The following is a 144179-nucleotide window of genomic DNA, read 5'->3' as shown; positions in this document are numbered from 1 at the left end:
GGTCAAAATACATGTACAAACATACTTCAAAAACAAACACCTAAATGTCAGTAAAGCAACACAAACCCAGATCGAAGATTGCAAAAATCTCTCAGGGACACAGAAACCATAGGTCTATATTAAAGTTAACAAAGAGCAGAAGGCATAATCATCGTTTATGTAAGATATTCAGTATTTATGAAGGTTGTTGCTGGCCCCTTTTTGACTGTAGAGCAACACATCTGTGGCGTCATACATGCAGCCACAATATGTTCCCATTTCTTCTGTCAAAAAACCCACACTGGGTAAGACTGTTCAGCCCTGAGGTGCTTACCTGCCAACTCTTTTTATTCCTATTCTATGCCTAAGCATCAATGCTATAAGTCTAGTAATCTGTCCTGCCTCAATGGTTCGGTTTGCAAGGACCTGTCAATTTAGTTTTTTGGTGATCTGACTGTAACTTGTTAATTGGACATCCTAAAGTAATTACTCTTTAGAGTTTGCAGGTCCAGTTTCTAAACTTGCAGACTGAGCATAAGTCTAGTTGATCTAGGTCACACGTGTTCAGACATGAGCGACACATTCAGACACATAAAGTTAAAGCAGGTTTGGGTCATTTCTCACTGTTTTTGCTCCTCACTTTATTTGATGATAAACACTGGAAAAAATCTGAAATAATTAATTTTTCTTAATATCAGTGAATTTGTTCTTGATTTGAGGAGGAAATACTTTGCCAATGGGATAAGACAATTTACATTTAAAATAAGAAAAAGCAACTACATTGTCTTATTCCATATGCATTTATGGGAGCTTTACTGAAGAAAAGCTAGCTTGCAGGGGCCTTCTTGTCATCCAACCCTAATCTGGAGTCTTAAAGCCAAATGTAGGTGCTACGAAAAAAAAAAAAGATGGCGGTCTCATTGGAGTGCCTGTCCTGAGGGGTTTTTAAATGAGGTACAGTGCCGTCTGCCTCTGCTTGTGGTAACGTCTGTATTCAAAGCACAGATGCACCTTAGAGAGGAAAGTCCCCTTCACCAATATAAACATTTGCAGGCTAACCTGCTGATGTATAATGCCACAAAGGTGTTCCCTTTTATGTACACTCAAACAATCACACACAGTTTCTCTGTGCATGTGTGTGTTGAAGCTATCATGTGGAGATCTGGGACTATTTATCTGAGCTGGAGCTCAGGGAGAGAGTCATCAAAACAGGAAGTGTTTTATGTAGCTGAAAATAAATCTATTTTTAACTCTCATACTAGCAGAAAATAAATAGCACAACAACCCCTCTGCTCCTGATTTCCAGACGCCTAATGAAGTCATTTCACTGTCAGTCAGACATATCGAGGGTCATAATGAACTTTAATAAAGAAAACCAGCTGAAACAGGCATGCAACTTGGATATTGGGTCAGAACATGAGCACAGGATCTAAAAGATCTGTTTTAAACAAAGAATCTTTACATTTGAGACTTGGGGCCTACAGAAGCCTTAATCTACCTGGTATGAAACACAAACTTACATTCTGGGTTCCTGAGAAAGACCCTTAAACCCAGACTGCTTCTGGGGTTCTGCTAAAAGCTGCTCACTGCTTCCTAAGGAATAGCTTTCCAAAGTAGGTCTGGACCTCCTGGGGGGGTTAACAAATACCAAAAGAGGGTTCACAAGATGGTTTTCACAATCATTATGCTAAAAATATCATAAAATAAATAACAGTTTCCTCCTGAAATAAGTTGATTTTTGACGATTTGGTCATCTATTTATTCAATACATGATTAAAATTTTTTATCTGCTTTTACTTTGTAAAAATCTAAATTTCATTATATAAATCTCTCATTAGAAAATTAAAAATATATGCTAAATAATGAATGTAATAATTAAATGTTTTTTGAAAATAATACATTTTAAAATTAAATACTTTACTTTGTATTTCTACATAAATATAAACTAGTTATTTAATGTATTTCTAGGGGGGTCACTGATCTTTTGTATTGTTATTTTTGGGTTGAAATGTTTGGTAACCTCTGCTCTGAGGGATGGATTAAATGCAGAGGACACATATATCTAAAATGTATTATTGCAATGATAAATAAATGTGATTATTAGAATTATTATAAATGGCTGAGGAGGAGTTAAGCTCAAAGATGAGACAATGAGGGGGTAAGTGATTGTCACAATCACTAACCTGTGTTTCTCTGCGATAGACATTCCTGCCTCAGACGCCCTTACCACTGCAGCCGCTGCCATTGCAGAATTGATCCATCATTGTCTGAATAAACGCTATTTAAATAATTCTGGGTCCTAATTTCTGAGCCATTGCATTTTTAATGGTTATCAGTCTCATAGAATGGCTTCAGATTGTGCCTACCTTCTTTTACCTTCTAGGTTTCTCATGGCTTATAATATGCAGCATATTGTTAATAACAGCCAGTTCGGCCAAGTCTAAAAAACTTAAGTTTTATCTAAAACTTACCTACTTTATACTTTTTTCTACCTTATTTACAATTTACTTACTTTCTTTAAAAAAAAACAACAGTATGTTTTTCAGGCGAATAGGCATCACAGCCATGTCATGTTGGGTCAATAAACATTGCATCATCCTTCTACATGTTTTAATACCAGTGTCCAGATGGCAGGCACAGATTTTATTGGAGTTCTGTAATGTCTGGTGCTTATGATGACAGTCAGTAGAATATTTAAAACGTTGCATAGCAGCTCAACCCACTGGAGCCACTTATTTATATAATGAAAAAATGTATCAGTATCTTCATTAGACAATAGGCTATTATGAAATCATCCTATCCCTGTCAGTTTCCATGTAATATGAAATTTAAATTAAGTATCTGTTACTCAAAGATTGTGTTATTTTTTTTAATTCTTCATAAATTAACGTTAATATAATTAAAACTTTTCACAAATAAATGCTCTGATGGCAGCAGGAGGAGTAAACTAAGGCAGAGGACCTCATTATTATTAGGGCCACTTTTGCATAAACAAGTCTTTAAAAGTGCCATGATAAGTAAAACTTATCATGGGTCTATGAAATGATATTCCTTTTTGCTGATGTTGTCCTGTTTTAAAGACTGTTGTCAGCTGAGAGAAATACATATTAGAGTAAAAGATATTTGAGAAGCTACCAACTTCAATAAGTGCACACATTGCTTGAACACATTTTTATCTCCATTTAGTTTCTTCAGGAGCCAAGCAACATGCCACATCCTGGCAGTATTGCCGTGAAACACATCCATTACTGTAAAAATGTACACAGCTGTATATTGATTATTTATTCATTCCAGAAGCACAGTGTTTATATTGTAAAAACACTGTACAGTACGGTACTTTCCCCATTGTGGAACAATGAAGCTATTTCTTTCTATTCTATTCTTTTCTAAGCCAGAGGACAAAAATTACCTGGTATTTCAAACTGTTCTTTAATGCAACCTTTACAAAAATCCACCAGAAAAGTTCCATCTGAAGAACAGAAACCTTGGATCATGATACTACTACCAACATGCCTCACTTTTTGTTTGGAAATATGGTCCAAAGATGTAAGTTTTGATTCATTGTACACAAGGTTTTAGAATATTAGTTAGAAAACACAGCTTCTGTCTTTAACCTATATACATCCAGAACATTAGCAGTTCCAGCTTCTCAACCTTTGTTCTCCACCTTTTGACTAGTTTCTATCTTATTTTATTATCACTTCAGCAGTTTTGAATCGATCATGGATTAATCAGTGATGGGCACCTAAACGATATATGAATAGAATAGAATAAATGAGAAGTGTCCCTCATTTAATTTTTGAAAAGTAAATAAAGGGGACTTTTAGGGCAGGCATTGTCTTCTGCCTTACCGACATCATGAATTTCCTTTTGCTTTTTTGTGTGTGAATTTATCCAGTAAACATTTAATAAAACCTGAATTAAATTAGACACCAAATTTTATTATTTTTTCTATTTTAAGGGACTGTTTTCAACTCTGGGTGTGAACCTAGAAGAACAAATGCTGAAATGGTATCAAAATGTACCAAATAGAAAATATTTGTCAAAGGGGTGGACCCAATTATGCAGCAATGATAATTTGGACTTTTTTTTTTATTATTTTCTTTGCCATTTTGTTTTTACTACTAAGTAGAAGATAAAAAGATTCACAGGCTTTGTTTTCCTTATTAATTCTGCTTGATCAAAAAAAAGGTAAAAAAGAAGAACAAGGATTTGATTTTTAGGACAAGTTGCCCCTTCTCAAAGTAAAATGGAAAACTAAAGTTGAACAAAAAACATTGATGTCAACTGTCAAAAAATGTTGGGTAAACATAGAAAAGATTGTTAACTACTACTACAAGCTCAGAAGAAAATCTTCCTGAAATTGAACCTTTTTTATTTTTCCGAGGGCGACAAGAAAAGATAAGATTGTAATAATCAATAACCAACACCACTGGTCAACCCAACCCTTATTTCTTTCTTTTTTTGTTTGTTTAGGTTTGGGGGGGGGTGTAATGTAACCATTGCCTTTCAAAGACGAACAAGCAAACAGTCGTTAACTTCCCTACTCACTGAGGAATCCTCATCATGTTCATGACAACTGCTGGTTGAAGGACTATATCAGCAATGTGTGATGTCAAAAAGCTCTTTGCACCAACTTAGTTTTGAACTCTTTAAAGAAAACAGTTTGCTTTTCCATCATCCCTGTTAATTTAATTTAAGCAGCGCCCGCACCCCATGACTGCAGCAGTAGCAGCAGTGGATGGCCATAGCAGACAGCATTTTAAATACAGGTCAAACCAAGAAGTCAGAGCGGAGGAGGTTTTATTTCCTATCCCATAGTTGTTCCCTACCCACACAGGCAGCCATTGAGGTTACTAGCAACAAAAAAAAGGGATGAAGAATTGGGCAGAAGCATTTTTTACAAAAGTCATTACAGACTGATTCCCTGTGGAGGAGACGCACACAGAGAAAAGGGCGGACAAAAGTATAAGAATGGAAGAAGAGACAGAATGATTTGTTTAATCTTTAGGGATTTGTATAATAATGTGATTTTTTTTTTTGGTGCTAATTACACTAGAAAATTATAGCGATAAAAAAAGAGGAACAACAGATGGAAGAGAACATCACTATTGTGTCTAAAAAAAGACCCAAATTATTGGTTTTGCATACTTGGCAGTACAGAAAGAGGAAAAACAGAAAAGATAAACAAAGAGATGAGTGAGTGATGGTCCGCCTCGTCTTTTACAGAAGGGGACCCGCGGGAGAAACTCTCTAGTCCTTAATTCCCCCCCTAAAAAGTCTTTCCTATTTAAAGTCTTTCCTATTTTTACTCCCGCCTCGATGATCCCCAGAGGGAAAGCATCCGCTTCGGGCCATTTGCTTTTCCCGCAGATATGTTGTCCCCAAAGAAAAGCACCAAAATAAACACGCAGAAAACCACAAGGATAAATTTGGCTGCCTGTGCAGAAAAGCCTGGAGTCTCCGTGATTGTGCTTCTCACATGCTTTAAAAAGAAAGAAAAGACAGAGGGAGGGGAAAAATACAGGAGAGGGAGACAAGGAGCGAAAAAGAGCAGAGAGATCAGTGAACAGATGGAATGGGGTGATGCGAAAAAAAGAAAAACAGGCGGATGATGGCCTGTCAAAAGTATGTGACAGGGGTTCAGGCTTTTGGGTTGAGCACCTAAAAGTTTGCATCATAACATCTTAGGAGACATGCTGTAAAATACCTTGATGGTGACGAGTTAGGGGAAACTTTGCCAGGTGGACGAAATAAGAAAGCCGCCTGTCATACTTTTCTGTTGAACACATGAGAATTTCAAGTAAGGCTACAACGCCCTGCAAAAACAATCCTTAAAAGCTCTTTAATTTCATAATATTATAACCCCACTGTTTGATGTTTGTTTTAGGGACTTTAAGTAAAACAGCCTAAATCAGTCATGTGTAGATAAGACTGTAGACGGGTGAGTATTTGAAGATAGTTATATCAAGATAACAGAAAGAATGGTAGTACACCACTACAGATCCAGTAAGGAACGAAACAACTAATTAAAAACTGCAGGGAGGCGACTGGTGACATGGTAACCACACTAGAATAATAAACAAACCGTAGGGCAGCTCCTGAGTTGAACACACAAAGATCCAGGCCCTTTGGCGATGCTACAACACTTTCTAAACCAAAGTCAAACACCATGCATGTATAACATGGGAGTTAAACCAACAACATGGCAGCAAAGATAGACCGACCATGTCATTGTTTCAGAAAACACTTGCTCGCCTTCATACATGAAAATAAGGAACTTTTAATGATCTTGGCGCTGATGATGGTTCATTCCATTCACCTGTCTAGCCTGACCCAGTTTCTCACCTGCTCTGGTCTCTATTTAAACTGTTTGCTCCCAGTCATCAGTGCCAGATTATTCAAGCCTTTGGTTGAAAGTTATCTAGCATACCTATTTGTGTTCTGATTGCCTTATCCTGAACCGTTCTGCCTTTGGACCTCTGACCCTGCCTTTTCCCGTCCTGATCTGTTCGCCTGAATTGTCTTCGGACTCCTGCTGATTTCTGTCTGTGGGCTGAACCTGGATATACCTGCTGACTTCAACCTGGATACCTCTTTGGATCTTAGATCTTCTGGCTTGGGCGAGAACCATTTCAAAGTGTATTTTTGGCTGCGTCTTCTGGAAAGAGTCCTGCCTTCCTTCGTCTGCTTGGATCTGATGTTCATCTAGTTCAGCAGTCTTCAAGGCTTCAGGTCCTGGAACTCTCTGGGCGGCGTTCATCAAGTGCTGTTGGTAGTCACTCGGCTGGAATCCACTCCTTCCTCTGGGCACGGACTGAACTCTAAGACCAGGTTAGTGACTCACGCGTCCGTAATCACCCTCCATCAGATTTACGTGTTCACTGACCTTTTTTCCCTCTGCAGAGATTCCGGGGTTAGACACCCTAGCTGCTGAACTGTAGAATTGACATTTCTTTATAAATGCTTTTGAGAAGTCCATCCGTCTGTTTGCTTCAAACCTCTGTTCTGAGCCTTGACAGAATTAGTATTTTGAAAATGTTCGGTTTTCAAAAATGATAATTTAATACCAAATCCATGTGAACAAAAACAACTAAACATCTTTGCAGACACACCTAACCTTGCCTCTGTGTAGACTGGGCCGAAATTAAACCCTAAGGACTAACCCTAAAAATAAGAAGCTACATTAATATGTATAGAAAAAAAAGGAAAATAAAAGAGACTGAAAAGAGCAAAAAAATATTGAAACCAAAACACAGCAACCATAAAAAGTATAAAAATGAAAAACCAAAGAGACATAGAAAATCCCTACGGATCAGGAAAAAGGTTTAATAAAAGTTTAGTTTTCTGTTTCAGAAAAAAATCCCTCCTGAGTCAGTCCTTGGCTGAGTTCACTTCACTACTGCAGTTAAAAACACTGATCACCACAGATGATAAAAACTGTCAGTAAAAATAACGGTCAGTAACTTGAAAAAAAAAATTTAAATCATATATAATTGCTTCCTCCTCGTGGTGATTGCATAATTACTTATAATCCCTATAAAATGTAACTGTAAAAGTGAAGGGGTTTTACTTTGCAAGGCACTGAATATCTAAAAATAGTCGTCCTTGTAGTGTTTTTCTATGTTAACAGGACCTCTGAACTGCTGCATTTCTGCTTTGACAGGAAATAAACCCTGAACTTTAAGACAAACAAACAAAACTTCTCTTTCCAGCACGGCGACTGATTTAGACAGGGTTGAATTACTAGATATGCAGAGAAAACTCTTTAAAAACAGTGTGTAGATGGTGGACGATAGAAGAGCTCCGCTGAAGAAAAAAAGAAAAAAGATAGATCCACAGTTAGAGGGAAGAAAAAAAGAAAGCTGTTTACTCCATGGTATGAATCCCTCCATCTGTCAGCTCCACCCAAAACCCAAACTTTTCTTTCCTGACAAGAGCGCATGCTACAGTTTAGGACATTTTACATTAAAATAGAGCAAAACAACAAACTTTCTCACTCCAAGAACCATTTAAACTTTACAGCTCCTCATGATGAAATCGCCAAACTTAAAGAATAGTTTGTTTTTATTATTTTGGGCTTGGAAATCAGCTGTAGATTTTGACTATGGTGTAAAAATCTTGAAGAAACAGAAAAGTAATTTTCATTGGAACTACTAGAGTATTATTTCCAATAAAGCAAAGAGGATGGTGACCTTATGAGCCTGAATGACTCAGTTCCATTTTTGCTCTGTGGTTGGATAGTAGACATGTTGAATGTGTGAAGAAGGGAGGATCTGACACTGCAAATACTCCAGCCGTTTATTTAGCTTATCATGATAAAAAAACGCTCTGACTCTTCTCAGTCCTCCCCTGCCTGTTTTTATGGCTACAACATATCATCACTAACTGTCAGCTTTCTTGGATTACTTTCACTCCTACTCTGATTCACAGGAATTGTCTTTACACGTGTGATGAAATTTAGGAAAGAAAGAGATAAAAAAAAATAACTTTTATTCCTTTTGTTCTGCTGATGGTGCTGTGTGCCTCTCTGATCCTGCCTCTACAAATGTTGCCACCTATTGTACACTTGTGTAAAAAAAAAAAAGCTTTAAAAAACTGCATATTTCAGAGATACATTAAATAAAACTTATTTTTTAACACTGAACTTTGGAGACTTTTTTGTGTCTTCTGTTGAGATTAAATAGCAATGATATCTTAAGATAGATGTTTAGAGTCATGTGTCTTTTTAATCTTTTTTTATTATTTCCCAAGTTACAGTTCCACCATTCTTTACAAATTAAAACAATATTTATAACACAGAAACAAAAAGAAGGAAAACCTCACATACTTAGAGCCTCCACATAATCATCCAGTGTGAGTATGTTGAAAGACCTTCTGACTCTTATGAGCAAGAATCTGATAACACAGCAAAGACTTATGAGAGTTGAATAAAAAGTAAAAAACCTACCATGTATAAATAAATGATTAAATCATTGTTGTAGATTGATTGGTTGGAGGAGGCGTCTCTGAGGAGAGACAGAAAAAACACAAATGAAAAGGAAATAAAAATATAACGCATACTTAGATATTAATGACCATCATAAAGGAGGAAGAGACATAAAATTGGGGATCTGTTAATGAGATACATACAGAATAATTACAGCGGTCAGACTGAGAGCATGGATGTATGTTTCAGCTTTACTTTGGCAACAGTGTGAACACGTGTTGGAAGTGAAGCCCGTTGTAAATAACCCCATCAGTTGAGCTGTGATTTCTATAAATGACTTTACCAAATAGAGTGAAGACTGGATAGAAATGTGGACATTAAAAATGTTGTTACAGATATGTATATCTAGACCAGAGGTGACGGATTAGCGGACCGCGATCCGGATCCGGACCCATCTGCTGGCTAATCCAGACCCAACCTGATTTAAAACATTAGCTACGTTTACATGCGCAAAATTTCCCCGATCCGATCCAAACCTTGGTTGATCGGAAATTCAAAATCTCCGTTTACATGGACACTAAATGAAATGATCCGATCATGAAGTGTGTATACATGTACCAAGCGTTGGATCAGATTAAATCTTTTAAGCATGCGCAGAACTTCCTGCCAAACTTGGCAGTTCTGTCTGCGTCTGGTTTTTGGGAGGCCTGACAAACGATGCGCTCGGAGCGAGCGGAAAGAAAAAAGGAGAGAGGAGGAAAAAAGCGCTTGGCAGCGAAATGTCCGAGAGAAAATGTAGAGAATGAGTGATTGAACCGGCGTGGGAGAGCGAGTGGGCTGTGGAGAGAGAAAAGAGGAAGAGGAGGAGGATAGCTTTAAATGAACTTGAGGGTATAAGTCGGCGTTCCTAGACTCCTCCCGCCATGTTGTTCACAACAAGAGCGAGAGCGACCGGTGGTTTCCTGTTGTTGACAAGGTGGAAAAACGTCACGCTGACGTCGCACACATGCGCAGTGAAGATTATTTTACTCTTAAGATCCGAATGGGTGTTTACATGGACGCCAATCGGAATGGCGATCGGAAAAAACCACCTCTCTCTTTCGGAATTAAATTTAGATCCGATCGGACCGAATCGGATTAGAATCTTCAGTCTGACATGTTTACATGAAACATTTTTGATCTGATCAGGCCTTCAATCCAATTAGATGTGTCCATGTAAACGTAGCTATTGATAAATTACTGCATGTTGTCCGACGACAGTGTCTAATTTCTCCTGTTTATATGGTAAAATCTTCCAAAGCGTCCGGCACCAGGCTGCATGTGATCCAAATTAGCCAATGAGCTGCTGTCAGTCTGGGTTGCTGCTGCTGCTACTTTTAGACACAGCAGGCAAACCTGTGGCAAGAAAGGCGATTGGAAAGAAGGAGAAGACGATGAGAAAAAGAGAGCAGAGAAAGTGTGGACTGCTGGAAGAACTGTGGTGAACTGGTGAAAGAAAGCTGAAATGGTGCTCAAAGATGACCCTGCACATTTAGAGGATGTTTGGCTCAACCTGCTGCTGTGAAGCAGGATTCTCCACCATGAACAGAATCAAAAATAAATATCAATCAAGGCTTAAAATGAGCACCTTGATGTGTGCTTTAGAATGGCTTTGTCTCCACTGAAACCCAGGTTTAAAGCCTTGCAGGGCAGAATAAAGCCCACTGTGTCATGGTTTTGGTTCTGTTGTGCTTTACTTTGCTCCATATTTCCTAGTTTTATTGGTTTAATTCCTGTTTTGTTGTAGTTTCTAGATTTATGTTCTCAGGTTTTTCTGTTGTCCTCTGTTGCCCTCTTGTGTGTGTGTGTTCCTTTCCCCTTGGCTTCCTCGTTGTCTTATCTCACACCTGCTCCTCATCTGCGCGTTAGCCCTGCCTTTGTCTCAGCTACATATTCTCTCCCTCTGCTTTCACTCCTTGTTGGTTCCTTGTTGTTGCTGTTCCTGTCGTTGCTGTTGTCTTCTCACGTCGTCTTTTCCCCTGATGTCTCCATGGTTCTGGTCTGTGTTACATTTTTAGTTGGATTTTTGGATTCTGCCTCTATTATTTGTGTTTGTATTAAAACTACAAGAAATCACCTCAGCCTCTCTGCCTCTGCATTTGTGTCCTCTCAACCACAACCAAAACGTGACACACATTTTTTTTTTTTTTTAAGTCAACATAACATGGATACATAAACACCTAATTTCGTTTCAGTGTTAAATTCTGTTTAAAGTAACAGATTATAATTGAAAATGTCTCTGGATCTTTACTGTTGTTTATCAGGGTTCCTGCGGGTCCTTAAAAAGTCTTAAAAGGCATTGAATTCTTCAAAATAAAACTAAGGCCTTAATTGGTATTAAAATGTCTTAAATCAGTCTATCGTAGGTCTTAATTTTTAAAACATCATGAATAGGATTATTTTTTTTCCGATTTATTTTTGTAATCTAAATAAAACATTTTTATAAGAAAAAAATAATGGCTCGCCATTATTGGTTCCGTCCCGATAGCGGAACCAATAAAAGCGTTGTTGCGGCCGGGACATTTGGGAGATGCGCCATTAACTTTTTGTCTGGAAAATATGAGCAAGTGTAAATGTAACGAAAATTGGCTCCAGCCAAGAGTTTTCTCCATGGCTAAAACCAGGGAACATACATACAGTGTATTTTGTGCAAGAAGTCATTCAAGCTCGGAACGATGGGAATTAAGGCAGAGGGGTCGCATGCGAAGCAACAAACACAAAGCGTCAAAATCAAGTTACCGAGAAACAGCCGGTATTTCTCAGTTTCGTTCCACCCTTGTCTCTGCAACGCCTCCAGTTATCACCAAATCAAACATACTAAGAAAACGATACAAAGAAAATAGCTGCAAAAAAGACTTAGCACTGGTTATGTTGTGGCTTTAAAACTGATTTGTTTTGTTCCCTTCTAAAACAAATTTTGTGAATTCAGTTAAATATTTGTTAAAATATATCTCTCATTTGTGTGTTTTTAGCTTTCTTCCTGTATGGGAAGTTTTTCAAAATTTGAAACATTTAGTGCATTGGTTTATGTTATAATAAACCTTTGGGTTAAGTTGTCACAAGCTGGATTTCCTTGTGTTTCTTGTGAATTTGGTCTTAATTTTTTATTTCAAGTGGCATTAAAAAGTCTTAAAAAGTCTTGAATTTAACTTGCCTAATGCTGTAGGAACCCTGGTTTATTGACCCGACTGATTTTTAATTGGTGACCCCTGATCTAGAGTAAATGAAACTGATCAATGTTGTTGCCATCTTCTACTCTTAGACTCCTCTGTCTCCTGCTGTGCTGCTTACTCACCTGATTTCCTCATTTTATCAGGTTACAGTTTAAAAAACAAGCTTGACTCCCCACCAGGGCTGGATTGCCCATTTTGTCATGATGAACATCCATACTGTGGAAGGTTGGTAGCCCAAACTACTGTTTACCTTGTGTCTTCTTGTGTCTTCTATAGATCCACCTGGAATTTACCTCATACACCAACTCCTGCTCCTATCTGGGAAACTGGTGGTTTTCTACTGGACTCTTTCTCTGTAGGTCAATCAGCCATGCCCCTTTCTGCCAATAAAGCAGCTCAGGAGACAATTTAGGGACCTACCTGCACAATTTCAGCCTCAGCCAGATCAGGATCATCTGAACCTAATTTCCAGGTACATTTTAAAACTCAAATAATAGAATGGATTTTTAAAGTATGCAAACCTCACTGTGAGTCACGCTAATCCTGCTTTTTCTGTCTTTAGATCACTTCCTAGACTGTTTTACAATCTTTATCTTCCTCTGAATGTTTATGCTATGTTATGTTTTTGGGACACATTAAATACCTAATCAATTGTGACAAAACTTGGTTTGATATGAAACCCTGTTTTCAGGGAGCAGAGAGCATACTTGCAAGCAGGAGGTTATCCTAGATAATCCACTGTAAAATTGCAAAGCGCTAATACAAGTATTTTCTAGACATTATTTATATTACCCAGAGATTAAAGTAAAAAAAAAAGATTCTTAGTGTTGGCCTTTGTTTCCCTGTGAACAAAATTAAACGTTGTAGTGTATGTTATGGTTTAAATCAATTAGGAATTGTCACAAGTCACATCAGTTTTTGTTTTAAGTTAGTTATTCTTCACCTGTTTTCAGGTATTCCTCGACTTAATTTAGCCCGTGCTTAAGTCCTGTTATTCTTATAAACTCTTGTAAATGCCTGGTATCTGTATTCCAAATAAACATATTTGGCCATATGAAAGCATCTTAAAACATTTAAAACATGTGTAAGCTGCCTAATGATGGTAAGAAGGTTTGGCTTTATTCAGGACGAAGTATGAAGAGAGAAGAAAAATCAACTAAGAAACAGGCAGAGGAAAAAACCAGGAATACAGAACATGAAAAAAGAGCAATAAACTTAAAACCATAACGACCTCAACAAATATCCTGGGAAAATCCAGAAACCAAGTTACCACCCACATCATATAAACTTCCAGATTGTTTCTAACCCTGGCAGAGGAGGGAAGGCAGCAGCCAAAGCTACAGCGGCTCATGTTACATAAATCGTTCATTACGTTTCTGCCTAATTCCAATGTCTCTCTTCCTCAGTCAGTTGTGTCATCCATCTGACCGCTTAGTCATAATAATCCTGCTTCTACAACTTAGTGAGCACAGAAAAACTTTACTGTCTGATTTTTCGATGTTTTGCACTCCAAAAACGTCTGGGTTAGTTGTTTGAACAGAATGCTGGGTTTACTGCATGCCACCAAGGCTGAAGTTGGGAAGTTTTAACCAAACACAGGTACAAACACTGTGACCTGCTTTGTATGGTTGAGGAAAAGACAAGAAACTTGGTTTTTACATGTCACCATTTTGCTCTACACCAATTCATCACACTTCAGTAAAACTCTACCACAGGATGGAAAAATAAATGTTAATTTTATTTGAAAGCATTAGACAACATTTGGTTTATTACCATTTAGTTTGCCCTCAGTATAACTTGGATTACAGATCTTAGTCTCCCATTAAGAACCTATTTACAAATAATTGTTCAGAAACAATTCATGGCCATAGCTCCATTATAGATAACTTATAGATATCTTGTTAGGACTCCAGTCTGTGTGGTCCTGATTCTCCTCCTCACACACCTGCAAGGGGTCACCTCGTTAACGGAGTGTTCTTAAGTTGCTGACTGCTGCTACCTTGCCGCCAGAGTTTTTTTTCCAGTGTGGGTACTCTAGCCAAGCTGAGTTTTGCTGAGTCAAACTGAGTTTTTGTCAACCAGAGTCTTAGCATTGTTTTTTTGTCTTTGCCTCTCAGCAGGAAGTCATCCTGCAAACTGGATTTTTCTGACTTTCTCTCCCTAGAAGGATCAACTGAGCTTCAAACTGAGCTGAGGATACAAACCGGAGGTTTAGATCCACTTTTCCCCGAGGAAACGTTTGAGCTTCACACTTAGCAGGGGATTCATCTGCACAACAGTCCGTTCAAGTACCGCAGGAAATCTGAGTGGCAGTCAGTCTTTCTCCATTCATCTACAAGCAACCGCATTCTGGGCAACCCTGTCCGCCCTCCGCCGTTTGAGACAAACACCGGAACACATTTCTCACCTACTGGAGTCTAAGAGTCAACCTAATCTCTGGAAACGTGAGTCTGCCAACCTTTTGTCCTCTTCAAGTTCGAGAATCAATTCTCCCACTGAACCTGAACTAACCGCAGTGTCTTCCCCTCACCTTTCAGTTCCGGTTGAGCAGTGTTCAGAGCAACACTGGAATCTCCACAAAACTTCTCAATAAACCTGTTCAACTTTTTTCCTTGTCTCTGTGGAGTGGTTTATCTGCATGTGGGTTTGAGCTCTTGATAAAATCATGACACATCTATCTTGACTCCTTGTCAGACTAATGCTTTATACCCAACAAACCTCTAAAAGCCTTTAACAAAAAGTTGGATTCATTAAAGAGAATGAATCAGTTATAATTGGGTTAGAGTTATAGAGTTAGACCTGAAGGAAGGTCAGTTGGACAGGACAAAGAGCAGTAGTGAATGTTTTTAAGCCTTTGTCTTTTCGTAAAGTTCCTCTTTGATTTTAGATTTTGAGTTATCTTCTAAATGTCCAAGACTCTGTGTTTAGCGTATTCTTCCAGTTGTATGGTTTTTATTAATCATCAATCAGCTGTCCCTGGTGTAGAATAAGAGTCCCACAGCATGATGCGTCACCGCTACACTACCCTGCCATTTTTATTGTTTTGTTTTTATTTCACTGCAAAAAATGTTAATCTACAGTAAGTAAGAAAATGTTTCTAAAATTAAGTGCATTTTGTCTTGAATTGAGCAGGTAAGTGAGACACTTTGCTAATGGAATAAGATAGTTGACATTTAGAATAAGAAAAAAACAACTGCAATCTCTTATTTCAAGCACATTATATCTAATTATCTTATTTTAAGGCTAAACATACTCATTCCACACTGGAAAAGGATCTAAAAATAAGTAGAAATGTCTTAAATTAAGTGTATTTACGCTTAATTTGAGTAGGTAAATGAGATAGTTTGCCAATGGAATGAGTATTTTTGCTCTTAAAATAAGAAAATTTGATAAAATGCACCTGAAATAAGACAATGCAATTGTGTTTTCTTATTGTAAGTGTAAATTGTCTTGTTCCATTGGCAAAATCTCTCTTTTACCTACTAAATCCAAGAACAAATACATTTATTTTAAGAAAAAACAACTTATGTAGATTTAGATTTTTTTCCAGTGCATTCACAGCATCTTATCTATCTACTCAAATTAAGGGTAAATACACCTATTTTGAAAATGTTTGACTTATTTTAAGGTTCTTTTTGCAGTTTTGTCACACATAGCTTTTTTGTAAGTTGGCTAGTAAAATTAAAATAAGGCTTCTGCTCTCCTTACCCAGCAACACACTTTAGGTGGATGGTGAAAGGTTTTAAAGACGTGCCCCAAGTTTTCCATTTTGTGAATGATATATTGAAGAGTATGGAAGCCCATTTCTGCCGTACAAACGCTGAAAAAAATCGGGCGATTTATTTTTTTAAACCAAACCTCAGTATAAAACTCTCCACAACCGAATCCCTGGTGTGTCTGCTGTGTCTTTTGTCTTCATGATACAATTAGTTCCCTAATGTCCTCCAACGAACATCTCAGATCCTCCCTGAACAGCTGGACATTAGTTCAAATACAACAGAACTGTACTGGTTTTACCGGTTTGGGACTTCTAAAGTAATTTGGTGCTTTTAGTTTCTTAATTTGGGGGTAAAAAAGTGCTGAATAAGTAAATTAAACAATCAACTGATTTTTTTCTGAGAACAATTAAAAAGAAAATGCTTCAGGTTATGAATCCTAATATGTAGCAGTAAGGGGAAACTGACTCTATTAATGTTCTGGGTTACTTGGAAGCACTCAGAGGTGGCCATGACACCCTGGTTATTTAGACTTTAACCTCTCTAAGTCTCTTTAGGTGTAAGATTCATTTAAACTGACCGATGACATGATTTGGTTTCATTATTACTTGAGGGTGTGGATGAGGAGAAAAGGGACGAGTAAGAGGCTGAGGAGGAGGAGTGTCTGGGGTTTGGTCTCGGTCCCCTGTGGTAATACTTAATAACAAACATTAAAAATACCACAGAATTCCCTAACCGCATTCCCACGCTCCGGCCAGCCAGAACACACACTCACACACACAGCCGTCCATATACTGTATGCACCAGTGACGTGCGGTGAGGTTCATAGCTGGTGAGGCACTGACGTCATCAGAATCAGATTTGCAAATAGATGCATAGATTGACAGCAGTTTACAGGTTATGTTTCACTTCTGCATCCTTACACATACAAACTGTAGCTCACAAAACACACATTTCCTTAAAAAACAAAACAAAATAAATGTTATTACTGTCTTACCTTTACTTATAAATGAATAGAAGTCCTCCTTATCTTCCTTCAGTTTTAAAAGTCTCTCTGTCTCAATGGAGATCACTGCCAGGGAAGAAAGCCTTCCTTGATCCGTCCTGTTCCTGCCTTATGTTTTCAGTCTCTTGAGCACCCCCTGCCATGAGGCAAGAGAACTGCCTGCCTCACCTCGAACTTGTTCTCTGCCGTTTATAATCGCTCATTACACGAAACACGTTACACAAACACAGTTGGTGACAAAAAGCTCTGTACATTATATACATAAGCCAAATTATTAGAAATAAGTTCACATATTACATTTGTTTAAACCATTTTATTGACGCCGTACAGCAACATGCTCTCTCCGCTTTGCAGCCAGCGCAGAGCCAGGGGTTGCGCAATCCAAGGTGAGGCAGAGCTCGCTGCTGCCTCACCGGCATCGCTTCCAAGCATTTGAATGGGAAAATAAGAAAATTCAGCGATTTTGAACAAATAAAAATCGAAATTGGTGAAGCTACATGAAAAATGAATATTTTTTAGTACAAACCACCGGATGAATATAACAATTTAAATTACTTTATGATTATATATTTTCTTTCTTTCCATGATGGCTGGTGAGGCACTGCCTCACCTGCCTCCCCTGACCGCACGTCACTGGTATGCACACAAGTAAGGCTTTCTTTTACACAAACAGAAGCTTTTCTTCACATACCTGCACTATAACACAAACACATTTACACCTTGTACCTGTGTTTGGTTTATGTTCGCAGATGCAGTTTAGATGAAACTGCACACTTCCTGCCTCTTTACAGAGAAGCAGAACAATCAATATGTTGAGTGAAAGCGTCAACCACGGCCAGATAAAACACAGGGAGAGGGAGCTGCTCCTCTAAGAGAGGAGAAAGCTGTTCTTCATGGTTCCTCCCCATCGTCCATTATCACCACTTAAACTGTGATTATTCCAGCCATTAGTGCTGTTAGTGCCAGCATTTTCCCTGGGATGGGTTTTCCTCTTGTCGCCAGTGGCTTTCTGACCTTGTCTCGAGGTTTGGTGACAGTCCAGCCAGAGATTCCTCTGCATCCCTCCCTCTCCTTCATGCTTCACATGTGCGTCAGCGATGTTACCGCAACCTCTCAGAGTCCCCGCCTTCGCTGTAACCCCGTGTTCCTTCTGACTGGGGCACCCCACCCGCCTGTTTCCAGCCAACACTTCCCTGCTCCTTTTCCTGCCATCTTCCTCAACGTTTACATCCTCATGTTTGGCGCCGTGCTGATGCTGAGTTCTGACCTTTACAGGAATCCACCTCTTGGTTTTGGAAGAACAAAGTGATCATTTTTATCACGCTTGAGTTTCTGTGTAAAGAGTTGCAAACACAAAGACAAAAATGATTGAAAAACAATTTAGTTTTAGATGCTTATCCTTAATGAATTATTGCTAATGAGGAACCTGAGGGGTCCCAAATTCATTCAGCAGGATGATAATGATCAGCAGCATAAAGCAACAGCCATGACGAGCTGTTTTCATCACACTCAGCCGAACTGATGAAAACATAAAACATCAGTAAAGGATGACAGATATTTAATATATAATTTTTGTTAGAAGAAAAATACTTTGGTTGAGACGGTGCAGCTGCTGATTTTGCTGTGCATGATTTTTAATGTTAAAGCTGCATGTTTCTTTTATAAGTGTGTCTTTTTTTGTTTAGAATTTTCCCTTCTATGTTTTCTAACGGAATAAATAAAGACCCTATGAGGACCAATATGGTGTGGAGACAGATTATGTTTGGGAGAGCTGGACGCAATGAGAAGATGGACAGAAGAACATGTATTTGAACATATTAGTCAACAAGTATTGACAAACACATCCTCGTTTGAGCTGTTTCGTTGGCTGATATGGTTTGCAGAGTCATTCTGCGTCCCATGTTTGGACTAAAATAGAAAATGCTTCTGTCACCTTTGCTTCCACATCAAGTCAAACTGCAACCCAAAAAATGTGCTGTATATTTTGCTTATTCTGTCATAGGGCTAAAAAAGTTTAACCCTTTTTACTCTGAAGCTTTGCAATAAATATTGCTAAATTTGTCTTAAGATATTGTCAAAACAGGTAGAGTTCTCCTGTGTATTATTTAAAATAAGACATAGTTCTATTCAGTAGTCTAGTTGTAAAAAAAGAAGGGGGAAGGTGGATTTTTTTTTTTTGGAAGCAGACATCGCCTAATTAATATAGTCTATTAACCTAAAGCATGGTATGGTTGTTACATGCCAGGTCGGCGGTCATTGACCTTGACCAAGGCACCTTTCAGTAGAACAGCAGTCAGTCACTTCTAATTTCCCACTGGGATCAGTTTCATAGTGGTGGTAAACCACTTCTTTGATTTTATGTATTTAGCTAAGACTACTCGTAAGCCCACAGCCTGCCGAATGTTGAAAGGGCAAAATTATTGCTATTACTGTTAATATATAGTAGACATTTTGACACATTCAGTAATAAAATGTCACAGGGGATAGTATGGGGGGGAAGGTAATTTAAGAAGGGGGATGGTTTTTAAGATTTTTTTTTAAGAAGGGGGATGCCATTCCTCCTAAACCCAAGTACTGGTTCTATCAGGTGATGGTGTTTTTAGATATAGCATTAGCATGCTGGATGTGCCTGTTAAACATGGTGGCAGCACCATCAGGCAGGATGAATGGAGCTACAAGAACAGCTGCAGGATGCTGCAGTGGTTTAGATAAAAGCATATTCCTGTGTTAGAGGTCCTAATTAAAAATCACAAATTAAAGCTAACGGAGAACCTGTAGAAAGAACCTAGTGACCATGTGGGCATAGAGCTTGGAATCCTGAGGTTCATAGTACGAGCACCACTCCCACAGACTGACACTTAGGGTCCCTGAGCAAGACCCTTAACCTGACACTTCTCCTCGGGTGCCCCACGATGCACACCCACTGCTCCCCAAGGGGATGGGTTAAATCCAGAGGGTTTTTTTTCTCCAATGTGAGATTATTCATCCATCCATCCATTTTCTGTCATGCTTATCCCAAACGGTTTTTTGTCACGAGGGGTGGTGGTTTCAATCTCCAGCTGTCTATGTGAGAGAGGCGAGGTACACCCTGGACAGGTCGCCACTCTATCGCAGGGCAACACAGAGACACACAGGACAAACAACTGTCAACCCACTCAGATCTAAGTAGAATTTAGAGAAGCTAATCAACAGTCATGTTTTTGGACTGTGGGAAGAAGCTGGAGTACCTGGAGAGAACCCACGCTTTCTCTAGAAGAACATGCAAACTCCATGAAGAAAAATCGAACCCAGAACCTTCTTGCTGCAAGGCAACAGTGCTACCCACTGTTCCACTATGATTCGTTCTAAAAACTAAATTCACAAACAGAACAAAGTAAAGTGTTTTTCAATTTCAATTATTATTATTATTATTATTATTATTATTATTATTATTATTATTCATTATTAATGAGGTGAAAAGTTAGATTAATGTATGCTTTTCATGCAGTCTGACTGAGCTTAACTAAAAAAGAAAAGTAGAAAGCATCAGTCTCTAGATGCACAAAGCTGATAATGATTCACGTGAGCTTTAAAAGATGCTTTTAAATGTTAACTATCTACAAATGTATTTATATGTACTGTATATATTTTTGATTAAACGTGCAAACCTGAAACAATCCCTTGAGAGCAGAAGTCCTTTGGAAGATTTATGTTGGGCGGTGTTAAATTCAACTAAAGACCCAAACCTTTGTGCTGCAGAATGTGAATGTCCCCTGAGTTTATAGCTTTTCTTACAGATTGAAGGCTTGCGGTTGGCTCTGTGTGCGTTAATGAATGACATGTTTCATCAATTGTGTAAGGATTAGGCTAAGGGGGAAAACTCATGTTGGATACTCAGCTTATTCTACATTTGTCTGCTCGCAACAGCTGTGGCTGTCAAACACTTGGCCTGGAGACACAAGAATCTTATTCACAGAAACACTCCTCCTCCACTGGGAAAGGCTGCAGAGAACTGGGAAACAGGGATGTGAAAACGAGACAAGAAAAAATACTGAAGGTTCCTCCCTTCTGGGGTCAGAACCAGAGATGGGGCCAAATACGGGTTGACGTATTTTGTTTTTTTTGGTGAAGCATGCTTTCAAGGTGACATTATCAGTCAGTGGCTACAGATACTTTAGTACTGATAGGATTCCAGCATTAATTTCTGAAAGCATGCAAACTTATCAAGCATTACAGAAGTGATCAGGTGATCTGAGTAAATGGAAGCTTTAAAATGAACCTCCTGTATGAAAACAGCTGACAGTTTGAGGGAACATGCAATCGGCATGCTGCTTTAGGAACATTTACCAAAGTTGTTGTTATTTTCATGTTAGTTTGCTCCACCATAAGCCGTCTCACAAGGCGTTTCAGAGAATTCTGCAGTATATACAACAAGCATCACAGCTGCAGACCAGGTTTAATCACACCAGCCCACGAGCTCCACGTCCAGCATCCTGACAGAGCATCTCAGGGAAGTTCATCTATAATTTTTTTCCCTCATTTGTGGCTTTATGGAGTGAAATTTGTCACATTTTTGAGTTTATATTTTCAAGAAGTTATATATATACATTTTCAAGAAGTTATATATATATATATATATATATATATATATATATATATATATATATATATATATATATATATATATATATATATATATATATAAATTTCTCTTTTTCAGATTTAGTTAAGCAAATTTCTTTTTTTTTTTTTTTTTTCAAATTGCATTTTACAGATCATCTCCTCTCCTTTTTGGCCAGATGCAAACGTCTTCACTCCTCACTCTGGAGGAAAACCTGTAGCCAGAAGCGAACAGAATGTAATCTGTAAAATGCAATTTGGAAAGAGTGTGAATCTTAAAACTTAATAAAATCAATTTAAAAGGAAAATGAAATTTAAAAAAACCTAAAAAATTTATATAAAAATTTAAAAAACTAAATCTCAAAAAAGTCACTTTAAAAACCTTTTTTAATAATACATTTTTTAAAAGTTTAATCGCAGGATTAAGATTTCCTTTTATAAAACATATTCTCTGATTGCAACATAATAGAGCAAAGCTCACTCCATAGTTTCTTCCTGACTGCAGGTTTTCTTTATAACCAGCATGATTAGGTTCTGATTCAGCTGCATCCTGCAACAGAGAGCTGCTCTTTTCACAGAAGAACCCGTTTTCCATTAACCATCAAACTGAGCACATTGTAATTACAAAAATAAATGGAAACACTTTTTTTGCATGAAATGAGTCACATGACTTGCAGCTGGACCTTCCTGCTTTGTAAATACATGTAGAAGAAGACTGGAGGTAGATGGAGGATAATGGCGCCACTAGAGCCGGGGCTGAAATATCGATATTTATCTCATATGTTTGCATCAGTTATCCTGTGAGCAAACATATTCACATGCGATTTTAATTTTGTTTGTTTTTTAACGGGAATACAGCAATTGGCAAACTTTCGATTTTTGAATTTAGCAGAATATTGACATAGTTTTGCGCACATTTGTAGTGAAAATATAGCTAGGGTTAAGATCAGATGGCAAACAGAAATCTTTCTGTGATATTGATGAGCAATTTGCTGATGTCTGTGTTGATCGAAGGTGGCGGTGGGTTGATGGTATGGGCAGACGTTTCTTAATGAACAAAGCTGATTTTGATTATGGCATCTTAAAAGCAAATATATATACTGAGGTGAGATCCAGAAGCCCATTGTTGTGTCATTAACCTATGGATATGTCATAAGAACCTGTGAAGAACTTCTGGAAGCATCCCAGTTCTTTCAGGCCAGCATTCTTAGCCAACATGTCCGTCATCAAGCATGTTTCCATTATCCAGCAACTTTGAGCAGCATTTGAAGAGAAAAACAGTCCACAATCAATAACCTCTGCCAGTTGTGTTGTGCTGATTCAGGCAAATAGTCACAGCAGATGCTGAGTGGTGGTTAGACTTTCAAAAAGTTCCAGCCTCACTCCTCCAATTGAAATATTTACATATTTTATTTATGTAAATGTATTTATTTAGGCTTTTTGGACTCACAAACCTCTAGCAATGTTAGGCCTGCTCAGTTTCTAGAAGGGCGGCCAATAACAGAGCTAAAAAGTTCCTCATAAGCCATGAGCCTCCTTCTGATTGGATGTTAGGTTGTTTCATGTCTTTAACAAAAAGCATAGAATTGCAGAATTCAGACAGAACTGCAACACATTTGATTTAGGCTGTGTAACGTTGGTTTGTCTAAGGGAAATTAGAAATAAAGAAGGTAATTTTATTATGAATAGAAAGTGTTAGCAAGATAGCTTTTTTTTCTGTCTTCTCTTGTTTTATCAGTAACTGCTTGCGTGATATTTTAGAACAGATAAGTGGAATTTTCACTCTGGTGTTCAAACTGCAAACACATATTTACATTTTATTTAAGGAATAAACAGCAACAAACTTTCTTGTTCTTTACAAACAAGAAACATTTCCAGTTTAATTGCTTTGGTTAACAGTATATTCAATTAAGCTACCAAGAAAAAGGAAAACAAAAATATGAAGCAAACTCAGAAAAAATAAAGACTAAAAATGGTAAAAAGGGCAAAAAAGAGAATAAAACAAAATCAATTTAGCTTCCAGTCTGAAAAAAGACCTGCTGCCTTGTGAAAAACAAAACTAACTAAAACCAACATCTATAAACAAAGGTGTTGATGGCAGCATCACAGCTGATATTTCTCTCCAGGATGGAGTCACAGCCAAACAGGAACAGACCAGATGAAGCTACTAGGAGAAAAAGCAAAGAGAGAGCATAACGTTAGAGATTGAACTAAGCGATTATGTAGAATAGAGATAGAATGAAGCAGAATGATGAAATGGGGGTCCCTATGTCCTCCAGAAGTCTAAGCCTATAGCAGCATAACTATAGAGATAGCTCAGGATAACCTGAGCCACTCTAACTATAAGCTTTATCAAAAAGGAAAGTTTTAAGCCAAGCCTTAAAAGTAGACAGGGTGTCTGCCTCACGGACTAAAACTGGTAGTTGGTTCCACAGGAGAGGAGCCTGATAACTTAAAGATCTGCCTCCGATTTTACTTTTAGAAATTCTAGGAACCACTAGTAAACCTGCAGATTGAGAGTGAAGGAAAAATACAGAAGGAAAAGAATAACTTACTATAAATGAAAAAGAGCATTACTTTATATTAAATATTATTACAAATATCATGTGTTCAATAAGAAATCAGTAAATCTTTGGCGAGTTGACTTTTAATGTTGTGTTAGTCCATCATCACAGAGACAGATTGAAATGAGTTGATGAACAAATATGGATTCACAATTTGACAAATGGACAGTGTGATGATGTTGGGCTTTAGCAGCTGTTTAGCGGTCTCAATGTCATCCATGCTGGCTCTAAGAGCCGCCTTTATAGGGTGTGTATTGGTGCCTGTGCTACGGCCAATCACAGATTGAGCCGTACTGTAAACACAGCAGATCTAATGACAACTACTGGCTACTGTCTAAGTGTTGGCAGGGCTTTAGATCTGGCATCTAACATGAGGAAGACCAGAGATGGAAAGAACATAAACCTAACCTACTTCAGTAAAAGTCAAATAACGTTAATAAAAATGTACTTTGATTTAAGTGAACTGTGTAGCTCATTCAAATTTACTTAAAAGCCACTCAGCTGCTTTATCAGGAGAAGAAGAAAGCTCATACTGTTTTTGCATTGAGGAAAAAAGAAAAACTTTTCATTCAAAATCACTATTCTTTAAAGAAAATTCAGAAAAGAAATAGAAGATCTGAACTTATCCAAAATAAATTAACTCATTTATACAGAAACAGTTCACATTGCATGTCATCTTAAGGCCCTTTATATTTGGCATAAGTCTTTGTGGACTAATATGCGAGTTTTTAATGTGACAATCTGTAAAATCATCTCCTCCATCTCAGCATCTCTTTCTGTCACACCAGTCTCTCTGCATCCTCCCCTACATCTATGAAACGCCTCTGTGGATTTCCTGCTCCTCACAACCAAATAGTTCTGATCCTTATCCCAGCATCTGTCATCTATGTTTACTTTTGTAGAGACTTAACATTTGTAAACAATTTTTAAAAAGTATATAGTGAATAAACTGCACTTTATTACAGGAAGGTGGTAAATAAGATGATTTCCTTTTAATGACTGACAGAAGCAAAAAGTACAACGATACAGTCTGTGCTGATGTACTGGTTCTGCTGGAGGTTTCTTCCTATTAAAAGGGAGTTTTTCCTCTCCACTGTCGCTACAAGCATGCCTAGTGTGAGGGTTTGCCTTCAAGTCAATGATTTAATAGAATCAACTGGTTTTCCTTACTGTAGATAGAAACTTAGAATCAATTTGACTGTATGATCTGGTAAACTGTAAAGTGCCTTGAGATGACATGTGTTGTGAATTGGCGCTATATAAATAAACTGAATTGAGCAGAATGTAGAGATATTGACGTTAAAATGCAGAGAGCAAAAGTAAAAAAAAACTCCTCAGAAAAATAAACACACAAATAAAGTACAGATACTATTAAAAACTATTTAAGTACAGAAACTACTTATATTAGTTACTTTACATCTCTGGGAACCGTTCCAACGAACATTCAAGATAAAGGATAACTGCTATGCATTGTGTGATTTAGAGTTTTCTCTGCTCTATTTTGTTCAGTTCAGATCAGTCCTTATTCTCTATTTGTCTGTGGCGGATCGCCAACACAAACATTCAGCATGGCGCTTCCTATATTTCTGCCTCTGGAGAATAGCTGATCTATTTTTGCTGGGGCTCAGGCAGTTCTTAAAGTACTGATTCATTACAGTGTTACAACACACGCATGCATTCCAGTAAAGAGCATGTCAACAGTCACCATGAGCAGGATATGACTAAGTAAGCTTGACAGTTGCCAACAACATTAATCTATGATGGTGTGTGTTTGTATGCATGCTCCTACCATTGCATGTCTGAGTGTATTGTTTCCTAACATTGCTGCATGTGGTAATTAGGCAGGAATGTAGCGGCAGAATCTCTCTGGCTTTTCACTTCTGCCTCATTCATAACTCTCCGACTTCATTTATGTGAGCCTTGAAAGCCAGGGAGATAATGGTCAATCAGCAATGCTGCTGGGCAAGCCATTAGCTTCTGGTTAGCGGTCAGAGGAAAACCTAATATGGGAGAAACTGTTATTATGAAAACCGCTGAGAGAGCAACGCTGTGGAAGTACTCGGGGTGGCTTAGCTGGAGTTTATTTCAAGCTTGAGAGCGGAGTCATCCAACCATGAGAAGCTGTGTAAACAAAGATGCATAAGAGCTGCTGCTTTGGAAACCGGAAAATTATCTCTTTTCTTATCATTATTATGAGCGATCAGTTTAACTATATACAATCACCAATCAACCTTCTACAGCCACATTTTTCAACCCTCTTCTTTCTCACATTCTCTGCCTTTTCGTCTCTATCCAAGATGATGTGCATGTGAAGCATTTTCTGCTGGGTCACATGCAGGAGGCTGTTCTAATGATGTTTGGATGATTCTCATCAGACAGACTGAGCGCTCTGTCTTCTTCTGACCCCCTCCTCAGGCTGACCCAGACTGCAGGCTATGAAGGGAGCTTTCCAAACTAACTGAGGATCGGTTTGGTCTTGCCTGGAACAGTACAGCAAACCTGAACTTTTATAAACCGGCACAAAGTAGTGCATCATCATGATGTGGATGGAGAATTATATATATTTACTGCCCTGTATTCACTTACTGTAGATCCAATTTCAGCAGCCTGTGAGAGATGAAGAAAAGTTGATGGAACCCCAACAATGCTTGGTTTAAACAGGACTTCTTAAAATGTTATCAGGATGGAGGGAAAGATGACAAAACAATAATATGGCTTAAACATAATTGACATGGTTTAGGATCACTTTTAATATCTAAATAACCAAGTATAGATGATATCTAATGACTAAACTTTGCTGTGGAGAGATGATCCACTTGTCTGATAGTTCCACGGACGTAAATTTGTTCACTACCTTAAGCTGTGGCCTCATTTCCTTAGTGATAAAATCCTTTAACTGGAGCTGTTCTGTAATTTCTTAGATTCAAAATTCATGCTCCATTTTTGGCTCTGATTGATTAATAATAATTTAATTTATTATTGAACTTAATTGATCTCACAATGGAGAAATTCACCTCTGCATTTAACCATCCTCTTTGGCAGCAGTGGACTGCCACTGTGTGGGGTTAAGGGTCTTGCTCACTGACCCAAAGTGGCAGTCTGTGAAAATTTAACTCAAAACCTCTGAGACCCAAGCGCAATGCTCTAACCACTAGACCACCATTCCTGTCTGCTTAAAGATGTAATAATTTAGCTTAAGTATCCCTGAAAGCTTGTTAAAGAGTGTTATGATTCCGGCCCGATTGATCGCTGTTGTTTACATTCTGTTCTGCTTCTCATTCTTCCCCCTGTGCCAATCACATCCACGCCCAATCAGCGCCAGTCAGCTCACCTGGTCTCCTGGCTTTAAAAGCTTCTACGGATGATCCCCTTTGTGGCAGATATTTGAAAGCCACATTGTGAGTAGATTATCCAGCGTTCTTTCCTTCTCCTACCCGATCACGTCTTATTTGCTTTCCTGATATCCCCATCTCACTTTGCCCTTACTGGATTCTCTCATCTGATTTCTGATATTCTTGACCACAACCCTGTTTCTGACTACTGACTATCAGCTTCAAACCTCAGCCCTTAACTTGTTTTTTTTTTTTTACCTTAATCTGCCTCCACAGTACTGACCGTACTTCTGTTCTCTCACCACTGATTCAACCTGAATCTTCCTCGCCTTAAGGTTTGTATAGTTACCAACAAAGATCTGTCAGGGGCTGTTGCTGTGAAGAGAGCCACTCTGTCTTGCCTCCTCTTCTCCTGTGGTCTCATCACCCTGCTGTCACCTCCAACTGAAAGAAAGGGATTCACGCTGCCAGAATCCTGAGATTTGTTGTTCCTTGTGAGTTTTCCTGAAATTATTAAAGTAATCCCTACCACAAACCTGTTTCTCCCTCTCCAGTAGTTCCTGTTCTGATCTCCCGTTCTCCTGTCCTAATGGCATACTGTTATCCAGAAGATCTATTTTTAATAAATCCTTTAAACATTCATGTTTGTGTCTCGGTGAATTCACTGATTCTTAAGGCTGATTTGTACTCAGAAAACAGGTCGTCTGCGTAGGTGTCACAGTTAACGCAGAGACGCCCCCACCCCCTCTGCAGACACTCTGCTGCACCTCTCCAAAATTGTAGGTGACCCCAGACAGGGCTGCAGACAGGAGGCCTCTGATTGGTCAAATCGACATCCACTCTACTCTATGCGTATTTCCTGTTTGGTACCTTACCAGCTTGTTTTGTTTGTATGACCGCCGTTGCGGATAACGACTCGTGAAGTTGGACAAGCTAAAAGAGCGAGGTGCGCGAGAACGCTGGAACCCTTATTCCACCTGGATCCCCTCTTTTTTCCCTCATACCCTCATGTCCTTCGTTTGTCGCACAAACTTGCCCCCACGTCCTCACCGCCTCTGCCATATCTAGACCCACAGCTAGTTCGTGATTGTCCCTCTTACATTGTGGTGTGAAATAACATAACGCAGACCACGCTTCAATATTGGGCATAAATCAAAAATATCTGCGACAAGCTCACTGGCACACACTGCTGCGGGGAGGATAAGCAGCCCTTTAGTCTGTTTTGTCATTACAGATAATAAGTCTTCCATTATCTTAAGCTCTGACCCTCAGGAATACAGTTCCTTTCATTTGTGACCTTTGAGACTTTGAGTTCTGGTTGCTCTGAGATGGCTGGTAAGACACGTATTAAAGGGATAGTACGGTATTTTTGACATGAATCTGTATGGCATCCCCATCACCAGCGGCATGCAATCACACTGACTTACCCCTGGCAGCGTCCTGTGAGCAGAGTTATCGTCCAGTTTTGGTCAAGCCGAAAGTAGTCCTGCAGGTTTTTAGGAACAGCGAAATAAAACTTTTCTCTTCCCAAAACATTATGTGTTCAAAAGAGTGATATTTTCGCATCCCAAAAACATTGTAGTGGAAAAAGTCACACGTCCCTCCGCGGCGGAGGGAGACATGGCTGTTGTTGGGCTCGCTGTCTGAATGACGGCGCGCACTGATACGAACAGAGAGAAAATAGGACCAATTGATAACGACGTGTGACTTTTTCCACTACAATGTTTTTGGGATGCGAAAATATCACTCTTTTGAACACATTATGTTTTGGGAAGAGAAAAGTTTTATTTCGCTGTTCCTAAAAACCTGCAGGACTACTTTCGGCTTGACCAAAACTGGACGATAACTCTGCTCACAGGACGCTGCCAGGGGTAAGTCAGTGTGATTGCATGCCGCTGGTGATGGGGATGCCATACAGATTCATGTCAAAAATACCGAACTATCCCTTTAAAGAACTTCCTAAAAGTTTGGGTCCTTCTTCAGTGGGTTTTGAATGGGACAAAAACAATGGCACTTTTGCACATATCTCTAAGGGCATCAAACACAATGTGGCTGTCTTTGTTCTACATCACCATCAGCCAGTTCTACCAGTTTGACTTCTTTACCAGAACCTCTCTCCACCTTAAAGGTAACAGTCTCTTTACCATCAGTGCAGAGTCCTTTGATCTTCACCACATCTTCCTTCATGTGTGTCGCGGTGGTCTGACCACCAGCTGAGCTTCAGGAACCTTCTTGAACCTCAACAGCAGAGGTCACGGATCATCGGACCGTGGTTCCGGATCTGGACCCACCTGCTGGCTAATCCGGACCCAACCAAATTTAAAACATTTATAAATAACCTCATGTTGTTCAACACTAGTTTCTAAACGTCACTTGCGCCGCTTCTCCTATTAATATGATAAAGACCTCCAAAGGCTACACGTGATACACATTAGCCAATGAGCTGCTGTCAGTCTGGGTTGCTTCTGCTGCTACTTTTAGACACAGCAGACAAACCTGTAGCAAGCTGGGCGATGGGAAAGAAGGAGAAGATGATGAGAAAAAGAAAGCAGAGAAAGTGAGGACTGCTGGAAGAACTGCAGTGAACTGGTGAAAGAAAAGTGAAATTGTGCTCAGAGATGACCCTGCACATTTTGAGTATGTTTGGCTCAACCTGCTGCTGTGAAGCAGGATTCTCCACCATGAACAGAATAAAAGATAAATATGGAGCCAGGCTCAAACTGAGCACCTTGGTATGTGCTTTAGAATGGCTTTGTCTCCATTCAAACCCAGATTTAAAGCCTTGCAGGGCAGCATAAAGCCCACTGCTCCCATTAAGCCATAAAAAAACAACAACAAAGGTGTTTTATTAAATATATGACTCAGGAAATTCAATTCAATTCAATGTATAACATGATTGCATAAAAACCTCATTTCATTTCAGTGTTAAATTCTGTTTAGAGTAACAGGTTATAATTAAAAATGTCTCCTGACCTTCACTGGTTGATGATTTTCTTTATTTGGACCCTGCTGATTTTTAATTGGTTACCCCTGATCTACAGGTTCAGGTTGTGCTGAAACCAATCAGTCTCCAGTAGGCAGTGGTGTCAAAAGTACACACATTTCTTATTTAAGTAGAAGTACAGATACTGCAGTTTAAAAACACTAAAAACACTAAAAGTAAAAGTTGAAGTATCAACTTGACCTCTTTACTCGAGTAAAAGTGAAAAAAGTATGTGCTCCAAAAACAACTTCAAGTATAAAAGTATAAAGTAACCTTTAAAAAACATCCAAATGCCACTATATGAATTGAAAGCTAAATTTGACAACTATTTTCGAAAAATTCTTCAAGATAGGGCAAAGGATGAGGGAGGTCTTGTTGGTCTCCATCTCCTGATATGCTCTCGCCTCTATCCGACCTTTCAGACATTTCAACATCTTTTTCTGAATCCTTCATTGTAGCATGGCATAGACAATTCACTTTTGCAGTTTGAAGAACACCTGCTTGCTTCTGATGATTTCCTTTAGCTAACCAATGAGTGTTTGCGTTATATGACTCATCCATTGACACTAGTTTTCACTAGATGTGGATGGAGCCAATGATCTGCATTGGATGGAGCACATGACATGAAATAAATATTTATAAACATTAAACCGAAGCCAAGAGTAACGAGTAACCTTTGTTTTAACCCTGTAATGCCAAATGTATCATATTTGATACATACGGTTTCTGAAATGTTTTGCGTCTGACACCTTTTGCATAATTTAATGATAAAAACTTTTCTCAAAATTCTATTGTACACAATCAGATATACCTGATAACAGCCAGTAGAAGACTACACAAAAAATAATCTTGACTTTTCGCATAGTAATAAATTATTAATATCAAAAATGTATTTCTGTTTTTTCTTTTTACATATTTTGTTAAATGGCCAAATAAGGACTTCAAACCAAAAAAAAGTAATTTTCTGTTTTGTTTTATTCTTGGATCGGGCTTTAAAGGGTTAAAAATGGAAGGAATAGAAAGTACAGATATTTGTGTGAAAATGTAATGAGTAGAAGTCAGAAGTAGGAAGAAAAATAAGTAATGGAGTAAAGTATAGATACCTAAAAAGTGTATTTAAATAAGTATTTGTACTGTGTTATTTGACACCTCTGTAAACCTGGTGTTGTTCCAGGTGAGTAAATCACATAAACACTGAGTAAGCTACATATGTTATGGTTCTGTGCACCTTTCTTTCTCCTTTGCAGCTTCCTTATAAGTTCCCAGTTAGTCTTCTCTCTGTCATTTCTGTGCCACATTGTATAGGATGTTACCATCCAGGCTGTGTTCAATTATCAAACAAAGGCCGTATCTCTTTGGGTTCTTTTGTGCACCGAAGTGATGATTTTATGTTGATTCACATAAGATTTAAATTAATACATGGTTGTAATGTCAGAAAATGTTGGTAAAGCTCTTTCTTCAATCTCAATCTAATTTCAGACTTCCCTTCCTTGCATTTAGGGGATGGAAGTCTGAACTTACTGGTTCACATCCAGATGCTCTAGTTTTTTTTTCAGCTCTTATCTTGTCTGCTCTGTGCGTCACATCAGACAGGCTCGCCTCTCTCCTTTCATCATGCCCCGGCTGCAATCTTATCTGGAGATAAAGCTTCTGAAGAAAAGGGAACGTAAAGTTGGTCGCGTACAAAGAATGTTAATGTGTCAGTGTGTTAGTAGATCAACAGACAGAACTATGAGACAGATCCTCCAGGAACTTCTTTAACAAAAAGAATCATGAAGCAGAACAATTTAAAACAATACAATAGTTCTTAAAATGAAATCTTTGACAGTAGATTTTCAAACAAAGGTTTCAAGAGAAGAAAATAGGTGGATTATTTTCAAATGTCATTTGTTCTCAGTCAGCTTTTTGAACTAATGGAATAGAAACTTGATGCAACACAGTGGGTTTTCTGCAGAATAGCCTTTCAGGTGACATTTTAGCTGGTGGTGTGTTGTAGTGCCACCTAGTGGCACAAACTACCAGACACACATTCATCTAAGGCAGCGGTGTCCAAACTTAGAGTAAAAGTACAAAAAAGCAACAAAACTGACAATGTTTGATTATATATGTCTAAAAGGCTCAACATCTGTCTGTCTGTCTAACCGGACATGACTTCACAGCGTTGATTTTCAACCCACCTTTAATTTAATTAAAATTATTTAAGACAAAAGTGAATTTTGTTTATATTTACACACTTTCTCTGTGCAATCTTAAACCTTACATAGGTTATTGTTTCTTCTAGTTCGTATACAAATTTGGTGTTAAATGATCTGTTACGGCTGCAGTGGGTCTCTGCTTTTTCTTCTTTTAGGGTCCTGGAGGCAGGCCTTCTGCAGGTGTTATGTTTTTTCCCTGATTGGTGCTCTGCTGCTTTAAAAGCTGTCATGCTGCAGCAGTCAGGAGGCTTTTTTCCTCCTCTCCCTCTTCAGAACCCCAGTTGGTTTGGTTTGGACCTTATGATTGAGTTTTGTTGGGTTTGTTTTGCGTTTGTTTATTTCTAATTGGTTATGGGTTTTGTATTAATCTGTTTTGGCTTCTTATTTCAGGTAATCCTGTTTCAGGTTTTACTTAATATAATTTAATAAATTTCATTTTTCATTAACTCAGAAAATCCTTGTGTGGTCTCCATTAATGTTACCCCACCTAACAAGCCAGGTGGTCGTAACAGATTAGAATTTCTCTAAATTAACCCATAAACATACCCATTCATCTTCTTCCGCTTATCTGTCAGTGTTATGGTGGGGCTGCTGCCTGTCTCCAGCAGTGTATGAGCAAAATGCATTAGGAATTGATCTAACAGTTTTATTGTGGGAGGAAGCTGGAGAAACCACTCATGCACAGGGAGAGAATAGAAACTCCATCTGACAAGAATTAAACCCAAGACCTTCTAGAGTAAAGGCAACAGTGCTACAAACTGAGCTACTGTGCAGCTCAACATGAATACATTGAAAATAATATACAATACTTTGAAAATTAAGAAACATGGTATTTAATGTGGTTTCTGCACCAGAATGCTGCTCTGACATAAAGTATGAACATTTAAGGTGGATTTATTTTCATTTTACCTCCAGAAAAATGAGCTTTATTTATGTAGAGGGTCACTCCAACTGCAGATATTGAGGGAAATTGATATGGACATACATTAACAAGCAATGCATCTCAAAATGTTCCCTTTGTTTTCGATAAATCAATTGATGTATTATATGCATGGCTTCATATAATCTCTGTTCTACTCTACTGCATTATTCAGATTGAATTGAACTGTGTGTAACTGGACTTAAATCTGACTGAAAGGTTACTTTACAGAGCATTGTCTTACTGTTCCCATTTCTTGATCTTTGTTCACATACTGCACTGAAAGAAAACCAAGAAATAAGTTAAAAAATTCTTAAATTAAGTGTATTTACCCTTAATTTGAGAAGGTAAATGAGGTAGTTTGCCAAAGGAATGAGTATTTTCACTCTTAAAATAAGATAATTAGATAAAATGCACTTGAAATAATACAATGTAAGTGCATTTTCTCATTTTAAATGTAAATTGTTTTGTTTCTTTGGCAAAATGTCTCTTTTACCTCCGCAATCAAAGAACAAATGCACTTATTTAAGAACAAAATGACCTATCTAGATTTCGATTTGTGTTAAGCTACTGCCACTAACCTTAAAGGAATTAATTCTGATTCTGATAACCCAAGGTAGAATAAAGGAATGAATGGGAAGTAGGAGGATAGTTTTTTTTAAAGCTTTTTTTTAATAATAACTTTCAGAAAGGTACATTCATATTTGTGGAGAATAGAGGTGCTGAAAGGAGCCAAGAGCCTTTGATTCTTTTTTCTCTGCTTTCACACATCAGCCTGGAATGACAGGAGAACTGCTGTAGAAATTAATTCAGTTAAAGGACCTATTTTACAAGGTTTTATTGAGACTAGATACGAATTATGAATTCATTTAAAACAGCAAAATAATTATGCAAGTTACTTTTTCAAAGATGGTAGTTCTGTTTTTCAAAGGACTCTTCAAAGTTGACCTCCTTTTGTTCCACTGTAAAACTTTATTCATTGACAGGAGTGAAAGTTGTGTGAAAACTTTAGAATAATCATCATTTATGCCTATTATGTCTCGGAAATATTTTAAGCTTTCCCAGTTTATTCAAAATGTTTAGTTTTGAAGATCTAAAATATTATGTACCTTATTGTTCTTACTTTTTTATTAGTGGTGCATCTTTTGCGCCTGTTGCATTTTTCCCCCGCGCTTTTTTTTTTTATCTCGCCAAGGGGAAATTAAAACATTTATTTAAATGAGGCCACTAGGAGCTACATCCAGTTTCTAAACCTTGCTGCTGAAACTTGGCAGGTTTCAGAGCTCAAAGCTTTACTGGAATTCCTCATTAAGGTAATAGGAAAGCATCCCCATAGCATGACCGTTCCACTACCATGTTTTAAAGTTGAAAAATGTGCCTGGAAGTCAGAAAGCACCTTCTCCCATATTGATCCGTTCATGATCCAGAGCTGGGGGATGTTCCTCTAGCTTCTTTAGAACATGATTCAGGAAAAAAAAAAAAACATTCAAACAGATTCAGACTCTTTTCATCATTTGTACAGCTGTTTTATTTGTGATTCCCAGAAAAAAAAAACATCATTAATATTTTACTACTACATACAATAATGGTAATCAAAAAAAGAAAAGAAAAAAACGCTTATACATGAAGGGAGCAAAAGGAGCAACACCAAAAAAATACATAAAAAAACAAACAAACAGGAAGTGATTTCTATAAAATAGAGACACTTGTTTAAGGTACTTTATGTGTAACACTATTTCTTTTTTAAAACGCTGTTGATGGGGGTCATCAACAGCAACGCCATGGCAGCAGTGGGTTCCGATTTGGGCTAGAAGCGCTACGGTCTGGTGACTTTTACTGCATGGTGGTGTGCAAGTGAGGCGAATAAAGATACTTATCTTGGGACTCTTCATTAAATAAACTCTGACGTTTGCTTCACGCAAAAAATAATTATTAGAATAGGTCTGTTTACAGGACATTCATACAAACAAGCTTAAATCAAGTCAAATTACATACAAATTTTTGATCTCTATCACGCTTCGCTACATCAGAACAACAAATCTTATTTTCTTTTAGGTAATCTGACAAATATTCAGACGTTTCATCAGAGGGCGAATAAATAAAAGGGGAATGAATCTCAGGCCAACAGAAACTGCAGGCCTGTGAGGGCATGCATCTACATGAGAGCTACTTTTGGCTTTTTACACAGACGGTTACAACTAACAAATGAGTGGATATGAACAGAGACAGAAAGATAATAAAGAAAGCCTTGTATTTTAGTTGAAAAACCCTGATATAGTTCCAAAATAAGGCTGTGGGTTTTAGGCACACCAAGGTAAAACTGAGCTCAGCACAATGTGCAATAATGTTTCTCCTTTGAAAAAGACATGACGCTTTTTGAAATATACATGATTTACAATTCAGATTGCTTTAAATCACCTGTCCAAACCGAGTCACGTCGCAGATATTAGAGATTTGCTTTAAAAAAAAAAAAGATACATACGACGCTTAATCCTTTTCAGACTTCATATATTTGCAGAGCATTCGAGAGACAAAAACACAAGTGCATCCTTGGCAAAAAACTGCTGGTGAGGGAACGAGAAGTGCACACGTGTGTGTTTGTCTGTGATCGCTGTCTGTTTCTATCGGAAAGGAGGAGTTCAACTGCAGCTCTTTAAGTGCATGAGTGTGAGCAAGCAAGCGCATATTTAAAGAGGTAGCAGAGAAAATCAGTCTTAAAAAACAACAACTATCCATCAGTTTACTGGAGTAGAAAAGGTGACTGTATGCAGCTGCTCTTCTCAAGGTCAACAAGTTTACATTTAAAACAACTTGAAACTTTGAAAGGTTGATAAAAAGCGAAACGGACTCAAAATACAGTGCAGTGAAAAAGTTTTTTCTTACATAGATCTTATTTTTTTGAGGATTTTTACACCAATATTTAATGTAATCAAACCAAAATTAAATCGAAGCTCAGGAAATATTAAATCGATCTATTAGAGACATAAATCTGTTAATGGCCCACCTTACTGTGGTTAAAAAAAAGAACAGCTTCAGGCCGGATTCCTCCCAGAACTGTAGAATTAAATCTGTACCTGTCAGACGACACGAAGCAGGCTGAGATATCTTTAAAAGCAACAAATGGGGCCCAAACTTTTAGGAACCCAAGAGCACATGGATAACTGATGTTGATCAGTCATGGAACTGAGATAAATTATAATCAACTCTGCAAAGACAACTGAGACCAAATCCTTTTGCAAAGGGAGGTACTAGTTATTAGTTTTAGGAGTCACTAATTTATTGACAAGGGTCAGATTATCTGAATAAATTTTATAAAACTCTGACTGTGACTGGCTGGATGTGCTCTCTTCATTCTCTGACATGGGAGCTGGCTCGGAGCTCGTCTGCCTGGCTGGGTGTTTCCTGTACCAGGCTGCCTTTTACGGTTTCCTTTTGTATCTCTGCTTCTGTCTCCTTGAACCCCAGTCGGCCTCAGCAGATGGCCGCTCACACTGAGTCTGGTTCTGCTGGAGGTTTCTTTCTGTTAAAAGGGAGTTTTTCCTCTCCACTGTCGCTACAAGCATGCTTAGTGTGAGGGATTGCCTTCGAGTCAATGCAATCTACTGGTTTTCCTTAGAAAACTTTGAATCAATTTGACTGGATGATCTGGTGAACTGTAAAGTGCCTTGAGATGACATGTGTTGTGAATTGGCGCCATAGAAATAAACTGAATTGAATTATAACTTCAAAATGATTAAAAAGAACTGAATCTTCAATGCATACTCTACTTATCTCTGATATTCATATCAATTTAAAGTCCATTTAGGTGAGACAAAAAGAAATTAATCTGTAAATACTTTTTCAGAACATGATATAAAATGAAACACAAAAAGCATCCAGAAGTTTTTCCAGATTAAAACTACATTTCAGATTTTTTTTTCTGTTACCTTTGACTGATGTGAAACTGACATAATTTTCTTTCTGGAAAAAAAGGAACTCCTCAAGCATCACGGCCTGAATAAACGTTAAATCTGCTATGTTTTTCCTTCACAGCAAACACGTCCGGCGCTCTGAAAACCGACTAAAAGCACCAAATAAAGCAACCGTTCAAAATCAGAGGGAGAGAAAGCAGAATGCTGAGTGTGATGGGCTGCAGGATGAGGGTGAAAGTAAGCGAGTGTGTCTCTCTGGGTAGAAAACAAAACATTATTTCCGTCTTGAACAACTAATTCAGGATCCCAATGTTGCAAACCCTTTATTCGTGGTATTAAGAGAAGGTTCTCAGGAAAGCAGCCAGAAGACGCTGGAGCTCGCTGGACATCAGGCGGCAGGTTTTTCATGCTTCACAAAACAGAACAAAAACAACTACAGCTCTCCTCATCTGTACATTTAATGTCAAACTTAAGGTGTTTAAGCTAAACGTTTCAATAGAAGCAACACGCTGTTTATTTGAGCATTAACAGATCAGTTGTTGGTTTAGGAGCTGTAAGTTATTTTAATTCAGGTAAATAATCTAAACTTTAGTTTTAAATAAACTGTACACTGCAATAATGATCTATAAATAAGTAAAAACTTCTTAAATTAAGTGTTTTTACTCTTAATTTTTAGTAAATAAGATGATTTGCCATAGGAATAAGTGTTTTTTTTTACACTTAAAATAAGATTAGATAATATGCAGTTGAAATAAGAAAATGACATTTTTAAAATATTTTTAAATGTAAATTTTCATGTTCCATTAGCTGTGTCTCACAAACCTACTAAATTAAAGAAAAAATGCATTTATTTTAAGAATAAATGACTTATTTAGATGTCAACTTTTTGTACTGTAACCTAGTTTATATAGCATGCTAACCTTATCTAGCGCACTGGAAAAAAATCTAAATCTAGACAAGTCATTTTTCCTTAAAACAAGTGCATTTGTTCTTGGGTTGAGGAGGTAAAAGAGACATTTTGCAAATGGAATGAGACAATTTACACTTAAAATAAGAAAACACATTTGCATTGTCTTATTTCAAGTGCATATTATCGAATTATCTTATTTTAAGAGTAAAAATACTCATTTACCTACTCAAATTAAGGGTAAATACACTTAATTTAAGACACTTTTACTTATTTTGAGATCATTTTTCCTGTGTGACCCACCTGGTAAATAGGTCATAATGGCCCTGATTGTAGAAGAATAACTCTGCACTTTAAAAATGTATTCAGTAATCTACATTTATTCAATCAGGAAATAAAAATGGCAGATTTAGAATTAAGTGTATTAAACTAAATCACTTGTGGCATTATTGGCATCTGTTTAACTATATTCATGCTTTACTTTAAATTAATTAGACTTTCTAGAAACATTAATACATTTTTAAAATCATTATCTCTGATCTAATAAGTACCAAAATTAAACGTCGACGTGTAAATTATTGACGTTTCGAGGGGTTTAATAAAATATGGCTTGCAGAAACAGACTTAATAGAACTGTAGACATGCTGCTAAATACTTTTCTCTGTGAAAAAGCTAAAGCGTTCTGTTCTGTGTTCGCAGGCTGAGCCGCTGCATAAAGGTACAGGTACGTTCTGTTTTATAGGACTTTAAAAAAAAGCATTTTTACCTTTCAAACTGAACATGTTGGACTAATCAGCAATTGAGTCACTATGTCAATGAAGCTACAGTTTCCATGTAGGGGGTTTAAAATGCATTCACACACTTTAGTCAGAAAGTGGTGCAAGAGAGGCCTCAATATTTAGAGAAGTTAAAGCTGGAGTGTGATACTGATGAACATGCATCATTTTAATGCAACCTGCAAGTAGGGAATATTTAACAAGACTGTTCTATATGTTAAATAAAAAGGTAGATAGTCTTGATCATGTCTTAGACTTGTTATGGAATGACGCAACACTTCCTTACATAGATTTCAATTTAGGGATTTTTAGATACGGAATAAATAAATCTATGGGGTCATTTGTTGAATATTTACACCAATCATGGGTTATTCAGAGCTTAAAGCTGTAGCGACAAAAAGGAGATAAAAAAACACTCCCAGCGAGTTACCGTTTGGTTGAAAAAAGAAAAAAAAGATGAAACCAAGCATTAGCCTTACTATACATTATTTAAGTATTTGTAATTGCTCTACCAGCCAGAAGGGGGAGCTAAAACTGCAGATTTAAGATTTGTAGACTGTGGTTATCAGATTGAAAAAAATCCAGCATAAAAAAAAAATGCTTCCACTATACATAAACACACATAAAAACTTCTAAAATATTGTTAAAATAAAATTTTATGATTTATATTACACAATCATGCTGCAACCAAAAAAATAGATATATTTATATGTGCAGACAGGAGAGGTAGTACTTTTGGTTAAACGCGGTGCTGAAGCTCAGCAGAACATGAACAGAGAGAAACTATGGAGGTAAACGCAAAACGAGGCAGAGATGACCGAGTCAAGCTGACAGACGGTAACATTTAGAGACATTGGGATCCACTCGGATGCTAACAAGATGCTATCCCTCATTACACAAGAGCTGGTTACGAGTCCACATGAGGGTTAAAAACAGAGTTTGTAAAACCAGAGCTGTAGCGTGTGAGTGTGTGTGTAGTAGAGTTTATGTTTGGTTCCCTTAAAAGGCTATTGTGAAAATATATCTATACTGTAAATCACTGAGGTATCTGGTAAATGTTTTCCAGCTTAGTGAGGTCGTTTTAAATAAGGCTACTGAGGTGGAGCTGCTGACCTGGTTTGAAGGGACAAGGGGGGAACGGAGGAGAAACTTCCATGGTTTTAGGGCTTGATGATAAATCAGATCTAATTCAATTTAAGGTTCTTCAATGCTGTGAAAAAGAAGTAGAGGTGTAGAAATCTAAATTTAAATCCAGATATAAAGAGGTAATTAACTGATGCGTTAACCTCTGAACCCATAAAACCATGTGGAGACTCCAACCCCTCCCCCACCCTGTCCTGCATTCCTTTTATGGATGTAGACGATGAAAGTTAAAAATTTACACACCAAAAAAATAACATGACTGACATGAATCTTGAGAGCTGCAAAGTGAGACACGGAGTACAAAGAACGATAAAGTCCCACTTTGGATTTTGAGAGGCGACGTCCGAGTCCATCATTCAGTCAGTCTCTGCCTGTGCAGCAGGTCGCTACGACAACGTGTGGCGATTCTCAGTTTAAAAACACTCCATCTCCTATGATCTTTGTACAAATTCTACACGGTCCTCTGGAAGTCCCATCCGACGGTGCGCCTTCAAATCCCAGACTCCGATCAGGTGTTGAATGCGTCGCAGATTTCCAGAGCAGAGCTCGGCTGGCGGCTAACATTAAAGCTATACAGAGAAGAGTTGTTTAAATGGCTGTTGAAGAAGAAGAGATGGTTACACGGCTGGCCGATGAGTATAGAGGCACGCCAACAGCTGCTGCAGAGCTCAGCAGCCAGATACGCCGGGAATCCAATCAGTTCAGGCAGTGTTATTGGGGATAACTTGATGTTGTTGTTTTTTTAAATTATCCCCAATGCCGTATATGTGGACTGCAGCTCTACAGACAACAAAATGATTTAACTCAATGGGTAAACGTCTTTGCAGTGCCTCTGACAGAGCAGGGGATTTTCAAACTCGTCGACAAACACTTGGAAAAGGCTCCATAGGTCCACACTGCTTATCCCTCCTTCATTCAACAAAGCTCCCCAGCAGGGAGCCAAGCGCTAGCAGCACAGCCAAACACCTGACCCACCATTTAAAAGAAAATCAACAATCAAGAGAAACAGAAGAAATCAGATATTTACCAAAATGAAAATATTATGTATATATCATCAAAAGCTTATTGATTGAGAGAGAGGGGAGATACATACATCCAGAGTCCAGGAATGGACAGAAATACGCTTAATAAAGAGACCTTATGAGCTGACGGGTGATTTCTGAATGAATCTATCATTCTGGGAATGTTTAAAGTTTAAAATTTAGATAAAACCCACATTTTTATTTTCATGTATTTTTGAAGGGACTCTATCAGAGTCAATCGGTTGCTGATCCTAACCCTCCAGAACAGAAATTAAAATAGTCCCACCTGCAGCATCTACAGCTCATGAAGTTGCCCATATTAAGCGTCTCTGTCCATTTAAGTTGAATACACTGAAAGAGCTTCTATAATTGCATATAGCCTAGCATCTCCCAAACTTCTTCCCATCAGTAAATTAATCCTCTTAGTAATATACCTACATCAGCTTCTATGTACAGACTAAAAAAGTGGTATTTACAACATTTTTCCACAAGGGGGTGATCCAGGCCTGCCTGAGCTGTGAGCACAAAGGATATGATATGTAGTGATAAAAACCTTGCTTATGCAGCTGGCATTGAATTGAAATTAATGTGATGATAAAAAGGTAGGAGGCTGAACTTTCTCATCTGTGAAATAATAATAATTAAAAAAAATCAGTCTTATTCCCTTTATATGGACAAACTGCAACACGTTTAAAGCCCAGGTGACTGTAGCAGCAGTACTGATGGTGGCATATGGGTTAGCTCCACTACAGCTAATAAGGCTATGCATAATTAATTTGCAGGACAGGTTTAAAGTCATGAAATCAAAAAAACACACACTAATAAGACTAGATGTTCAGGCACAACAAGTGAATACTGAAACTCTGCAGAAACAGCAGATAACGTTGAAATAGGATTAAGAGCTCAAGAAAAGTTATCTTTGTAACCAAATTTGTTTATTTTTTTGCAGCAAATATGTTCTCAAACCAGCATAAAGCCATATATATATCTATATATATATCTATATATAGATATATATATACAACTAATGCCTGTTAATGTAAATAAACATGGTGAGGATCATATGGAAATCTGTTTGGCGCCAACTAGTGGCCAAAGGTTTTACCATATGTTGCAATAATTAGCATAAAATTCCTACATTTAAATCTATTGCTTTAAGATAATCCATCGAAATATTTTACAATCAGTGTAAAAATAAAAAAACAATAATTTTTAAGTAGAAATTAGAAATAAATTCAGGGAGTAAAAAGCCAGCTGGATTAATAAACTATCTTACAATAAATAATAATAGAACTTCACTGATCTTACAATGGAGAAATTAACTCTGTATTTAACCCATCCCTTGGGGGATGAGTGGGCTGCCACTGTGGGGCGCCCGGGGAGCATTGTGGGGTGAAGGGTCTTGCTCAGAGACCCAGAGTGTTATGAGTAGGGATGGGGATCGAAACCCGGTTCCATCAAGGACCCGGTTCCACTTTTTTCCAAACCCGAAAATCAATAACGTCTGGGCTTATCGATACCACTATCGAGTCTGGTCGTTTTTTGGTTTTTTTTCCCGGAGGTCCTGTAACATAATTGTGTGTCCCTCGAGTCGCGTCACAGCATTTAAATCTAATCAATCCAATCACTGCAGCATGTCCACCAATGTTTTGGAATGAAATTGTAAGCAAACAGATATTAAAAGTAAAACAAGTGAAGTCTGGCACTTAACTTTGCTCGCGACTCGAGAATGGCTGAACGGAAAAGACTCCTCCTCCCCCCCGCACCACAGTCGGGCCGTCTTCATCATCCACTCAGAGTACCACTGGTAAGCGCGCACACAGACTTTGTAGCTTGTCCGGTCAGTTAAAAATAGTAATTGTGAAATCCGTCTTGTAATCGGAAGCATACAAGCTAGTTAGCTTGAAAAGTAAATAAAGTTTCAGACGTGCTGCGTGATGATGTGTTCAGATTGGCTCAGTAAAACGACAATTAGGTTATCATGATGCGTTCAAGTGTAACGTAAAGAAAACGGGAAATTTTGTTTATGGCGAGAAACATGAGTAATACAGTTGTATATTGCTCTATATATAATTAAACTACTGATGCCAACATTTATTAAAAGTTACATTTAATTTAAAATACAATTATTTATTTGTTAAATATTTTCCTAATCACTAAAAACATGATGAAAAGTGACAGTAGACAATACATTAACCAACAATTGTGAAAATATATTCTAGTTAGTTTTATGTCATTTCGAGGTTGCCTATTACATTAGCCATGTTTATTGAAGGCTAGAAACGTTTTTGTTAAGCTCACTTGTTAAGCAATAAAAGCAATACCAGTTCTGTTAAAAAATTTTGTTGCATCGTCTTTCCACCAAATAACAGAAAAGTATCGATAGTGGTATCGATAAAGACTCGGATCGATAAGGAGTATCGATAAAGGTATTGATATCAATAAATATTAACTATCCCCATCCCTAGTTATGAGAGCTGGGCTCAAACTCAGAACCTCAGGATTCAAAGCTCAATGCCCTAACCACTAGACCACCACTCCCCTAATATACACTTACCGTATTTTCGCGACTATAAGGCGCACTTAAACGTCTTTTTTTTTTCCCTCAAAATGTGCGGTGCGCCCTATGGTGCGGTGCGCCTTATGTGTGTTGTAACTGCGACTTTTGAGACCACCTCATTGAGGAGATGATGAAAGAGTGGCTGAATGTAAGGAGACCAGGTGTTTGTTTTTTCACTCATCACCATCGCTGTTAATATGTAACTCCATGCGTGCCCATCTCACAGCTGATGTGAAAAACATGGGGAAACAAATTAACGCTGTGCTCGCTGTTCAACCGCTCAACATCGGTGTGAACCGGACCCAGCAGGTGCAGCAGAAGCAGCGAGTTTACATGCAAAGTCAATGGTTGACGCGCGTATAGGCGCAGCAAAAGGTCCCGCAGCGCGTTTTGAGCTGCAGGTGCAGCGCGTCGGGAGCGTTTAAGCATCTGACGCACCGCCAACGCGCTGCTGCTGCTCGAGATGGGAAAATTGAAGTTTTGCTGCTGGACGCGCCGCATCAACCAATCAGAGAAGCTGATCTGGGAGCTGACAGCGAGACAGACACAGCGCTCTGATGACATGATATTAACGCAAATGAAAAAGGCTAGATGGATGAGAAGATGATGAAAGGCAGGTGTATGTGAGGAGACCAGGTGCTTTTTTCCACGCATCACCATCGCTGCGTGCCCATCTCACAGCCGATGTGAAAAAAAGGTGAATCAAATGAAGGCTGTGCTCGCCGTTATCCCGGGGGTCTGACAAAGGAGCTTCAACCGCTCGACATCGGTGTGAAGCGCCCGTTCAAAGTAAGGCTGCGAGCTGCGTGGGAGCGATGGATGACAGACGGAGACCACAGTTTCAGGATAAGTGGAAGGCAGCACCGGGCAGATTACGCCACCGTTTGCGGATGGATTGTAGATGGACTAACGTGTCTGCTGGCTCTGTTGTTCAAGCTTTCGCAAAAGCCGGCATTATTTCTGAGGAGCCGCGCTGCACGGAAAGTGACTCTGACAGCGAAGAATGGGAAATTGGCATGTCTGATTTAGCGCAGCTGTTTAATTCAGAAACAGAGGATGATGACTTTGATGGGTTTGATTAATACTTTGTAATAAATACATGAATAAAGCACAAACATACTCAGTTTTGCTCCCGCTCTATTTTTCTACCTTAAAACTTAATTCAACAGCAGCCTCTGGGCGGGTCTCCTCCTCTTCACCGCGGTGGCTGGCAGGTGTTTTTTCATCTAAATAATCTAAATCTTGCAGCTATATTTGCTGTGATCAGGGGGAATAAAGTAGTTTTAATATGTTTTTAAGTGAGAAAGGCCACCTGAAAACTTAATAATCGCAGTCAGTTCATCCAGATTATCTATTTCTGTCGGAGGCGCTCAGACCCCCACATACCAGCGGTGCACCGACAGTAAATCCCTTCAACAGCAGCCTCACCGCGGCTGCTGGCAGGTGTTTTTCATCTAAATAATTTAAACTGCAGGCACCAGGATACCGGCAATAAAAGCGAACATATTCCGTCGGCAGGTTTCAGGATTTTAAGTTAATTTAGGAGTAATCACAGCGCTGTGTCATCTGCGATGTGTCTGTCTCATGGCCAGCTCGCAGGTTTGATTAATACTTTGTAATAAATACATGAATAAAGCACAGTCATACTCAGTTTTGGGCCCGCTGTATTTTTAAAATACGCAGTAGAGCTATTTAAAGGTAGTAGAGGACATGTACCTGTATATAAAAAATGCGCCCTATAGTCCGGTGCGCCTTATGTGTGTGTTAAATACAGAAATGGGACACATAACTGAGACTGCGCCTTTTAGTACGGTGCGCCTTATGGTCGTGAAAATACGGTAATATGGTTTTTGGACTTTAAAACACCTTTTCAACAGATTAATGCAAGGACTTTGTCCAATACTGTGTCATTTTTTGTGTTTTAAAAGGTTAAACATAAAGTTTTAGGGGGACTAACCCTTACTTTTGTTTGTAAGGAGGCCATATTGGATTTTGAGGCGAAGATTGGATGAGAAAACTCAGACTCTCCTGCTTTAATATCTAATTTCACTAAAATCTTTATGCTGTTTCTTTGGGGTTTTTTTTTTACCAACTGTGCACTGTCACTGAATTATAACTGTATCTGTGGTGGTGACATTATGATGAGAACCACTGCTCTAGAAAACTTGCTTTATCTTTAAAAACATTACATTTAAGGCTTCTACTAATTTCATAAAAGTGACTGTGTAGCTAAAATGTATTTATACTCTCGTACAGACAATAGGATCCTCTAAAAAGGTTTCTTATATAGAGATTTTTTTTTTCTTCCAGAAATGTTTACCTCTTAGCTTCCTTTTGCTGTCGTTCAGTATAATTAGAAATCACAGTGATGCATTGAGCTTCAAAAACTCTCTAAACCTCCCTCTCCTGATTGTAAGCTAACGCCAAACACACACACATGCCATAAAAACCAGAGAATCGCCAGACAAACTTTCCCTGAGGCAACAGCTGGCAGCTGGTTTCTGTCCAACTATCTGAGTTCTGTCTTAGCAGCAATCCAACCAGTCCGACAATTTTATTTTGTTTTCTTTTTTTTTCTGAAAAAATAGCCGTCCACAAAACAGGAAGTTATCTTTGTGTAGGTCAGCCGACAAACTTCACAGGTCCAGAAATTAAGAGAGCACAACCGAGAGCCTAGTTGCAATGAATGTTCAGTCAGAGCCTGTGCACACACCCCCTTGTGGCCCATCCATAATCTTGCACACTGTACAGGTATAGCAAAAATAGCGACTCCTCATAACGCATCTCAGTGCATGTGTGCATATGTTTTTATACGTTGGCATATACACACACATCAGAGGAGGGGTCCTAACATCCTTTTCATTATTAGAATCATTTTTTCAACACTCTCAGAAGTATTTCTTTCTAAATACAGTACGAGCCAAGCTTTAGGTATGTCTAAATCTTGGACTTGTACTACAGCTTATATTTATCATATGTAAAATAAAACATACATTCTTCTTTTGATCATTTTACAAACGTAGCACCCCCCCAGCATCCTCATTTTTTCCAAAGTGCACCTTTCTACCCATCAATCCCAAATTAAAAGACTTTTGCAAAAACATCTGTCCTCATATGATTTGACTTTTCTTTTTTTTTCCTTTTACATATGCAGAATTTACAAGGAGGTGTTAACTCCCACCAGAAACCAGACTGTTCCTATTTCATGTTCGCTGATGCTTGATATATTTGGATGATTTTTGCTGCTAGAAACTGTAAACCAAAAAAAAAAAATTCATGACTATTTACAAAGAGTTTTTCACCCAGAATGAGCAGAAGATGCAACTCCGAGCGCCGTTTCCGGCAATCTGACGATGAAGATGTGGCAGGGAAATAACTTCCTGACGGTGGGAGGGATGGTGATGAAAGACGGTTGGATTCTGTATTCGTGGAAAAGAAGAAAATGAGCGAGGCAGCTTGTTTGTAAAAGCAAATGAGGTTTGAGATTCTGGTGATCCAGCAGCGCGTTTATATTAGTGAACCCAGAGATCCAGTTATGGTTTTGCTCCTCCAGGAAGGTGAGCAGTTGACAGAAGGAGAAGCAGATGAAGGTAGAAGCGATGGTGCGTCTCCTTCCAAAGCGTCCAAGGTGCTTCGGTTTAGTTGAGGAAAAGGCAGCAGAGTTTGGTAATAATCCCACGTTTGATGAGTCTGTGAATAGATTCCTCTTCCTCAGCTATGACACCTCACTGCCGAACACTTCCAGCACCAGCGGGGTAAGCTGCATGCTGTGCTCAGGCTGAAACGAGAGCGAGCGGTACTGCTTGGAGTGCTCCTCGTTCAGACTGCGCAGGTCGGCCAGCTTCTGGATCATCTTGGCGTAGAGGAGGCGTCCGCCTGGGTGGTTGACCCGGATGTAGGCCTGTAAGGCCTCTGACAGACGGTCCTGCAGCTGCTCGATGCGGGCATGGTCCTGAACACCAGGGCGGTCTGTAATGGAGAACCAGAAAGGGGAGGGGGTGGGGAGAGCAGGTGTCAGGGCATGTGGACCACAAATATTAGTAGACAGACCACCTGAATACTGTAGAAAAATATTCAAACTTCTCAGTTTTCTGGAATGAAAACCTCAGACTTTTAGATTTACATGAACCTGATACAAAATGAAGCAGAACATGAATGTAACAAAAAGGAAAATGAGTTTTCTTTATGCTTTACATATAAAAAATTGAATCGCGTGGCATCTTTGTTATTCACCCCTTTACTCTGATACACCTAAATGAAACTGAGTGTCAAAAGCATCAAAAGTTAGTAATGCTGGAATCACATAACCATGGAAGTAAAATCTCTGGTCACACACCAAGAACAAACCATGCTTAGAGTGAAACACGGTAGTGGCAGCATCATGGTGTGGGAAATGGGAATACTTCACTGATCTCTATTTATTCACTGGATTGCTGATAGGCCGTTGGTAGTACACAGTGCCCTGAAGTCACAGCTGCCATATTGGTACTCCCTATCTAGAGCAGTCAGAATGTAAACAATTTGTGCGCTACATAATCGAACAATGATTTTCTCTTTTTCAGGGGGGCTTAAAGGTATAGAGGACAATCTTTTATTTATGGGTGAATCATCTGAATAAATGGTCCTCCTAACTGTCAATCATTCTGGTGATATGTTTACGTAAGGCCGTCATATGTGCTCGCCCCCAGTTAGCTATATTTTTTCTGCGCATGTGCACTTTCAGGCGTGTATCTGGGGTGAGCTACGGTTTCAGACACTTTTTGAAGCTCACCTTTCTCATTTTCTTTGAAAATGGCCGAGGGTCGTAAGAGAAAAAGTGCCTATGAAGTGTATGAGAAGAAAAGAAAGGCCTCAGAAGAGACAGATATATCCCGGAATGCCTTGCGCCGAGAGCTCTCCTCGAAAAGCATTATGGGATTTGCTGTCACAGCGGCGATCGACTAATAACAAAGATGGCGCAGGCACCGCACAGCGAAGGAGGAGTTACGTGACCAACGCGAGCAAAAAGCAGTGATCATCTGTCCGAACGGTAAGTTAACTGAGTTTGCTATAAAGTCCACTATATAGTCCCTGCTGTATGTGGACACAGTACGCTTGTATGAGCTATGAGGACAGCACATTTTAAACAAGAACTCTTGCACGCATATCTTTTTTTTTCAAGTGGAGAGGGTGGGTCTTTTAAAAAATAGGAACGAGTAACTCTAATTTAATGCTTTTTGATACTCTTAGAAATACTTTTAATGCCATCAACAAGTACACATGACTCTCATATATACATACGGTAAAATCCTTCATCATCTTTACCGTTGACAGGCTGCTACCGTGTCCAGATTTCCTGGCCACTTTTAAACACATTAGCTTTTTCTCCGCCTCGAGCTTCTTTTCCGAACATAAGGATTTACGATCAACTGGAAGCAGTTTTGCGCAAATACATTGCGATATATCTGACAAAATTGTTTTAATAAACTTTTTTTTTTTAATAAAGAGTTTTAAACGCCACAATAATCACATTTAATGAAATCTAATGCCAATTAAGGCCTTAACTTAAAATTAATAATTTACTGGCTTTTGATAATTTTAATTGACCCGCGGAAACCCTGTAAATTGGTGATGTACCTGTAATATACATGTATTGATTACATTTTTATGGTAATCAAATTACATTACAGGCATCGTTATGGCGCAACTCCGTGAAAGTGGGGAGTACCAAGATGGCCACAGGTGACTTCAGCTTTTTTCGGTCTATCAGCGATCCAGTGAATAAATAGAGATCAGTGGTGTACTTCTCTTCTGCCCAAAGTCCAGACCTGAGTTAAACTAGAAATGTGTTGAGACTGAAGCACCGATTGTCACTGAATTATCCTGATTTGTTTTTGCAAAGAAAAATGGTGTCAACATTGGACAAAGCGTGTCTAGATTTTAGAAGAGAGGAAACCCATCCCAAACTAAACTCACAGCTGCACTTGTAGCGAAAAGTGCGTCAACAGAGTTTATTCAGGAGCTCCAAATAAAAATGGATGCCAGTTTTTCTAGATTTGGAGTTAATTGCTTTCACTAGCAAGACGTTATAGTTACACTTTAATCTATCACAGTGTAAGCATGGAGTACAGCTGCTTCTTGTTCCTTTAAATACTCCTCCAGGCTCAATGAAAGGTTTTATAGGTTTAATATCTGTTCCTGAAGCTTCCTCAGGGATGAAACAACCAATGTCTTCATTTACTGGCATATCAATTATAATATCAACAGATGCAGTAGTTAGGAAATTATTTTTCACTGTTACTGGCAGCTTCAGCTACTCGTCACGTTCAGGCTGAATCTAGGTTAAACAGAAAAGCTGACACCAACACAAACCCCGAAGCACACTCTGAGGACATGCTGGCTTTCAGTAACCCATTAACAACCACAGTTTACACTGGTTCCAAAAGAGATGAAAGAAAGATCACATCTTAAAGAGCAGCGGTACCTGGGGACAGCAGGCAGATGGCCATGAGCAGCACGTGCTCCTCCTCGTGCAGGTTGAGTTTCTTCAGGCCCACTTGGAACTTCACCAGCGGCTCCAACAGCTCCAGGGTGTGACCAGCTGTGGGGGATCCGCAAATCAACCCGTTATCCCAGCACATTCAGTTACCTTTCCTTACATTTGAGCATAAAATCACAGCATGGCCGTCGTTCTACATCAGAGGCCTTCAATCAAGAATCATGCATAACATCATCCTCTGCATGTAATCGGGGGAAATTTACTGTTTAAAATATAATATTATCAGGACCTCAGTTAAGTCCGACAGAAAGGCAGTATTTGAGTGGGCTGTGGATTAAGGCTGATCGATTTTCAAAAAACCTAAATTTTACTTATTTTCAACCAATATTACACTCACCGGCCACTTTATTAGGTACACCTGTCCAACTGCTCGTTAGCACTTAATTTCTAAGCAGCAAATCACATGGCGGCAACTCAGTGCATTTAGGCATGTAGACATGGTCAAGACAATCTCCTGCAGTTCAAACCGAGCATCAGTATGGGGAAGAAAGGTGATTTGAGTGACTTTTAACGTGGCATGATTGTTGATGCCAGAAGGGCTGGTCTGAGTATTTCAGAAACTGCTGATCTACTGGGATTTTCACGCACAACCATCTCTAGGGTTTACAGAGAATGGTCCGAAAAAGAAAAAACATCCAGTGAGCGGCAGTTCTGTGGGCGGAAATGCCTTGTTGATGCCAGAGGTCAGAGGAGAATGGCCAGACTGGTTGGAGCTGATAGAAGGGCAACAATGACTCAAATAACCACCCGTTACAACCAAGGTGGGCAGAAGAGCATCTCTGAACGCACAGTACGTCGAACTTTGAGGCAGATGGGCTACAGCAGCAGAAGACCACACCGGGTGCAACTCCTTTCAGCTAGAACAGGAAACTGAGGCTACAATTTGCACAAGCTCATCGAAATTGGACAATAGAAGATTGGAAAAACGTTGCCTGGTCTGATGAGTCTCGATTTCTGCTGTGACATTCGGATGGTAGGGTCAGAATTTGGCGTCTGCAACATAAAAGCATGGATCCATCCTGCCTTGTATCAACGGTTCAGGCTGGTGGTGGTGGTGTCATGGTGTGGGGAATATTTTCTTGGCACTCTTTGGGCCCCTTGGTACCAATTGAGCATCATTACAACGCCACAGCCTACCTGAGTATTGTTGCTGACCATGTCCATCCCTTTATGACCACAATGTACCCAACTTCTGATGGCTACTTTCAGCAGGATAATGCGCCATGTCATAAAGCTGGAATCATCTCAGACTGGTTTCTTGAACATGACAATGAGTTCACTGGACTCAAATGGCCTCCACAGTCACCAGATCTCAATCCAATAGAGCATCTTTGGGATGTGGTGGAACGGGAGATTTGCATCATGGATGTGCAGCCGACAAATCTGCAGCAACTGTGTGATGCCATCATGTCAATATGGACCAAACTCCCTGAGGAATGCTTCCAGCACCTTGTTGAATCTATGCCACCAAGAATTGATCCAACCCGTTACTAGCATGGGGTACCTAATAAAGTGGCCGGTGAGTGTATGTTTGAGATTTATTGCCATTTTCCTTTGCACTAAGCACAAGAATTTTTTACTACAAGGATTCTGGTTTTTCATTACATTAAAAGCTTCTCCAGAATCCAGAGCTGCAGGACTTTGCTGTAACCTTTGCATGAAAAACTTCTTAAGCCAGCGTGCGATTTTCCAGTCATGCGAGAATCTTTCGATCGGGCCGACTTTCAACCTGATTGTTAGTTGTGAGTCGTGTAGTGTACAGGGGGTTACAAGGGGCAATAAGCCTCTCACGACCACCTCCCGATCAGGAACCGTGAGGTAAGGAGAAAATCAAACGTTTGGGCAAATCGCTCAGTGCTCAGAAGAAACAAGGATTCTTCTGTAAACACAGCAGCATGGCAGGAATGCAATGAGTGAAACACAGTTCTGTCTGTAAAATTGACAGACCGTAGTAGCCACGTTTGCTCAGCCATGTCTTTTTTTTCCAAATACGTCGTCGCCTTTTCTTTTTACGGCTTCCAGCACAAATTTGCAAATTGCAAATTGCCATGGCAGCGCATCTCACTATAGTGAGATTCATCTTCCCCTTCTATTTGTTTGGCTTCAGGATAGACGAGTCAGAGCAGCTCCATCTCACTGCGGGGCTGAGTCACACATGGTTTTTATTCGTGCAGTGTGAGCAGGTAGATTGCATGAGAGCGTTGTGCTGCACATACATCATGAGCTGTGAGCTCACACTGTATGATGAAATGACGGTTTCGTTGTACAGTGTGAGCTGCAGCTGTGTGCAACGATTGAAAAAAAAAAAAAAATTGCACAGGCTTTACTATTACAATGCATAGATCTAGGTGCTAGATACGTTAATCGTATTACCGCCACCTAAAGGCTGGAGGGAGAAATTTAGTGTCTTAATCCTGTTACAGTAGCAGCCATTGAAATTGGCCCTTCCCAGTCAAGCGCCAGCCAAATTGCAGCCCACTTCCCTCCAGCTTCCAGCCACTGCAGTGACCCCCTCTTGAATATTTTAATCCACACTTTTACTGGATTACAGGGTCTGACCAGGAGATCATGCTACTCTTTAGATCTTAATGTCCACAAATCATGGAAGAAAGAATATTTTTTTTTTTACAATTATTAATGTTTAAAAAGGAATTGTAGGGGATCAGCCAAGGGCCCATCAAGGAAAGTGGGGACATTTTGAATGGCTACTACTGTAAATGTATTATGACTAAAATTGACTAAAAGCGCCTCTGCGGTTTGAAAATTGGAGGATGGGAGGATTGAGAGGATGGTAGATTTAATTGAACCTGTCACATTACCTCTAACGATGAACACTAATTTAAATTTGCTCTTCTGTTCACAGCTTAAATAACCAATTTCTTGAGACAGGTAGCTTCACTCACTGAAATGCTCCTAAGGAGACAACCGCTTAAGACATGGAGAATTAATGGAGAATATCAAAGAAAAAACATGGATACATTTTAAATAAATAAATAGAATAAATTCTATTAATTTAGAAAAGCACCTTTTGTAACATCGTTGATGCAGTATTTGAAGTCGGGTCCCCCGCAGCTCCAGGACATGTCCTCCAGGCTGAAGGACTGGTTGGAGCGCAGCATGATGATCTCAATGGCACTCGACTTTAGCAGAGCGATCTGGTCCTCTGCGGTCAGGTCTCTGCAGAGCAAACAACAGGTGCAAAAGGGGCAATTGTTATCCTAAGGTCAACTGTGCAGAGCTGGGAATGCTTTTTGATCTAAAGCAGATTGTTCTCATGTCTCTACACTTAGAACAGAGACAGATATGGTAAACATCAGTAGCTATGATATTTTTTCGGTGTAAAAACGTGTGAAACAGCTGACAGATTTGATTACATTTTCAGCAGCTTTAAAGATTCTAAATGTCTTTTAACAATGCAGTAACATAACGGCAGTGATGATATATTTAGACGTATTAGAATAAAGAAAAAAAAGAAACAAACCAGCAAATAAGGAAAGACGATAAATAAATAGTTTTCAACATTAAGTAGGCAGAAAGTGGCAGAAAGTGTCTTAATGTTCTCACAATGTTCCGATTCCAGGCACACTCATCGCATTATTCTGGCCCACAGTTAAGATCCATTAAAGAGATAACAGCACAGAAAGTTCTACTTAACAGCCTACCCTAACAAACCAGGGCAAGCATGAGTGTGTTTCTGTGTCCTAAAGAGAGAGGTACAACATGTACATGACTGTGTCACATGTTTACTGATCGTACAGATCTTCAATTTCTTTATCTTTGTATGAACAAAGAAGCTGCTGCTTGGAAATGACTTTGCTGCTCCTAAAGATAGTGTGTTTGTTCCACTGACGCATGCAGCCAGCGATTAAAGTCTGAGAATAATTTTGATCCTTAAATCTAACACAGAAATAACTTGGAATCTTCAAAGACGTCCATAAATAATGAAACTAAACAATTTTTTAAATGTAGGGAGAGCCAGATATGCTGGAACCTCAGGTTAAGATGAGTAAAAAACATAAAAATCTCTTTCTAAAAATCAAGTACATGTGATAATATTATTTGTGCTCCTAATAATCCCTTTTGAACTAAACGTCAGGATTTCAAATGACTGCTTTACCTTTTCAGCTAAGAGGTGGTTTCAGAAGGATTAAAAAGTAAACCAACACTTTGTCTCCCTGGAACATGAGTACAACCCGACACAGAAGCTTATTTCTGCCATTCACTGACCTCCAGGCTGGATGAGACACTATTTCGATCTAATAATAAACACAATAAGCAGCAGGTTAAGTTAAAATCATACTAAACGAGGCATCTTTGGATCCCCTGGTCTCCATAACAACAGTTAGACCCAATCTCTCTGTTAAGACTGATGTCTGGAAGGAGTTTCCTTCCTACCATCACAAACGTAAACATGTACATTTTGTACCTGCTTCAGTAGGTGGCTACGGTGACCCAGAGGTGTCAACACTAATACAAAAGCTGCAACACAAATAGAAAAGCCGCAACGGAAATAAAATTTGTGTAGCGGGTTTTGTATTTGTGTTGCAGCTTTTGTATTTGTGTTGCGGCTTTTGTATTTGTGTTGCAGCTTTTGTACTTGTGTTGCGGCTTTTGTATTTGTGTTGCAGCTTTTGTATTTGTGTTGCGGCGTTTGTATTTGTGTTGCAGCTTTTGTATTTGTGTTGCGGCGTTTGTATTTGTGTTGCGGCTTTTGTATTTGTGTTGCGGCTTTTTTATTTGTGTTGCAGCTTTTGTATTTGTGTTGCGGCTTTTTTATTTGTGTTGCAGCTTTTGTATTTGTGTTGCGGCTTTTGTATTTGTGTTACAGCTTTTGTATTTGTGTTGCGGCGTTTGTATTTGTGTTGCCGCTTTTGTATTTGTGTTGCGGCTTTTGTATTTGTGTTGCGGCTTTTGTATTTGTGTTGCAGCTTTTGTATTTGTGTTGCAGCCTTTATATTTGTGTTGCTGCTTTTTTATTTGTGTTGCAGCTTTTGTATTTGTGTTGCAGCTTTTGTATTTGTGTTGCAGCCTTTATATTTGTGTTGCGGCTTTTTTATTTGTGTTGCAGCTTTTGTATTTGTGTTGCGGCTTTTGTATTTGTGTTGCAGCTTTTGTATTTGTGTTGCGGCGTTTGTATTTGTGTTGCGGCTTTTGTATTTGTGTTGCGGCTTTTGTATTTGTGTTGTGGCTTTTGTGTTTGTGTTGCAGCTTTTGTATTTGTGTTGACACCTCTGGGCCACCGTAGGTGGCGCTGCAAGGAATTAACATTTATATAGTAAAAAACCCTGGACTAAATCCCTATTCTCTTAAGATTTCAAATTTAACCCTAATTTAGCACCTAAAATTTCTATAACTGTTCTCTCTTCCTGCCATGAGCTCACTTCCAGAGAATAAAGCTGATTAATGTTTCTAAATTGATGAGCAGCAGCCCTCTAATCTCTGTGGATCTAGTGTTTATCTATCTATATTTTTATCTCTCAGCTCAGCTTTTAGCCGCAGCGCGTTTGAGCGAATTCTTGGAAGAGCTTGTTTGTTTTCACCTCTTCCATTAATGCTCTGCATACGTGTGGGCAGCCGATCATTGTGTTCTCTGTGTAGGTGGGAACCTCATTCAGGGTGCCGCGTGTGCGTGCTGATGCTTTGATGTGGCAGATTTTACAAGAAAATAAATCGGAACTTTAAATCAATGAGAAAACACAACACAGCAGGAAGGAACACAGTTACTTCGTCATCTAGGTGGTTTCTGAGCTGCAGCTGTTCTTAGATGTATTTAAGTCATGTTCACCATCCAAGCTGCCATGGTTAACTGCCAGATGATTAACTTTGAGGTCAACTGATCAACCATGTGATTTTCAACTACAGATAATGAAAAACATTCATTTGATGCAAAACAAAATCTGGCAGAGTTTAAATTTTTGCATACTTGTCTGAAATAATTACTAAAACTATTTACATTATTCAAAATTGTGTATTTTTAATACTCCTGAACTAAAATGTAAATTTGAAGGTGCTAAAATATAAATTGTTGACCAAGGTAGCAACATTTCCAGCCATTTTTTTAACCATACCTGAAACCTGGAATCATCTTGGCAAACCCGATGACTTTCTGGATGCTGTAGGAGACCAGGTCAGCCAGGTGGGGCAGCATGGAGAGCTTTGTGTCCTCCTCACTGGAGTCTGGACTACTCACTCCATCCTGGTACATCATCAGCAGGTTACTGAAGTTCATCTTGGTGTCCACAGACTCTGTTTAAGCAGATTGAGAAGGATTTGAAGTAAGAAAATGCAGCAAAAATATTCAAAATTAAATAAGAGGTTGAAAATAAGCTTTGAAGATGCTATTTTATTAGAATCACACATTTTCTTCTGGATCTGCTCTAAACTGAAATAAGCAAATTAGACAATAATAATAATACGTTCACTTCTAAAGCAGCAGAAGCAGCTAGTAGACATGCAACTGGATGACGCGCAACAAGCAAAAAGTCCTGCAGCGTGTTTTGAGCAGCAGGAGCAGCGCCTCTCGAGCTTCTGAGCATCTGATGCGAACGGAATTTGTACAAGCATCAAAAATGAAGCAGCACGTGCATTTTTGCTGCTCCTGCCGCTTGCTGTTTGAACATAGCATTAGATTTGATTTTGTTTATTTTCTTTAAACCAGTTAAAACTTAAAACCTCACTTTTGAATATAGTCCTTAGAAAGTATAACTATTAAAGTAACAGACCTTTGGATCTCTGCTAACTAACACAGAAACACAGAAAAAACCCACAAACCAATTCATGTCAACAAAAATACATAAATAAAATATAAGGTACATCTTTTTTATTCCTGACACCGTACTGTGAACTAACTTAGCTAACTAAATCACTATAAGTGAAGTAAGGGAGTTTTTCCTCTCCACTGTCGCTACAAGTATGCTTAGTGTGAGGGATTGCCCTTGACTCAATGAGTCGATGCAATCAACTGGTTTTCTCTTAGATAATAAACTTTGAATCAATTTGACTGGAGGATGTGGTTGAACTGTTAAGTGCCTTGAGATGACTTGAGTTGTGAATTGGCGCTTTATAAATACACTGAATTAAATTAAATTGAATAAGCTCATGGAAAAGCAAAAAACAGAAAAAGAAAGCAAACAATTAACACGGATAATAAATATACAAATAAAGCCCAAAGTGATAAATTCTAAAAGATTGGTTTAATTTTCCAATTATAACTCCAAGAATTACGGAAGCCGAGGGCGCCGTGTCCCTTTGGTACCTTTTCACTCGGATTTTCTCGAGCAAACGAGTTCTTTTTCCTATTATCTAAAGATAGCAAAAGTTTTCCCGTGATAACGGTATGATTGGTGTGAGTTAAAACCGACTAAATACTGCAATAGCGGGAGATGATTTAGAAGTCATGGCAGCCTATGTGTCATTCTGTAAATAATCCCAATTTTTAACTTTTAGGTAACAAGATGACGTTGTTGGTTTGATTATTATTTTTCCACTTTCCATTCCGATTCATAAGCAATTAGAGCTATGCCTCCGATGACTTAGCTCCTGGTGTTTTCTGAACAGCCCCGGTGTTACGCCTGTAACAGGTATATAATGCATTAACCCCCAAAATGAGTCCAGATTCAAGCTTTTAATAACAAAACAGATTTGTTTCTGTATCCAATGCTATCCCATCATCCACCGCGACCTGACAATGAGTAAAAAGGAATCTAAAAAACTGATTATTTGCACACAAGCGTTACCGCAACTGCAGAACTATGGGCACCGCAGGCATGGATGGACTGGGAATCCAGGGCTCTTGGCCAGCCTCATTCATTACTCATACAGGTTAATCATCCCGTTATCTCGAGAAATAAATAACTGTATTCTCGTGATAACAAGATAGTTATGTCATTATCTCAAGAAGGCAAAGGAAAAAAAAATTTGAGTACGACTGCTTTAAAGAATTGATCTTGCAGGTTAAACTCTAGCTGGGACACTGACAGCAGCGTTGAATGAAATAGTTGATAGACGAGAAGAAGCATGAAAGAAAAGAAAGAGTTATTATTTATCTCACCAGGTGAGTGATTGAATGAATCAGAGGAGGCATCAGACAGTGAGTGAAGGGAGGCAGCTCTGCTGGCACTGCGTGTTACCGGGCCGTCACGCACTGGAGGCTGAAAAAAGGCAGAGAAACGGACATGAATATGTTAAAAGCTGCTTCTCCTGTGTCTCAGGCTGACCCAGGAGTTACAAAACAGTACACATAAAATAACATGCCTGCAGACATTAAGTAGGTTACCGTAAACTGGCTTTTATTTAAGGAGTTTGTCAAACTGTCAAGCGATAAACACACATATCATCCGGTAGGTTTTGTGAAAAACAGGCAATATTGTTTGGAAGGTAAAAAGCATGTCATTCGTCAATGGATGATGCGGAAAAAAACGGAGAATGATTTACTGAGGGCACAAACAGCTGAGTGCAAACAGGCAAACAAACTAAAGACTTGAATATTTGCGGCAGTGAGAGGAGAAAATTCCTCCAGCCTCCACTTGAACCGCCAGGAGCTCCGAGGCTTTTATGTAGTCCTGGTATCCAGATCTGTGTCGGCCTATTCCTTTGTTTATCTACGAATTAATTTTAGGTCTTCTTATGTAAACATATCTGGCTGTTGTTACCGGGGCATTTGTTTTATTTATCTCGAACAAGTACTAAGATCCTTTTTAATTCCCTCTTGAGTTTCCGAACATAATTGAAATCTGCTGCTAAGTTGATGTTTTCTTTGTATGGATTTGTCCGCTTGTGGTTTTCTCCTAGTTAAGTGCAACACCTACAGCTCGATAATGGGAGATCTCACTCGTCGGCTGCTCGGTAACAGCGTGCCCGTGGCTGCCTGCATAGCGTGCAGTGCTGCAATCATACTTGACGCTAATAAATCACGGAGTCTGTGAGACTTTCTCAGACATTCCAGTTATTCTTGACTCTCCTCCTCATTAGCTCTGGTCAGTCCTGTTGTTGTGGGCCACTAGAAGAATCCCGTCTGATCTAGTTCAGAAAACATTAATAAATTCTTTGTAATGTGAGTTACTGATGTCAACTAAACTGGAAACACGAGTAAAAGGATGACAGCAGGAGCCACAGTTGTATAGAGCGCTTTGTGAGGACACTTTGAAATCTTTGCTTGTTAACAAAACAAACATTCCCACAAACATTGGCATACCTACAATGGAAGGAAAGACAAGGATAAACTAGAAAATTGTGGTCTGTATTTGTTCCTTAACTCAAATTTAAACCCTTGTCTTCATAATTTACCATATTAGCAAAACAAGTCAGTCAGTGTGTCATTTCATCTCAGTATAAAAGCAGCAGGAATGCAGAAATAAGACCAAGGATGGGTTATAAATCAATATCCCAAGGTCTGCTTCATGAAGAGCCGTTTAATTCATCGTCTTAAAATAAAACAGGAGGCTGCAACTGCAAACCTTAGCAGAGCACCAGTGTGGAGCTGCACCGACAGTCATGGTAAGCTGAGCTTATAGAGACGCCGCCAAAAGGCCCCTGATGGTGCAGGAGGTGCTGCAGGCTGCAAAGCGGCTGAAAGAAGCATTGCTTTTAAAAGAAGCAGGTACACAGGACGATAAGTCCAACGATAAAGCTAAGTGCAAAACGCTTTGAGTGGTTTTTAATCAACACTGTATATAACCATTAACTCCATCCATGTTGGTGGCAGCATCATGCTGGTGGGATTTATTTTCGAAGGGAAGTCCTGAAAGCAAAACTATACTAAAGAAAAGGCAGGGATTCCCCCTTTCACAAGATAAAACCTGAAACATCAAACTACAGCTAAGAACTGAAATAGTTTAATAAAAATATATCTTTATTAAAATAAAAAAGCCAAATATCCATCCTGACATGTTGTGGCACATTTTAAAACCATCTAAGTGACTAAATTAAGCTATTTATGAAGGTGAATATATTAATATTTCTGATTCTGATTCTAAAGTAATAAAATAGAAGTAAAACAAAAAGCAGAATAAAAGCAAGAAAACATAAATTCTACCTCAAAACAGAAAGCAGCTCTAATAGCCGAAAAACATCCTTATGAAAAAATTCAAACACAAGGGGGCTAACTAGAAATGCACAAAACACTTCAGGGTTTCTTAATTATATAAAACTGCTTCTGGGTCCATCATATATAACTCCAAAAAATAAAACAAAGATTAAAGCAGGAGGAAATGTGAAAAGCGTGTTTTTACCTATGCTAATGTGAGAGATGCTTGACATTTTAAAGTGGACTGACCCTGAAGCGTGAGAAGTCAGAATAGGAGGCATCGTAGGTCTTATGGTGAGCTTCCACCAAGCTGGAGATCATCCGGGCCTGCTCCTCGTTCAGCCGGGGCCTCTGCGCCTCCCGGGCTGCCTCTTCTTCTTTTCTCTTCATTATCATTTCCCTTTTCCTCTGAACCTCCTCATCCGTCAGTATGACTGCAGGTAGAGAGATTTCAATATGTCAAAACAGGTAAGGTCATTTTCATTTGATTTACAACATATTATTTAAGGTAGGTACATGTTACTAAAATACAATTTACACAATAACATAGTGTCATCAGCGATCATCTTTATTTAGGTCAAATAAAGACATCCAATTAAGTTCGTTGCATCTGACCTCCTTCAGAAGCTCCTCGTGTTTAAACTGATTTCTTTCTTGTGAAGTTCTATTGCTGAAAGTTATCTATCAGGGTTTCTCTGTAATCTTTCTTCTCACTTAGAGTAAATGGCAGTGTAATAGTTTGTGATTGAGCTTAATAAACCCTGCTCCTGTAGTGACACCCAAAACACGCTAAAACCAGACACTGTGGATGTAGGACAGGTCCCAGAAAACAAAGAGAAGGAGGATAAAATTATCACTTCTTGAGGTTTACTTTCGAATGGGTATCAGCAGTCTCTGAATAATACAAAAAAACAATAAGAAAACTAAATACCACAACAAGTGGTTCACCACATTATTGCTTAAAGTAGCTCTACCACTTTACCCACTGCAGAGGCAGATATTTTACATAACGAAGGCCAGAGAGTCATTGCGGAGCACATCAGCAGCAGGATATGGAACTTTACTGCTCATCAGGCAGCTGAACTTTTGAAAAAACATGTTTCTTCTTCTAAACTGTTTACATTTGATCACGGATGCACTTTAAGAAAAGGAAATGTCACGAGAGCTGTACAAAACAAAATTAAGTTTTGTATACACTTTGTATATACAAAATGACAAGAAAAGTTGTTTAAGTCTAAGTTATATTATGGCCTTTGTTTGTACATCTCCACTTAAAGGTATTGAGGAATATCTTTTATTTCTAGGTGGATCATCTAAATAAGTTGACTTCCTAATTGTTAATCATTCTGGTGATATGTCTATGCAAGGCCGTCCTGAGTGCTCGTCCAGTTAGCTATCTTTTTCTGCGCATGCACACTTTCAGGCGTTTATCTGTGGTGAGCTTCTGTTTCAGACAGTCATTGAAGTTCACATTTCTCACCGTGGTTCTTTAAAAATGGCAGAGGGTTGTAAGATAAAAAATGTCTACGAAGTGTATGAGAAGAAAAGAAAGCCCTCAGAAGAGGCAGATATATCCCAGAATGCTTTGTGCGGAGAGCTCTCCTAACAAAGCATTATGGAATTAACTGTCACAGCGGCCCACTATTGCGATTAATAACAAAGATGGCGCAGGCACCGCACCGTGGAGGTGGAGTTATGTGACCAACGGGAAGCAAAAAGCAGTGATCATCTTTCCGAACAGGAAGTTAACTTAGTTTGCTATAAAGTCTACTATATAGTCCCTGCTCTATATAGTGATTGAGGGATTTAGGGATTAGTCTGCTTCGATGGACTGGCGACCTGTCCAGAGTGTACCCCGCCTCTCGCATGTAGACAGCTGGAGATAGGCAAAAGCACCCCACTTGGGATAAGCAAGACAGAAAATGGATGGATGGATGGATGGATGGATGGATGGATGGATGGATGGATGGATGGATGGATGGATTAGGGCGGACATGTAGGACAGTAAGCTTGTTTGAGCTATGAGAACAGACGCTTTTAAACAGAGTGTGAGTGAGGAGAAATGGGCTTGTGCATGCGTAATAGGCATGCGGGAGCAGGTACAGGGTTGTACGTGTGCATTTTTTTTTTTTATGAGATGACGGTGTGTCTTTTTAAAAAAATTAGCATAAACACCTTTAAGTTCTGCAGGAAGTCTCCAAACATTCAGTGAACAGTGAGTCAGGTCATGATGCTGTTTGATTTTTTTAGCTTTTAACATGATGCAGCCTGGACTGCAATATGAGGAGAATGAGGAAATCACTGGTAAATGCATCCATGAGCATCAAATGACTCATTACAACTCTGCATTACAACTATCCCCTTCCTGTCATCTGCAGAAAGACTCAGATGAGTCTGCAGTGTTGACACGATATTTGGTACTGATAAGTGGTGTTGGGTACAACAGGAACAAACATCTCATCTTTAATTCATAGTTCCCATGTAACGTCACATATCTGTCGCTACTGACCATATTAGTAAGCAATGTGAAACATTTTATAGGAGATCACTTTAGTACGGTGTGAGAAACAGAAACCATTGCTTTGCACTGAGTCAGATCTGCTGCAGAAGAAGTGGCCAGAATGAAAAAAGCTGCTTATTTTTAAAAGCCAATAAACTTTTAGAAAATGTTTCTTTTGACAGTTTTACTTCAATATATATGAATTCTAATTGATATGAAATGGAATTTGTGAAAAAATTGAGAAAATATATGTGATGTATACAGGGTTTAAACACTAAACAAAGCAATTAAGCTGGTCGAATTAAGGGGAAATAAAATAATATAATACAATTTTTTTATATTCATAGTAATATATTAGTGGAGTTTTTCAAGGTATCACAGAATCTGACTTCCAGAACATTTAGTAAGTAAACCAATATGTTTTAAGCTAGTTGTGCAATGCTAGTTACTTTTCAACACTAGTGTTTATGTCTTACCTGCTCTATTATGAATAAATATCAATATGAAGCGAGCCATGTGCACTGGCTCTTGGCGATAGCTAAGCCAATAAGATGTGTAGATGTTTTAGTAAACTCAGAAGAGTAGTGGGAGGTTGGGTGGGTAAATAATCTTTGGTGCTGAAGACATGCTAAGAATCTCTAACAAAGAAAAACCTGGTTTATGCTCAGAAACCGGGTCGTCTGACTGTGTGTCGCAGATATGCCTCCTCCCAAAGACACCCTGGTGCACCTCCCGAAAATAGAGTGGCAGAGAGGAGAGAAAGGAGGCCTCTGATTAGTCACTCCTACTTCCGCTCTACACTATGTGTATTTCCTGTTTGGGACCTTGCCAGCGTGTTTTGTTTGTATGACCGCCATTGTGGAAAACATGGACCAGCTAGAAGAGCATGTCGGCGAAGAAGGGAGGAAGTACCCACATCTGTACGACTCGTTCTCTAAATCACAAGGACAGCACATATACGAGCAATCCAGTTGCCCTTTTTGTTTAATGACCTCCGTTAACAGAAGAGAAACACGCCACCCATCACACCCACAATCCTAGCTAATTCGCAATTGTCCCTCTAACCCAATGTACTGCTGTTCTGAACCTGTTCTGGTCCAGAACAGGTTCCTAGACACCCAGTCTACTGCCAGACCATGGGCATTAGGAAGGTCAGCAGACACCACTGTTTCCACTCCTGTTCCGTTAATAAAAGCTCTTTTGATGGTCTGCGTGCGCACATCTGACCAGTAGATGAGGAACTCCACGGCATCATAATCCACCACGGTCAAATTATCTATGTCCGGCATGGTAAAGGAGATGATGTAGTTGTAGTAAGGGTTCCACGTGGCGTGGAATAAAATAGCACAGACCACGCTTCGAAATTGGGCATATATCAAAAATATCTGCGTCATACCTGCAACAAGCTCACTGAGACACACTACTGCGGGAGTATAACCAGCCCTTTAGACTTAACTTTTTTCTAAGTTTAAGTCTAAATTTTTAGACAAACAATATCAACTACAAATTTGGATTAGTGATATATTACTGTGTCTAGGTGTCCTAAAGCACAAAACATGAAGATACTTTGTCAAAATACTGAGGTTAGTCCATTGGAACCCCATATAGGAAGTCTGATGGTCACTGCCATGACTGTTACAGCATTCACTGCCCCTGCATGCCAAAACCTTTATTAATCGCTTGACTTTTTGCCATAGTAAACAATTAGCTATGACTTTCTGAACTATGGAGAAAGGCAGACTGACCAACAGCATGACACCCAGACAGATTAAAGCTGCCAAGAAGACAAGCTGTTATGGCAGAGCCCCAAAATGATGGGGTCACCACATGCTAAAAAGGACTGGCAAATCTGCAAATTTGGCAGAAAAGGATGCAGAGAAAAAATAGCCAACCTTTAAAATCTCCATACAGTTATTTTATTTAATTAGGCATTTTAAGATTACAAAACGCTTTGTTTTCTGGTAATCAGCTAATTTACAACGCCTCTTTAATCTCTTAGGGTGTGCTTAAGGGTGTAAGAAAATAAACTTCTTGTTTACCCATCAATAAAGGTGGGGCAGACTCAAGATACAGCTGTAAATTATTGCTCTATTGGGTTCAGTGTCTGGTCTGTCAAACATTTAAACACAGGGAAAGGTCAGGACTTACATCACCAGCCAAGTGACAGACAACATTCTCTGCTTTTAGAAACACAAAAGCCAAGCCTTGTCTTTAGCTTTAGAACCTTCAGTTATTTCACATTTCCTTGGTTCAAAATATATTTTTTAATTCTCAGTTTTCCTCTAGCTTGTTTCTACAATGTAGAACAGTAACAGAAATAAAGAATAGCATCCAAATTATTACAGGTAATGTGAAGCCGTCTTAGACACACAACATCAACAACTACAGGCCCAAACAAAGCAAGCAAAGGACTCTGCTAAACAGGATTATCGGGGCTTTTATTTCTATTAAGACCCCTGTCATTAATTAGGCTTTGGGTGCACTCCAGTGCCCATCTTTTCCTAAGCCAGAAACGGCCAGCCAAGACCCACTCCTTGTGGTAAGGGTATTCAAGTAGGCCGAGTTTGGTGAAAGTTTGGCTCAGGGGATCAAAGCTGCTATTCTCAGCCTGAAGCTTGATTGGACAACTTCTTCTCTTGCCAAGGTGGAGAGCTGGAGGCATCTTTAAAGAAAGAGTCCACAAAAGAACGTTCAAAGGAACATCTTGACCACCAACAGTGTTTTGGCAATTATTATTCAGGAGTTTACCAAAAGACAGTATTTTGGTTTTTTAAAAAGTACTGACTAGATGTGGTGCTTGGCATGGCACAAAAGAGAGGCAAAGGAAAGGAAAGAAAAGACATAAATGAGAGCAAGCAGAGAGATGCGGATTTAGTCAAGAAATAACTAAATCAGGTTTTCCGCAATCCCACTAAAGCAAGAGATGTTGGTGAAAGAGGCAAAGACAGAGAACCCCTAGAAAGGAGGCCAGAGGTTTACTGTTGGCTTACACATTAACCAGCCAACCAACAGTGGATGCTGCTAACCTTTAGATATAGTGTGATATATGTCAAGAAGCAATTGATGTGTAGCCAATTTGTTTGCCCTATTGCTCCAGGCTGGTGCTTTCAAGTGGTTAAATTTAGGTCAGTGAGGCATCAAGGCACCTACAAATTCATGTAGGACGCAAGATAGTTTATCGACAGAACATCATGAGAGCAAAAATGGTAGGACAACCTGGTGATAAAAAAGACAGTTTACAGCGCCTACTCAACTTCTGCAGGGTTTAATCTTACCATTGCCTTCTGTGTCTTCTATCAAAGGGCAAAGTAGGATCATTTATTTATGTTCAATAAATTTAAGTCTTGATTGATTTTACTGATAACCCAAAATAGTTTCCATCCTTTATGAGGCAAACAATCCAGATCTGTCCATCTGGTCACCTTTCAAAAATGTCACAATTCCAGATTATAACAATATCTAACTGGGATTTTATGTGACCCATCAACAGAAATGAGGACATATTTCTGACATGAAACTAAAATAACACATTTAATCAAAGATGTTTTTAGGCAAATTTTCAACTGATAACCAGACAAATTAGTGTTGAAATAAATTTATTTTAAAACCAGTAACAAGTTTCTAAAAAAACAAAACAAGAAAGAGAAAAAAGCTGCTATCCTCAGCTAGCCTGATGCAAAGAAAAGGACTATGCTCTACAAACTTTTGTCAAGAGTAGAAACTATAATGTTATAATGTTTCCACAAATGCCAGTTTGCTGAAATACTTAATGACTTCGGTTGCAGACTGGGAGTGCCTTCCCACCAAACCTTTGGGACTTTTTAATCTTGCCATAGTCCATTTTCTGGAGTGTTGTGAACCAAACAGTTGACCCAGAAGAAGACAAGACTGTTCACTGGCAGGTTATCTAGCTCCTTTACCAGAGGCTAACCCAGCTCACAGTGCTTTCTCCACATGTCAGTGGATCAGCACCTTCCTTACTGACCAGCAGCAGTATAAGATCATCTTCTAAGCCTTGGAGCCCCAAGGGGCGTGTTCTACATATAACTCCTGATATAATTAGATAAAACTGCTATCATTGGTCTGATTTTGCACAGGAAGGTCCACAAATGCCATCAGAGCCACCTACAGCTAAAATCACCTAAACCTGTTGAGATGACAACATGGCGTCTACTGCGAATCACTTCTGGTACAGAGGAACAACTCTTTCTCAGGAACTGAGGTGTTCTTAGACAAAGGCACTGTTCAGAAGAAGCTACAGAAGACTGTACTTCCTGAAACAACTAAAGAATACAACCATCCACAGGATCACATGCCTGTCTTCTACACTGACATTATTCAGTATGTCCTGTGTTCTTCCATCAGTGTGTGGTTTGCATCATCCACAAAAAGGACAGGTCCAACTTACACCAAACTCTGGAGAGAGGATTATATAGCCTTAAATGGCCAAACTCTATCTTATATCAGAATTCTGATTGTTCCTGATGTTCCTAACAGAGCAGTTTGCTCAAAATCTGCAGTTTTTTTTATTGGTTCCTAGAATTTCTAAAAGTAGAATGGAAGGGAGATCTTTTAGTAATCGGGCTCCTCTCCTGTGGAACCAACTACCAGTTTTAGTCACAGGTCAGGTCAAAAGGTCACAGGTCAGTGTGCTCCATGTTTACAGAAGTAAAACTGACTGGTAGTGCCGGCGCGCATCTAGCGGTCCAACTATAAAAACTCAATCTTTTCAATATGGCTAAACATAAATACTGCTCTCGGCCTCATCATCTCCCATGGTTGTCGTTTTTCTTGTCACTTCTGCATAGCAAGACGCAGAATAGTGACCTTTGTTGGGTATTAATGATGTTCAGGTCGGATGAATCTGACCTAGGCGTTCAGACGTAGGTTGCATTTGAAAAGATAAGATTCCTATCGGATTCAGGACCACATAACCAAGTGGCCTGGGTCGGATTGGAAAAAATCAGATCTGTGTTGTTCAGACTGTCATGAAAAGATCAGATCCAGGTCGTATATAGGCAAAAAAAATTGGATCTGAGTCACTTCAGGCTGCGGTGTGAATGTAGCTAAAGTGTAGCAATGTTGCTAATCTGGTGCACCCCAAGGCTGCCTGTGGCTAAGTACAAAATCAGACCGGGTCAATCTGATACTTTGCATATTAAACTGAGATATGAATGGTTCCTCCCAACATCAAAAAAGTGGAGTAGGCTAAATAAAAAAGTTGCAAAAATACAGATAAATTAAGCACATAAGATGAATAAAAAATTGCTTCTTTAGCAAGGCTTTGTGCTCAACCTGAAACCTGAATCAAATAATTCTGTAAACACCTAAAAGCCTGAGAAGACTGTAACAGAACTAGAAATTCGCTTTCACAGATACTCTCCATCCAATCTTTATGTTTTGCTACTTTGCAAAAATAAATAAATTAGTCTCTACATGTGGACCTTTAATTGCAGTAAAATGTGTTTTTTTCATCTCGCTTTAACGTAATGACTTTTTTGTTGGTCTCCCGCAGCACATACATTGAAGTTTGTGGTTTTAACATGACAAAATGTAAAAAAGTTCATGAGTTTCAGGTACTTTAGCAATGCACTTCTTTTGATTCTACAGATTGGAAAAATATGCACTCTAAATGGTGGAAACTATTTGTTAGTATTCAATGGATTTACTATGTAAAATGTTTCTGTTTTAGAGGCTTCTCAAACTGCAGCCAAGTTCTCCAAGCACCTTTAAGTTGCACAGGGCCATCATAGATTTCCTTTCATGAAAAACTGCACGATGTAATATTTTCAGCCAAACGAGCCCCTGTCTCTAGCAATCAGACGAGTTAGACGTAAAAGTTGCCAAAAAAAATAAATAACTAAGACAGAGGATGAGGAAATAGAGGCCACTTGAAGGCCTTAGGCTAAGCATACAAATGTAATCGTTTGTGGTCTAAAATGTTCAAAACTCTCCTGTAATTCTAATCCTGTTCACAAATAGTGCAAGCATGAAAATGCCCTCTCACACACAAACACACACAGGCAAGTGGGGAGGTCTTTTCCTGGCATCTTTCTAACCTGTGTCAAATAAGGACAGGGTTTACAGGTTTACTAAGAGCTCAGCTGGCAGAGCCCATAGAGGGCTAGCAAAAACACCCACCTACACATAGAGCTGATCGGAGTGCAGATGTCTGTGACAGAGATGCAAATATAAAATATAAGATGCACTTATATACAAATGTGGTCCAGTTACAGAGAGACCCAATATTCCTGCTAAAAAATTAGCAGCTAAATAATGAGAATACTTAAAGGGAATTCATGGTGTCCACGTCGGCTTGACCACAGAGCCGGCGTGACGTAAACCTTGTCATGTGTCCCAGTCTGCAAGGTTCCTTCAGGACCCTCTGTGGCCAACCACATGTAGCTCAAACATTTGCAACCCTGTGGACTGAGTGGCCGCGCTATGTATGAGCCTGGATCGGTCTCCCTTTCAGGGAAAAAATACCAGACGGGGGCAGACCTCAAGCAGAAAAACAGCATTGTAGCCTGCTGTTATCCACACCTTCGTGATGCTCCACTAGAAGGACTCTTGACTGATGACATTCTGGTGGAAGGGAAGCATTAATGCGACGCGCTCAGAGCCGTGCAACAAATTCTACAAAGTCACAACCAGTTAGCACACTGGGAGACCCAGGAGGGGAAGCTAATTTGTCAGAGTAACCACCATCAAAGTGGGAGCAGCTCTTTAGACCAGGGTCAGACAAATTAGCATAGCTGCTTGCTTTACACTTGCTGATGCGTATTTAAGGCTAATGCTACGTTCACACCGAGTGCAATTTGAGCTGTAAAGCAGCTGCTTCATATTTGATGCTTGTTCACATTAAGGTAAGGCGTTGCGTAAAGTGTGTAAAGATGCATTTGTTGCTTCTGCTTCAATAGCAGTTAGCGGCTTTGCTATATTTGCTGTGATAAGTTGGTAAAATGTAGTTTTAATACGTTTTTAAGTAAGAATGTCCACATCAAAACATTGTATGTGCAGTCAGTTCATAAAGATTACAATCCTGCCTTAAAATAATATTTCGTACAGACCCCCACATACCGGCAATGTGCTGTTGTTTCGAATCCAGCAACAGCTGCCTCTGGCGCAGTTGCCTCTTGGAGTATTTTCCCCTACTGTTGGTGGAGGCTGGAAGTAGATGTTAGCGTTTTTTAAGTATGTGGTACAAACTGTAGGCAGCAGGATAATAAAACCGAACATATTTTGCCGACAGGTATCGACTTTCTAAGTTAATTTAGGCGTTAATAAACTCTTTCAGGGCGGTGATCTTAGTTCTCTGCATCAGAAGTGCTGTGTCTGTCTCCCTGCCAGCTCCCAGATCAGCTTTCTGATTGGTCGACGTGGCACGTCTATTTTTCCAACTCTAGCAGCTGCTGCTTGTGACACCCATCACACACCTCAGATGCTCATGAGGCGCTCCTTCAGCTGCTCAGATGCATCAAGATGCACTGCTCGAGACACGCTGCAGGACCTTTTGAAGTATGTCGACCACAGGCTTTAGATGTAAACCGGCTGCTTCTGCTGCTCAGATTGCGTTCAGTGTGAACGTAGCATAATGCTAAGGCCATAAAGCTTCTGTTTCAAGAGAAGTTAAGTATTCACCATCCTATGATGACAAACTTAATAGTAGCAGATTAAAAATATGAGTCTTAAATAGCACAACACAGTTCAACACACTAGATTAATGTCAGAAACCAGCCTGTTTATCTTCCTTTAATGTTCCTACAGAGACTGCTACAATAGCAAGACTTAAAAATATTGATTTAACTAAAAAAAAGACTAAACAATTCAATCATTTTAAAGATTCTAATATCTCAACTTAAGATGTTTGAAGGAACAAATGAGTCCCCATCCTTCTCCCACCCACTTGATGCCAATCTTTCCCAATGAAATACAAATATGTTCGTCTGTAACCTGCTTTTAATGAGCAAATCAACAGCTTGAACCTGTTGCTAAACATGCTAAATCAGTCTGTTCTGTTGCTGTGCACAAGCACTAGACTTTTAAAAACACTTCTAAACTTCCTCGCACCTTCCTAGTCTCACTCTCTCCCATTTCCACTCCCTTACTTGAGCTTATTGTCTGATGCTCTGGTAACTCATTCTACGCAAGAGAAACTCAGATGATGACTTAAATGCACAATCATCCACCCAGCTCAATTAAACTGGATGTTGTACCAAAGACCTAATAGCTGCTGGATAAGGAGATCATCAATGAGGAGACTCTAAAGTTGAAACAAGGCGTCACCCTGCATTTTCTGGGGGTTAGGAGACATTTTTTTCTCTCCTCACGTTGTCTAGTTCTTGTGTTACACCCATGCCTGGTGGTCTGCATGCATAACCAACAAGGTTAAGAATAACTGGAAACAAGCTGCCTTTCAAACACTGAGACAATGCTGTTTTTGTGACTCTTAACAACCATCTGGTTGGATAAAAGCAGAGTGAAAAACACTAATTGTATGAAGCTACTTCTTTGACCTAGGACTGAGTTTGCCATATGGTACCGCCGACCTAATGCATATGGACTGTAAACTCTATTACCCATTTCCTTGCTGTAAATAAGATCAGTTTTCACCAACCCATTGATTCTACTGCCTCCTGTTTCTTCAAGTATTAAATTAAGCTGCGTCTTCCTGACAAAACAAGCCACACTGACACCATATAGATTTAAAAACACTACTTACCAAGCACAGATCAAAAGTGATTTAGGGGCATGCTATTATTGCGTACTATTATTTTAGATTTCAGGCTGTTTTTATAATTATTTTGTGATTATCCTCCTATTATCAATATTAATATTTTACAACGTTACCATGTTATCCAGTCTATCGTTGTTTTTTCTTCATGGCTGCACCATAACTGCCGCTAAAAAGGGGACAAAAATAAAGTCAAAACAAATGTATATTTTATATATGACTGGCTTTACAAGGCAAGCCGTGTGCAGCATGAGAGCAGCGGCTCTACTGTAACTCAGAGGAAAAAAATGAATAAAACATCAGAGGATTTTCAGGCTGAGAAAGAGACAAAGATGCTACATCATGGCTTAAAATCAAAGCATCGCTGAAACTTGATTTTATTAACTGACATTTGTTCCTCCAGTTGAGGAGAAAAAACATTGACCAGTCCAAATAAGTCCAAAGTGTGGGGGGAAAATTCTGGAGCTGAATCTATTTTATTAACATGAACAGAGAAGGAAACAGGTGGAATAAATAGACTATAGTTTAAAATAGTCTATTTTAAACTTTTTGGAAATGTCCATTGCCTTTTGTGCCTTCTAGTTTTTTTCTTCTATTGTTTTCTTTGATTAAACATTTATTGTAAGACTGTCCAGAATTTCTGACTCAACTACATCCATTTTTTTATGTATGTGGTATAACCTCAGGAGTACAATTAATGAAACAAAGAAAGTGGAGATTTTTTCTTCCCAACCTCATGCTCCGCCACTAAGCTGTTATAATGTCACTATAACAAAAGAATAAAAATAAATGTGGAGGACTGTCTGAGATGAAATAAAAACTAACTGTGGCTTTTTTTCACATTCTGTCATAAAAATTTACTTTTCCACTACATGACTAAGTTTTCTGGGATCAGAGCAAAGCTCACTAAACTAAAAAAATACATAATTTTGGTTTTCACCACATGCTCAATATGCAAACCAATACTGCAGACGGAATAAACTAAAATATATGGTTTCTCCAGTGTTTGAAAGCGGAGGCCCCAATCAAATTCCAAGTATCTGATTCTGGTGATTTATTGCAACTTCCAATTAAGCAATTTCAAATATCCTTTCCCTATGGCTGTATGTATTGTCCTGAACATTATTTATTGGCTTTAATAACAAACAGTCCAAATCTAAGTTATTTTTACCCTTTAATGAGACATTCATGGACAGACAGACTACACTAGGGGCTGCAGAGCCCTCTCTGTCCGTGTCACATGATCTTCTCTAAAATGCTGACAGTCTGAGGGAATATCAGTTTTTTTTTTCTCAGTTTTTTTTTTTACAGATGTACTCAAACCCCACTGTGACGGGGTTCTATTATGACTAGGTCAAACATAAATGACTGGCCAAGGCCGGAGATCACTTTAGTGACTTTTTTCTTCTGGTGAACAAAGATGGTTGGTGCAGAATATTTACAAGGACGTCCAAGGCATGTTAAAATCAGACAAACAGCAGTATCTTCAATGTCAGAGTCATCACCGTCAGTGTGACTTCAGGAGTCCAGCCACAGACTGCCTTCCAGAGGAACAGAGCCCTGCTTTTAAAGCTACGGGCTCCGCCCACAGGAGGCAAAAAAAACTAAGCAATTACTTCTAACTCAAATAAACTCTTAGGTATACAAAAATAATGATAATAATAAAAATAACAAAAGAAATACAAATGGGAAAACACAAAATAAACTTGTAATCAAAACTAAAATACTCAATTTAATAGAAAACAGTACGTTCTGATGACATCACTATGTCATCATATCATCATGTGACTCCCACCCGGCGCGCCAAAATGGTCACATCTTAAAACAGAAACTAGATGTTTCAGCCAAGCACTTCAGCAGATTGATTTGTTAAGACTGATGAAGAAACCAGCTTTGCATGTCAACCTCGGACATTTCTTTAAAACTTTATATGAAGTAAAAGCAGGGCTGCAGAGTCCGGACGTCATCAGTGAGCGAGTTGAATGTGACTCAGATTCATATTTTACTGTAACTTTAAAGTTATTGTGTTTTTAAGCAAAATAATGTGGCTGGATTTATCTGAAATATTAAAATAGGGTTTGGTATGAGATAAGCTTAAAGTCATAGAGAAATAATATTTAAATGTCAAATCATTCTAGCTTAAACATGTATGTAAATGTACTCATTTAAAAAAATCCTGTCTTAAAATCTGTGGGGTTTTTTTGTTATCTTATGCAGGCCCTTTAGTTATATGTCAGCCTGAACACCTAAATTCAGCCAATCATATATCAACGGTCATCTGTCAATAACATTTTTTTCGGTCATAGCATCTTGATTCATATGTCGCAGCTAATATACGCAACAGTTGAAATAAGAAATAAGAATAATCTACTTTCCCATTGAGTTCCGTCCCAGTGTTCACTGGGATGGACGTCTGTGCCTTCAGCAGGTGTAGAGCTAACAGAACTGGCAGCGTTGAGAGGCAAGGGCTCAAACATGTACGGCTGTAAGCCTTCTACACCAAACCAAGCTTCTGCCACCCTGGCGTCCTCTTCCACAACAACTTTGTCCCCGCTTTCCTCCTTTAAATAAAAAATGTAAGACGGAGGAGACTCATCCACGACCTCTGACACAAAACTCTCCTCCTCTTGCATGTTTCTGCTGTCCATAGCGTTCCTTGACAGTGTTGTTGTTAAGTGCTCCTTGGTCCCAATGTAATTTCCCATTGGGAATCTACTAGCACTAAGTTGCTAACTGGTTAGCAAGATGCTTCCGAGAATCCAGTCACAATCAAATGTGCTTGCAAACCTTCCACCACAACAATCCCGCCCCGTAGATAAACGACCAATAACGTTCACTATATTCACTCGTGTAAAGTCGTGTACCACTCGGAGAATTAGGAAATGCAATTTCCCTACGACTTTAAATCTTAAATAAGTAGAATTACATTCAGTAGGAATCAAATAATAATCAAATTATTTAAAATTTTCAGTAAATTGACATTTCGGAACATGGCGATGGTGGCTGACAAACCGCAGCAGAAAAACGCTCCTTTTTTTGGTTTATACCGAGTTACGCTGAACATGTCTGGAATCAAACCGTTGTTTTAAAGCTTATAGCCACTGCTCAAATAGTGCTACAAAGAATCTACAGTGATGTCTGGAATGCTTCTCACTTTTCACTGCCCTCCTGAAATACTCGGCGCTGCTGAGGACAGCAGGCTGCAGACGGACTGAGGAAGCTATCTACTGTTTATTAAAGCATTTTCAGAATATATCATAAGCACTGATCCTGATACCAAACCTTTATCAATGCATAATATCCTGTCCTGTTTGGACCTGTTCACTTCCTGTTTGGATTAACTGAGTGTGCAGCTGTTCAGAGGATCTCCATCTGAAGTTAAGTTATTTTCTCTGTGATATCTCTGTATCTAAGTAACTCTAACTGACTACTTTAAAACATAGCACCTTCTGCTGCACTTTTCTACTGAGCACTTGTCAGTTTCAAACGGTTTTATTTCTGATAGCAAGGAGTAGCTAGCCTAGGCTAGCGCTAGCTTAGCATTGCTATGGCTTCTCTCTCTCCCTCCCTTGACTCTTTTCCAACTCTTCCTTCTTCCTCTCCTCTCTCCTGCTCTCTGTGTCAGATGTTCAGTTATTCCTCTGCCTCCTTTAGTGATAATGGGATGTGTAATAAGTGTAGTATTTTTGTAGCTTTGGAGGCGAGGGTGTCAGAGTTAGAATCCAGGCTTCAGGCTGTTGAACATCCAGGAGTTAAAGTAGGCCCCCCACGTAGCTGTCCTCCAAAAGTGCCTGAGCAGCCAGGCGATTGGGTAACTGTACGCAGAAAGCGTAGTCGTGGATCTCTGCCCACTGGTCACCACCAACCCGTTCACGTTTCTAACCGGTTTTCCCCACTCAGTGACACACCCACTGAGAAGCCCACTCTGGTGATTGGCAGCTCCATAGTCAGAAACGTGGCATTAGAGACACCAGGGACCATAGTCAAATGTTTGCCGGGGGCCAGAACGGGCGACATCAAATCCTACCTGAAACTACTGGCTAAGGATAAGGTTAAATACAGTAAGATTGTTATTCCCGCTGGTGGTAATGACACCCGGTTACGCCGATCGGAGGTCACTAAAATTAGTGTTGCTTCGGTGTGTAAGTTTGCCAAAAAAATGTCGGACTCCGTAATTTTCTCTGGTCCCCTCCCTGATCTGACCAGTGATGACATGTTTAGCCGCATGTCGTCATTCAACCGCTGGTTGTCTAGGTGGTGCCCTGAAAACAACGTGGGCTACATTAATAATTGGCAATCCTTTTGGGGAAAGCCTGGTCTGATTCGGAGAGACGGCATCCATCCCACTTTGGATGGTGCAGCTCTTCTTTCTAGGAATCTGGCCACATTTATTAGTCCTCCAAAACCCTGACCACCCAGGGTGCAGACCAGGAAGCAGAGTTGTAGTTTAACACACATCTCTGCAGCTTCTCTACTGTTACCCACTCTTTACTCCATCCAGACAGTGTGTTGCCCACGACCAAAATCTAATAAATTAGCAAAGATTCCCAAAGGAGTAAATCATGATAATCTAATTAAAATCAAAATAACTCCAATTGGGGAAAAAGTTAAAACAATTAAATGCGGTCTGTTTAACATAAGATCGCTTTCCTCTAAAAGTCTACTAGTTAATGACTTGATTTGTGATAATCACATTGACTTGTTTTGCCTTACAGAAACCTGGCTGCAGCAAGAGGATTATGTGAGCATAAATGAGGCAACTCCTTCAAGCTATTTAAATTTTCACATCCCCAGAAGTTCTGGGCGAGGAGGAGGAGTAGCAACAATCTTCCAGTCTGACTTACTGATTACTCCCAAAACAATTAATACCTACAACTCTTTTGAACATTTAACCCTTAATTTCCCTGATCCAAATTTCAAGGCAAGAAAACCTCTTCTTTTTGTAACTTTGTATCGTCCACCAGGTCCCTACTCTGAATTTTTAGATGAGTTTTCAGAGTTCCTTTCTGATTTGGTATTAAATACTGACAGGGTCATCATAGTGGGAGATTTTAACATCCATGCTGACATTGAAGGCGATAGCTTAAGAGCAGCCTTTAATGCTATCTTAGACACTATTGGCTTTGTTCAAAATGTGAATAGTCCCACGCATTCTCATCTTCATACTTTGGATCTTGTGCTGACATACGGCATAGAATGTGAAGAAATAACAGTATTTCCTCACAACCCTGTCCTCTCTGACCACTTTCTAATAACCTTCAGGATTACTTTAACAGAGTTCTCCTCCCCCAAAAGAAGGTTCAATTTTAGTAGATCTTTATCAGATAGTGCAGTTATAAATTTTAAAGAATCTGCTTCACTTTCTCTCTCCTCTGTGTCACTGAGCAGTGCTGCAGAGTGCAAAAGCTTAGCTTATTCCCCTTCACAGGTTGATGATTTTGTTGATGGGGTTGCTAGTTCTCTGCGTATTGCCTTAGACAACGCAGCTCCTTTGAAAATGAAAACCATTAAAAATAGAAAGCTTGCTCCTTGGTTTAATGCAGAGCTGCATACTTTGAAGCAAAATGCTAGGAAACTGGAGAGAAAATATCGCTCCACAGGCCTGCGAGAGTCCTTCCTAGTCTGGAAAAATGGTTTACTGCTGTATAAGAGGACCCTTTGTAAAGCAAGAGCAGCATACTTCTCCTCATTAATAGAGGAGAATAAGAATAATCCTAGATTTATTTTTAATACAGTTGCCAAACTCACCCAGAGCCATAGCTCTGTTGAACCGTCCAATCCACCTGCTCTTAGCAGCAATGATTTTATGGGATTCTTTATAAATAAGATTGATCTTATTAAAAATAAGATCATAAGCACTCCTCTATCCGCGATTGTACCTGAGGTAGTCATGGAATCTGAACCGGGTTTAGACTGCTTTGATCCAGTTGAACTCTCTGAATTAGCAAAATTATTGTCTTCATCTAAGCCTTCAACTTGTATGTTAGATCCAGTTCCAACCAGGTTATTTAAGGAGGTATTCCCTTTGATCTCCTCCTCCATTTTAGATGTGATTAATCTATCTCTGTTACAGGGATATGTACCTAAAGCTTTTAAGGTTGCTGTAATTAAACCTCTGCTTAAGAAACCGTCTCTTGACCCAGATGACTTGGTCAATTATAGACCTATATCCAATCTTCCTTTCTTATCCAAAATTCTTGAGAAAGTAGTTGCCAAACAAGTTTGCGATCACTTCCACCATAATGAACTTTTTGAAGAGTTTCAGTCTGGCTTTAGAGCTCATCATAGCACTGAAACAGCTCTGGTGAAAGTCACTAATGATATTCTCATGGCCTCAGATAATGGACTTGTATCTGTGCTCGTCCTGTTGGATCTTAGTGCTGCATTTGATACAGTTGACCATAATATTCTTTTAGAAAGACTTGAATATTTTGTTGGAATTAAAGGAACAGCACTAGACTGGTTTAAATCTTATCTATCTGATCGAATTCAGTTTGTTCATGTTAATGATAGATCTTCAACACGCTCAAAGGTTACCTGTGGAGTAGGGCTGTTGTAAACGAATATTTTAGTAATCGAGTAATCTATCGATTATTCTTACGATTAATCGAGTAATCGGATAAAAAAAATTTATAAAATAAACTATTGGCAAATCTGCAATAACACCAGTTAGTCCAGATCAGTCCAATATCTCCTTTTTGAGCATCCCTAACAGTTAAATGTTTGTAGTTTAGAAAGTTTACTTGTAACAGTAGTTTGCTTTAACCTGAAGAAAAGTTATAAGATATTAAATTATATTCAAATAATAAAGTGGCAGGCTCATAAATATGCTTATAAAAATGTCTAAATGTAAAGGTTTGAGTTTGTACAGAGTTCTGCAGCCTTAACTAGTCATGATAAAATGCAAAAATGTTGCTATTTTTATTAAAACGATGCTATTATTTATTCTTGATTGCTTAGGTATAAACAAATATAGAATTACTACAAAAAATATTAATCAAAAATTTCTAATTCATACATAACAGTAGCGAGAAGAAAAGACTGTAACTTTTCAGGATGGAAAGACACCAATAAATAAATGCTTTTCAGCTTATGCCTGTAATCTGTTGCTGCGTATTTTTATTAACAAACTTACATTAAGTCCTGCATAATTTCTCTCAGTTCCACCCTCACATACAATTTACACTACACCCGGTTAAGTAACCGCAATGTTTAGATGTAACGTTAGCAAAATAGTGTGCCTCAATTTACATCTATAACATGGCAGATTATCACACAACGTAGTTAGCAAAGAGAACATAAACGTTACGTTGGCAACCGTGTACGAGTTGGATGCATGTAGCGGGTGTTTTCTCTTCAGATGCTGCAACATTGATGTCGTGCTGTTGTGGTACGCCAATTCTGCTTTGCAGTGGATGCATTGCGCTGTGTTGTCCTTTCTGTTTAGCCTAAAATGTTCCCAAACTTTGGACATTTTTTGTCGCTTTCGGGGTTCTCCTTCTGAGCTTTCTCCGGTTCCCTCCATAGCTACAAGCTTAGCACAAGCGCGCCAGGCGCTAACGGAAGTGGTAGCGTTGTGCAACACAGAAACCCTCCGGCTAGACCAGTGTGCTGCGTATTTAACAGCATTGCTTATTACAATACAATAAATTTAGCGAAGCTTCGAGGCAGATAAATTTCCTCGAGGATTTTTTGTAATCGAGTTACTCGAGTTACTCGATGAATCGTTTCAGCCCTACTGTGGAGTACCACAGGGATCAGTGCTAGGACCAATTCTCTTTACTTTATACATGCTCCCAATTGGTAGAGTTATTAGACAGCATGGGATTAATTTCCACTGTTACGCTGATGATACCCAGCTATATCTGTCTATAAATCCAGATGAAGCTAACCCATTACATAGATTACAGGCATGTCTTGAAGACATAAAAACCTGGATGACTCTTAACTTTCTGGTTCTGAATGCAGACAAAACAGAAGTTATAGTCTTTGGACCAGAGTCTCTGAAAAAGAAACTGATTAGCCAGTCACTTCATTTGGATGGGATTAAACTGATTTCAGATAATAAAGTAAAAAATCTTGGTGTTATTTTTGATCAGGACCTGTCATTTAAATCCCATATCAAAGAGGTTTCTAGAATTTCCTTATTTCATCTGAGGAACATTGCAAAAATTAGAAATATCCTGTCCAGGGGTGATGCTGAGAAACTAGTCCATGCATTTGTTACTTCAAGGCTGGACTATTGTAATTCTTTACTATCAGGAAGTCCACAAACTGTAGTTAAAAGCCTTCAGCTGATCCAAAATGCTGCAGCCAGAGTTCTAATGAAAATTAAAAAGAGAGATCATATCTCGCCTATCCTGGCTTCTCTTCATTGGCTTCCTGTTAAATCAAGAATAGAATTTAAAATCCTCCTTCTCACATATAAAGCCTTAAATGGCCAAGCTCCATCTTATATCAGAGATCTGATTGTTCCTTATGTTCCTAACAGAGCACTTCGCTCTCAATCTGCAAGTTTACTAGTGGTTCCTAGAATTTCTAAAAGTAGAATGGGAGGCAGATCTTTTAGTTATCAGGCTCCTCTCCTGTGGAACCAACTACCAGTTTTAGTCCGTGAGGCAGACACCCTGTCTACTTTTAAGGCTAGGCTTAAAACTTTCCTTTTTGATAAAGCTTATAGTTAGGGTGGCTCAGGTTATCCTGAGCTATCTCTATAGTTATGCTGCTATAGGCTTAGACTTTTGGAGGACATAGGGACCCCCATTTCATCATTCTGCTTCATTCTCTCTCTGTTCTCCTATTCTACAGAATCTGTTAGTTCAATCTCTAACCTTCTGCTCTCTCTGCTTTTCCTCAGAGTAGCTTTGCCTCGTCTGTTCCTGTTTGGCTGTGACTTCATCCTGGAAAGAAACATCAGCTGTGCTGCTTCTATCAACACCCTTGTTAATAGATGTTGGAGATCGGCCTGTTTTCCAGTGTGGTCCTGTTTCTCTGACTGTGACTGAGTGGATGTGCTCTCTTCGTCCTCTGGCATGGGAGCTGCCTTGGAGCTCGTCTGCCTGGCTGTGTGTTTCCTGGACGGGGCCGCCTTTTACAGCTGCTTTTTGTATCTCTGCTTCTGTCTCCTTGAACCCCAGTCGGCCTCGGCAGATGGCCGCTCACACTGAGCCTGGTTCTGCTGGAGGTTTCTTCCTGTTAAAAGGGAGTTTTTCCTCTCCACTGTCGCTACAAGCATGCTTAGTGTGGGGGATTGTATTTGAGTCAATGAGTCAATGCAATCAACTGGTTTTCCTTAGATAGAAAACTTTGTATCAATTTGACTGTATGATCTGGTTGAACTGTAAAGTGCCTTGAGATGACATGTGTTGTGAATTTGGCGCTATATAAATAAACTGAATTGAAATTGAAATAATAGAATGTGTGAAACTGGATCTGAAATTGACCATATAATAGGATTGATCTAGGTTGAATAATATGTTACCAGATATAAATTGAAGCTTTTTAGGACGTGAACTGGCTTAACCCAAACCAAAGAGGGTTCTTTTAGTTTCCACTGAGTTTTGTGTAACTAAAATTATTGTTTTTACCCAGAAGTAAACGCAAGTTTATCAATAAAGGTGTGTTGGTTTTCTCTGAAGGTGTCGGAACCAGATAGAACTGTTAAACTTTCTGCCTTAATATGTATGGCTCTGTGAGCAGTACTGAGGAAACCCTTTTGTTTTTTTATGATTAATTAAACTGAACTCCGAAAACTGATGGATGCAGATCAGAGTCAGTCCTTTACATCAACAGGCTGATATTTTCAGCTGTTCATACATTTTCTTTTTTGTAATGATTGGCCGGCACGCGTTGATTCAGTGGTACCTTAAGCAGCCGTGCATTGAGATCATATGAAATGCATGTATTGTTGATCCCTTTATGTTTGTTTGATTTGCTATAATTTTTTTTTGTTTAAATAGGGACTTGAACCTTTTTTTTTTGTTTTTTGTTTTTTTTAGCACTGTCATTTTTACTATAACAACCTGAAAAATCTGCAACAGTATTGGGGGTCAGGTCCACTGATGTCAAAATAACCTTTATGGGTCGATTTCTAGTACAAATATTCCAGATAATGGTAAGTCTAGTTGCTGGTGAAGATTCTCAGTCATCCATGTCATAGTCATTCCAAAAAAGTTAAAAAACAAGTTTGTTTTGCTGCAATTCAAAATGTCAAATTTTGAAAATGTCAATTCAAAATGTCACATTTTGAATTGAAAAGTTTCCTAGATGGTAAGCGAAATGGCTTCAAACTTGTTTTTTTAACTTTTTTGGAATGTTGTTCTAGTTCCAACCCTGACTTGAATGATTATTTATTTTTTAAATGATGACGCAGCAAATCAGCTTACCAGAATTCTTTCCTTAAAGATCTGAAAAAGGAAACAAATCTCCCCTGTTATCATGTTCTGTTTCCTGTATGCTAGAATAATGTCGCCTCACAGCCCCACCTCCGATTCTGAAAACATCTTCAGCACAAAGTCTCCAGTGGTTAATTACATCACACAGCAGTAACGGCTAAGTGAGTCTTGATCAACCTCCCCTCTCATAATCCAGGAGTCTTCTGGGATTACTTCAAACATGAAGCACAGTTGAAACGATGAACAAACTGCTAATATGGAGCGATAGTACCTTTGGAGTATCAAAGTGTTTAAAAGCCACCAAACTCACATTCTTTCATCATGCCGATGTCGATGCAGCGTTTAAGACGACAGGCTTGGCAGTGGCGCCGGTTGTCTTTAGTGATGGTGCAGCTCCCGTTGAAAGGACAGGTGAAGGAGGCTTTACGTTTCATGCTGCGTCTGTAATGAGTGCAAAATGTGTTCGGTAACTACACAGAAAACAGCACCTACTTCTGCAGAAGTCTAAGAGGAATAAAATGTATTCAAAACTATCTAGTTACCTGGTGATAAATGGTCTACAAAAATGTTTTTAAAACCAGATTTTCAGTAAAAAATTGATGTTTTTTCTTCCGCCTCAGTTAGTGAGAGGATTAGTGACTTGAATGAATAATGGATGTTTCTGAAAGCACTGAGAGCAGCCTCACGTGGTCGGACGAGATGATGTCATTATGAACCCCCACCTCAAACTGTAACCATACATTAGTGAGTGTGAAACACAGCTATGAAGTACAGGTAGCAGCCACATGTCCAAGAAGACAAGACCAGTAAAGTAACAAAAAAAGAAAAAAAAGAATCATAAATCATTAATTTCTGGATTGTTAACACAAATTAAATAGCCATTAATATGATCTAAACTAAAACTACTAAATGATGAACATCAATGCACCAACTCTGCAGAACATTTCTGCATAGTTGGTGCAATAACCCAAGTCAAGGTCTATGTATTTTTCCCTTAGCTCTCTAATGAGCAGATATTTTTATATCTAAAGGAAAGATATCCCAGGAAAATAAATCTTTTTTCCTTTTTATTAATGCTTTTTTGTTACTATATACACTCTTTTTATATTATCTGTCATGTTTTTATCTTTAATGGCATGTACTCTATATAAGCTACTGGAACCAGAATTTCCCAGAAGGGATAAATAAAGTCTAAGTCTAACTTTTCACTCTTTAACAGAGAACAAGAGCTTTGATAAAATAAACTGTTTACAGCTGAATATAAATTGTATGGTTTGTTTTATAAGTGAGACAAATCTTGCATTTAATTGCTGTTAAATATAAAAACTTGCATTTATTTTATGGGATTGAGTCCTTAGAAAGAAAGGCAAAAAGGAAAAAACAAAAGCAAACCATATCTCAGAAAAAAATGAAACCTTGTATCAACTGGAAAAAATCCTGATCATTACTTAGCAACAGTAATCATAAACTCTGCAGAGATTTCATTTTCTTAAAGCCAACTAAAATGTCATGTCATTTCAAAGCATCAAGCTTTACTGAATCCAAATATATCTAAATGCTATTAATATCTTCAGTTTAAATTCCGGATCATTTAATCTAATTTAAATTAAATGCCCTTCAGTCCAATTCCACCCTATTTGTGATGGAGTCACTACTTTAAGCCTTTTGCTACAAATTAAAATGATTGTTAAATACTTTAGATAAAAGAAATGCTAAACATCCTTTTTTCAATTTCTGTTTTTGATGCATACATGTTCCAATCCTTACTGGGTGTTAGTTTTAAAATAAATAAAACTAAAAAGAAAAAAAGCTCTTTGAAAACTTGCGATCCTCAAAATTAATTCAAAGGGCGGTGTTTTCTCTTAGGACGACAGCCTGTCGATTATGTTGGCTATGAAAATGCATCAACCCACCTAAAGAAGCCCTTGCAGCCCTCACAGGTCATGGCGTTGAAGTGGAAGCCGGTGGCCTTGTCCCCGCACACACCGCAGATCCGTGGGGCATTGCGGTCGAACTCGTCGGGTCCAACCACTGACGTAGTCACCGTCATGGGCTCCATCACTACCCAAAAAAGAGAGAAAAAACAGAATTTTAAACCTGAGTGACAATAAAGAAATCTTCGCTCCGAGATTAAACTAATAAACCTACGAGGAAGAAGAAGCAGCAGAGATATGAAATGGATAGGAAAGGTAGAAATGTCTGCCAGCTATAAATGAAACTTAAAGAATCAACGCGCGTCGCTTGCTCTGACAAGAGGGATGTGCCTTTTCTCTTTTTATCCAAACAGGCTTCAAGCTATTAGCATATGTAGCACTGACAGCCACACTCTGCATCTTTCAGCTACTGGCTAGATGGATTAGTTCAAGTTGCAGCCACACACACACCCACACCCAACCACACACACACCTGCGCCCATAAAATCTGCAAAACGGCGAAATAACTGTCGTTAGATAAAAAAAGATGACAGAAAGAGGATCCTTTTCCAAATGTTGTGGAATAGCCAATCCGTCAATTACAGCCAGTTCCCCACAGTGAGATTTTTCCACACTTATACCATCTGGACATAGTCTATGAAATAAACAGCAGTGGAAACCGATGTGCAACCATGTTTAAACCAATTCCATCAATCTTCAGTAAAGGACACTGCAGAGTGGAGTTTAATTGAAATATCCTCTAAAACATATCCTGACACAGAAAATGTTTGAGAAACAGTTTCTATTCACTGAAAAATGGTAATTGATTTATTATGTGCCTTAATTGGTGCAATCTAAACATCACCTTGTCTCTAAATAAATATGTTGCATTGAATTCACCAGATTTAACAGGCTTACAACAAACAGGCAGAGCTTTACTAAAACTGAGTGTTTGACAGAAAAATTAATAAAAGGCATTAGTGAAAGGCCAAATTGTATGATTATTACCGCTGGTATATGTTTTATTACATAATCAAGCGGTGTGTCAGAATATCAGCAATAGTAACAAAAAATTTGTGTTCCTCCAAATGCACAGCAACACCAGCAGCAGCAACAGCAGTCTAGTCAATAGTAACAAGTCTGCCGCTCATATCGACCAATTAATGCACTAAATAACAGCACCGATCCAGTAACACTGTTACCAATTAAAATCAGAAGCTCAGTTCTTTCAGTCACTGCAATGAGCACAATACACAAGCCGCTTTGTAGCCTAAAGGTAAACAAATAGCTCAAAAAACCATAAATGGAGTGAATCTGTAGGGAACTTTGAAATGCAGAATATCGAGCTATTCATGGAAATGACTTGAGCTGCATGAGGAAAAAGACAAACATGTAAATTTGGCATCATGATAATAAATGCCGATTAATCAATGTTTTAACAATTTTTTCAACTGAAACACCAAATAATGAACTATTTCCCAGCTATCAGAAGTACAGCGACTATTCCCACATGAATAAAACCATGATGCTGTGTTTATTCTCCTCTTATATCTTATAAATGTAAACTTAGTCCAGCATTTATTGTGATGTTTGTGGATTTAGGTATATTATAATAAATAGGCTGGTTTATGGGTGTTGATGCTTGGAGATGCAGCATACCCCACATACACTGTGTATTTATCTAATCAGGGATGTTTGTAGCGTCTCATTAATTCTCTCCCATTCTTGCAGAAACACATCAAATTGTAAAAAAAAAAATAAATAAATAAAAAAAAACAGAAAAAAAACACGCAGAGGAGCTATCTGATGTCTGACGAACCTCGACCTTTTTGGTTTAAACAGCTAAATTCTTTTCTGTCACATATCTATACAAGAATATTAGAAAAAGACTGTAGGTATTGTCAAACTATGAAGCTGCAAACAGGGCTCTGCTTTAGCAAAGGAAGAATCTGGTAATGAAGAGAAAAAGATGGCTTATTATTTAATCCTGTTATATAAACAATAAATGCAACACTTTCTATTAAGCTGTGATAAAAGTGAGAGAAAAGGAGAATATACATGCAGCGGTTAGAATAGACAGATCGTTTTTGCAAGAGAATATTAAACGCAGTTTATCGGCTCCCCTAATGAAACTGCATGTTGCGGGGATTTGTTTTTACAGATTTTTAGAGGTGTTTACTCCCATCTTCCCCCATTTCACCATCTGCATGCTTTTAATTATTCACCTGGTGCTACACCAGTAAACAAGGCTGTTTTTGTCACATAATGACAAACAGTGTAGGTTTGGTGTTTTTCTCCTGGGCACATCTGGCCTGTCAAAATCACACTTATGCTTCACCAGAACAAGGCGCACGCATGGCTTTAAACCACTGCTATGCAAACCCAGGTACTTAGAGAAACACTGAAGGTTAGCATGCATTATAGTTATATGTTCTCACTGCATTTCTTTGCAGTTGCATCAGGTGTTAATTGTCAAAATACCAGCGTCAGCAGTGTTTATGTTTTTACAGGGTTTCAATCCGACTGGGATTCCTTTCTTCCTCCCTTCGTATTCTCAAATCATTTTCTTACCTTTTCTGCCTTTTTCTTCCCCTTCCTTTCAATGCTCATCAGCATTAACCGCTCCTGTCTCTTTGTCCTTGTTTCACTTAATCCGAGGTCTACTTCTCGCCATGTCTGCATCCCACAGGCTATTTTATGTAGCCACGTGAGGCCTGCTTTATTGAAACCCACCGCACGTACCCCTCCCCCCCTTTCTTTGTCCTGATTTAGATGTCATTTGAGAGGTGATGTGAGGACATGTCCCCTCTCTGTGAACTGTTGTGGAAACAGGTTTAATCTCTGTTATTAAGTCCTTGTACACCCAGAAGACAGTTTCATATAAGTAGTAACATTTATATCAAGACAGTTTTTAATACAAAGTTTATACAGGACTGAGTAACTCTAATTGAATGCTTTGTAATGCTCTTTTAATGCTAATTTTAATGCCATCAACAAGGCTGCAGCCATGTCCCGGATTCCTCGTTTTCCAGCCACTTTAGTTGAAGTTTGCATTTCCCCATTGTCTAGCTTTTTCTCCGCCTTGAGCTTCTTTTCCGAACATATGGCTTTACGATCAACTGGAAGCAGTTTCGCACAAACACTCAAAACCAGTTATATCTGATATATCTGAAGAAATTGTCTTTAGAAATATATATTTTTTTTTAAATAAAGCATTTTAAATGCCACAATAATCATAATAAATAATGAATTTAAATGCCAATTAAGGCCTTAATTTAAAAAAATTATAATTTAATGGCTTTTAATTATTTTTAATGACCCGTTGGAACCCTGTAATAGAAGTAGGTGGTATTCCTATATTAATCATTACTTCTCATAAAAGATCTGATATATATATATATATATATATATATATATATATATATATATATATATATATATTGTGAGCGTTTTCTATTATCTTCTTGCTGCTGTAAACACCAGAATTTTCCCATTGTGGGACAATAAAGGGATTTTCTATTCTATTCTATTTTAGTAATTCAATAATACTAATAATTATTCTATTTAGTAATTCAACAAATAAAAGTATTTCCCATCTTTGAATTTCTGTCTGTTTATAGAAACACTGAATATAACATTAATTGAAAAGTTATTTAAAGTCACAAAAAGAAGTAGAGAACCCAACAATGAAAGTCTTGACCTCAGTAGTTAAATATGTCGGGGAATTTTAGAGGTACAGGATATTGTACTGTTAATGTGTCTAATAGTGAAATGTGATTTTCTGATGGTTGTTATATCCCAACAGAATCCTTTCATCTACCATTATCCTAGCGGGGCGCTCACACCAAAATCCTTTCTGTCTGTAAGTGTCTTGGGCTGTAGGACAAAGAGCCTCAGCCAAATGGAAGGTAACAGCATGTGTTCACCTGTTCACACTGACAGTAAACACAGACTGAGTGGCAGAGACATCACAAACATCTGCAATAAAAGCTTTCATATCTGCATTATTAAATGCCCCCAGAGTGTCAGGATAGCAGCCATAACTTAGGCTAACTTAACGTATGCCTAGGACTGAACCATATGGCATAAAAATATGATCTCAGATTTATTCCTAGCTATCGGAGCAATGTAAATCAATTATTTTCTCACTTAGTTTTCACAATAAAAATGAAATAAAATGACTTACAGTACTTCAAAAACAAGGTTTTGTTTTAATACTATCCCCTGCAATACTGAGCTACTTGTGACCTGCTGTAGTTTCACACATTTACTCACATAAACCTGCAAATATCTTAACTTCAAAACTTAAGTTTGTGCTGAAGTTGTTTCACTCTGCCTGTAGTGTCAGAAAACAAAGCTCCTCTAAAATCTCCAAACCATTATTAGTACTACATGATAAGCAGCTAAAGCAGGGGTAACCAATTAAAGATCAGCAGGGTCAGAATAAAGAAAATCATCAACCAGTAAAGGTCCAGAGACATTTATAATTATAATCTGTTACTTTAAACAGAATTTAACACTGAGATATAAAGAGGTTTTAATGCTTCCATTTAATTTTCAACAAAAAAAATAATAAAACACAGAACATTTTTCCATATAAAAATCTAGTGTTTTTTAGTTTAGTAGAGAGCAACGATCGTTCAGTTTGATTTATAGACAAATTTCCTGATTTAAATATTTTATAAAATACCTGAAGTGAACGACCCGGAAGGCTTTACCGTATTAACAGGAGAAGCGGCGCAAGGGAAATTAGACACCGCTGTCTATCAACATGCAGTAATTTATAAATGTTTTAAATCAGGTTGGGTCCGGATTAGCCAGCAGGTCGGTCCGGATTCGGGCCGCGGTCCTCTAATCTGTGACCTCTGAGCAATACAGTAGAAGCCATTAATAATTTCCCCAATTTCCATGTTGGCCCTTGGCTGGTCCCCTAAATTCCTTTTTAAACATCAATATTTGTACTAAACTATTCTTTCTGTCATGATTTGTGGACATTAAGATCTAAAGAGAAGCGTCATATCCTGGTCAGACCCTGTAATTCAGTGAAAGGGTGGAGTCAGAGGTAAAACATTCTTGGTTGGAGGGGATTTTGTTGGGAGTCGCAGGGAAGTGAGCCGCCATTCGGATGGTGTTTGACGGGGAATGGCCATTTTAAATGGCTGATGCTGTAGCTGTAGAACCATTTCCAGGCAGATGCACATTGAAAATATAAGAATTTGGCTCCATTTATGAACGTCACACATATGCTTTAACATAACTGAACGTTTTCTTGCATTTTCCTTTGAAATAGTTACGCCCAAAACCATTTGTACTGTAGGCTGATTTAAGCTTAGAGTTACTTTTCATATTTTAACACTCCTTAACACTGGAGGCGATATTAAAGCTTAGGTTGATGTCACATCAGAAACATGCAAAAACTGAGAAAAAGAAATGCAAGGAAAATCATTATTTGATCCTTTATCTAGAGAGCTATAAAAACATTTGATATGTTCTTTGTTAATAATTGTGAATGAAACATACATGTACTGTTTTTCTGAACAAATTAGTGTTCTTATTACAAAAAATTTTCCAGAGATTTAGCATTTAACTCCCCATGAAGTGTTCCTTCGAAGGTAGAAAGATGCTGTTTACTTTTCAAAAGAAAACTTGTTTTTTTAGAAAGAACCTGCTGACCCCTCAGATCCTGTTTCAGCCTTGTGCTCCTATTACTCACTGCGAGGGTCATTCCACATGCAGGCAAAGAAACGGTAAAATGAAAAACACAATATAAAACTAGATAGAAAAAATATATCTTTTTTTTATTTAACTTTTATTTAACCAGGAAGTCCCTTGAGATTGACATCTCTTTTTCGAGGGAGACCTGGCCAAGACGGCACACCAGTTAAAATACAAACAGAAATACAACATAGACAAAATCTCACATAGAGAAAAAGACAGGTCACATAAGGCAGTTACATTTTTGAATTACATGACATTTTAACATTTTAACATGGCCTTAAATTCATTCAAATATATCTAAATATTTAGTTTTCTTTAAACAACTCAACCATATTTAATTTCAGATCAATCAAAGCCGAATTTTAGGGCCATGTTTTTAGTCGTTCTTTTTTAACGCTGTGAAGGGGGAAAAAAATTCATTATAAAAATACATAATTAGTCAACTGTAAAGAAAAGCTATGGACTGCTTTAAAAGATTTTACAAGAAATCATTTCCCGCCCGTATTTCTTTAGGGTTTTAAAGGGATAAGAAAAGCCTTTATCCATGCTAATTAAAAGGGCATGTGTTGTTAATTTACCATGATTGTAGATTAACTATACAGAAAAAACAAAGGATTAAGAGGCCTGCAATAAAGAAAGACAGGAGGAATCTGACCCAGCCTCTTTTAAAAAGCACTTTCAAAAGCACTAATTTAATTGACACGTTTTCTATGGTGAGTTTTTTGGGGTAAACAATAGACCTAGCTTCCCAGCACTGCACCAGTCTTTTTCACCAGTCTTCTTGAACTAATGCAAACAAACATCTCCCATCTGCCAGATTCTTCCTCCATTGAGGAGGCTGACCTCTGATCTCCTGGTGAAAATGGCAGGAAAGAAGATTCTTTTCCCATCGGGGACACAATAAAGCATCTCCCCATAACTTTAAAGGCTGACAGGTTTCTGATCAGCAACCAATAAAAGAGAAAAAGAAATGATTTAGGTTTGAAATGTGAAACTCAATACAGATGGTAAGGCAACTTCTGGGTATTCAATAATGGTTTTGATACCTGCCATTATTTTTTAGGTTCCCAGGATTCTTTCTGATTAAAAATAAAAAATATTCAATTAGTGTACAAAGCTATTTACTTCCTTTATAAGGGAGAAACCAATAAGTGTGGGATGGATCCTAACTACTTTACTCAGAGAATAAAAGCTGGAAAGATGCGTCTTAAATAAGGTCTCATTATGTTATACTTGTAAACCGGAAATTGTAATATTCTAATATTCTTATCTGTTGGCCGAAGCTTAATAAAATTGAAATAAAGAATACCAAGCTCTTATTATATTCTACTTAAACAAGAATGCATTTTTTTTTATCTCAGACCTCTCTGATTTTCTGACAAGTCTTGAAAACATAACCTTAATTCCAAAAAAGCTTTCTGCTTTAAATAAAATCCTCTGCATAGTTTCACATGAGACTTAGACGTAACCTGAAGTAATCATGTTGTGCATTACTATCAATGCTGGAGGGCAACACAGGATAGAGCAGAGCGCTCTATACTGTACAACAGGGAACACGATGTACTTTTCCCACCAGCTGCCAGAAAGTGGGCCTCACAAATGGCTAACTCAGACTGGAATCCAGTAGTTCTCAATAAAGCAGCAGACTAGCTGGATCTCAGGGGTTCCGGTAAGAAAAACTTGTCTGTCAAACATATTAGAGTGGAAAGAAGAGATGTTTATGTGTATGATGAGTGCGGCCACAAGAATTGGAAGTTAAACACTACATAAACCCAAACAAGACAAAGAAGAAGATGATTTGAATGAGCTCATTTCCTGCATTTATTTAGTCCTGGTTAGTGATTCAATAATTTATTTTTTGAAGCAAAATAGCAAATATTTAATGCACAAATTCTACACTGTTCCTGCTAAGTCAAGACATCACAGACACCCTCACCTGGACTATGAACACCTCCTCATGGGACAAAAAGGCACAAAAGCGCATGGACTTCCTGAGGAGGATAAGGAGAGCCCACCTGCCCCCATCCATCCTCACCACCTTCTACAGAAGCACCATAGAGAGCGTTCTGACCAGCTGTTCCACTCTGTGGTGTGGAGGCTGCAGTGCCTCAGACTGGAAGAAGGTAAGAAGAGTACCGTAGTAAGAACAGCAGAGAAGATCATTAAGGCTCCTCTTCCCTCCATTAAAAACATTTCATCCCAACTCTGCGTGTCTCGAGTCCGTATACCCATGCAGGTCCAGCAGATTCTGCATCAGTTTCTTCCCCACTGCCTTCAGACTGCTGAAGTGTTGAAAAAACTCTAAATCATGTCAGAGACTCTGCATCACACTGATATCACCAAAGCCAAAACATTTGCACTATACAAAAATCAATGCTCTGGACTTCCACAACAATGCATGTTTTTTTTGCACCATGTTTTTTTTTCTCCCACACTGCTTACATTTGATCAGTGCTGCACTTTATGAAATTGAAATGTTCCTTTACTGTCAGAAAAGCTTTTTTCTTTGTGTACACTCTGTGTATACAAAATGACAATAAAAGTTCTCTTAGTCTAAAAAAAAAAAAAAAAAAAAAAAAAAAACAATGATTGCTTAGCAATGATTTGCAGAAGCTCAGTGAACTCTGTCAGAATTTGAAGAGACAGGAGGATGCAGTTTAAGGCAGTAGTTCTCAACCCTGGCCCTCAGGTACCACTGCCCTGCGTTTTTAGGGCCTACTACCTCACCCTACCACTTCTCACTCGTTTGCCAATGGAAGGTCGACCATATTAAGCCCCATTTGAAACATGTGCAACTGCGAGTGGCTTATTAGACCCTCAACAGCAAGTGTTTCCCCTTTAAGCTGCACGGGCAGCACCAAATTGTGTCACGGAGGGCAGGACGTATAAATGGAAGTTCCACATGTGCATTGCACAAATTCAAAGAGAAACACCTCACTAACAATTATCATTTCACGCAGGTTATATAAACCGTTTTGTTAAAGTCTTAATTGGTTTGACAGGTTATCGCACTTTTTGTTACAAATTAGTATAACTAAAAACTGTGGGCCTAATTAAATATTTTGTTTGGTCTACTAAAGTAGCTTTTATGTTATATTTAATTATTAAAGGATAAAATCAACAGCACACACAGATTCACCTGTTTAAGCAGCAGTATTAACACAGTTAAAGTCACTCAGGGTTCTTGAGCCAGACCCTTGACTGCTCGTCTAGCGCCGCACATTAGCTGGTAGACTTAAAAAAACAAAAACTATGTTTTTGGGGAGTGTTGGGCAAGTGCTTAAAGCGGTGTGCTTGTTTTATCCCCACAGCGGGCACTCTGGGTTCCTGAGTGCTAAACCTGCTCACTGCTCCACGGGGGCCGCACAATGGCAGCCCACTGCTCCCCAAGGGGATGGGCTAAATGCAGAGATACATTTCTGCAGTGTGAGATCAATAAAGTTCAATTCGATTTTACACTACAGTCAATCATTGATCCATTCATGCACATATTAATATAATAGGTTATAGAGGTAACAAAAACAAAGCAAGTGGTACATTACTACCCAGGTGCTTAAACAGGGTTTATACAGGAATGAGTTGAACTCTAATTTAATGCTTTTTAATGCTCTTAGAAATAATTTTAATGCCATCAATAAGTATATATATATATATATATATATATATATATATATATATATATATATATATATATATATATATATATATATACCGTATTTTCACGACTATAAGGCGCACTTAAACGTCTTTTTTTTCCCTCAAAATGTGCGGTGCGCCCTTTGGTGCGGTGCGCCTTATGTGTGTTGTAACTGCGACTTTTGAGACCACCTCATTGAGGAGATGATGAAAGAGTGGCTGAAGGAGAACAGGTGTTTTTTTTTCCACTCATCACCATCGCTGTTAATATGTAACTCCATGCGTGCCCATCTCACAGCTGATGTGAAAAACATGGGGAAACAAATTAAGGCTGTGCTCGCTGTTCAACCGCTCGACATCGGTGTGAACCGGACCCAGCAGGTGCAGCAGAAGCAGCGAGTTTACATGCAAAGTCAATGGTTGACGCGCGTATAGGTGCAGCAAAAAGCGCGTTTTGAGCAGCAGCCGCAGCGCCTCGGGAGCGTTTAAGTATCTGACTCAGAGCCAACGCGCTGCTGCTGCTCGAGATGGAAAAATTGAAGTTGTGCTGCTGGACGCGCCGCATCAACCAATCAGAGAAGCTGATCTGGGAGCTGACAGCGAGACAGACACAGCGCTCTGATGACATTAACGCAAATGAAAAAGGCTGGAGATGATGAAAGGCAAGTGTATGTGAGGAGACCAGGTGCTTTTTTCCACGCATCACCATCTCTGCGTGCCCATCTCACAGCCGATGTGAAAAAAAAAGATGAATCAAATGAACGCTGTGCTCGCCGTTATCCCGGGGGTCTGACAAAGGAACTTCAACCGCTCGACATCGGTGTGAAAGCGGCCGTTCAAAGTAAGGCTGCGAGCGGCGTGGGAGCGATGGATGACAGACGGAGACCACAGTTTCAGGATAAGTGGAAGGCAGCGCCGGGCAAGTTACGCCACCGTTTGCGGATGGATTGTAGATGCTTGGACTAACGTGTCTGCTGGCTCTGTTGTTCAAGCTTTCGCAAAAGCCGGCATTATTTCTGAGGAGCCGCGCTGTACGGAAAGTGACTCTGACAGCGAAGAATGGGAAATTGGCATGTCTGATTTAGCGCAGCTGTTTAATTCAGAAACAGAGGATGATGACTTTGATGGGTTTGATTAATACTTTGTAATAAATACATGAATAAAGCACAAACATACTCAGTTTTGCTCCCGCTCTATTTTTCTACCTGAAAACTTAATTCAACAGCAGCCTCTGGGCGGGTCTCCTCCTCTTCACCGCGGTGGCTGGCAGGTGTTTTTTCATCTAAATAATCTAAATCTTGCAGCTATATTTGCTGTGATCAGTGGGAATAAAGTAGTTTTAATATGTTTTTAAGTGAGAAAGGCCACCTGAAAACTTAATTGCAGTCAGTTCATCCAGATTATCTATTTCTGTCGGAGGCGCTCAGACCCCCACATACCAGCGGTGCACCGACAGCAGAAATCCCTTCAACAGCAGCCTCACCGCGGCGGCTGGCAGGTGTTTTTCATCTAAATAATTTAAACTGCAGGCACCAGGATACCGGCAATAAAAGCGAACATATTCCGTCGGCAGGTTTCAGGATTTTAAGTTAATTTAGGAGTAATCACAGCGCTGTGTCATCTGCGATATGTCTGTCTCACGGCCAGCACGCAGGTTTGATTAATACTTTGTAATAAATACATGAATAAAGCACAGTCATACTCAGTTTTGGGCTCGCTGTATTTTTAAAATACGCAGTAGAGGTATTTAAAGGTAGTAGAGGACATGTACCTGTATATAAAAAACGCGCCCTATAGTCCGGTGCGCCTTATGTGTGTGTTAAATACAGAAATGGGACACGTAACTGAGACTGCGCCTTTTAGTACGGTGCGCCTTATGGTCGTGAAAATACGGTATATATATATATATATATACACTATATTGCCAAAAGTATTTGCTCACCCATCCAAATTATTGGAATCAGGTGTTCCAATCACTTCCATGGCCACAGGTGTATAAATTCAAGCACCTAGGCATGCAGACTGTTTTTACAAACATTTGTGAAAGAATGGGTCGCTCTCAGGAGCTCAGTGAATTCCAGCGTGGAACTGTGATAGGATGCCACCTGTGCAACAAATCCAGTCGTGAAATTTCCTCGCTCCTAAATATTCCACAGTCAACTGTCAGCTGTATTATAAGAAAATGGAAGTGTTTGGGAACGACAGCAACTCAGCCACGAAGTGGTAGGCCACGTAAACTGACGGAGCGGGGTCAGCGGATGCTGACGCGCATAGTGCGAAGAGGTCGCCAACTTTCTGCAGAGTCAATCACTACAGACCTCCAAACTTCATGTGGCCTTCAGATTAGCTCAAGAACAGTGCGCAGAGAGCTTCATGGAATGGGTTTCCATGGTCGAGCAGCTGCATCCAAGCCATACATCACCAAGTGCAATGCAAAGCGTCGGATGCGGTGGTGTAAAGCACGCCGCCACTGGACTCTAGAGCAGTGGAGACGCGTTCTCTGGAGTGACGAATCGCGCTTCTCCATCTGGCAATCTGATGGACGGGTCTGGGTTTGGCGGTTGCCAGGAGAACGGTACTTGTCTGACTGCATTGTGCCAAGTGTAAAGTTTGGTGGAGGGGGGATTATGGTGTGGGGTTGTTTTTCAGGAGCTGGGCTTGGCCCCTTAGTTCCAGTGAAAGGAACTCTGAATGCTTCAGCATACCAAGACATTTTGGACAATTCCATGCTCCCAACTTTGTGGGAACAGTTTGGAGCTGGCCCCTTCCTCTTCCAACATGACTGTGCACCAGTGCACAAAGCAAGGTCCATAAAGACATGGATGACAGAGTCTGGTGTGGATGAACTTGACTGGCCTGCACAGAGTCCTGACCTCAACCCGATAGAACACCTTTGGGATGAATTAGAGCGGAGACTGAGAGCCAGGCCTTCTCGTCCAACATCAGTGTGCGACCTCACAAATGCGCTTCTGGAAGAATGGTTAAAAATTCCCATAAACACACTCCTAAACCTTGTGGACAGCCTTCCCAGAAGAGTTGAAGCTGTTCTAGCTGCAAAGGGTGGACCGACGTCATATTGAACCCTATGGATTAGGAACGGGATGTCACTTAAGCTCATATGTGAGTCAAGGCAGGTGAGCAAATACTTTTGGCAATATAGTGTATATATACTTATTGATGGCATTAAAATGGCAAATCTGATTAGGGATGCCTGCTCTGTCCTGGGACACCCACAGGTCACAGCGCAGGTGTGTTTATTAAGCAAAGGTTAAAGGTCAGATTTCTCCTCCATTTGTCTGCAATGACAAATCAAAACAAAAAAATGTTAAACAAAACAAAAAAAATGTATTGTTATATATATTCTATAGCAGTACTTTTACAGATATATTCTAATTATATTCAGTATGAGTAGAAACAATTTAGTTTGAATTCATGACTAAAAGTCCCGATGTCTTCAGTTTTTCTTAAGAAAAAATTAAAATAACTGATACAGATTCAAATTCACAGCAATCTTCTCTCCTAAAATCAGAGTAATAAGACCCAAAATGCTTAAAAATTGAAGTTATTGTGGATTTGCAAGATAAAATAAGAGAATTACATCGGGATTAGGCCTTAATCTCAGGCTCAAACACCATATCAATGAGATCTCAAAACATTAACAGACAATTAATCCAACTGGATTCTTGCACAGGAAAAATGAGCCGGAGGCCAAAAAGAGAAAGGGCGTTGTTTTGTGCAGGCATGCGTCTCAGTCTGTAGTATGACAGGAGAGACTCAGCTGGCAGCTGAAATAGAGGCCAACCGCCATGATTGGTTGGCGTATGGCACACCCCCTGACACACACCTAGGTAAAGTCAGCGCAGAACAGTCTTCAAAATGTATTTTGATCTCTGGTAAATTTACAGGGGTGTACATATAGCAAAAAAATGAAACAATCAATGTAAAAGCAGATAAACTAGAAACAAACCACTCAACACTTTCATACTTTCTCCTTGTGGAAGGCAGGCGACCGAGGGAACTCTGTTTTGTCTACTCTTCCCTGCTCCAAATGTCCATGTTTTGTAAAGCTCACACGACGAACTGAACACCAGAAAAGATTTTTATCCTCCTTCCCCACACCCACTCACCAGCAGGGAAAGTGCTTACGATGCTGCTAATTGTAAATGTTGTGTGCCAGTATGTACAACGTAGTGGGAGGTAGTTTTATACAGGCGCTATAATCACAGTGTCTAAAGCACGCAGAGCTGGGATAACTACAGGTGGGGAGTTGGCTCAATCTCCGCTGAATGAATGGACGCTCATCATCACAAACACAGATCAGAACAACTAACCGAGGGCTTGTATGAAATCCTCAAGGTTTGATAACCACGTAAAAAAATACTATAGTATTACAGCTTGTGAACAAAGTGAAGGATAAAAATATATCAGATGGTTTAACTGCTTAATTTAGACCTTAGGGGAAAAAACAGTTATTCCTACCATAACCTAAAAAATATAAACACTATACCACTACATTTATGTAATTTTTCAGGATTTAAAACACAGAATTAGTATAATATTTAGGGTTGGATGATTACTAGATTTATCAATTAAATCCAATTATCTGTTTACGAAGAGCTAATTTCGGGGAAATCCTTTTTTTTTTTTTTTTTTTCCACCAATCCACTCTTTGAGCTTTTATATTTCAGCATCACTTCATCACATTTTGTTCTTAGCTGTGCATAATAACTGATAAACTAGGTGTGATGACACAAGCTGCAAACGTTCATGTTTTGCTGTAGAAATGTGATGTTTCACAGCTGAATTTGCACTTAAAATGAAGGTCACCTCCTAATTGAGTGATTGAAAAAGGGGTTTTCCTTTAGAGTAATGCATTGTATTTGTCATTTCTTACAATGAAAAGAAAAACAAACAAAAGCAATCTAATTTGATAAGAAAGAAAAGGGAGATTACATTTTTCAGCCATGTTTCCAAACCCTTTAGGTGTTTTCTTTTTTAGTTAGTTTTTTTTTTTTTTTTTTTTTTTTTTTTTCTCGTTTAAATTATTAAGAACATCACCTCAATTTAAATAAGGGTATGTATTCCTAAATTTTGGCCCAAGTGTATCTAATAAATCTGTGTTTTTTCATAGTTAGCACTTATCTTCAAAACTATTCTAATATGCACTTTGAAAATATGCACACTTTTACCCACTAAATTAATAGCCTCATGCATTTTTTACATCCTTACATTAAATGCAAGCCATATAAAGGATGACATTTTTAGTTGTACTGTTGCCACAGTATTAAAACCATTCCTGATGGTCATTATAAAAAACAGCTTCATATAGTCTGATTAAAGCAACCATCAGGATAAAACCTCCAGGCTGCATTTGTAACGGTAATGATCAGTCAAAGTGGGTGTGACTTCTCCATAAGTCTAGATCTGATCCTTAAAATCTGGAAAATATAAACTCTTAAATCATAACTAACTACTAGCTGCTGGGTCACTGGGAGGAAAATGTGCAGGAAGAGGCGCGGCCAAAGAGACACCTGCTGGGAAACACTTTGAATCACTAAAATTAGAACTGTCTCTTCTGGTTTATTATCCTAAAAATGGATAAAATGTTTTTATTTTATTTTTTTATTTTATTAAATCTCTGACGGTTTTTAGGTTAAAAACGATTTTCATGTAGTTTCGTTTTCAATCCTTTTGTACCTGTTACCTTTTATAAAGTATGAGGAAATTATTACCCCTGATTACAACATAAAGCAATATACCCCCTGCTGGTAAATGTTGTTAATTTGAGTCACATTTCCAACAAAAGAAATAAAAGAAAATTACTTTAAAAAGGATTAATTTTGCAGGTACAATTCAGATTTTTTATGCCTTTAATTCTTATTAACTTTCATGGGGAAGTTCTGTAGAATTATCCTTAATAAATGACTATAAATGTCTAGTCCAAAATCCCACATTCTTTGTAAACAACACCAAAACAGATTGAGATAAAAACTGTGTAATATAAAAGCATTTTTAGAATTACATTGAAATCTGTGCCCAGGTTTTGGTTCCCTCTCCCTCAGCAGCAATTTAAAGCAACAGCTTTGAACTTTAGACCTTGTTTTCAAGGCAGAGGATAAAAACGAACTGGCCGTCAGGCTATTGGCACACGGTTAGAGAGACCAAGAGGGAGGGGCGAGATGGAGAGACAGAGAGCAAATTGTAAAGAAAGGAATGAAGTAATGAAAAAAATAAGACCAGAACTAAGTCATGAAAGGACAGAGTGAAAAAATAGAGAGTGAAAGGATAGAAGAGTTTATTTAAGTGACGGGAATAAAGAAAGCAACAAAACTGTAAGAAGGAAACCTCTTTGCCAACCTTGTTTATGAATACATCTGTTTTACATAGGAACGCTAAACTAGTTTCCTTTTTTTCTGCACTATAATATACATAACATGGGTCTTAGCTGATCAATAGAACCTCATCAATAACTGCTATGAGCGAGTAGGAGAGCAGGGAAATCAGTCGATTCCACTGCTGCATCAGATACACAAGACCAGAACAAGACAGACACTGGTGTGTGAAGAAGAACTAGTATTGGACTTTCAGAAACACCTATATCCGTTATTAACAGCTAATCAATTTCATAAGAGCTTTTTTTATTATTGATACAGGGATAATATAGCGTGGTCAGTCTGTTCAGAAAAGTTGTGAATAGACAGACACAGCTGAATGTTTGACAAAAATGATGGTATCAGAACCATAAAAAAAATCTGAAAATGTCGAGAGGTGCTTCCCTAATGCGGGGAAATGCCCTCTTTGCATCAAACTAGGACTGAAACAATCAATCTGATTAATCAATTATTGAAATTATCGACAACTAATTTAGTAGTCAATTAATTATTAAATGGAGTATAGAGGCTAAAACGTGTCTTTGGCTGACAAAGCAACCCACCTAGAGCAGCAATTATACCAAGATTGTAAAAAATATATAAACATTTTGCATTTAAGATAAAAAATATATAATTTTGCCTGTAATTATGCTCTATCCAGAACTTCTCAAGTAAAGGTTTAATTTTGTAAATATTCTTCCTTATAGAATCAATGTCTATCCGAACATTAATTGAAAAAATAATCAAAACATCAATCGATTTGCCTAATAATAGTTGCAGCTCCAAAACAATCATTAGTTTTTAAGCTCTAAAACACTGCATCCTTGTCGACGCTAAGCCCAAATAACAAAACACCTCTGTAGATACACCTAAGCTAATCTCCAAGGACGCAGGATCTGACGTTGCGTTATATCCCCTTCTTTTCCTCACATTTACAACTAATTAACACATTTTCTTTAATAGGTCAGCAAACGAATGAAAGGATACACTCTGGCAGCATCATAACAACTGTAAACCTATCAGGATTTTATTTAGCAGTTTGGTTTCTCATTTAAAGCTACAGTGTGTAATAATTACAGGGATATACAGTCAGAAATGTAATATATTATACATAACTGTTATTTTATCATCATCTACGAGCTCAGCCTCTTAACCTTAATATTTGCGTTGCCTTAGAATTCGTTATTTATAATTACATAGGAGCGGGTCTCGCAGCCATGGAGGCAGACATCTTTGCGCTAAGGCAGCGCAGAGCCAACAAACTAGCGATTGCGAGATCGCCAAAATGATGTAGAAAAAAATAACGGGTATATTTATTATCTTAAGTCTACATGAAATCTATACCCTACACAGACTAATGAAATACTATCTGTAAAATTATCTATGTGAACAAACCTCATCACTTGAGAAGGTAGGTGATGCGGACGTCGTGGAAGACATTTTGTCCCGTAACGCTCGCCGTACTGTTGGGGGGGAGAAGCGGTGGGGGATGTTCATGTTGCTGCAGTCTCCAGTCTGACCGCTAGATGTCGCTAAAAGTTACACACTGTAGCTTTAAATAAAACTGAATAAATTGTTAGTCTCTAAATGTAATGTACAGCTGGAGATAGAAACCAGCACCCCTCGTGAACCCAACCTTGGATAAAGAGCGATGGAAAATGGATGGATTGATGTGTTCTGTCTATTTATATATAGTGATAATAGCATATGAAATATGAAAAGCGAATTACAAATTTAAATGTCTCTGCAGTGTCTTTTTTCAAAAAACAGTGAAGAGTGAATTCAAAACACTGGACCTAAATGTTTAAGCTTTCACCAGACTCAAAACCCACAGGTTCCACAAAACACGTCACTGTGTTTTATTATAAGGAACATTAACCACCAGCATAATTAACATACCATTACATGAGTGCATCACTAAAGCTGCAGCTTAGAAGCAATTCACCGACATCCTGTTTACATCAAAACAAAACTGGGGGAAGAAAAGATACCTGCTGTTAGGCAGTTCTCCCATGCTTCTTATTGCTTTTGGATCTTTCTGCATGTACCACTATACTGGTAAAGAGCTCCTGCTTTTCTTTGATTCACATAGAAATCTAAATTATTCCAAACGTTTGTAAAATAAGAGTTGATTTTTTTAAAGGATGCATCACAGCCTTATATTACGGACACCATTTCCTACAATCTACACAGTGAGGCCTTGGTCAAGCAGTTGGGTAGGTCACATTATCTGATAGCAGCTTAGACATTATGTCATTTAAATTGGCCATTGTTTCTGAGGTAGGTTTAGCCAGGGGCACAATGGTTGTCTGAAAGAGGTCCAAGTAAAACAAATAACATATTAAACCGGGCTGTAATTGGGACCAGATCCCTGCTGGGGTAAACTCTGGTCTGAAAGGCAGCAGCGAGGGAAGCAAGCACTGGACACATAAAGCAAACTGTTTTTTATCTTTTAGGGTTTATATCAACATTTTCTCAGACATTCATATCAGAGATATTTGGAGTTTAATTAGGTCATCCTACCAAAACAAGAACGCTTTTTTGTAGAACTATCCATCAAATGAAAAAGCGTCAGCCGACTAGCTAAATATGAACATTACATATAGGCAGTAAATGAGTTATTAAGGTTAGTGGTTTTCCTTGCAGTTATTTCTAGGAGTAAATTATCTAGAAATAAGAGGGAAAAGTTCTTTTTTTTTTTATTATTCAGTGATCTGAGGCAGTCTGAGCAGCTCCTGTGTGGTATGACTGTGTTTTAAACACCACAGCTCAATGGAACCAGGGAAGGATGCTAGTCTTAAATGGAAAAGAACCAGTTTTTAACAATGTCTGTGACAAAATATTTATTTAATACATGATGTTACGTTATTTTCAACAACAAAAAAATACAACTTATCATATAAATTATAATTTATCATGTTTAAAGTAAAGATCAAGTGATTTCTTAACTTACAGCTATTGTAACCACCTTGACAGGCATGCTAGATTTCCTCTATTCATTTCCAGTCTTTGTTATGGAGTAATTTTCCCCTTGCTGTTCAATATAATCAACAGATTCCAGTTTTTGTTAAACTCGACAGTAGCATATCAATGAATTACACTAGTTCCTTGTGTCGGTGACAAGCATTAAAGGAGATTTTTCACACATTTTTAGCGTTGGGAATGAAAGAAAGTGTCGCTGACCTGGAAGAGGGCCAGTTTCCTAAAATGCCAACAGAAGAAGATGAGCGCTGGTGTTATTGTACTAATCAGAGGTCTAGTGTAGTAATCTGGTCAAGTGTGACCAAAAATAAATGAATAAATAATTAAAATTATACAATAAAGGTACTTTTATGAAGTTAAAGTAATTTTCATTTCCCATGAAAGATGTATCTGAAGAAACTTGATGTACGGCAAAAAAAAACTTCTAATACATATATAGATCTAATACTTAAAATAAAAATAAAAGAGGTACATTTCAGCTACGGATTCCTAATCTTTAAAAAAGAAGGAAATTAAATCTCTATAGACATTTTTCATTAATTTGTGTCTTTTGAGGGGGGGTCTATAAACTGGGTTGGTTATGTAGATAACATCCCATCACAGAAATATTCTTTCCGTAGGAGGGTTGCTGTTCTGTCAGATGAGCATACCCCATCAGACCAGCATACCTATAGTCAATACACATGCACAAGATGTCAAATTGGCGTTCATCCCTCTAGTTTTGTACAAAAAATAGACTTTTCAGATCACCATACGCTGCAAAGAACAGCAAAAAGTAAGTTATTAATTTTTTTTTTATACATGACTAAAGGGATACATGGGGATAAACTTACTAAAGGGATAAACAGGTATTGTGTATGGATATGCTGGTCTGACAGAACACCGGTAAGATCTAGAAACATAGATCTTCTCCCGCCGAAATGACAGTGGTGCCATTAAAACCAGTTTTATTTCAGAGGTTTGCTGTTAGTGATTTTCTTTGGGGTTGGGTTAATACGTTTTATTATAACGATTAAGTTTTGTTATAACGATTTCTGTCATTTCTATATTCTATATTTAGTGTTTAACCTTAGAGCCCATGGAATTTAGAGGAAAATATTTTTTTAATTCTCCATTTTCTCAGTTCCTCTGCGCAGAGCAGTGTTGAGGGGTGGGGTTTAACTACTCTACTGCTTTGATATTCTTTTAGCAATAGTAGGAGAGGGTACTTCAGGCGTTACTTCATGATACCATCATCACATTTAAAAAAAGTAAATATTCTTGCCTACTTTGGTCAATCAGTCTTATGCAGCATTAATGCAGTCCTAATCTTTTTCGTTCCTTTTCCTGACCTCTCGTGCATTTCTTTCTTCTTTTCAGATTTCAAGCCTCAACCGTTGCAACATATTCCTATGAGCTCTCCGTTATCAGGGGCGTATGTGTTCACCTGTCTGTTGGTCTTTGGAGGTGATAGGAGTATGAAGCGCCTGCTTTAATGCATCCAACCTTTTGTTGCAGTTTTATAAGAGAGTTAAAAATAGATAAATGACCACATAGGGAAATAAATGGCTAACAATGGGATCTGGTGGTTTTTATTTTAGAGAGGCTAAGAAATGTTCATATGAACATGTACAGTTACTGCAAACTAGTAATTACATCCAATTTTTATATTTGTCTTTATCTCACTTACTGCTAAACATTTTAATAATATTACAAAATGATTGCATTATGTCAGTCACTTAATAAAAAAAAACAAAAAGAAAAGAAAACAAATGAGGTGCCAGTGGTTAACTCAATAACTTCATAGATCATTTCATTGCACAAAGTTCCCTTTAATGTAAAGAAGCATTATACCAGGTTAATTGTGATACTAAACCAGGGTTTATACAGGAATGAGTTACTCTAATTTATTGCTTTTTAATCAACAAGTACCAGTCAACAGGCTGCAGCCATGTCCCGAGTTCCTCGTTTTCCAGCAACTTGCTAAAATTTGCATTTTCCCATTCTCTAGATTTTTCTCTGCGTCGAGCTTCTCTTCCGAACATACGGCTTTATGATCAACCAGAAGCAGTTACGCGCAAATATATGTCGCAATATAATATATCTGACAAAATTGTTTTTATAAACTTTTTTTTTTTTAAATAAAGCATTTTAAATGCAAAAGTAATCCCTTTTAATGAATTTTAATGCCAATTAAGGCCTTAATTTAAAAAAAATAATAATTTAATGACTTTTTAAGATTTTTAATGACCCGCGGGAACCCTGTAAACACTGTAAACGGAGGAATCTTAATTAATATTATTCTGATTTAGCAAATGTTTCCTTCATTTCATAAGAATAGAACAAAGATGCCCAGGAATTTACGCATTCTCACCTCAAATATTTAAAGGAATAGTACACCCAAAACATGATTAGCCTTCATTTTTTACTCACCCCCATGCTGAACAACACCCTGGAGTACTTTTTTGATATCTCAAATGCATCTGGAGATCTGGGAGGCTTCTTGCTGTCTGCTGACATTCAAATAATGGAGGTCTATGGTGCCCGAGGCAGAAAGGTCCATAAAAGTCCACAAAAAACGTGTCAATATTCCTCCATACTGCTCGTCCAATGTATTCCAAGTGTCCTGAGTGGGTAGCATCCAGAATTTACTCGAAACGAAGTCATTTAGAATGTTTTTAGAGCATAAACAGTAGTGTATAGGATTTCCTGAAAGTGCGCACATGTGCGTTCACGACGCTACGGAAGCTGGCAGACCAAACCAGATGAAAGTGCGCATTCAGCGTCTACTCTGCCAATAATGCAAGCGTAGAAGAAGAAATGTGCTGTTTACCTGTGCAAAGAAAGAAACAACGAAAGAAAAATGTCTGAGGACTTCAGTGTTGAGGAAGAGCTTGAGTTCTTTGCTGAGCTGAATGCGCACTTTCATCTGGTTTGGTCTGCCGCGGTTTCCGTAGCGTCGTGAACGCGCTTTCAGGAAATCCTATACACTACTGTTTATGCTCTAAAAACATTCTAAATGACTTCGTTTCGAGTAAATTCTGGATGCTACCCACTCAGGACACTTGGAATACATTGGACGAGCAGTATGGAGCAATATTGACACGTGTTTTGTGGACTTTTATGGACCTTTCTGTCTCGGGCACCATAGACCTCCATTATTTGAATGTCAGCAGACAGCAAGAAGCCTCCCAGATCTCCAGATGCATTTGAGATATCAAAAAAGTACTCCAGAGTGTTGTTCAGCATGGGGGTGAGTAGAAAATGAAGGCTAATCATGTTTTGGGTGTACTATTCCTTTAAGCCAAGGTATTATTAACATTGTTTTATCCAAAAAAATTATGCAAAACCTATTTTCAGTATCAGTAAAACATTAAGTTTTTGTTTTAGTCATATTCATGATGAAGGTAGTTAATGTGTTGCATTATCGACCAAACAAGTGGCGTTACAAGTGGCGTTATCATTATCTTATGTAATCAGAACAAGCTGAAAAATCTTCTGCATTAAGAAAAGATACAAAATAAAAGACAGAAATGAGTTTGTGTTTCATGTTAGCGCTTGCAGCAAATAAAGACAGCAGAACAATCTGTAGAAACAGGAGTCCCTTAATTTGGGTGATTTTTAGGTGGTTTTCTTTCAACCGACTGTCTAAATTACTCGTATTAAGGAGCACACAGGCGCTTTTATTTCCAGAGGAAGATCAAAGTACTTTTAGCTATCTCATAAAGTACTTTTCAATTAAAATATTTGCAGTGGATTAGCTTCACTTTTCCAGGATCCGCATGCTGGCCTCCATTCAAACTCCTACTCTCCAAAAACAGGACCTTAACTGTAGAAAACTCAGACACCATCACTAACAACATAAATGCAGATATTTCAACCAAAGACGAATAAAAAGATGAACGTTCTCTTCCAGTGGAACGAATAGTTTCTGCATTTCTTCTGAATTGCACATGTCTTGTTTGGATCCATGCAGCTCATCCCCACCGGGTAAAGATGCAGCCACAGAGACATGGGTATCCAAATAACTAGAATTACCCGCCTCATAGTTGTACAAATCCTGTAATTTTCTGAATGTGACTTGAAACTTAAGGTCCAGCCCTGTGCTCCTCCCGGTTGAAAGCTTATTACTCAGAACTTTAAAAGAACACACTGCAAAAACAATCCAGAAATAAGTAAAAAATGGCTAAAATTAAGTATATTTAGCCTTAATTTGAGCAGGTAAATAAGATGATTTGCCAATGGAATGAGTATTTTCACTCTTAAAATAAGATAGTTAGATAATATTTACTTGAAATAAGACGATAAAATATTTTTTTCTTATTTTAAAAGGAAATTGTCTTGTTCCATTGGCAAAGTGTCTTACTTATCTCCTCAAATCAAGGAAAAACACACTTATTTTAAGAAAAAATAACTTATTGAGATTTATATTTTTTGCAGTGCAGGATAAGTCCCTGCGGTATGCCATGCCATATAGTTCACTTCCATCCTCATCCTCTCTAAAGGTAAAAAGGTGAATTCCTCCAGGTATTACTTCCATGTGTTAAGAGACCAAGCGGTGAACTGTACAGGAAAGGATTCGCAGAAATTATCACACTCCACTCCTCATCTCCATCAGAAGTGACTGAATCCCAGCACTATTTAATACGTCTGAGGAACCCCATCCTATCCGGATGTATACAGCAAAAAACATGACAATAACACACCAGCCAAAACCAAACAAGTCTCCCACATTTGTTTCTGTTGACTAAACAGTTAACTTGATATATATTATTTGCAAGATGAGTGGGTAGAGTTAGCCCCTCCTTTGTTATGCAGGAAGAATAGTTGGAATGGCAACCTTTAGGCCAAGAAACAGTTTAATGTCTGCAGCAGCGGCTGGAGGGGAACTCCTCCTAACTCCTGCAGACTGCCAAGCAGTGGCGGATCTAGGGGGCGGCTACTTGGGCTGCAGCCCCGGATGTTTCCCCAAGAGCCCCGGATCTCGCTTCTGAGCTGATCTTAGTAAAATGTGCAGTACTGGAATTCACCAGATGGTGGCAGCATGCACAGCAAAGCAGCCTATAGCATTCCCGTGCAGAAGAAGAAGTTCTCACCAATGGCTGTTGCTAAACAGACTGATGTTCCAGGGATGTGAAGCTCTTGTCCCGGTGTTCTATGGAATTCTGTTCCCCTTGTGTCAGGAGCCCATTGAAGCCAGAGAGGAGGACATGGCGGATGGGACCATTTTCACGACGCGTCTGATCGATTTCTCGCTAAAATCAGCTATAATCATGTCACGGTTGTAACATCCAGTTTAATCAGCAGGTTAATTTACAAAATTGTAAAAATAAATAAATAGACGAGGTCATTTTAAGCTATTTTGGGTTATTTTAAACGCCAAGAAAATCGTCTTTTTCCAACTTCTGTCACTTAAACCTGACAGAAATAAAAGTCAGTCACCAAACACAGTTTTCCAACAAGTAGTGAGTATTTATAATTTTTCATGGCTGATATCAGAGGACGGAAACTGGCTGATAGCAGGACACAAATATTCCTGAAAAGATGAGAGTGTAGACTTTCTGATTTATCCCGTTCTAATGTAAAATATGACAGATTACTGGATTAAGGACATTCCTAGTATACTGCATGATATCACACAAACGATTTTTGAGAATCTGGAAACAGATGCTTTTTACTTCCCAAAGATATGGGAGGAGGAGAGACTTGATGTTTCAGCTGCCTGAAATAATCTGCTCCTCCTCCATAACATGGAAGAAATTAATTTACCTGCAGGACTTTATCTGTGTTTATTCATTTATTCATATTCCTCTGGATTTGGTGACATTTGATAATTATTTGCCAAAGTTATGAGAGAGGAATTGTATATTTTAGCCACCTGATATAATCAGTCCCCCCTTTGATGATCTTTATGAAATATATTTTCTGTTTAAATGTTTATCTAACAATTCACATATATTCCAAAAAAAAAGTTCAAACCAAAACCACTGGACATTGTTTTCCAAGTTTGAAGATGTTTCTCAATTCAAAATGTCTGGAGCAATGCTACTGCAGACATTTGGAATTAAGAATTAAAATACATTAAATAAAGATAATCAAACCAACAACTATTTTGGATTTTAAAATATAAAATAATAAATGTTTTAAACATAATATATGAAAAATAATGACAGTTTCAAAGGATTTGTTTATTTTTTTCCAATGTTATGGGGAAACAGATTATATCAGGCGGCTAAAATATATTATTTCCCTCTGATAACTTTGGCAAATAATGATCAAATGTGACCAAATCCACAGAATTAGTTGTTGATGAAGAGAGGGATAAACACAGTTAAAGACTTGAAGGTGAATTCATTTCTTCCCATGTAATGGAGGGGGGATTGTTATGTGTGATAGCATGTAGTATAGTAGAAATTTCTTTAATCCAGTAATCTGTCATATTTTACATTAGAACGGGATTTAGAAGAAAGTCTACTCTCTCATCTTCACCCTCGGGGCTAAGCCCCTGATCTCCTAGAATCCTAGATCCTCCCCTGCTGCCAAGTATGCAGGTGTAAATCAATACACTGCCTCAACGACACAATTTCACAGTTAAAGAACACAGGACTCCAAAGCGCATTTGATAAAAGATGTTTATATAGGTTGGAAACAGAAGCCAAGCCTTTAGTCAAACAGAAAAAAGAATGGTGCTTGCAAACAGATTTTAGTCCATTTTATTTCTTTACAGTCAAAAACATTTGATGCATTTTAATGTGGGAAACAACAAACTGCTGTGCTCTTATGAAAAGGAAGGAAACAAGACAAAGTTTTAGAATTCGTAGACATTTAAGTTCTCTTTAGAATAATCTTTGAAAAGTGACTTTAAACAGAGGTGGATTGCACATTATAAATATTATAAAAACTAATAATAAATTGTCGTACTCTTGGCTTATTGTCAATACGAGCACACCAGTAGGTAGCGATGGCTTACCCCCTTACCACCCACTTTTTTATAGCATGTGCACAAACATATTGCATACCAAAAAAAATGCCATTGGCCAGTAAAATAATAATATAAAACCCACACGATTGTGATATATATCATTTGAAAGATAAGACCTTCTAGCTTTAGGAGATATTTGTACAGAATTTGTAGGTTTTACACAACCAGAGCTGTGTGTTGTTTTGTTCGCATGACCACCACTGTGGAAAATGACTAGTGTAGATGGACCATCGAGGTGCGCTAGAACGTAGGGACCCTTTTCCCACCTGGATCACCGCTCTTTTTCACTCTCATGTCCCTCCGTAATCGCACAAACTTGCCCCTTGCATTTTTTCCACCTCCTCACTACCTCGGCCGTATCTAGACCCACAGATAGTTTGTGATTGTCCCTCTTGCGTTGTGGTGTGGAATGAGATAGTGCTTCAATGTTGTGCATAAATCAAAAACATCTGCATCATACCTGCGACACACTGCAGCGATAGTATAACCAGCCCCTTACTCTACATATCATCTCCAATTTCATCATTCTGCTTCATTCTATCTCTATTCTCCCATTCTGCAGAATTTGATAGTTCGATCTCTAACGTTATGCTCTCTCTGCTTTGTCTCCTAATAGCTTTACCTCGTTTCTTCCTTATTGGCCTGTATTTCAGTGTAGTCCTGTTTCCCTGACTGTGACTTGCTGGATGTGCTCTCTTCATCCTCTGACATGGGAGTTGGCTCGGAGCTCGTCTGCCTGGCTGTGTGTTTCCTGGATGGGGCCGCCTTTTACAGTTGCCTTTTTGTATCTCTGCTTCTGTCTCCTTGAACCCCAGTCGGCCTCGGCAGATGGCCGCTCACACTGAGCCTGGTTCTGCTGGAGGTTTCTTCCTGTTAAAAGGGAGTTTTTCCTCTCCACTGTCGCTACAAGCATGCTTAGTGTGAGGGATTGCCTTTGAGTCAATGAGTCAATGCAATCAACTGGTTTTCCTTAGATAGAAAACTTTGAATCAATTCGACTGTATGATGTGGTTGAACTTTAAAGTGCCTTGAGATGACAGGTGTTGTGAATTGGCCCGATGTAAATAAACTGAATTGAATCGAATCTAATAAATGACCACGCTAGCTTCTACACTGTGGCTTTGCCTTCATCATGGCTTTGGGAAATATGGAAACAGGACCACATAAAGCTTTACTTAAAAATCCTAATCAAATTACATCCAAGTTTCAGGTTGTAACCAGAGAAAAGGTGAAAGTGCCTTGGGCTATAAGCATGCAAATCAATGAAAAAAAGCATTTATACACAATAATTTTTAAAAGAATTCAAAAAAACTTTTTTCCTTAAAGTTTTATTTTGTGCTTCAGAATATGATGAAGTGAAGGACCTTTGGTCTGCTCTTTAAGACGCTGTCTTTCACATCCCCTGGTGTAGCTTGGCAAGCTCATAAAAGAAGACTTCAAAAGGAGAAGGACCTGGCACTGAATGAGAAGGGCCTCTTACCAACAGAGAGGAGGGCAGATGTTTTTGAGATAACACCAGTGGCTGTTCCTCAAAATATCACTTCTGACTGTCATGACCGTCAATCAATCAATAGTTATTTTGTTTGGTAGATAACAATAAAACGATACATAATATAAGTCATTTATCTGTATTCAATGACAAATAAACATAAAACAAGCTAAAGAAAAATACTGACAAGAGTTGGTGGCTATAGTTGTCTAAATTTGTAAGAAGAAACTTGATCTTTGTGCTGCAGAAACTGGAGACTGAGGCGCATGTGAGTTAGTGAGAGTCAAGTTTAACTTTCAGACTCGCCACAACAAGCTTGAGATGTAAACAAAACAACATTAAAAATGGATGTTTCGATCCAAACAAGATCAAACAACGAACAAAAGTAACAGGTCAAGTTAGAGGATGACACAGTTTTACTAGATGCATCTGTCCTTCACCGAGTCCAGACAACCTACTGCTGATTTCTGGTTACATCAGGACACAGTTAAACTGCTGCCTCATCGTGTTTAACAATTTGGTGGCAACTATAAGCTTCTATATTCCTTCTCTAAATGCATTATTTCGGCATAGTTCTTTTCAAATATTGTGAGACTCTTTGACTATTGACTGACAGCTCATTTCAAACTGGCTCACATTTATGAGCCTTCAAGGATCCACATTTCACAAAAAAGTGCGTGTTTGTCATGTTTTCAGCTCTAAATGAGCTTGTTGAAGCTTAGCACATCAAAAAGCGCAGAATGCTATTAACATGAATGTATGCTGGACACGTTTCTTGCCGCAAATGTCCTGCAATGAAAGGACACTGAGAAAGAAAATGGCTGCAGCAACACGCAGCTTTTTAAAGGTCACAACCAAATGCCTCATAAACAATCAGATGTGCCGTATCCTCCCTCTGCAAAAGACAATTTATTCTGGCATCTATTAGAATTCAAAAAGTTACTTTGAAATATTTTCACATAATTGGTGCTACTAAACAAATATAAAGTTTGAGAAATAGAAACTAATGATGCAACATAAGGAGTTGGGTTTGCAAAATAAACTAAATACAAGTAGAACTATTATGAAAAAACTAAAACAACATAAAAAAAAGCCAACTACTTTCCACTTTCATGGATATCAACAGGCAAAATACAATAGAAGTTTGCCAGGTTAACTACAGTAAACACAGTACATGCCAAAAACCTGATGATCTAGCCACAAACTTCTTTACATAATCCCGATGATTATACCTTCTTATCAGAAGTGTGTATTTATATGGAGAAAAAAAAAATCAGCTCCCTATGAAGGCTTCCTTAGAGAATGTTGGCTCACAATCAGCACAGAAAAGAAGCAGCCAGGCAGGCAGTGACTCCCTGTAAGAAGAAGCGCTCACAGCCACCTCAACCCACAGCCAAACGGCTCCTGGAAGAACTCCCTCCAATCTAACTTTAGACATCAGCCACTTTCAACCATAAACACCAGAGAATGTCAAGAGTATCAGACCGGGAGTTTCTCCATAATTCATACATGAAAAGACCAAGGTTGGAGATACCTGAACTGGGAATACTAGTGGTTCTATTTCTACTAAAGACTGTAAAAGGAAATACTACTGATAGGAAGAAATTAACCATAAATTACAAAACTGTTAAAGTCGTAGAGAAACGGCTGTTCCAACCGTTGCATTTCCGAATTCTCTCGAGCGGTGCACGACTTTACACGAGTGAATAAAGTGAATGTGATTGGTCGTTTGTCAAGAGGGCGGGATTGTTGTGGTGGAAAGGTTCACAAGCAAGCTTGGTTGCGGTCGGTTTGTTGGAAGCATCTTGCTAACCAGTTAGCAGCTTAGTGCTAGTAGGTTCCCAATGGGAAATTCCATTGGGACCAAGTGGCACTAAATTGGTGACTTAGAAACGACACTATCAAGGAACGCTATGGACAGCGGAAACATGCAAGAGGAGGAGAGTTTTGTGTCGGAGGTCGTGGATGAGTCTCCTCCGTCATACGTTTTTTATTTAGAGGAGGAAAGCGGGGACGAAGATGTTGTGGAAGAGGACGCCAGAAGCTTGGTTTGGTGTAGAAGGCTTGCAGTTGTACATGTTGCCTCGCAACGATGCCAGTTCTGTTAGCTCTACGCCTGCCGAAGACACAGACCTCCATCCCAGTGAACACTGGGATGGAACTCAATGGGAAAGGAAATGATCCGTATTTCTTATTTCAACAGTTGCGTATATTAGCCTCAACATATCAATCAAGAAAAAAAATTGATTGACAGATGACCATTGATATCTGATTGGCCGAATTTAGCTGTACAAGCTGTACAATATGACTAACTGGCCTGCATAAGATAACAAAAAAAAAAAAGATTTTCGGACAGGATTTTTTTTTTTTTAAATAGAAATGTTCTAACTTTTGGGACAATATGGTCTGATAAAGAGTAAATTTATATACATGTTTAAGCCAGAATCATTTGACATTTAAATAAGATTTCCCTACGACTTTAAACTGAGAGGTGGCATTTCTTTTCTTTTTACCATTCGATGTTTTTGAAGGTTCGGTTTTAAAAGTCTTGTGGTACAAGACCTACGATCAATGTAAATCTGCAGTCAGATTAACAAATAATTATAATTATCAGGCATCAATCCTTCTTTTTTTTCAAGATTCAAATTATTTTCCTTTGCTTTATAACACTTTAAGGATTAAAACATGTGCTTCCATAATAAAGGTAGTCTTGAGCCCAATAAAACATAAAGGAAATACAATATTATCTCTATTCACGCATCCTAAACTTTTGATCTAATATTAACTGAACTCAGAAAAGTAAATCACATTACTTTCTGTTGGTTGATTCACTTTTAAAACAAAAATGGATGGAGATGTTAGCTCTGCTGCCTTAAGTGTACGAGTAAATTATGTTTTTTTTTAAGGTTTCATGTAGGGCTGCAACTAACGATTATTTTAAAAATCGATGAATCGGCCGATTATTTTTTCGATTAATCGATGAATCGGACAAAAAAAAAATTTTAGATTAACCTCTTTATTCCAAAATAAACATTTTAGACAGAACAGACGTCAGATCAGATCTATATAAAGAGTGAGTCCGAGGTTACATTGGGACATTTCTATGGAAAAGCTTCAACCACAGTCTGCCCCATTATAAAATTACACAAAATCTGAAAACAAAAAAATAAAAAAAAAGAGGGGAGCTTTTTCCACCCACTACCTGGCATTCACTTACAAGTGAAAATAACAGGGCTTAGTGGAAAACAACAGTGTCTGACAGAGAAAATGACTCATCTCTCGCTCCATCCCTTCATCGCTTGCGTTCTACTTTCCTCTCAACGAGCTCCCCGCTCCGGCACATCCCGTACATAAAAACACAGCTGAACTTCAGCGAGAACGGAGACGCCAATAATCATTACAGCGCATCCGCCTTCGCTTCCCAGAACCACCGGCACAGAAAAACCATCGCAGAGTGTCAGGATCAAAATCAGAAATGGATGGAGGTTCACAGAACATTCTGACCTTCTATTAAAATTTGTTTCAAACAACAAGAAGAGAATTCAAACCTTCCTGAGTGGAGAGTCTGTGGCTACCTGATTAAACGATTTAGTCTTCAATCATCAATGGTGGAAGGAACACGGAATTATTATGTTTATTTTGTTCTCTAGTTTAAATGCAGTGATTTAAACAGAAGGTTCTGGCTGCTAAGCTGCAGGTGGATTTAAAAAAATAAATAAAACTACGTAGGAAATGAAAAATAAATACCAAATAAAAATGCATAAAGATTAAAATGAATGACATAAAAAGGATGAAATTAGCAACGAATAAATGTTTTTCCAAAATCAGTTATTATTGGATCAAGCAACTAAAATAAATTTACATTAGATGGTGTAAAATCATTGCTTCTTTTTACATAATTTTCTTTAAAAAGGACAAAAAAATCCTTTAAATTACGATAAAGGAGCTGGACAATAATTTGTACTGTTAGAGATTCGGATTCACAGGTACTTAATAAACAAATACAAAATGATGTTATGCCTCAAGTCGCTTGAAGACGGAAAAACATTATTTAGTTTAATTAATTTAACTTGATGTTAAAGGTTTGATGTTATATCTAACAGGCGTCTGTTAAACAGCTGCAAAAATATCTGCTATCATTTTGACGTCCAACAAAAAGGAAAGATGCAAATTAAAGTACAGTAATTTAAGCATCTTCTGCTTTGCAGATATCCTTACTTTAATTTGAAAGCGCAGCGATTGTTGCCAAATTGTTTGCATAGAGCATCCATAAACAGACTAAAGCTGTATTTAATACAGTTATAAAAAAGAAACAACTGAGAAAATCTGTGTTTTTTATTAGTTAGTAAATAAAATGGTTAGCTAAGAGACACACAGGAGGTGTAGTTCCATGACTTCTATCTATAATTACATTTTAAATCATAAACTGTACAGTTTAAGAAAAAATACATCTTTTAGAGCAAAAAAAAAAAAAGACAATATTTAAGATCATGTGGAGAGTTCTTTAACAGCAACTGGAATAATCTCTCCATCGTTTGTTTACCAAATAATGAGAATAGAGCTGTGAAATGACGGCACTGATAAGCTCATGACAAAGAGATGTTGCATTTTACGCAATGCCATCAATCAATCATCCCGATACTGAAATAGGTTGGTGTTTCTAAAATTAGTTCTGATCGATAATCATTACATCCAATACTGATAAGACCTTTTTTCCCCTATTCATTAAACACATCACTGTTTTCGGCTCATAAACATGAAATAAAGTAAAAGCTCTTTTTACATAAATAACATCATCAGACTCTGTCTTGTGTTATAGTGCTGAACTCTTTATAGGGCTATCAGTGAAATACTTTGATGTTCAAAATTTCAAGTCAGGTGTGTTATTGAAGGAAAGAGCAAGACCTTATCCCCTTTGTAACATAAAAAAAAAGAGTATTTCCATGGCAAAAATCAAGATTAATTTAATTACCGAAATTGGTCACTTGCCCAAATATGGTAAAACTAAATCCAAAGAGGGCTTCAATAACAAATCAAATTAAATTTTAAAGTTTAAAATAGGAATGGGCAGCTAATGCCTGCAAATCTGCATTTAACTAGATCGACTGATTCATCTGCAGCAAGTGAGTATTAGAGACAATAATTGGTTTTCATTACAACTGTCTTTATTTCAGTAGATATAGCAAAGTTTCAGTTTCTATTGGTTCCTTTCTGATCTCTTTATTACTTGAATCATTTCAGCTATGGATTGAGAAAAGCCTTGCTCTGTTAAAAGCCTGCGCAGGCAGTAGAGGGACGATAGCAGGGCCCCAAAAGAAGGGTCAGCAGTATGAACACACACAGGCAACTATGACGCAGCAGTTCAGCAATGCGTACACAGCTTGCTGCTGGTGAGAAGACAGAATCGATCTGAGAGCCGCATATCCATGAAACAATACGGTTATGGCAGCTAAAGTCCAGAAGAGAACAGACAGTTATGTCCTCTGAAATGACTGGCAAGAGTTTGACTAAACTAACAGTTCAGAGAGACTTAAACAAAAAAACGTTTGTAGATTATCTTCTCTGTGTGAGAGAAAAATAAATCTGTGGGACTGTAGATTAACACAGAAAAACTTTCCCGGTTCCTTTAGCAGGGTAGAAAAATATCATTTAAGGCAGAACAAAGAGATGATTAAAAAAAAAGTAACATTTAGCAGCACGTCTGTCAAACGTGACGACTGTATTTCAAAGAGGCAATCTGATCCACTGCATATGAAAGCAGCCTCTTGATTCTGAGTGACAGTTTCAACCATTTTACGAGCAGCAAAACTGTAAACAAGTGGGACGAGGGAGGGACCTGGCTGAGCGAAGCGTCGGGCTCAGACGTCGCCTTTCTGTGCCTCCATTTGTTTCCTTCTGCAAATCTACATGAATGAACAGAGTTAAAACAAACGCCCCAATTACAAAGAGGCTGAAATTTCTGTTTTATTCTGAGAAACAAGAACATGGACAAAACACAAAAACCACAGCCGACTAACAGCATATGGGAGAAGAGACGGGAAAGCGAAGGGACATAAATCACCTCGCCTGTTTAAGTTGTTGCGGCTGTTGAGTTGGTTGCTTGTTTTATATGAGTAAACAACTATAAATCCTCACAAAACAAAAACGCTTCCCTCTGTTTTCAACAGCCCTGTATTTGCAGACGATGCCATAGAATCAAACAGAATTATGTTCATCAGAAAGAGGCTGCATACCGAACTTTATAGTCACAGGCAAAACAAGCAGATCATTGAGATTAAAAACACTTCTAAGGCTAATTTTATAAAAGAAAAAAAAAAGTCGCTTACAAAACTTTTGAGACTACAGAGGGAACAAATAAATACATTTAAATTACGTTAGCTTTGTTGTACCGTTATCTTATATTCTAGAAAATCTTCTAATATTTTAGATAGCAAAAAATAAATGAAATGAAAATAAAATCAGCTGCATAATTAACTTCCATTCAAGACCATTAGACGTGTATCTCCATGTCTGGCTTACAGAAAAAACAGCTTGGGGCAGAGAAGCAGTAACACTTAAATCAATCTTTGTGAGCATTAATAAAGACATTTAAACATTTAAAAAAAAAACTACCCTGAATCTAAATGACAAATCTGCCGACTCCACGTCCGTCTGTTCCTCTTTGCATCACCTGTTATCCAATATGCTCCACTTGAATGTAAGAATGTAACCCGGAGATAACCTGAACTCAGCGTCAGCAGCGTCTGCCTCACAGTAGACAATTATCATCTGCTGTTTGCTGTCAGATCCATGCTGGGACTATTGGAAAAGCGCAAAGTTGTGAATTGATCTGCACTCAAAGCTGTTCCACAGGAGATAAGAACCAGTCTTCTCTCCACTCTGTTGTTTTTCCATCTTATCTCTTTGTGAAACATCTGATTGGATTTTATGATTGAAACTTTAAGACACCACCCACCAACGCATGTGGTCAATCTACCACAGTAACAAGCTTCGCTTGAAGGATCTAAACTGGTACAGTTCCCTAAAGTTTATTATAATCAAATCCTTCTTTAACTTCCAAATTACGCCTTTTCCATGAACGGATCCTAATTATTCAACAGACTATTAGCCATATAAACTGTTAGCTAACTTTCAAAGAACATTAAATGCTTTTGTAAAGTACTAAAATATATTCCCCATAATTATTTTAAAAGCAAAAAACATTTACGTGTAAAACAACATCTTCCTTTTATTGTTTTCTTCTGCCCATTTTACCAAAGATGGACAAAGCATTTCAATTTTTCCTGATTTGCTTCTTTCCGTGCTCCTGATGTGACTCTTTGACGCTAAGCGTTTGTCACATTACGATTCCAGTCAATAGATTTGGGATGCAATCCCAACAGAGGGGGGGGTTCCCCTGACATATAAAAATCACAGAGCTCTTGCTCTGCCCTAATCTTTGCGATACGCTTTCTGTTTAATCTAGGGCTGCAACAACGAATCGATAAAATCGATAAAAATCGACGTTTAAAAGCGTTGGCAACGAATTTAATCATCGATTAGTTGTGTCGCGCGATTAATGCGTCATCCGCCGCCGCCGTCATCCCGGGGAAGAAAAAAAAATATGGCGGAGCGAGTCAGCGCCGCAGTTGCAGTGTTGCCAACTCAGCGACTTTTCAGACCCCTCCAGCGACTATTTTTTTTAAAAGCGACTAGCGACAAATCTGGCGACTTTTTACGGTGTCACTGGCGGCTTTTGGTGACTCTTACGTGAAAGCATGTATCGTTCCTACTCTTGTCCTCCAGCGGCAGCTGCTGCCGTGGGGCGCCTCCCCCATCCCAAACGCCTTTCTCCCTCTCCCACAGGAATCCCTCTCAGCGCTGCAGTCCGAGCCGCAGGATTTTAGTGAGGAGTTTACCCTCAGCGTCCAGACTGCAAATGAAGCGCGCATGCCCCGGGATTGACGGCGCAAATTGATCACAATAATTAAAATAGCCTGCGCTTTGTAAAGTGAAAAAAGTCGTAACATGCAACTTTTGTAAAAAACAAATGAACATGGCACGGAAGCACCACTGTTATGACGCAGCACCTGAAAAGAAAACACGTTGGAGCCTTCAATGGCAGTGAAGAGAGCTGATCAGCAGGATGAGTAACCATGTTTGTTTAATTTTAAAGTGGGGAAACGTAAGTTAGTTTCTCAGATAGCTCATCTGATGCTTTCCTTAGCTTGTTAGTAGGTTACAGACAGTGATAAGGTTGGCTACTTATTTTACTTTTAATTTCATTTGAATTAGCTTAAGCAGCGTTTATATTTTCTTTATAAATAAATTAATTTGCAAATTATGAGGGCAAGGCTTTTAAAGTTTAAATCTTCTGGCAAAGAAAGTAAAGAAGATCCTGCAATTTATGGAAGTAAAGCAGAATAAAATCCAGCAAGATCAGTAATATGTCAATTAATTATCTGCCACATTCCCATGTAAATATCTGTCTTTGGAGGATGTGTTTTTTTAACACCCCTAGTTCTCTCATTTTTATTCCAAATACAATTTATAATTTGAATCACAGGGCTATTTTTATCTCTATGGTTAAGTATTTTCTTAAGTAGCAACTTTAACTGCTATACTTTCCTGTCTTAAAAGGCAGAACTCTTCTAGTCTAAAAAAAACTCATTTGTTGAAATGGGGGGGCCTATTGTTTGAACCCCTTAGGGGCTTTTAAAAACAAAAATGTCTTTTTTTGCGCTTTATGAAACAAAGTACCCTATATTTTGTGGATGTACAGCTACATTTCTCATGTAAGTTTGCATAGTTTTAACACAAACATTTATTTTTCATATAGCACCAGTACAGTTAATGAGAAACCTGTACTTGTGTGCTTGTTTGTTCTGTCTAAAATGTTTATTTTGGAATAAAGAGGTTAATATAAAAAAAATATTTTGTGTCCGATTCATCGATTAATCGAAAAAATAATCGTCCGATTCATCGATTTTCAAAATAATCGTTAGTTGCAGCCCTAGTTTAATCATCTAGTAGATGATTAAACAGAAAGCGTTTAGAGGAATAGTACACCCAAAACATGATTAGCCTTCATTTTCTACTCACCCCCATGCTGAACAACACTCTGGAGTACTTTTTTTCATATCTCAAATGCATCTGGAGATCTGGGAGGCTTCTTGCTGTCTGCTGACATTCAAATAATGGAGGTCTATGGTGCCCGAGACAGAAAGGTCCATAACAGTCCACAAAAAACGTGTCAATATTCCTCCATACTGCTCGTCCAATGTATTCCAAGTGTCCTGTCGAAACGAAGTCATTTAGAATGTTTTTAGAGCATAAACAGCAGTGTATAGGATTTCCTAAAAGCGCGCGCCGGCGCGTTCACGACGCTACGGAAGCCGGCAGACCAAACCAGTGGACTTTTATGGACCTTTCTGTCTCGGGCACCATAGACCTCCATTATTTGAATGTCAGCAGACAGCAAGAAGCCTCCCAGATCTCCAGATGCATTTGAGATATCAAAAAAGTACTCCAGAGTGTTGTTCAGCATGGGGGTGAGTAGAAAATGAAGGCTAATCATGTTTTGGGTGTACTATTCCTTTAACTAAAGCTGTGTGTACACTGTGAGATATTATCAATCGCTGCACGCAGCTGCAGCTAAAACTGTACAACAAAACCACAGGGTGTAAAAGCTCACACCTCACGATGCATGTTCTCACAATGATGCAAACGTACGATGGCCGACTAGATTTCAAACATGTTCGATTTTCTCCGGACCTCACGGTTCCTGATCGGGAGGTAGTCGTGAGAGGCTGATCGCCCCTCGTTACTCCCTGTAGACGACACAACTCACGAGGAGACCTAAAGTCGGCCCGATCGATAAATTCTTGCACGACTGGAGAATCGGCCCGAAAACGTCAAAAAACAGTACTACGTATGCCCAGCTTAATGGTACAGCGGGCTCGAAAAAAATATTTTAGACTATCCTAACGGCCTGATATGAGTGAGTAGTTAAAGATTGAGTTTCCTTTTTATCAAGAGGATCTTTTCATAACATGAACTGTCAAAAGAACTGTGGTAGGATTTCCCTTTTGCTGCAATAAGCATTGGCCCAGCAGATGATATCAGATAAGAACCCAGTTCATCCGGAGGTCATTTTAGCACCTAAGGCATAGTCAATTATTGCTATCAAGATAAAAAGTTTTTAAAAATGTATCGCCTTAAACTGAAGAGTATGTGAAATATGAACCATGCAAAACAGCTCAAGGAATCTTAAAACTAGGAAACAAACTTAGTCAGGAAGCAAAGAGTGGCAAAATAATACAAAACACAACACAAGGCCCTGAACACCATGACATTTAAGAAACTACAGGTATTGTTTGTACTTACATCCATCTAATGACAACATTTGAAAAAAATTAAACATAGTTCAACCTATACAGGTACACAATGTCTTTACACAATGTTCCATGTTTTAGGGTATTTAAGTATCTTACCTCTCTAGTAAATGTAATTTAGGCTTGTGATACCAGGAGTATTAAGTTTGGCTCATACTGGAATGGGATATATCAATGCCTGTGTATTATTTTGAGCAATGAGAAGATCGTTTTTGTCATTATAAAGTACAAATGTCACAAAACTAAACATGGTTTTCCTTTTCTGTGATTGAAAAGCATGTTTAGATGATTTGAGGTCTGGAGACTCAACATAAACAGTCAGAAGCATTCCACAGTTTGGCCACAACAGGAAAAAAGAAAAAGGCACATTTGTTTCTTTTGGTGCTTGTTGAGTATTATTTCCCTGCTGCACTCACATAAAACTCAGAACTATGCGTAATTAAAGGGAACCCAGGCCTGACACAGTTCGCCCAATACAAATGTGGAAAAGCCTTAAATGTTGTCAATCCGGAGGTCACTGCTACATTTCACTTCTACTGAGCAAAAACAAAATTCCAAACCATCACTATACAACTTCTTGATATTTGCTTTATATAAAAAATTTTATACACATTTTTTCTTCTTTTTCTTTGCAAATTCAAGTGTACTTCTCGCCAGTTCAACCCACTGACCTGCGTTTTACTGAGGACTGCTTCCAATTATAGTTGCTAAAAAACAAGACAAAAAAAGACCCTGGAAATGTGTTAAATCAATTTGTTACAACATTTTTTGCTTAATAGTCAAATATTTTCTGGCCTTGGGTATAGATTTTGTACAAACAAAAACATTCTGTTCATCGGAACTGTTGCCTATCAGAAGCAATTCAACAAACGTCTAGTTATTTTGACTTTCTGATACATTTGGCTTAGCCTCCTCAGCATGTTATTACTACTGCAGTCAAGTAGTAATGGGGCCATACAATTAAAACACTACTTTACATTTTAATCTAACAGGGGCTTAAACAATTCCAGGCTTACTGCTGCAGTTATTCAACATTTCTGTAACACAATATAGATCTTTACTCCACCACCATCGTTGATAGGTACCATCCTGAGGTTTCCTACCTTTTTCCAAAATGCATTATATGATAAAGGTCCTTTAAAAAGCTGCTGGTATTTGAGCTATGTATGACTTAGCATCACAAACACACGTTTATCCCTTTAGTTTTGTATAAAAAATAAATTTTAAACTACCTCAACGGGTGTGTATCCCTTTAGTCATGTACAAAAAACTATTTAAGGTCAGATCGCCATACGTTTTAAAAAACACCATAAAGCAAGTGATTAAATTGTTTAAATTACATCCTCATACATCCTCATCCGGGGAGTACAAGTTTTGTGCTCTGGATAATAAAAACATAAATGAAAATAAAAATTTCTGAGTTAAAGCAAAATTTAATTTCTCTTTGGGGTCAATAAATTATGAATAAATTGAATTGAAGACTGGCAGCCTATCCAGGGTGTTACCCCGCTTTGGCTATGACCAGCTGGAGATAAGCACCAGCCTCACCTTGGCCCTGACGGAATAATTATTGATGACCTGACCTGCCACTGTTTTATATAATGACTAACTAGAAAGCTAATTCAATCTGGAGATACTCACACAGAGATATTTACAATCATAAAAGTTTTAGTGACATTAGTTAAATAATTTTTTTGGCGCTCAGACCCCGGCAGAAGACTATGAGGCTATGAACGGACATTAACGCAGACAATTAACTAAGACAAGGATGAGCAGTCTTCATCCAGACACAGGTAGTGGAATAAGCCAGAGGATGATTGGGAGAAAGAATAGCCTGGGAGTGTGGGAGGAGATGTGGGTGAAAGCTCGGCTGGCTTGCAGGAGGGAAGCTAGGCTAGAATCTAAACAAAAAAAGGATCTTAAAAAGATAATTGGCTTAGTTTTCAGTTCCGACGTTGATAGCTGGAACTTAAATGTGGCACGTCAGCAGGCAATCCAGGTGAGGCAAATTAAGAGTCTTCCACATTTAATTTTCGTATAGCTTTATCATTAAAAACCAAAAGCAGGCGTTTCAAAATCATATCTCATGTTAAATAAACTGAATCCGCTTCGGTGACTCATCTCGAATCCTGAAATGTCTTTTTCTGTAAGCTGTGATGAGTTCAGCTGCTCCCCAGAGCACAGACATTATTAAAAAATCAAACCCAGTGCTTTTTATGTTCAGCTCATAAAAAACAGTTTATAGGCGATACACATTGTGCCATTGATCTAACCAACCTGCATTTCCCATAACAATCTTATCAACTTTCCATTTTCACAGTGAAATATACACTTTCTGTAGCCTGTGTCTCATTGTTTTCTGGCTCTCCAGAAAACCGTCTGTACAGTAGAAACACTTCTCATTAAATGTGACTTTTACAGTAAATGAATGTGTTTATAAATCATTAAAAAAAAATCAATCACTGCATGGAAATATGATGAAACCTAAAGTATAATAGGTTTATACAACCTGAGCAAATATGATAGAGGAAGACTTCAGCTAACTACTGAGGATAAAAACACTGTTAGCAGAAGGAAAACTTCTGGTCTGTAGAGACTCCTACCAGGACAGGTTTTCCATGCTGTCATGAACATCAGCATTTAACTTGTGACAAATCACTACTTTTGTTGGCTAAGTAACAGTGTTTGATATCTGCTCCGTAAAGTGACAGATTTTTTAGAATTATATATATTACAAAAAAACTGTCACTTTAAATATATATATATATATATATATTAGGGGTGGAACGATTCACAAAATCCACGGTTCGGTTCGATTCACGGTTTCGTGGTCACGGTTTTCGGTTCGGTTCGATTCGGTATATGTTGATTGTTACACCGAAATCCCATAAAAATTTATGAAATTAATGAAAAAATCCCCCAAAAAATTATAGATTGTAATTATTTTAATTGATCCACGGAAACCCTGGATCATTTCCGTATGTTTTTCTGCTTTGAATTTAATCATCTCGCGCATGCTCTCTACCATCTCCAAGGGACTCAGAAGGGAGCGGACGGGAGCCACAGTGGAGGCTGTAGGCTTTGCTTTGTGCAGCCGGTCTGGAGCGCAGCGGGGCGGAGCGCTGACAGAGTATGAGGGATTTCGGGGTTAGCATGACATGTTGCTGTTAGCATAAACAAAACGTGTTGCACAATGCTTGCACACGGTTGCACTTTTATACACAACTTTTTTTCCGCCGTCATCGTAGGTCACTCTAAATGCAAAGTGGTCCCATACAGCAGACCTATAAAGTGCTGCTGGCGCGTCTTCCAACTCCTGTTCTTTCCCACTCGCCAGTCAATTCTCCACAGCAACTGATTTTTTTCCTGCTACACCCAGCTAAGCTGCTTCGCTTCTTCTTCTTCTTGTTTACTACTGGTGGTTGGTTTTGGTCGCAGTACCGCCACCTTCTGCTCTGGAGTGTAAACGCTTCCCCTATGAGAAAAAGGAGCAGCGCATGAACCGAACGTAACACACGCGAATCGAACCGAGACAGTCGAACCGCACGGTTCGGACGGTTTTCATAAATCGTCCCATCCTTAATATATATATATATATTACTAGAAAACTGTCACTTTAAATATATATATATATATATATATATATATATATATATATATATATATATATATATATATATATATATATATATATATATATATATATATATAAATACATACATACATATATATACACACATACATATACACACACGCAGCTTTGTTTTCATGACATATGGGGACATTTCATTGACTTGCATTCATTTTATATGGCCTAACCCAGACCCTTACCCTTAACGCCTAACTATTACCAAGATGTGCCTAATCCTAACCTAAACTGAATTCACACCTTAGTCCTAAACCTAACCCCAAATCAAATAACAGAAGTTTACCATATAGGGACCAGTTGAATGTCCCCATATGTACCTGTAAGTCCTCGCATATAGGATATTTTACAAAATACCTTCCTCACAATGTACGTAAAACAAGACCACACACACACACACATACATATATATATGTGGATTAGTGGGCTGCCACTGTGCAGCGCCAGGGGAGCAATCAGGGGGTAAGGGTCTTGCTCAGAGACCCAGAGGTAATGTGTGGGGATCGAACTTGAAACTTTCTCAGAGCACATGGGCACTAAATAAATATTGCTACTTCCTACTACTTTAATGCACTGTGTGCTAGTATTTGGTAAAGAAAGAAAAAAGTAAAAGCCATAACAACACTATATTTAAAAAAATCCCACACAATAAACATGTGATATACCCAACATCATGCGAACATCATCTGATGAGTATCCCTTTACATTTATCTGTCTCCTGATGATACAAAGACAAGAAAATGAGAAGAGAGACAGATAGATGCTCTCGGTTTGTGTAATCACAGAGGCCAAACAAAAATAGCGCTAAGCTTTGGACAGCGCAGCAGATCACCAGATCCAAGGCAAGCCACAGGGAAAGAGGCAGGAGACATGTCTCTACATACTCAAAGGTTTACAGGCTCTGACAGCTCCACATCATCTAATATATCCTGCAAATTTATACGCAAAAAGAGGCCAAACCCAAAGGAGGCGGGTAATTAAATGTTATGCTTTGCTCTGGTTGGCTGGTTATAACATGCAAGGTTCTGTAGGTCAGAACCAGCAGAGAAATATGTGATTTATGGTTATGTTTTAATTAGAATAAAGATAGGAAAAAAATGACAGCAAAGAAGGAAATGTATTAGGAACACAGCATTGCACTTCTGTCATACCCAAACGCATGACTAATTGTTCCACAAACAGGATGACATGGGTGGAGCTTTCTATGGGGGCTTGTTAAGCTACAACCAATCTCTATCAGCGGGCTTGTGTCTTCCTTTTCTGCACTTCAGCAGCGCAGAAAATACCAGGAAAAATGAAATTAAGGAATGAAGGCTGGAAAAAAAAAAAAGAGAAGGTTGAGGGGAGCGGTAAGCTGTTCACACACAGCCCCTTACACTGGGCCTCCACAGACAGACACTGAAAGAGCAAGCAAGAAGGCAGACAGAAGCTGAGTCTTTGAGAGCGTTTTAAGTGCCCTTCTCAAACCAGGGCAAGTCTGTACAACAGCCAAAACAGGGGAACAACTTCTCTTTGAAGAATGCTGAAAATCCCTATACTTTATTTATTACCCTCATTTTAGTTTTAAAGTTTTCACAGGACAAACTTGATTTTTTTCTAATCTGTTCCTAAATTAAAACCTTGTTAGATGAAAAAGAATGACTCTTTACCGACAAAGAGAATAGTGGTGCAAAATACGTCAAAATATGCTTATAAATTTACAGTAATGAACATTTTTCAAATATTACAATTTTAATGCATGCTCGGTATTAGAGATTATTGAAGCAAATATCTTTTGTTACAAACTCTGTAAGTCAACAACGTCATCTAAGCTGCTTGGAAACTTTTTAACTAATATTTTTGGATAATTTCACCAACCTTTCTATTTTTAAAGTGTCTTGTAAACTGGCATTGCACAAATAAACCATTTTTTTATTTTTTATTTGGCCATATGTCCAATTCATGGCGTTGCTTTTAACTCTTATTCTGTTTTATGTCAAGTTTATACAGAAAGTTGCTCTGTACATGTGACAGTGTAATGTAAAAAAAAAAGCTGGAAAAAAGTTTGTAAACTGAAAGAACATTAAAAACAGGTTAGTTTGACTTTTTTCTGCACACAATCTGGGCCAATAAAGCCAATGCTGATATTCTTCTGTTTTTTTTTGTTTTTTATCATGATTAGGGCAGAACAATTTTGCCAGAAAATAAATAATCATTTTACTCCAAAGTTTCACTGTTTTTATAACCTAAAAGGCTTGCTTGTCCAGAGTCCACTGTGGAAAACCTTTACTCTTACTAAAGCATGGAAAGGAGCTTACTTCTACTCATATATATGAATCTGTGCACTAGCTGCAGCTCTCTCACCCCTTCTGCACTGGAAAAAGATGTAGAAATAAGTCAAAATTTCTTGAATTAAGTGTATTTACTCTTAATTTAAGTAGGTAAATGAGACAGTTTGCCAATGGAATGAGTATTTTTACTCTTAAATTAATATAATTAGACAATATGCACTTGAAATAACACAATGCAGTTGTTTTTTTCCTTACTTTATGTGTAAATCGTCTTGTTCAATTGGCAAGATGTCTCATTACCTCCTTTGCATTTGCATTGCACTTATTTTAAGAAAAAATGACCTATCTAGATTTCGTTTTTTTTCCAGTGTGTATGGCAGTGGTTCCCAAGCGTTTTGACTTGTGTGCCCCTTTGGGCATGTTGCCTTACCCCTCTCAGTCAAACGTATTGAGGACTGGCCAAAAGTGAAATATACAATAACTAATTATAAAATACAAAGTATTATATTTCATATTTTTTATTTGAGCATATATATGAGAAATATATATATTTTGGGCAATATGTTATTCTTTCCAACTCTAATGAAAAAAAAAAAAACATAATAAGTTGCCCGGAAGTTAGTAAGGAATCAATATACATAAAAAATAAAATGATACTATGAATCTGCCTTCATAAAACCGCAGCTCCTCAGAGTAACTCCCTTATAATCACATTTAAACTTGAGGAACTGGGAATAAAATATATAGTCACACTCACTCCATCTGTTTTACTTTCATTTTAACATTCATGACACCTGAGCTACTTTGATGAGCTCAGATGTGAGGAAACAGTTGATCCCGGGCTGTTCTCTACATCCAGTCTGTTCCTCTGCTTGGTTTTTAGTGGGACAAAGCTGAAGGTGAACTCAAACAGATACGAAAAATTCCTTTTTTGTTGTAAAAAGCTTGTTTTAATTTCTAGTTTGGTCCTCAAAAAGTAGAACATATCCCAGATAATATCTTGCCAGCAACTCTTTGCCCTTCAAAAGGCTCATGCTGAAAAATGGAAAGCTATTTTCCCAATTCTGGATTTTGTGTTAGAAACATTTTAGATATCCTTACAAACAAATTTCTGAACTTCAGAAGATTTTAGCCAAAAACTTTTAAACTGATGCAAACAGATGGTAAATTTCTACTATTTTTACTAACTTTTTTATAAATGATGCTAATGTTTTAGATATTTTATATTTTAAAACAGCCTACAGTAGTTTTGGTGAATGATAAGTCTCATATTTATATAAAATACATTAATATTTGAAAAAGAGAAACAGCATTTCAATCAGTTTTTAAAGGGAGTCACTGGTTAAAGTGGTGAGCTCCATGTTTGGCTCCATGAGCCAACTGGTTTGAATGCAAGTAACACATCAAACTGAACTTCAGCGGATGGTCACGAGAACTTTGGTGGCGCCGGTGGGAGTGTTTATCTTCCAAAACAACAATGGCGCATCTGCAAGATATCACAGTCACAGAGATGGACCTAGAGTTGCTAGACATGGAAGAGAAACAGATCCTGTTCATGGAGTTGGCAAAAAGACATAGTTATCCATTGTAGTTGTTCCTCGGGTTTCTAAAAATGGCGCACACCGGCACCGAATTGAAAAGGATGGCCACACAGACAACCGGAAAGGCATACCAAGGACCAATCACAGCTGCTTTTTGTCTGCGCTCTTCCACTTGAGGTCTGCGTGGGTTTGCGACTGTCTGACTGGTAGTCAGGATTTTTTTGTGGTGCGCAACGAAGGATGCAAAAGCTCTGCCTGGGCGGTGTGGTAGCATACAGAGACAGGTTTGACGGTTGCAGAGGCTATGCGTCAAGAGCATAATTTGGCCTTAAACCGAACAGTCAAAGAGCTGCCGCTATGAGTCACTTGAAGGCCAATTCGGCGTTATTCACCAAACCTGAGAAGCATCAACTGTGGATTTAAACTGATTCCAATTTCACATCAAGGGCTAAAATGATCAGAATAGAAATTATTATTAAGCGGTCATTAATTGATTATATGAGAATCGGGGCTCGTGTCACGCTTTGTTAGGATGAAGCAGTAGCTGTAGAAAAAAGTTTGCTTTGACTTTAAAAACAGACAAAATCATCATGCTGACAATTTCATCCTAATTTTGAGTTAGCTTTAATAAGCAGCTGGAGTTTCTGTTTATTCCCCAGAGAAAACAATGAATACCTAGAATTTGAAAACTTCCAAGCAGCCATAACAGATCCAAACCTGACAAGTTTATGGCAGACAGAGTTTAAAAGGACAAACAGTAAAAACATTGGCTGGGAAACCTTAAGGCTTCGCGGTCTCTGCTGAAGTTCAGCCCCCAGTTCACACAGCTTGTCATTTAAGATATTCTGACGTTCAAAGAGCATTATTGATAATTTAAAAAAAACAAAATAGAACTTCAACATACGTGCGAGATGCATCTTTATTTTACCAAAGGCGTTGTAGCTCCACCCCTTTCTGTAAACCAAATCTCCAGTGTTAACCATCGCGGTTCTTGTTGTTCTGGAGCCCGGACCATAATGATACGGGAATCCGTCTGGAGCTGTGGCTATACTAAACTGTGCAACTAGCTAGGGTTTATTGCTTTATGAAATAAAATATTTCATTAAAATATATACAATGCTTTGAATCAGCTTTATTGCCATCAAGCACTTTATTAAGCTGTACAACAGAGAAAACAAGCCGTTGCAAGTTTTGGTTTATTGAATCCAACTTATGCTGCGAGAAAACGTTTGAGTACAGCCGGGGATCACTAGAGGCGCCCAGCATACTGTAAAATTCTTTCAATTTTTATTACTACTGGCATATTTAGCACGATTTAGACCAGCCACATAGAGAAAAGAAAGGACAATCTACAACAACACACAGGGGTGTAAGTCACACCCTTCATGGCAATTCGATTCTGTATCGATTTCCTGACCCAACGATTCGATTATATTCGATACTCAAGAATACACCACGATACGATTCTATTCGATTAATTGGTTCATATTTTTATTTTATTTTTTAACCTTACAGGCTAGACAATGTTTAAAATTTGAAATAAATCAATGAAAGCTGTAATATCGCTATGCATTGTTTTTTTGAGAAACAACAGCAAATGATAGAAGTAGAAAAGTTGTACTCCTATTCCTATTAAAACCTCATTCACTAAATAAAATAATACCCCTGCGTTATAGATTCTGAAAGGCTTTGCATCAGAAAATACTGCACAAAATCAATGCAATGAGTGCAATGCAATACCTCTGCTCCAGATGTCCCCGCCCCCTCCGCAGACGCTTCGCTGCACCTCTCCCAAATTGTAGCTGACCGCAGACAGTGCCGCAGACAGGAGGCTGGCTTGTTTTGTTTTTATGACCGAAATTGCTGAAAACAACTCATGAAGTTTGACCACCTAGAAGAGCGAGGTGCGCCAGAACACTGGGAACCTTTTTCCACCTGGATCTCCGCTCTTTTTGGCCCTCATGTCCCTCTGTCCTCGGACTAAACTCGCCCCCACTTCCTCCCTGCCTCGGCCGTATCTAGACCCACAGTGTGTAGCACAGACAACGCTTCAATATTGAGCATAAATCAAAAATGTCTGTGTCGAGCTCACTGCAACAAACTGCTGTAAGAGTATAACCAGGAAGCGAGGTAGGAGCGCAAAATAGCTTTAGCGCCACCGCAGCACGGGAGGGAGAATTACGTCCAGGAGCAAATTAATAAAAATAGACCGGAGGAAAAAAAAAACATTTGCGGACGTGTCGATGCATCGGATCGTCGGCTGTTGGATCGATGCATCGATACAAAACGATTATTATTTACACCCCTAATAACACACCATAAAACTGCTCTAGACGCACTCCTTTCTATTTGACCTTTAAGCAATTTTAGAGCAAAGCTCTGATTTATCCAATTGATTCTAAATGAAGAAATTAATCACTGACCCACAGATACAGCTTTTCCAAGCTATTCTACCCACTGTTTCCCCAGGATGACTTAACTTTAGAATTTTGGTCTTTGTCTTTAGGATGAGTAGCATCTCGTTAAAGCTGGTGAAAATATGTATAGGGAAAGCTGCTGTGAAACTTTAAACACATTCCAACTGGAAAACGCCTGGCTGATGAGGGGCCTAATGTTTATCGCTGCAGTATTAACCTACCAGGTCAGACAAAGGCAGACTATGGAAAACAATCCATCATCATGTGGCCTTTTCAGACCCTGACGGAGGACACCCAAAGAAAAGCTTAGGAATGTTTTTTTAAGAATCAAGGAAGGAAAAGGTCGGAAACTGCTTCAAAAAGTTTCCATAACCCTTACCTGAGACACGTCAAAAAGTTGTGAAGACGTGGATCAGACTATAACAATTTTTTTTCACAGAGAAGGTTATCAAAAAACAAGACTTTTTAATATTACCTACTTTGTGCCTTTTCCCCTGAGACATGTGCAAAACCAATATGGTTGCAAAAGCTGTATTTTAAACCACATTCACAAAAAAAATGCCAAAAACTTTATATCTCTAAAGATATAAACGGTAACGTTTTGTCTCGGTGAGTTCTCGGTTACCCAAACAGCCAAATAGCAGATGCCATTTTGTCTGCCAAGAACTGAGCGTCTAACCCTGGCACAGCTACGCTACGCTTACCCCGACCACAACTTTTGGCAGGAACCTTGTGATCTATGCCAACATTTACCACCACAATTCATTCAGATGTAGAACTTGGAGAGCTAGTTTCTCTGTGAGAATTACACATGTTTCAATCGGTGACCTTAAACGGTGAGGTGAGCCGCTATTGACATTTATCTCATCAAGCCCCTTAGGGGATTCAAGCAGATCTAATCACATCAGCCACAAGACCAAAGCTTCTACTACACTTCTGCTGGAGCTACACAATTACTTCTCATAAGGAACCCATTAGCTCCTGTTTAGCACATACACATTAAGGAGCGAGGAGGAGATTGGGATTTATGGGAAAAGAGGAATTGTGAAAAAAGCCCCAAAAAAAAACATGTAACATACCACACAGCAGAGTCTTTTCTCGCTCTTGTTTCCGAGTGGCTCTTCCTCGCAGCGATTCATTTTGGCTAGCTCTTGAAAGCTTCAATATTCTGCTACTGAAAGCACCTGGTGTCTGTTACATCTTTCTCTCAAGGCAAAGAAAAAATAAATATAAAAACACTGCACAGGGAGGGATGTGTTATGTTTGAAACGGGCAGGGAAAGTGTTGGATATGGGCAGCAAACCAGGAGCGAAAATAGGGAGAAATGTGGAACATTTGAGTTGTTTTAGTGACAGGGGAGAAATTAGGATGATGCAGAGTAAAAACTAGGGGTGGACATCTATATATATCTATATATAGTGCAATATAATCATATAAAATGTCAATGGTATGATATTTCCTATATTTAAATATACTTTACAGTTTGGGAGTATAACATTTGTCACTGACAGATGTTCTGGGTTTTATGTGTGTTGTTATGTCAAGCAACTATTTCTAAAATGTTATATTGGAGGAGTTTTATTGGCCATATTATGCGGCCCTTTTACAAATAAACTGACTTAAAAGCACAAAACACCACAAGCATACAGCAAAGGTTCAGTTGTGGGTTAAAGAAATGTTCCTTCTGCTGTTTTGCATGGATATTGGGTCCATTACCACAAAACAACATCATTTCAAACCTTTGCAAATACAATACATGACCTATAGCACATCTACAGAATACAAATGTAATTTTGTTTTCAAGTCCTTTTGTGCAAGAAAATTGTTATTTTTAGGGTTTTGCTTTTTTGGAGAGTAACATGCGTACATTAAACTGCTATGAGGTGCTAAATGACCCGCATCGTTTCCATTTCTAAAGCATTTCTTTCTTTTGCAAGTGGAAATATTTTCAAACAGTCACATTTGTCTCTTCAGAGAGTAATGAGGAGGAGACTTCTTTCAACCAGCTGTGCAGCAACAGGTGGTGGAGGGGCAGCACTGCCTTACTGTATGCGAGTCACCTGGACAGTTTCTCTGCATCACCTTAGATGTACTATAAACTGTAGGAACAGTGTAAAAATAGTTTGAATCTGCAGCTTTTTATAACTATAATGTGGGGCAGAGAGTTTTAACTTGAACTGCTATTGCTTCCCGATCCGTTGACTGGTTAAGACAAGTAGTAGAAGTGGGTCGAATTTTTCATCAACCGCATTTAAATTTTTCACCATGTCATTTAGAGTGAGAAATGTTCTTGAACGTAATATCTGTCAAAAAAAAAGTCTGAAGAGGAACCACAAACAAGCAGCAACAGCAGCGAGGTTTCTTGCTTCTGGTTGGCTTGAGCTGCCCTGAACATGCCAAAGCCTGGGGGGAAGTGGGACTATGGAGTGGGGGGGTTGGGTCTGGGGTGAAAATGCACTGCGGTGCAGAAAAGTGTCCTCTGGGGTTATAACAAGTCAAATTGAATTGGTTAATGTAAAGCTTAGCACATTTTACTGATTTTATTGTCTCTATTTGTTCTAAGAGTAGATAAAATCCACAAAGGGAAAACTAAGCTAATTCTGCAGTCTTGAAAAAAGCCACTGTTAGGAACGGTAGAGAAAGGATAAGGGTGGGCATTAATACTGCTCTCTAAGGTAAATGAGGATGTATTTATACCTGCCACCATTGGTCCACTTAAAAGGGGCCAATTTGTTTCCCTCCTTGGTCTCTTGGCCGACTTAGCCAGCCACCGTAGTGGTAAACGTGGAATCATAGGCCGTTGCTCAATTCATAAGAACGCGACTACAGACTCATGTCCTCACCAAGTATGTTCCTGAGAAGAACACAGCAAAGTGTGGACTCTGGGAGAACAGTAGCACGCAGCATAAATACGAGTCAATTGGAACCGAAGCATATTCGTGACTTCACCACACGCTCGGCTCGTCTGGAGCTGCATTTCAACTCTCGTTATTAATAGACTCTAGATAATAATAAATTCTGACTTTTTTTTTCATTTAGTGGGGGAATAATAATTAACACAGTTGGATAAACATAAATCAAAATAACATTTTGCACATGGGCCATATAGTGACGCTTTAAAGTATAATGTTCTCGCCTCAAATGATCTTAAAACGTTCTTTTATTGAACAACGGCAACAGAAAAGAGAACTTTTAACTTAATACTCTGAGCTCTCCATTAAAAGCTGCTGCTGCCGCAGTGCATGCTGGGTGAGCTGTTGATCTCAAGAACGGACAAGTCTGCTCTGATGCATGCTGGGTAAATAGGGAGAGGTGAGAACAACATCAGGGGAGTTTGTCCATTCTTGGCCTGCTGTTCTTGCTAATTGGAACAGCACTAGGGCTGAGGCTGATGGGGTTTCAAGAGCACATGAGAACGCACAAATACACATATTCAGAAACGGCAATAATCATAACTGTTTTGCTGTCTGTTGCTTAGCAACACTTCCATGAGGATGCAGTTAAAAAAAAATAAGCAGACTAAGGACTTCTCTGGTGTGAATGCACCTTAAAATGCATCCAAAATTCAAGAGGCTACATGGGTATAACCAGAGGCATAAAGCAATGCTCTGATAGTTTACCCATCTGAAATGGTCAGAAACCTTTACGCCACATTCTTCATAAACATCACTGAATTCCATTAAGTATGGAGACATTTTTTTCATTGCAAAGCTCTCTTTAAGGTGAGGTAGGAGATCTCATTTTTTACCATGTGACAAAGATCTCCCCACAGCCGCTTAGCAAGCAGTGAAATAGAAAGTCTGGAAGTGAAACTCAAATAAATGGCCCCCGCTACAGTAAGAAATCAATTAATAACCCCAACCATTCACAAAGACGTCAAATAATGGTCGTCTGCTTGTCCCTCCCCCCTGTGCGCGTACCCTGACACATGAACGAATCGACCCCCCAAAGCTCTTGCAGGACGCCATGGCTGTAGGCTAGCCTGTGTTATGCTATGTTCACACCTAAAGCAGCAAGAGCAGCAAAAACATGCATGCTGCTTCATTTTTGCTGCATGTACAAGTTTAGTTCTTATGCGCGGCTAAAGCATCTTTGCTGCCCTGGCTACGTGGTGGCAAAAGTGGGTCCAATGCGCGTTGGGCGGAGCTACCCTATCCTTTCTTTGCCTGTAACAATGACAGCTAGCATTTGCTGTGATCAGTGGGTAAAAAGTAGTTTGAATCTATTTTGAAGTGAGAAAGTCCACCTGAAAACATCATCAGTGCAGTCAGTTCATCCAGATTACAATTCTGCCTTCAAATATTGTTTCTGTCGGAGCCGCTCAAACCCCCGTACAGTGGTGGTCTGTCACTAGGAATCCCATTCAACAGCAGCCTCTTGCCTGGTCGCCTCCTCGTGGGTGCCGAGGCAGCTGGAAGGCATACATGTACATAATTTAAACTGCAGGCACCAGGATAATAAAAGCGAACATGTTATGCCGGCAGATTTCGTCATTTTAAGTTAATTTAGGGGTTAATAAACTGTTTTAGAGGAGTGATCATAGCGCTCTGCATCATTAGCGCTGCTCCTGCTGCTCGAGACGCGCTACAGACAGCGTGCACCTTTATGTGTTTTGAAGGCGTGGTTTCAAGGGGTAGTCTGAAGGGAGAGGCATGGTTGTGTATGTTAAAAAATATAGCTTGCTGGAACCATTTTTCCAAGATCTCCTACAGCACCTTTAAGGTCCCTCTACTGCTTTTCATTCAGGCTGAGCAGTAACAGTTGCGACTGCAACAACTCTATTTCATTTCATTGCATTCTAGAACAGGTTTATTTTTCTCTCTCTTTAAAAATAATTTGCGTACTAATGGACATTGTGCAAAATGTTCATAATTTATTTTCTGAAAAAATTAATGCATTTAAATCCTTTCTGTTTTATCACTCGTCTATGTTCGATCTGTCTCTAAAATGGGATCCTACTCTACTTCTGGCAGCTTCTGGGATACATAAATTCATTTTTTGTAGTTTTATGTTTGCAGTTCAGTTTACCTTTATTGTATATTGTGTATTAACCAAAGAAAGACACAACTAAAATGCAGATAAACACGGTGTAATCTTATTTCTGTCGGACGGCGCTGAAAATGTCAGATGATGACATAAGACAGCGGTTTAATAGAGAGAATGTAAACACATCCAATCGTCTTAGTAAAGTAATTAAATGTAGTTTAGCATTCTTTGGCAATTTAAGGTTAGAAATAACTTGTTTTGGAACCATAATAAAAAAATTTATGGCAACCTGGATGAATATCTGCTTGCACATGCACAAATAAGCTGATGGTGCTGATTGTGCCTACGGATCAGGTAGCGAGAATCCAATCTACACTCAGGCACTGAAAAATCTACCACACTACAAAATAAGAACTCATAGCCTGTATCATACAGGCATTCATTGCCACCAACAGTTTACAACACAAATAAAAAAACAATTAGGCCATCTTGAACAATCTGAATCTGCTATTATTTTATAGTGTGCCCAACAAATCAAGGCCAAAAACCTCTAATAACAGCTTTGTCCAAAAGAGATTTTTATGGTTTCCGATATAATCAAGTTTAGGTATGAGGCTAAAACAGTGTCAATGAATCATAGTGCTGGTCTGATGTTTTTAATGACAACAAAGTACAGCAGTACAAGGCTTTCACATTGTGATCTAGTTAGATCACAATGTGAAAGAACATTGTGAAATCAAGCAAACATACCAGTTTAGCAATAAAAGCATGATTTGTACAAACAACATTATCTTTGTAAAGCCATGGTTACACTGGCATTAAAAGGTAGGAAGACCATTTAAGACCTTACAAGTCTGACTAAATCCTAAAAAAAAAAGAAAAAAAAGACCATAGACTGATATTAATTGCTGCACATATGCGTTCAAAATAGTGCAGCATGACACCAGGAAAATGGGAAACTGTGATGTTACTGTTTATCAATCTCTCATACATAATTTTTAAAAAGTGCAAGAACATTCAACCGGACACATTTGGCATTGACCAGTCTACCAATACTGTATCCAACCAGTCCTTTGTGATGACAATACTGCAGATACTGCGACGACAATTGTATTTCATTGTATTGTGCAGGTCTAGTCCAGAACATAATCTAATTTAGAACAAATCTAATCCAGAACATATTATATACAGCCTGATCAAAGAGTGGGTGAATATTTGATTGCTGGTCAAAACAAAGACTTGCCTTTTAACATAGAATTACATGTCTTCTGCAGTTATAGCAGGGTTTATACAGGAGGGAGGAACTCTAATTTAATGCTTTTTAATGCTCTTTTAATAAATGATTTTAATGCCATCAATAAGTAACCATATACACACACATATATATATATATATATATATATATATACACAGGTCGTAGCCACGTCCCGAATTTCTCGCTCCAGCCACATATGTTATAATTTGATTTTTTTTTCATTCGTTTAATGGATTTGAATGCCAATTAAGGCCTTAATTTAAAAAAAAATAATAATTTAATGACTTTTAATGATTTTTAATGACCCGCAGAAACCCTGTATTGGACTTCAGCTTTATTCTGTCGTAAGACGTCGTATCACAAAAGCAAAGGACCACTTGGGAGCAGTATTTGGTGGGCTATATAGTATTTCAGATATGATGCAATAGATCTTTGCTTACTGTAACGCACTAAGCAAACTTTGTTTACTTCGAATGTCCTTCATACTAATGGGTGTTACAGTTCTTTAGAACAAAAATTGTATTTGTGTTGATGGGATAATTGAATATATATAATTAAGGAAAAAAATGAGTTTATCATAATCAGATTATTTTGTAATAACACAATGCTAATTCATTCACTTGGTTCCAATTTTGTGTAAAATCTTATTTAAGGAATATTTGGTTATCTGATTATTAATCAATTAATTGAAAAATAAGAATCAAAAGTTAAATCTATTAAATCCAACCTGATTTGCATCCTGTAATAAACAAAACAAGAAGTCTGGTGGCTAAATGCTAAACATAGAAGGGGTTAGGGACGAATGTGCCAAGCAGCAAACACTAAATAAGTTCAACAATTCCCCTCAGCAAGCCACACCAAACATGTGAAGTGCTGCAGCTTTCTTTACTTCTTCAGTTTCTTGGGAAATTTCAAACCAAACAGCTAATTAACTGTTTCAGGGAAGAAAATACCCCTAAAATGCATCCATGGGCTTTCTTTATGTTTAGGTTTAGAGTACAGGTGGAAATGCATAAAGCAAATATTGCAGCAGGTTAACAGTCATTAATGATATATTATAAGATAATAAAAACTTATATTTTGTTTTTTCATTTGCCCTAAAAAGTATAAAAGTGATGAAAAGATGTAGTGCAAAACTAATTATTCGCTCAAAATCTGTTACTTTGTAAATTGCTCCAAAACTAGGAAAATACTATAAATATGAAAAAGTGCATTAGTGTTGCCACACATTAATCAGTTAATGTAACGCTGCTAATTACCCGTTACAATTAAACAATCCCTTACAGCCTCCATCGTGTCGGAGGCAGTGAAATACAGAGGAAACCCTGAGTCAGAGAAGCCAAGCGTTTTCTTTAAACTTCTTTAAAACATCAGTTATGGAAATAAAATACACAAACATCACTTAGCAAGAGGCTCTGACTGCATCACAACGTGATCCTAACTTCAAAGGACAACAACAGATTTTATGTGAAAAAAACAACAACTCTGTAACTAAGTACAGAAAAACGTCACACAGAATCTTAGGGAGGGATTCAGAGATCTGCAGCTTAGATTGGAGAGTGTTTTTACAAAACAAGGTATGGACGACATACCGCCAGTGTGTCAAAACTATCGGTTCTTCAATAAACATGAAAAATATTATCTGTGCACACCGCATATCTGCCCTGTATGGGGGAGTGGAAAAAAACAAATAATTAAATAAAAAAAGTGGAATAAATGTCAGGGGTTTTTTTTGGTGATCTAATCAAAACAGGCTAAAATCAAACATACATGAAGAGGTATAATGGAAAGGTGAAGCATGCTGTTACATCTACATGATCATCTTTTGAAAGTTAAAAACTGCTGAAAAATAAAAATTCCCACTTTTTTTAATTTTATTTGAGTTTTGAGTTTTTACTGAGACAGTAGGCTGACAGGAAAGGGGGTATGAGAGAGGGGGAGGGACATGCGGCAAAGGACCACAGGCCGGATTTGAACCCGGGTCGGCCGTGTCGAGGACTAAATGGCAGATTATACTTCTGCAACCGCACACATCAAATGTCGCCTGGGTCTGGTCACGAACCGGTTTTGCTGTTGTGCTTCTGCACTGTCGGTCTGGAATTTCTAGGGAAGCACAGCAGTTTCCCGCAAAAGCACAAGGGGTAGCCTACTCAAGAACTCGAGAGAACTTCGGCGGCGGGTGTGTTTATCTTCCAAAAGAACAATGGAGCATCTACAATATGTCACGGAGATGGATCTAGAGTTGCTAGACATCGAAGAGGAACAGGTTCTGTTTACGGAGTTGGCAAAAAGACCGATTAACCTTTCGTCGTTGTTGTCCATTGTAGTTGCTCCTCGGTTTTTTAAAATGGAGCGCCCCAGCACCGAATCGAGAAAGAAGACCACACAGACACCCGGAAAGGCATACCAAGGACCAGCTGCCTTTAGTCTGCGCACTTCCACTTGAGTTCTGTGGGGGTTTCTGACCGTCCGACACGTAGTCAGGATTTTTTTTAGGTGCACGACGACGGTTGCAGAACATCTGCGCGGGGGGGTGGGGGGGGGGGGGGGGGGGGGGGGGGGGGGCGTAGTTGTGCACATAGACAGATTTGAGGGTTGCAGAGATTATGCATCAAAAGCATAAATTGGCCTTAAGGTCCCCGTACATGAGTCATGCGCAATAACTACTGCGTCATCTAAAAAAAATCCCACTCTACAGGCAGAATGAGTTTGAGCCATTTGTCAAGTTGTCCAACAATTTACCTACAAACCATCATTTTTCTTTCACTTCACAAACTTTTTCTAATTTATGTTGGCCCATCGAATAAAATCCTAATAAAACATATTTGAGTTAATAGTTGGACAGGACAGAGTATTAGAAAAAGATCAGAGATATTCATACTTGGACAAGGTACTATAACGGTTTGTAATCATGTCTACTACACCCTTATAACTACTTTTGTCTATTTATTTTTATGCAGATTCCCATATTTTTGAGATTGCAAATCCTCCAGGAAGAAAAAAAGGATGCATGTATAGAACACCACCTTTAATTCATAGCACCATATTCAAAAACATGTCAGTCAAAAGAAATCTGATAACCTTGATTCTTCATTTTTTTTTTATCCAACTGCGTATTTGGATTTAAGGAGATTTGCACACCGGCCCCTGCTGCGGGTAAGCAGACATATGCATGTGGAATGTGGAGAGATGCATCTGCCTAAAACAAAAAAATAAAAACACCACACACACAGAGAACAACGAGGGGACAAGGCGAGCTTTGAAGCTGAAACGCTAGAAGGATCTGTAATGTAGGACACCACGAGGTCTCAATGTAAACACAAACCCAAGTGCTGCAGAAATACAACTAGTTCAACACACAGCATGAAGGGAGAGACAGTGATGATAAAAGGAGGGAGGGGATTCTTTCCTACCTGTTGTGGCATATCAACCTTCACTATGTGGTGTTGCAAATGGGGTCCCCAATCTGGAAGCCAGGTCGCCAAATTTCCCAAAACAACGAGGCTGAAGGAAAGCTATTTCCTCACACTTAGAAAACGTTTCCTTTGGTTTCTCCAGACAAATCTGTCAAAAGAAAGATGAATTAGAAAGAGTTGTCTTGTGGTCAGAAAGGGTGGAGGATGGGGATGCTGATGGTCCCCTTAGTTCTTGCAGGGATACACCAAACCTTTAAACATGACTATAAAAATCTGACCACACTATAAAAACCACCTAGAAATAAGCAAAAATGTCTTAAACTAAGTGTATTTACGCCTAATTTGAGCAGGTAAATAAGATAATTTGCCAATGGAATTAGTATTTTTACACTTGTAATAAGATAATTAGATAATGTGTATTTGAAATAAGGCAATGCACATTTTTTTTCTTATTTTAAATGTAAATTGTCTTGTTTCACTGGCAAAGTGTCTCACTTATCTCCTCAATTCAAGAAAAAGTGCACTTATTGCAAGAAAAAATGACTAATTTAGATTTCTATTTTTTGCAGTCCACCCTTGATTAGATTACTAACCGCAAAAACAGCACAGGATCAATCGGAGAATGAGGCTTTGGAGCTTTAAGGGTCATGTGGGACCCTCACTGACCCATTCAACCCAAACCTCCAGGCGGGTGCTGGAATTGTTCGCTGTTCAATCGCCCACTGCGCAATTTTGCATAAAAAACCAAAACGAGAGTGAAACCATAAACAGCGCTGTGATACAAACGCATGAGTGGGAGAGAAAAAAACAAGCTTGTTTAGCTACACAGACGTGTCCATTTGTGAGAGGAATTTAGTCCGGCTGCGAGAGGACTTGTCCATGTGCCAGGACGCACGGCCATATTTATCTGCAACATTTTAAAAGCAGTTTTTATCCCTCTCCACTCGGAGCCCAGGCGAACATAACAGAGCGGTAACGGGTCGGAAATAAGCTAGCAGCTAAAAGAAAGAAATAACTGAATTATGCTACCAGCAGCGGTATGTGGAAATGATCCCACGCTGCGAGTAAATGTTGTGTTACAGCTGCGGAGCGGCGACAAAAAAAGGCCAGGCTGACCGGGGAGAAGCGCGCGTGACATCGTTTTATCACTGAATACTGCACGCGACCGGGAGAGCAATAACAACAGCTAACGTTACCGTCGGCTGCACACTTTGCTGGCCTCAACAGCGGTCCCTGCGCTTCTAGGCACTTCTCCGCTGCGCGGAACGAGATGGTGCATTAACTACAGTGCCACGACAGCGGTACGACGCCTACCTTTTCAACTCAGCAGAACCCAGCTGAAAGAAACTGCAAAACAACTTACGTTAGTTCCAACGAAGAACGACGCTAGCTTACACTCCGACAGGCGATTTTTTTTTTATCTGTATGTCCACAGATGGACAGCACTTCTACATTGTCCCGCCCACACCGTTTCCCAGTCAGGCATATCTATACATATATATATGATCCCCCTCCCTATCCAATCACAGCAGCCCACTCTGGAATGGTTCGCCCTCCTATTGGTGGAGGGGCATGTCAATCAGATGCTGTGGTCACAGCCCTTCCCCACCATATAGGGGTGTGTCGTGACGTATAGCGTAGCCTGATAGACAATATACATTAACAATGTATACACAGACTTTTTTTCTCTCAGGAAATGCATCAAGCTTTATATGTAACACTTGTACTTTAAAATTATTAACAAGATCTTATAGATGAGCCTAATGCTTGCCAAGAAGAATTATTTAATTAACATTTAAGACATGTTTTGTGCTGCCCTGTTTCTTTATCCACCTGTGCCAGATTTGGCCAGCAAAAGCCTAAAACATCAAGAAATAACTATAAGATGTTGGATTAAAACACACGCCTGTTTTCAAAGTCTTACCTTATCAGTTGGACTTAGGATTGGATTTTAGTCAGGCCATTTAAACACATAAATATACTTTGATCTAAACCGTTCTATTGTTGCTCTAGTTCTTTGTTTAAGGACATTTTCCAGTTGGAAGGGAGTCTTTGTTCCAATTTCAAGTGATCTTAAACCTCTAATAGTTTTCTTCCTCTTATAGGTTTTCTTCCAGCAAATTTTTGCTGTGTCCTTTACATGTAATGTTGTAAAATCGTATTTACTCATGGGTGGTTCTAGACCCTGTTATGGCCCCTATACTGAACACAGGTCACTAGAAGAAAATGATGATTCTGATGATGATATGTGCTGGAGCAGACATGGTAACCAATAGGTCCCTTGGATCCATTTATTTTCCTTCTTTATGGCTCTGTACTAATTGAAAAATAAGTTGATAACTTCAGGGGATTAAGATAGGATCACAATTTTTATCTGCTAAATTTTATTTTAAACCAATACTTAAATTTGTTACAGCTGAATTTATCAATTTTACTGAAGTTTTGATTCTGATTTGATTTAAACCCATAATTGTCATATAAAAAAGTGAAAAAAATCAAATATTCCTGAATTATGAATTTAGATTGACTTAATATTGCAAATAATAGATTTATATTGATATTTGAGTAGATATTGAGTTGCTTTTTTATTTAAGGTAAATAAAGTTAGCATCTTCAAACCAAAAATGCAAACTTTCAATTGAAACAGCAGGAACTTCTTATTAAACTAAATTACGTGGAAGAGGAAGTGAAGAGCCGCGAGTATCTCTTTGGTTCTGTGGTTATGATATGGTGATTATCATAACCCCCCCCACCCCCCACCCCCTAGTAAACATGGACTACATAAACTCCTGGATTTACTTCACCTTTGGATTTTAAACTGATTCTCCTCCACACAGGCCAGATTTCTGCCAGACTGACTAATGTTTGGGCTCCGAGCTGAGTTGCTGATCTGTGCAGCTCCTCCAAAGTCTCCTCAGGTTTCCTTGCAGGATAGCCCCATGTTTAGCTCCAACCATCTTCCCATCAGCCCACACCCTTCTAAAAAGACTATAGTATAATGCTGCCACCAAACCTTTTGTAATGATTTGCGTTTAAGGGGAACATATAGAGTTCACTTCCTGCTACCATTTTGAACATAAGCTAAAAAAGTGCAATTTATGCCTCGTTTGAACCAGAAAATATTCCACCACAATTGTTTTTTTTTTAGTCCCCTGTGGATTTCAGTCGAATGCCACACATTTCATGATTTTTTTTTGGAAGGTATTTTTTAAGCCTTGTTGTAAATTCCTCCCTTTTCAGAACTATACAACCAATTGAAATA

At 38.6% G+C, this 144179-nt stretch overlaps 1 protein-coding gene across 2 annotated transcripts; it reads right to left on the bottom strand.

Moving 5' to 3' along the window:
• Positions 1-46286: 46286 nt before the first annotated feature.
• Positions 46287-142409, bottom strand: LOC119775623 (vitamin D3 receptor A). 2 transcript variants are annotated; one of them, XM_038273673.1, is made up of 10 exons: positions 142281-142409; positions 140915-141065; positions 83857-84004; positions 82254-82384; positions 60565-60749; positions 58342-58441; positions 56360-56537; positions 53317-53468; positions 50217-50333; positions 46287-47722 (listed from the first exon to the last, which is right to left on the bottom strand). In XM_038273673.1, the coding sequence occupies exons 3-10, from the start codon at positions 84000-84002 to the stop codon at positions 47469-47471; spliced, it is 1263 nt and encodes a 420-aa protein (XP_038129601.1). In that variant the 5' UTR covers positions 84003-84004; positions 140915-141065; positions 142281-142409; the 3' UTR covers positions 46287-47468. The 2 variants fall into 2 exon arrangements, with proteins under 2 accessions (XP_038129601.1, XP_038129602.1); XM_038273674.1 differs by lacking the exon at positions 142281-142409 and adding an exon at positions 142114-142229.
• Between the last annotated feature and the right edge of the window lie 1770 nt (positions 142410-144179).

The sequence above is a fragment of the Cyprinodon tularosa genome, unplaced genomic scaffold, assembly GCF_016077235.1.
Source record: "Cyprinodon tularosa strain WSP-4 unplaced genomic scaffold, ASM1607723v1 ctg882, whole genome shotgun sequence".
NCBI lineage: Eukaryota > Metazoa > Chordata > Actinopteri > Cyprinodontiformes > Cyprinodontidae > Cyprinodon > Cyprinodon tularosa.
This window is presented reverse-complemented; position numbering and strand designations above follow the sequence as displayed.

Bases quoted from the DNA above. Each gene is read 5' to 3' on its own strand.
- LOC119775623 (XM_038273673.1), bottom strand. From the start codon at position 84,002: ATGGAGCCCATGACGGTGACTACGTCAGTGGTTGGACCCGACGAGTTC. The intron at 56,538-58,341 runs GTGAGATAAATA...CTGCTTAAACAG, and splicing joins TTCATTCAATCACTCACCTG to AGTCTGTGGACACCAAGATG. The intron at 50,334-53,316 runs GTGCTTTTCTAA...GATCCCCCACAG, and splicing joins CATCAACGATGTTACAAAAG to CTGGTCACACCCTGGAGCTG.